General features: G+C 40.5%; 3 protein-coding genes across 3 annotated transcripts in view; 1 reads left to right on the top strand and 2 right to left on the bottom strand.

Annotated features, from left to right (window-relative positions):
• si:ch73-1a9.3 (non-histone chromosomal protein HMG-like) overlaps window positions 1–760 on the bottom strand; it is a 3,132-nt gene extending 2,372 nt beyond the window's left edge. The window contains exon 1 of the mRNA XM_017489917.2: window positions 516–760. Coding sequence (XP_017345406.1) covers window positions 516–533 — 18 coding nt within the window. The 5' untranslated portion in view covers window positions 534–760. The remainder of the gene's footprint in view (window positions 1–515) is intronic.
• A 7,130-nt stretch (window positions 761–7,890) lies between these two features.
• On the top strand, window positions 7,891–21,359 carry igsf5a (immunoglobulin superfamily, member 5a). The gene is made up of 9 exons (XM_017490047.3): window positions 7,891–8,228; window positions 9,627–9,707; window positions 12,781–13,092; window positions 16,883–17,173; window positions 17,928–18,059; window positions 18,686–18,710; window positions 18,887–18,969; window positions 20,165–20,232; window positions 20,336–21,359. The coding sequence occupies exons 2-9, from the start codon at window positions 9,662–9,664 to the stop codon at window positions 20,438–20,440; spliced, it is 1,062 nt and encodes a 353-aa protein (XP_017345536.1). The 5' UTR covers window positions 7,891–8,228; window positions 9,627–9,661; the 3' UTR covers window positions 20,441–21,359.
• Window positions 21,360–59,963: 38,604 nt separating this feature from the next.
• dscama (Down syndrome cell adhesion molecule a) lies at window positions 59,964–131,047 on the bottom strand. The gene is made up of 33 exons (XM_017489885.3): window positions 130,446–131,047; window positions 118,648–118,965; window positions 118,200–118,346; window positions 91,768–91,914; window positions 90,828–91,106; window positions 89,737–90,012; window positions 88,685–88,981; window positions 87,423–87,698; window positions 86,324–86,602; window positions 86,070–86,189; window positions 85,231–85,410; window positions 76,908–77,122; window positions 76,523–76,619; window positions 75,428–75,556; window positions 75,162–75,329; window positions 74,071–74,141; window positions 73,753–73,993; window positions 72,937–73,083; window positions 70,482–70,637; window positions 69,693–69,826; window positions 69,060–69,213; window positions 68,639–68,756; window positions 68,285–68,445; window positions 68,107–68,205; window positions 67,585–67,773; window positions 67,189–67,479; window positions 66,004–66,180; window positions 65,850–65,880; window positions 65,262–65,377; window positions 64,993–65,160; window positions 64,703–64,900; window positions 62,767–63,069; window positions 59,964–61,859 (listed from the first exon to the last, which is right to left on the bottom strand). The coding sequence occupies exons 1-33, from the start codon at window positions 130,486–130,488 to the stop codon at window positions 61,543–61,545; spliced, it is 6,042 nt and encodes a 2,013-aa protein (XP_017345374.2). The 5' UTR covers window positions 130,489–131,047; the 3' UTR covers window positions 59,964–61,542.
• Between the last annotated feature and the right edge of the window lie 13,132 nt (window positions 131,048–144,179).

Below are 144,179 nucleotides of genomic sequence, written 5' to 3'. Positions count from 1 at the left end.
GCACAACGACCTACAATGCATGTAATTTTATTTATTTATTTTAAACGTGCATTTAGCTTATGAGGTTATGGAGAGGGAAGAATAAGTGAAAAGTAGAGATCGCCTCAGTTACACCCCTTTGTCTAGCTCCATGTATCCAGGGCTACTTCGTCCATTTGTAAACAGTGAGCATGAAAATAACCTGCTTCAGAAAAAACAAAACCACCTTCATGCACTTAACTGAAACAGAAATGCACGCGCTCGTGCAACGCGTTAAAGAAGGAAAACCCAAGTCCGTGCACACCGAAATGAAGCGCGTGGCAAAATCAAAACACATAAATATATATATATTTTTTCTTTTTAAACGTGCAACAAAAACGAATGCACACTGCAAACTTAATGCGAGCAAAGCAAAAACAGAGATATAACTCTCGAATGCATGTTTTAAAAGCAATGCATTACGGCACGTTTTGCACATTTACACCGATTAAAAGACAGATCAAAGAGAATTCCAAGTATCACACATAAGTACTTACTTTGCTCCTTTTGGGCATGGCTGCTTTTGAGGTGTTAAAACACACACACACACACACACACAAAAATAAAAAATAAAACCAGGAATAAGATACAAGAAGAGGGGGAAAGTAAGCAAGGCAAAGAGACTAAAAATAGCTAACAACAGTGCTTAGTTAGCTCGATAAAAAGACACACAGGTTTCAGCGCAGGAAGACGTTAACGTCCCATCGAAACACAAACTAGCTAAAACCGGATTGGATTCTCCCCCCTTTCCCCCCTCCCTCCCCTCCTGTTCACTTCATCATCACAGCACCGAGCTACTGACCACGCCTCCTGTCCGCCTCGCGCACTCACCCGATTGGTGCTCGAAACCGAACGCGACGCCCCTCTCCGCCTCGCGTGCGTGCTGATTGGCTCCCCAGGGCGACAATGCGATTTCAAATCATAGCAACGTACCTGTGTGGGTGCTCGCGTGTGCCAATCACTGGAGTGGTATTTGTTTCAGCAGTGACTCGTGTGTTTTAAAAAAAAAAAAATTACAAATACAAATGTGTTTGTGTCGAATTGATATATTTATATATGTTTTTTTTTAAATTGTATGAATTTTAACATTTTAATAATATGTAGTTTAAGTATGTATTAAGTGTCTAACGTGCATGAAGTCGGGGTTAAAAATGACCACAAAGGTGACAGAGGAGTGCAGGCGAGTTGTGTTGAGCTGCTGGGACCAAAATGGCGACCGTTTTGTGTGAAACAATTTACAGTCTCTCTCTCTCTCTCTCTCTCTCTCTCTCTCTCTCTCTCTCTCTCTCTCTCTCTCTCTCTCTCTTTTTTTTTTAACCTCGTGTTATGTAATTGCCCATGTTGTATATGAGGAAATGGCTCTACATGCCTTTGGCGTTGCTCTCTCTGTTCTTTCTTTTTTTTTTTTTTTAATAGATGAAGTATGCTGGTTTCAGAAGACTTTTTTCCCCCCTCTTGAATAGAGAGAGAATTGTTGTACAAGATCCAAAATGGAGTCCCAATTAGTCCCAAAAAATATTCATAATAATTTCAGGCTCCATTATGTAAACTATTTCACTGAATAATCATGGGTTTAAATCAAATAAATAAATAAATAGTGATAAAATAAAAGTGTCTTTCCCCGTTTGTGGTGGATAAAATTGAATAAAAATGTTTCAGGTCACTCTGAAGTGATGAAAGGGAATGAGGGACTAAATGTGTGTTTACCTGATGTGTTAACTTTATAATTTCTGTCAAGCCTTTGTAAAGTAAAATAATATAAAACACTTCATAAAAACGATTGTAATTAATCAGTAACGACACATTAACTAGCAAACTGCATAATATATGTATAATGGCCGTTTGTTACAGTGCACACATTGATTTAAACGTGAATTCGGCCAAGAATTTACTGAGATCATCTCATACAGTGAGACAAGTAATAATCTTAAGACACCACTGTAATCGCAAAGTCTGACACTGGCTTCGGGTAGGAGGTCTTACATGCCAGTTGCTACGCATAACTTTGTTGGGTTGATCCAAAAACAAAAAACAAAAAAAACCCTCAATAGACTTTCTTTAACCCTAGACTTAAATCTGTAGAATTTCATGAATTTTTGCTTAATGTAAGCCTTCAGCCTTAACTTAAATTTGAAGTCACACATGCTGATGTACCCATAAACACAACCCAAACTTGTAGAAGGGAATTTTAGGAACAGTTTGACTACCGGGACATTGTGCTCCTCCCCTCCCCCACAGCCCTCATATGGCTTTCTTTAGGCCCAACTTTCAGGCGGGAAAACATTGGCTCCTGTTGCTGTTTCCCTCTGCGGTGTGTATGCACACACACACACGCACACGCACACACACACACACACACACACACACACACACACACACACACATACACACAGGATTGAGGATTGGGGGGGAGTGGGAGTGGCAGGTGGGTTTCAGATAACACAGTGAGCACAGGGGCCTCTCTGGCACAACAGCTGCCCACCACCATCCCCTCCATCTCCATGCCATGGAGGAAGAAATGAGGCTCAATTACAAACTGCAACACTTGCATGCACGTGCGGCTTGAATGCACGCACACTGCAATGTTCATGTGCCGTCCACAATAAAGAAAGTGCTAAAAATTCTGTACTTCTATCTGTACAGGGTTGTAATTACATGTTTCTTCCATTGTCTGAGACACTGAACACACAAGCAGCCATCTTTAAAGAAAAGCGGGCTTTTTATGGCTTTTAAATTTACACTGAGTTGCATTCAGGTTGTATGGAGCAAGTTCCCATGTCTCTGGTATTTCCGAACATGGGGTATATTTACTTTTTATATTTACGAACGCTTCTCACTTGACAGCATTTTAGTGCAATTTATGTTAGCCCTGGCAATCAGTATATCAATCTACAGAGTGTCCCAAACGTCTCTATACATATTGGAAATGAACACTTTTGAAGCAAAGTGTCTTCCAAAATTTTTCACATTTAGTTTATATTATATTCTCTTTTCGGATGGCTTTTAAGAATGGCTTTGACAAAAGAAGAACGCATTGAAATCGTTCACAACAAATTCAAGAAGACTGGACCGAGAAGTGGACGTCCATGAACATCCACTGATGAAGGCACAACCGACATGGTGCTAGCATACATAGTCCCCCATCTTAGCGTTGTCAGTTGATCAGTTAATACATGGTCTCCCATAAGTACTGACGCACTTTACTACAAAAATGAGACGATGCTGAAGAAGCATCGGTATCGCATGCAAAATGCTTTTGAAATATTAATCCCCTGAGATGACCTTCAGGTGTTTGCATAGCTTGACAAAGCCTGTTTGAGATGCTACATTTCCTCGACTCCAATGTTCACACTATGTTGTTTTTAAGAAAGATAAACATCCTTTTAAAGATTTCATAAGGGAAGTCATTGCACAACCAAACACCACAAGTAAGCAACAACCAAATATAGTCAAGCTTTCATTAAATCATCCCAATGATGTTTTTTTTCCCTATGTTGAAGCTTGAAAACAGGTCAAAAAATGACATAATTCTATACAATAACTTCCCAACTCTGAGTTATGTAATGACTTCCTGTAGCATTCCTGATGAACCCTGATTGGATCAGCCGCCTGCTAAAGGTATTCGATTTAACAAGTGGAGGGGGTGAACTTCCATTTGAACACAATTCTCCTCCCACCACCATTTGCACATCTCACCTCTTCTATATGTTTATTCAGCCTGTTAGCATTCTGTTTTATTGCACCCCAGCACACCACAGTATAGGAAATAACACTTGCTACAAGAGAACACATGGGACGACTTCCCACATACGCTGATGGATCTGAGCCTCCTCAGAAAAGTATTGTTCTTTAGATCACAGATTTTCAACTTTTTGCATCCGAAGACATCTTTCACTGTTTGGCACGGGCCTCTTTATGCTCACATCTGAAATGTATTTTTTTATGAACATAATTCAAGTCAGATAATTCAAACTAGGCACATTAGACACATATGTAGTATTTATTTCCTGGGGGGAAAAAACTTTTGTATTTTTCATAAAGAAGGGAAAAGGAGAGAGGCCCAGGACGGAAAGAATGTTTAAAAGGGTTGCTATAATGTAAATGATAACAGGAACTAACTTGTTTCATGGATGTTCCACAACATTAAATGTAACTAAACTGATAAAAAAAAAAGAGTGTCATTCTTTAATTCATAAAAAAAAAATTATCATTAGCAAATTGCCATGGTATAAGCTGAATAAAACAATAATCAGCTTTGCAGTGTCTCATCATATTTTAATCCTTACATGATCTATAGCTCCTATAAGAACTAGTTTACAGTGAGTTTAACCACCGTTATACATTATGTATAATAAAGTCATAGACTATACTATGTATAAAACATGTATTCAGTGAGATCGCTACATATAGCCTATGTAAATCTTTTATTTCCCATGAGTCTTTAAATTAATGATTGATCAGAAATGTGACCTTTTTTTTTTGTCCGTGGTCACAATAAGGTTCATTCTTTACTTTTGACCTTGGTGTTGCTGGTGACAGATTAGATCAAAGAAGAGATTTGCCAGTGGGAGAAGAAGAGGTCATGTTTTGAGGGACTTGTAAAATAATTAATGGCAATTGTATTGTAAAATTTCATTTAGAGAATCCATTTAGAATGAAATATACTGCCAAAAATTATTCCAGCAATTTAACTGCAGTACTGTGCAATAGTCTTAGGCACATGTAAAGGAAATGCTGAAAGCAAACACTCCTTTATTTAATGAAATTAAATGTTTTATATATAAAACATTTACTGTATATAATATTATAACAATGTAATACTACAATACTATAAAGAGCAGTAAACAGCAAAATAAACAAAGTCAGTCTTTGGCATGACAACATTTTGCCTTTGAAAAAAAAATAGTGTCTCAGGTACACTACATAGTTTTATGAGAACACTGGCTGGAAAGTTTTTCTAAGCATCATGGAGAACCTGCTACAGTTCTTCTAAAGACATTGCAACACTTGCTCCTGTTTTTGCAGCTATCATTATGTCTTCTGTCTGAAATGTAGTCCAATATGTAATATGTTACTTTCTTTACTGACAAAGGTTTTCCTGTAAAATAGTTTTTTTTTAAAGAAAAAATAAAGCTTGTATAGCTAAAATGTGACCTTTTTTTCAGCAAAAAAACAAACAAACTATTATACACACTTTGTATTTAAAAGAACAAAAAAAAAAAATAGGGTGCCTAAGACATGAGCACAGTACTTTACATTTAGAGAAACCATTTATACGCTTCTTATGTCTATTTCTAGAAATTTGTATTAATTTTAAGCTTGAAATTATTCTCTTGGCCTAGAAGTTTACTTAGTATTTCTAGCATTTATTTCAAGAAATATGTTTTGAATGCACTCCTAAAGAATGTTCAGTTGCTATCGAATGGTTCAGTGCTTTTACAACATGGCGGCTTATTCAAAGAGGTTACTAACGAGTCAATAGAACCTAAAGGCCTGATTAAACATGATCTATGTTTAATTAGTCAACAGTTGGCTGACTTTTGTAGTCGAGTGTATTGATTCAGTACACACACAACAGGTGTGATTAAGTCTAAACACAGAAGTCTAAACACAAAAAATAATTATAACGAGTCTTTGGGACAGAATTGATTGTATGTAGTGTAAAGGCCAGATGTAAGCATGTCATTAGGGGGATTCCCCTCCCCAACAATACAGTTGCCTATATGGCTTTTCTATAGGACTTCCTCAGCAACTCAATGCTGCTGTTGTGTTTGAGACAGCCATTTTAACTCTGTCCACTCCCACACCCCCAGGTTAAATGTCACAGCAGCTATCCATTAGGATTTATGGTGCAGTGACATAGATTTTATAGTTTATCTATACACAACAAACACAGTGCAATATGGTAATAGGATATTTTACTGCTTCATTATACAGGCGTTTTTCAATAATGGCTTGAAGAAAATAAGAACATAAAGCCCATAGATCAGCACTTAACTTACAGAGATCTTTTGTCTGGTTGTAAGTGTGGGTACCTCAGCCACTAGAGGGCAACAAATGCTAAGCCTTATTAGTATGGAAGTCCCACATGTCATTCGTTTGGGCCTCATGCATAATATAAACGTTCTGCCTCTTACGTAACTGCTGCACAGTCATAAAGGAACAGTTTGTCCAAAAATCCAATGTAGAAAATGTTCCCCTTTATTCTCAATGGCAATTATTCAACCAAGACAAGTTTGGCATCTGAATTTTGCTAGTTTAGTTTTGCGCTGGAGAAAGTATAATGCATCATAAATCTTTAAATAAATATTTTCCTCAAACCACATCCAATTCTTCTACGACTAATCCATAAATATGAAATGAAACTAAATGGAACCGCCATCTTGGACTTACTTCAGCCTGGTTTGGTATCACTCTGCTGACCATACACCCCCATCACCACCCATACACCCCCAGCCCCATCCCTCCACCCACCCCCATTACCACTCCACAGACCCTGACGGCAACGTTTGAAGGTAAAATTGTAGCAAAATGCAACGCAAATAATTATGTAGTTCTATGTTAAACATTAAAAATGGACTTATTTTAACAATGAATAATGTTTTTTGGGGGTTTTTTGGGTGCGAGACTTCCATTATTGCTTAGCTACATTAGCCGTGTAGCTCTAAATGTGTGTAAATTTGAATTTTGAGATTTTAGACTGTACAACTGATGACTTACGGTCTTAGAATGCATAACGTGATGATTTAGGACGATTGCTATCAAAGACAGTTTGTCTAAAAGCTGCGGGAAGACATGAAACTCACAGGACAGCTACAGATACTCCGGTGGTGATGGCGAAATGTAAACGAACTACAGCATTGGACACTTTGAATAATTTATGCAAGGCCATCTGTCAATGACTGACGTAAGCAGAATGTAGTCATTTTCTTTAATCGCAGGTCTATCGTTAGAGGATCTTTCTTGTATAATTTGACACACTACTGCACAGTTTGTTACGGAATTCAAGCAACATTTTATTGGTGTGACAAGTAATCTTAAAAGGCAGATAGGTATCACACAGTCTATTTAAGTCTGCATTTCATATAGCAAAAGCAACATCGATAGATTTCTGATATGAAAACTGAAGCACGTCCTCTTGTATGATGTACACTGATGTCCTGTTTTGACCTTGTGTTTCAGTCCCCCGCTGACTCTAATCAAAGACGTGAGCCGTGGTCTCACGGCTGTCCACAGTGGGGAGGAGATCACACTTTATCCTCCTCATGTCCTCACACCTGCTCTCTTCCTGTAGATGGAGCCCAAACCACTATAGTAACACTTATAACGCACACTACCACCTCTTGAACTGCATCCAAACACTGCGCAGCACATCTCCTGTTGTTGAGAAGCTGAGAAGGCTGAAAACTGCCACCCCACACACCCCAGCTGCCCTAAATGTTGAGTTTGTGTTTCATTGCACACGTATAGTAGCCTCTTCATTCTTCAGGTTCCTCTGTAGGATTTCTGTCCGACTGGTTTGAAAATGGTTTGGCTCGAAAATTGGCCGAGTTGCACAGAGCGTTGGTTTCGCCTTAAATCACTACATGGCATGCAAATGTTTGTGTGGTTCTCTGCATTGTAAGCGAGAGGGTGGTGCATGAGGAAATACAGGGTTTAATGCATTCATCTAGCACACAATAGCATCATGTTGACTCATACCAAAGACATATTGTCCCCAGTACACACCTGCTGATGATCTTTTCTGTACACGTGACTGTGCTATATATACACACACATATATATAAGGTTGGGTTTAATTGCCAGGGAGACGAGTGTTTACTGTGTTTACACGCCAAAGAAGGGTGTATTATACAAACTTTATAGGAAACACGACACTTCATGAGTGCAAAGTAATCTTACTGCTTGACAAGCTACTCAGGCACTTTGGCATTTCAGTGATCGCCGTGCCACAAGTTCCTCCCTCGAGTTTTGGTATGACCCGGCCTGCATGCAAATCAGAGATGTTAAAACAGGTATCACACCTCTCTCCTGTTGCATGTGCATGATGAGAAGAATGCTAGACTTTGGTCTCCTTTCGGCACAATGATAGCAGTCGAGTGGAGAACTTTTATTTCACGTCTGCTCGGATATGAGTCAGAAGGAGAAAACTTTACTCTTCGTGGCTCTCCTTTGTTCCTAAATAATCCTCTGGATTGTTTTTTTTTGGGGTAAGTCTATTCTGTTTAAAGAGATTTCTAAGGTCCAAGTTGGATAAATATTGGGAAAATAATATTTTAAAAAACCTATATTGAACCAAATCTTAATGAAGCTTAAGTTTAGTTAAAGGCTTACGACATGACGTAATCCCTATTGTAGGTATTACATATTAAGAGACAATGGTGCGTTTCCACAAAACACCTCGTCGACTAACCAACTTGCATACCTCTGATTATATTAACCTCTTAATCTCCTGCCTTATTGATTATTCTTAATAACTAACATAAATAACCCATTGTTTAATATTAAACTAATTAGAAGCATATCTGTCTTACAAGAACAAAGACTGGACCCACTAGGATTTAACCGGTTAATTTTAAGGTCATTTCAAAATCTGACTTTGTTATTAATCTCAATATTTACTTAAGTGAAAGTATAGATACTGTATCAAAATCTTAGTTAAAAGTGGAAGTATGTAATCAAGTATGTACTGTAGTACATGTCCTCAAGGACAAGTCAAAACGTTCCTACTTTTAAATGTGTTCAAAAGTAAAAAGTTAATGTTTGTAGCTGAATAAATTAAGTACGTGTCATGTGAAAAGTAACTTTTATTGCTTACCTAAACCTGTTATAAGCGATTATGCAATTTATTTCTGAAAACACCATTCAATCTCTGTAACTTTGATGGCCATAAGCATGACTAAAGTAGGCTACGTAGTTTGCGGATGAACTCATCAGAAGTAAAATATGCTGTAAAAAAAAAAAAAAAAAAAAAAAAAAAGAACCCATATTTAACATTAGCAAGAATCTGACTTGCTGCTAAGCAGTTATGTTAGCTACTGGAATCGATGCTAGTCTTACCTGGCATTAGCAAAGAAAACAGGCTAACGTTGTTAAATATACCCAGTAGCAAAACTTTCCTCAACAAGCCTTTTCTAATGAAATGGAATTCATACCTTCTAGGGAGTTCAAGCAGACACCTCTATGAGTCTATGTATTGTATACGAGTCTTTGCTTACTTCAGCATATTGAAATGTTGGACTGAGGTAGAGCAGGGGCCATCATCTTCAAGTTCCACACAGCAGTCCGGTGGCTAATCCAACGCTAACCACATTGTATAGGTCATGGCAGATGCTAAATTGGCATGCTTCTGAAAATGATATTTTGTTTTCTACATTGATGACCTTACTTAGATGTTAAACTGAAATGTAAACAGAGCTCGATCTATTGATATACGGTATACAGTGATTGGCTGGATGAGGGCCTTAGCGAAATGAGTACAAGTACTCAATTTCTCGACCACTTAAGTGAAGTATATGTAAATCTTCCAATATAATACTTACTTATGGTAATGAAGTACAATTATTCAAGTATTTTCCCCCATTGAATTTGTTTCTATAAACTCTCAGGATTTGAATATTGGCATGAGCTCTTCTGAAGAAGCATGGACAAATTCACCGTTGCGGCTGTCTTGCTTTTCGTCACAGCGGGTGAGTATTCATAATTCATTGTTTTTTGTTTTTCTATTTCCTCACGGCTCCTTAATTAATTAACGAGACATGTACAGAATGTGTAACCCGTGCGTGTACGTTCTATAGCCCACAGGAAGACTTCTCAAAAACAAAATTAAATCTTAGATGGTATTCTGAGATTTCTTTATAATAAAAGTTGCTTTACTGAACTACCAGTTAAGGAATGATGTTCTGCAACATTAATGCTACCATTACAGACCCTTATGTAGTGGCAGCAGGGTGCCAGTAGGAATTTTGGACCTCTTGGCCAGTTAAAGGAAAATATTTTGCATGTTTCATGCTTTTGTGTAGATCTCCAGTCCATGACTTATGAATACACTCCTGAAACTCCTTTTGTCGAGTCTAAAAATCTTTCTGATTCCTTTCTACGCTAGACTGTAGATTCATGTCGAAGTATAGACCCAAAAATGTACGTGAGTGAAAGTATTTAAGAGTCAAACTAAATATTTTAACTGATCAAGATTGAGCCATCCAGACTTGACTTTTTTCATTCATTAACATTCCAACCATGTAGAAACGGATGCTAAGTTAACAACGAAACAAAACAACAGTAGCTAGCAAATTTACCAACCTTAATGCTAACTTAGCGCAACATGCTTCTTTAGATTTGATGGCAAATTTGCTCAAAGAAAACAAATTAGCACAGTTGTGCACAGTTTCCATCGACATTGATGTGAATTTACTTCAAGTATCCAACTTTAATAATACTTGAGTAGAGATAAAAACCAGTCCCTCCAGGATTTAGCAATTTTGCAATCGGAGAAATGAACGCAAAATCAAGCAAATTTCGGAGGAGCTTGCAATTTTTCGAAATTTCCGCAGATTTGGTCCAAGACACATCATCACGACACGCATTCAGCCAAAGCCCTCTTTGATTCACGTTAGTTGAACATGAGTACAGCTAAAAGGTCTCGTTTACCAACACACATCACAGAGGAAGACCGTGCAAAACAATTTCATGCAATTGCAATTTTGAGTGAAATAGCTACAACTTTTCGGTTTATCATATTTGGTATTTGGAGGAAACGTGGCACGAACCCAGTCGAGCATTACAGACTTAAAAAATAAGAAATCAGGACTGCAGCTGGTGATCTGTCTTTAAGTGTGTGCGTGTGTATGTGAAAGTTTTCCCTCGTATAGTTCTCATCATGCCAGTGATGATACCTTGTGATATAAGCATATTCAGGTAGAGGAGTGTGCTGGGCTGTGATCTCTCAGAAATCTAAAAGGTCTCACCTGGTTGAAAATGTCTGGCATTTCTGAAGTGGGCAGCTAACACACATCACCTGCCTGATCGCTGTCTGCCGAGAGCAGAAGATTCAAATCTCATGACTGTCAAACAGGCTCGACGGGCTCAAATCGGCTTGGTGGTTCTGGATAAAAATCGCCACAATGAACGAATGCGCTTAATTTCAACGCAAAATTGGTCATGCGTCACATAAATGGTCTTGTTTGGATGTGGGTAAACCTCTGCACATGCAGGAAGACATCATCCTGTTCGATATATAGCATGGTTTCCCCAATCAAGATCCTCTTTTCTTTTATTCATTCATTTTGCAACATAATATTACAATAATACTTTGTTTTTTAGTCATTTTTCGCTTTCCTGACACGCTGAACTACCTATCGATCGGTAGTTTTTCAGTCAACAACATCGAGTCAATAGCTCTGACTCAGTGGAACAACAGAAGTCAAGAAAACACACATGAAAATATGGATTTACAAGCATGATGGTAAACAAATATGCCAAGGATTGGTGTCTCAGAAAATTTCTACGTTTGGCAATTCCTGTCACGTAGCATATTTCCTATGAAACATGTCTCCACAACATAACAGACCCAGAATATGCCATTCTTTATATATTACTATGCAGATATTTGTAGGTTTCACTCTAGCCTTTAAACCTCGATACTCAGAGTGCATACCAAACATGCCTAGTTTGTTGTTTAACGATCAAAAGATCTGCTGACGAGTGAAAACAGAACCCGGCTACACCCATTGTGTCACTTTGTTTGACTAATTTACACACATGTACTTGTAAACGGTGAGCTTTATGGCTCGGACTATTGCTCTCTACCAAAGTTCAGCCTCATTAGCTCTGCTTTAGTGTAACAGACACCATTAAATCTACTCTAAAGCTCGAATCCGAACACACTGAACTCGCAGTTTTAACAGGAAAAAAAAGTGTGAGAAAATGGACACTCCGAGTCGTTCCAACGCCTACATTCTACTTATTATTTGTCTCACCTTGGTACACCTCGGTTTCGTCTCCACCCACAGAGTACGTGAGACAAAACATTTTCTTAGATTTCCTTTTTCACATCCAAATAGCTAGGACGAGCTTCAGAACCTGGAAAAGTTGCAATCTGATTGGCTAATCTCAGTTCTGATTAGTTCTGCATCCTGTGATTTATCCCATGCCTTGTCCCCCCTGTGTTGGGGGAAAGGCATGGGATGAATAGGAAAGGCTCCAAGCTCTCCCCCGTGACCCTGTGTAAGATAAGCGGTATGGAAAATGGATGGATGGAGTGAAATATAGTTGCTGGATTGATGTTTCATGGCATCATCACCATTAACAGTCTGAAACAGAGGTTCCAGGAATAGCCAGATCAGCTAAGAATGAATGTGTTCCCGGTAGTGGACTTTACAGCCAATGAACTCTTCACATATTTAGTGAATTGAGTTCAATTTGAATTAACAATTAAAAAAACAACTATTTTTTTGCTTATGTTGTTGTATACAGTTGTATTATTGTTATACAATATATTATGCTTGATTAACAAGGTAATAAACAAGAATTCATACTTTATAATCAGTTGAATTCCCGTTTCTGATTGGTTGACAGACAATCTGAGGTGTACATTATTGTCTAATAATTCAATGGCCCGTCGTCAATTCTTCCTTACTTAATCACCAACAATTATTTGATGGTGTAAATGATTTTTTTTAATGCCATTATAAATGGTCTTTAATAATTATGGACTTGGGGGACTTAAGTGGTAAGAGCTAAAGACTCTTTCTGTTTTTCCAGGTGTGAGCGCTCAAGTGATGGTACCCCTGAAGGAGACGGTGCTCCAAAACACTGACGCCAAGTTCAACTGCAGCGTGACGGCGCCTGGCTGGTCTGTCATGGCCTGGACAGTGAATCAACGCTTAGTCCTTAATATTTTAGAGGACGTGGGTCCGATCGGTATTCTTAGTCGCTACTTTGCCACAAACTACACCACAGCAGGAGACTACAAATGGGAGTTTATGATCAAGGGCGCCACAATAAACGATACTGGAAACGTGGGATGTCAGGTGGAGAAAAGTCTGATGGTGTCCGCTGCACTGACCGTCCAGCGTGAGTACAATTTATATTGAATGATAACATCTGTATGAATGTTTACGTGATAAGCGAATCCAACAAAACAACAAGACTACAATTACAAACTTTATCAGGCAACATCACCACCAGAATTCTAGCAAGGAAGCCATTTTGTTGTGTTGTTAAAACCCAGAGTTTTAGCTCAACCTGCTGGCAAGCTAGCTAACGTAGCATTAGGCTAAGTGCATCTTAGTGTGAACACAGGTTTATACACAAAAATGAGTCCTCACAGATTATTCGTGTGAAGACACTCGTGTGTGTGTGTGTGTGTGTGTGTGTGAGAGAGAGAGAGAGAGAAAGAGAGAGAGAAAGATTCCACTGAAATGAAAAAGCTCACACAGAAACTGCAGGCACTTAAACACTTCACTGCGTCTAAGGCTTTATTACTGTCTATAACCTGTAAGAAAATAAAAAAGTATCGATCTTCAGTGAGCTGCTTCTTAATTTAGCTGCCAGTGAAGTCTATTTTCCAACTCATTACTTCTTTTCAGAGGTGCAGCGAAGAGTCGATTTCATTTAGCAGGTCATAGTTAAATAAGGACAGATCTGGGGTTTTCTGTGGGAAAGGATCCACGACCAAACTCAATACTTATTTTTATTCATCCGTGTGTGTGTGTACGCTGGTGCTCTGTAATTACATGGATACATGGTTTTCTTAAAGGTTTGTGTTTTATGAAGAATCTGAGTATTTCAGCGCGAGGCTAACAAGCTAACTATTAACAAGCTAAAAGCCCAAACAGTTAACAAGCCAAGAATGAAATATGTTAAAAATTGTTATAGTTCCTATATGTAACAATTATTTTATTGACAGTTAAACAAGCTAACCAGCTAAAGACAAAAGATAGCATTTGGTATATTTCCCTAATGTTTCAAAATAGCATTTCTGTGGCTTTTTTATTTATTTATTTATTTTTGCTTGTTTTTACAAAGAAAGTTTGAGGCTCTCCTGGTAAATTTCAGAATTGGAACTGGATGGGAAATACAAGAACAAATGAGTAACATATCTGTAAATCAAATGTTTTAGTTACAGTACAAGCTATCTATTACCAAGCAACAACAAACTAGCTTTGAACAAGCTAATAACAGGCTAGCAATTAACAAGCTAACAATTAACAACCTAAGCTAACAACTGACACGCTAATAAGCAAGGAACCGCAGCTGCTGATAATTATATATATATATATATATATATATATATATATATATATATATATATATATATATATATATATATATATAAAATGACCCTGCTGAAAAACAAACAAAGTATAGAAACCCTTATAGAATTTGTAATTGTTATAATGGGAATTGTATTGGTTTTAACAGAGACTGTAATGGTCCCTGTGGGTCTCTACTGGTAATTTGTCGTCTTCTACTGGTGGCACATTATGTCTAGTGGATACCATTAAGGACAAGAAATGGTAATGGTTTTAATGGTTAGCAGATGAGTTGTAATGGTATTTGTAGTGGAAACCGTTCGAATTTCTGTGATGGTTTCCATTGTTTTGGGGATTAAAAAAAAAATCTCAGCATCATGGTCATTTAAAAAAATGTTTCTCTTTTGCAAAGTTAAACTTTTAAATCTGGAGTTTATATTAACGTATAATGATGGACTCTTCTTTGAAATGCGATTTGCGAAAGCTGGATTTTTTTCTGAGTGATGAAATAAATAAAAATAAAAAAAATCAATTCTTCACAGTGGGCCTACTGTATCTTTTCATGCTTATAGATCTTTCATTGCTAATCAAATGCTCAGTGCGGCGTGCCATATTAACTGTGTGTGGTGCGTGTGTAGCTTAAGCTCGTCTCAGTCATGTGTGGAGCTGAAATGAAAAATCTCTGAGCGCTGATGTAGCTCTTGAGCAATGCTGTACACGTATTGGAATGCTTTGATTGTTTATTGATGTATAGTGTGTGTTGTGGCTTTTTTTTCTTCTTCTCACCCATTTCGCCGTTTCGCGCTCCTGAAATCATTCTCGTTAAAAACGTATTACTCTGGTGCTCCTAAATGACTCGGCGCTTTCCGGCATCTTCTGGGAAATCACGCTTACTCTGGAGAAAATAGCTGTTTGTGGTCACACATTATAGTTCTTCGTACACTGTCCTGTTTAACAGTATTGTGATATATCTCTGACACATCTATACTAAATGGCACACTTATATAGTGCTTTTATCCAAAGTGCTTTACACTGTTTCTCATTCACCCATTCACACCAATGGTAGCAGAGCTGCCATGCAAGGCGCTAACTTGCCATCAGGAGCAATTTGGGGTTTAGTGTCTTGCCCAAGGACACTTCGGTATGTGGAGTCACGTGGGCCAGGAATCGAACCACCAACGCTATGATTAGTGCACAACCCGCTCTACCACCTGAGCCACAGCCACCCTTATTGATAATGCTTTCGCGTGACAGTCCGCTATTGTGCTCAATCACTCATATTTGCTCTGATACCAACATCTGATACCACGTCATACTATATGAGCGGTATCAGTGGTTGTAGTCCTTAAATATGAGCGCAACATGCTGTGATTTGTGTACACAAGAGCAGGAAAGAAACTGTCGCATGCGAGAGCACTGAGACGTGAGCTCGCCAGGGTTTTTGTTTACAAGTCAAGGTGCAACCAACATAAACAAAGCAAAATAAAATATTCCATGACATTCCTGATTGCTTAATACTAAGTAGGTTACTTGTATGTAAGTAAGTAAGATTTATTAATAGAGCACATTTCCAAAAAACTTGCGTTGACGAAAGTGCTGTGCAATACATTTCAGTTTAGAACACCAGTGTTTTATTATAGGTTATATATCACAGTGCTGTTTCTCAAATCTGATTGGCCAGAAGGTGTTGATTATTAATTTTTAACAGCAGCTTTTACAGTAGTGCTGGCTGTAAGGTAAATCACAGGTTTATATAAATGCTTATTGTATCGTGTTATTGTTTTTATAACAGCTCATTCACAACGACTTGCATGGTGGACGTGCCACGTAATCTAAATCTAATAATTATTGGAAAAGACCAGCGCTTTGAGAGAGAGAAACAACAGAGGCAATAATAGGACCAAGCTTGACTTGTGCTTCATTCTATGGACAAGCCACAACATTAAATGCAACTATAAACAGACAAAAAGTATGAAGTGTTCTTTTTTTAAAACTGCTCACAAATTGTTGTGGTATAAAAGAAATGTTTTTTTTTCCGTCTTGTTTTGTTTTGGGTTCACATCATGTGTGCTTGTTTACAATTTCACGAGCCATCGTTTCTGTTCCCGTTCTGTCTTCACCCCTGTTATGGCATTGGTTTGTTACCTGGCTGTATCCACCTGTTCTGTGTTAGCTCATTTATTAGTTTGTGTATGTATACCCTGCTGTGCTCCACCAAAGACTTAAATCTTGCAGTGTGGTCCATCCTAAAGTGATTACGCCTACATGGGGGCACACATGCCATTGTAATTTGTAGGGCTGTTTTAGGCTGAAATAAAAATGACGTCAAAGAACCCTTTTAAATGGCCGTTACTGACTAACTGACATCAAGGACACGTGGTGCTCCTGTGAATATTTGCAGTTATTACTGTGAAGGTATAAATATGTGTAAGCTGATTTACTAACAGAGGCTTGCGTTTGTGTTTCAAACGAGCAAAACAGTTGGTGTTCTTGGCTTCCTTAGCAGCTTTGTGCTATGACTAATTCTCGGTCGCCAATCCTGCAAATGACTCAATGTAAATGAAGAACTAATACACTGTAACGCCTATTTAATGTGTGTCTGTCCTCAGAGAATGGCACAGTGGCGATTACCTGGTCTAACCGGATAGCTACAGAAGGAGATCAGGTCACGTTCCAGTGTCTGGCAGCAGGCTGGTTACCTGCAGCGCAGCTTTCCTGGTCAGTGAACGGCACACTGGTGGATATAGGGCTCTATAATACGAGCTCGGTGGCAAACGGGACTCTCATGAACTCCAACAGCACTCTCAAAATCACCGCCAAGAGCAATGTTTCCGTGGCCTGTCTGGCGACCATTTCTACTCTCCCATCGCCTGAAATCAGCACCGTCTTCCTGACCGTCCGTAAGAGACGTTACAACGTACAGGCTTATGCGATGTAAAATAGGAACCGACAAAGGAATCTTTTTACATCGAACTGTTCTAACTTGCAATAATGAATATTAAAAACACGACGGGCCTCGTTTATCGATCTTTCGTAGTAATGTATGTATGTTGGTAAATGCCAATCAGTTGTAAACTACCAAATGTGTTAAATGGCACAGCTGATTTACATTTAATCACACCTACAAAAGTCCATAAAAGGCAAAGCTTACAGATAGCAGAAAACAATATAATAAGATAAATATCTATTAACGCAGCACAGCCATTGGGATGCTTCAGCTACCAGATCTTCCTCATTTGCAGGGTGCCATTACTTTTTTCCCTAGTGAAATGTCGAGCCTTATTCGTCTTAATTTACGGACTTGTTTTGGAACCACTTTCTCTTCGATTTGGAGCCAGTCAAATGAGGTTGAGATTAGTCTCATTATATGTACAATTTACAAATTCACAGAGCTCTTGTAGAACACAAATGGTGTTTTCCAAACTAAGTGGATTTTCATGAACATCGTATTTCTTGTGAACAATTTATGAATAAATTCCTTCACAGTCCTTCCAGTTTGATAAATGAGGCCTAATGATAACAATATCGCATGTGACAACAAAGATAATATTCAGTCATGCATCTCAAAAGGCAATTTAAATGAACACGTAGCATAACTAATTAGCTACATTGCTTGAATTTATTCACGTGAATATTTCTATTTCCGTGTTGCAGAGAAGGCCGTGCCGCCGCTACCCATAGACCGGACCGTGTTAATAGCGATCACCGTGGCCTTCAGCCTGGCCGCACTTTTAGTCCTCCTCATCATCGGCATCATCTTCTGCTGTAGGAGGCGGAGGAAAAAGAGTGAGTTCGCTGCCTGTCATTCATAATGTACAATGGATAATAAAAGTTTAATGAAGCCTTCAGTTAGGCCTTCAGTATAAGAGGGCTATAGTTAGATTAGCACTCTATATCTGTCTTTTACCAGCCTTTCAGAGATATAAAGCTATAATTAAATATAATATAATATAATATTTGGCGTCCACATCACATTATTTGCTTAAATGTCTTGGACTTCTGTAGAAGTCCAAGAGTGCAACACCATCACCAATAGTCACAAATGGTAAGAACAATTGAGAAGTGATCCTGGGGCTGATTTCTTTCTAGTCCAGACTGTAGATCCACGAGGTGATTACATAGAGGGACACACCCAATGCGTGATTTATTTTTAGCCCATTTATGATACGTCTTTGCTCAAACCTGATAGTTTTGTTCTCGAACCATTGATAGATATTAGATGTTAGCCCTCCCATATAACATCATCACCAGGGCTGGGCAATATGACGATAATACCGATATTGTGATAATATTGAATTGTGTCACAGTACAGTTTTCTGAGAGATTGTGGGCGCCATTATGTCTTTTTATAACTATTTTGTGTTTAGATAGAAAAGATACAAAAAGCTAACTCTTACGTTCCTGCTTTTCAGGATCAAGGTATCAGGATGAAGTGAGGTATGTACACTGAACGCACAATGATAATCTGAAGCACAAAACATATGAATGAAAGTTTGGTATCAATCTGCAGAGACTTATTTATATATTGTCATGTCTTGACTTGGTGCTTGGGTGTGTCTGTTTTCTCACTTGCGTGTCAGTGACCTGCTAAAAGCTTTTGATTTTCCCTGTAGAGCACGCGCTGTAGCGCAAGCCGCATACACTGAGAGAGGACGGGTACGGGAGAACTTTGGCTATGTTGAAGACAGTCCCAGTGGTGAGACACACACACATACACAGGCGCACTGTAATGCACAGGAGCCACAGGGAGATGGACGTGTCTCTCATTTCTGGTCATACAGCAGAGATTCAAATCACGAGCATGAAAATCCTCTTTTATTGAATTAGTTAGCAAGTATGGTATTGTAATTTGGTGAAAATGGTGGAAAGCAGGTTCACACTAACAAAATGTATTTCACGAATAAGTCGATTTTACTTAAAATCAAACGTTTCGAACCTGGTTGAAGAGATGCTGCAAAACTTTCTCAGGAACATTTCCTAGTGTTAATGTCTTTAAAATCCGTCTCTAAAATCAGGTTCTTCCCATAATCCACTGGTCAAATGTGCTTACCCTCTGTCGTTTTATGCTCTTTCTGTGCTTTCTAGTTTCCGATAAATCAGTTTTACATCTAACAGATCAGTAGCCTATACACACCGATCAGCCATAACATTAAAACCACCTGCCTAATATTGTGTAGGTCCCACTTGTGCCAGCAAAACAGCTCTGACCCGTCGAGGCATGGACTCCACAAGACCTCTGAAGGTGTACTGTGGTATCTGGCACCAAGACGTTAGGAGCAGATCCTTTAAGTCCCGTAAGTCGTGAGGTGGGGCCTCCATGGGTCGGACTTGTTTGTCCAGAACAACCCACAGATGCTCAATCGGATTGAGATCTGGGGAATTTGGAGGCCACGTCAGCACCTTGAACTCTTTGTTATGTTCCTCAAACCGCAGTGAAGCAGGGAGCATTATCCTGCTGAAAGAGCGCCACTGCCATTAGAGAATATCGTTGCCATGAAGGGGTGTCTGCAACAATGTTTAGGTTGGTAGTACGTGTAACATCAAGTAACATCTACATGAATGCCAGGACCCAAGGTTTCCCAGCAGAACACTGCCCAGAGCATCACACTTCCTGCACAAGCTTGCCTTCTGTCGCCAGTTCACCACTTTTGCTAGGTACTAACCACTGCATACTGGTTACACCCTACAAGACCTGCCATTTTGGAGATGCCCTGAGTCATCTATCCTTACGCTTACCCACTTTATCTGCTTCCAACACATCAACTTTGAAGGTTTTATTTTTAATGGCTGATCGATGTAGAGGGGTATAATACGATATCTGACATATTTTGCATTGTATTTTGTGTTAACTGTGGATTTTTAGAAATGACTCGATCTGAATATTTTTACAGTAGCTGACCTTGACGGGGTGTACACCATCGGCGGCTTCCAGCGAGGCAGTTATTTCAACAATATTCAGGTAACAGTGCAAAATAAATGTACATGTGCACAATTGATACCACGACTCTTAACTGAATGCATCAAAATCAGTCCTGTGCTAATGTCGAGTCCTTACCTTCTAGATTCCTGAGGTGAATTCTAGCCGATACTCCAGCGGTCCTTCTTACGACGGTTATTCCCTCGATGATCCCGGGCTCCAAAAACACAGACATCAGACTATCGTGTAAATGGACCAAGAGCTTAATTTTTAATTTTTTTTCAAAACAACGTACAGAAGTCTTAACTTATTGCGTAAGTTATATTATATGTTCATCGTGCACTGATAATACAAGCATATGTATTTTAAACTTCTATGTAAAGTATATATTTTTATTTAATGTCAGAAAATGTTTCATAACTGCATGGTGTACAAAAAGGGCTATATGAGATGCATACGAGGTTTGATGACCTGTTTACGTGCACAGATCGCATACGCTGCTTCAAGTTACAGTTCAAAGGAGGCTTTCTAATAGAACTGTGATAATAATTCATGTTTCCGTGAATATGAACACAGAACAGTGGTAAGATTGCTTATCAGAAGCGACAATTGTGGTCAGTGTTCTTATCAGGTGTTGGAAGGAACATTTGAAGCTCTTAGAAGACTTATTCAAAGTCATTATGGTTTTTGAGAACGGATACAGTGTCACAGAAAAAGGAGCAGTGAGTTCGTTTATAAACGAACATTTATATGATTGGGTAATAAAACAAAGCATTAATTTAGCTATACTAGGACATATTCAGATTCGGAGTTAATAAATGAAAAACAAATGACCACCTTCTCCAATTGCTACAGACCTTTGTTATACAGTAAAAGGCTCGAACCGTATCCTAGGTCCTTCTCTCAGGCTTTTATGTGAGTATGTTTATTCATACAGTGTCCTAGCTGCTAATAATCTACCTGAATAAGCTACAGGAGTGATGTTTCTGTGATGCACTTTTTTAAACATTCTCTCTACACTAGGTACTTCTTAAAACTCAGCTTTTTCACTGGTGTTTGAGATGGATCCAAATATAATGGTGGAAAAATCGAAAAAATTGTTCGTTCACTATAACGTCAATAGATAAATTTCTACATGCAATAAAATGAACGAGTCTGTGTCGACACTGTGCCTGTGTATTTATCTTCCTTTGATGATGCAATCATGGGCGGTCACCGCTTATGAAACTTTCAGCTTAATTCCTGGTGCGAATTAGTCAACGGAGTAATTTTACTGATGACCATTTGATGTGGTGCATTAAGCTTCATTAGGCAAACTCAAGTAACTGAACTTGTGGATTTTTTTTATTCCCTGTGGGCCAAACACATTACTTCAAGGCAATGATGCCCATCTCTAGTATGACTGTTTAAGTAAAAATGACAAACGAGGATGGAATTCAGTGCGGCCAAGGAACTTCCACCTCATTAAGTAAGCATTAGCATACAGTATACTCTCTCTCTCTCTCTCTCGATCCTAAACATTAAGTACATTACTAAGGTGTCAGGCCACCATGAGACACCAAAACACCTTCAAAACATCTTGGCATCAATTATATGAGAATTCTGGACCGGACTGGAAAAATGGAAAAGCATTTTGATGATGGTTATGGTAAGACCACTCCAGAATCTCACAAAAGTGCTCGACTGGTTGAGATGTGGTGAGTAAGAAAGTCCATAGCATGTATGATTTCCATCATTTTAAACCATTCAGTGAGCCACTGTGTCCTGTAAATCAAGGCGGGGTCAACCTGGAAGAGACCACGCCCATTGGAATAAAAATGTTTCACCATGGAATTAAAGGTGATCAGTCAGAAGAACTCTGGATTTATTCGCATTGACTCTTCCCTCTACTATAAGAAGAATTGAAATTTGGGTTCTGTACTTTTTTCTGAAGGTTTTAATTAAATAAAAAGAGCTAATTGGACGCTCTCTACTTTCTAAAAAAAATAAAAATAAAAAAAAACCCAAAAAACAACAAGTTGTGTGAAAAGACATGGAAGATGAGGCTGGGTTGGGGTTAATGCGAATACCTTTTTAAATTTTTACAAATATTTTATTCATATCAAATGAAGGGAATCCAAGCAGATTACTCTCATTTCTTAAACATGAACTGTGCAGCGCTAATCGCTTTTAGTTGTAGTGACAAACCATTGATAAATTGTTCAGTACTATCGTAAGGGGAGCTCAGGACCATTCTCCTCTCCGCCAGCAGAGTTTGCAGTCTTCAGAGTTTTAGTGTGACCTCTAATAACCTTTTCACTTCCCTGTTTTTAAGTACTTAAACATCCCAAGTCATCAATTTCATTGCTAAGTCTTGCCACGCGAAACGTTCTCATCCTTTTGTTATTTCTGACTGGCTCACGCATATTTTTAAAAATCTGTTTATTCTTTGATTTCTCCTTTGGCCGTGTTTATTAATTGTTGAACGTGTTTGGAACTCTTCCCTGCCTTTACATTTTTAAATTTGGATAATGGATCATTTCAATTTGTATGCTAAATAAACCTACTGTACCTCTGCCCTGTTAGTCTACCATGGTACAATATGTTCCAGTTAAATACTCTGATTTAATTAAATATTTCCAAAAAATGCATCACAAACATTAGGACCTCATGGGGTGATTTCAAACAGAGTCACTGATGTGGTTTCGAACACCGAGTGATGCACTGACCGTTATGTATAAAAATACACCGAGCTAAAACCAGTCGGAGCTCCATATTGAAGCTGAATTTGTTCCTCAGCACACAATTTGTGTGTCAATCCACACCGGCATCAGACTCCAGCAGGAGGCGACGTTAGACGTGATTCAGATGATAAAATAGTTCCAATTATATTTTTCCACTCTCGATTGTTTTTCTTATATCTTCACCAGTTTAAATGCTTAGCTTGTGGCTATACACTTGCCAGAAACTATCATTTCTACCATGAGTTAAAGCTTTGTTAGAAGCTAATAACTTAAGCTATTTGATTAGAACCGTCATCGAAGATTTATGTTTAATCGTTCGGCAGATGATTTCATCCAAATTGAGGTGAAATCCAATTATCTTACTTTTTTGAGAGACTCCTTCTATTGCTGATTTTTATTGAGATACTCTCACTGCGGAGGCCGATCAGGCTACAAATCACGGCAGTCTAATGCCGTTTCTGCTGACTGATCTGACATGAGAGGCTTAATGAGCTTACGCTAACGCTAACAGCCACAGCTGCCCCGCTGTTCGTTTTCTGTTTCTCGTGTGAGACTTTCTGCATTAATTGTCTCCAGCCTGATTCTGTAAGCAATGAACTGGAAGCTTTTATCAGAAACAAAATAAAACTAAAGTGACACAGAATCTAATCCTAGCATAGATATGAGAAGAGGTTTTCCTCAAGCGCCTAGCATTCGTCTGGGGTTTGGATTTTAGATGTACATGTTAGAAACCAAAAGAAACAAAGAATATGCACCTAAAACATGAGATCCCATTACCACCATATTGTTTTATTTGATTGCTTTAAGAGTTCCCTTTCTCTAGAAACATTAGCTAGCTTCGTTAGCTTGGTAGATAGCTAGTTAGTAGCTCAGTTTAGCTTATGAGGTTATAGTTTGTTATAGACTTGAGGTTAAGTTATAAAAATGTGTATTTTTCTATATTTTGAATGATTTAAAGAACTAAGAGTAAACAGTGTTGCAAAACATCCCAGATATAACGGTTTGCTAACAAGAGAACGAGAGCAAGGATGGTATTTATATCACACTTTTATAAAATAAAAGTACTTTATTTATAAAAAGATATTTATAATTGTTCCTATTGTTCTCTGGAGCACTAAGAGTAACTTTATAAGCATTAGCTCGTGCGTGTGCTTCCTCTGGGAACATTAGCTAGCTTTGTTATATTTTAGCTGCGTTCATGCCATGTTGTAATTACGAGGTTCTGACTTGTAAAAAGTGTTCACGTCCTCATAGAACTCGTAATTTCAACTTGGAAACTAGGAATTTTCTGAGAGCTCCGACTTGTACCAGATGACAGCCGCAACATCATGTGGAAACGCTCAAATTGGCGGCGGCTTCAGCGGTAAAATGAAGTTAAGTAGTTATCTCGTATTTGTGTAGTAATTCGTATTCTTGGCTATTATTAAATATCTTAATAATGCAAGATTGAAAGACAAACAGTACGGTTTAATGTAATTTGAAAGTGAACACAGCCTAAAGCTAGTCGCTAGCTAGGCTATTTACTGGACGAAGTTCAGTTAAAGATGTATTCAATGTAGCGTATGAGGTTATAGTTTGCTGTAGACTTAAAACTCTGGGATTTAAATTTTTTCGCAGACAAAAAACCCGAAAAAATATCTCTGATTCAGTAACATTTAAACAAAAACACGTTTAAATACATACTTCTGAAAGGCCCGTGTTGGCGGTTTTAATAGTGCACACACACTGTCGCTTATCTAGGAATCTAATGTGTATATCTCAGATTTAAACCCTCAACCGTCCAGTTACTAAGCGAGTACCTTAACGGTGGAGATACGATCGCCTCTAATTGAGTTTCATTATTCGCTCAGCCAGAATATAAAGAGCTTTTCAAAGCCGTATATTAAACCGAAGCTTCTTGACTCAGGGGCTTTTGCAATTTTTTTTTTTTTTTCTGTTTTACAAGTGGTATCGTGCATTAATATTACTCGAGCTCCAGCGCTAAGCATCGTACGCAGAAGAGGCCCTCCATGTGCTAGTTACATGAGTATGAACATACTTTCATCTCACAAAATAATGAAGGCTCATAAATAAATAAATAAACAGATAGATAAATAAATAAAGCAGAGTTAATGGCCGTGTGGAGTCTGGCAGCGATTCCCCCGTGGCTTGTTATGAGCCGCGGTTTCCTCTCGTCCGCGTCTCGCACAGCCGAGCAGCTGATGTGCTCCCGCTTTTTACGTCTCTTACACATCGAAGAAAGAACAGCTTATGTAACATACAGTGGGTTTCTTCAGCATTGGCCATATGTGGACGGTTTCCTGCCACTACGCTGTTAGTGAGATGCCTAACATGTTAGCAGGAAAGAATAAATCTCCTGAAGTTGGAAAAATAATACATACATGATCGTTTTTTTTTTTTTTAAGTTGTACAGCTATGTTAGGGTGATTTATTAGGGCTCTTGGATTGAAGAAGCTTTTCCATTTTCTGATCCACACTTTTTCCCCCTCATCAGAGTATGGCCCTATAGTCCACAAGGTCTAATTAACTAAATTAAAGCTGCTTTGTTAATTAGCTTTTTTTTTTTTTTTAAATTCAATTTGGAAGGTCAGAGAGATGGTTGTGTTTATTTGCAAAAAAATAATCCTCAGCGGTAATGAAGTACATCCTTATCTGAAAGGCCAGGCAAAGTCGAAAGATACAGAACGCCACTACAGTAAACAGGAAAAGCTCGGATTCAATTATTCAATAAATAAACAGGTGTACAACACCATAGCATGCAGTCTTTGGGAACACAGTGTCGATTTCTGTGGAGTTCAGTTTGATCTTGCTGAAATGTAATTATTCGATTAGCTATGTAGTAAAAAGGTCGCTCACCTTCATTTTCCTTACGCGCTTTTTGATCAGCGTCACAGTGGACCTGCAGCCTATCCCGGACCTGGAGCCCAATTCTAGAAATTACATGACAATCATATATACACACCAGAGCGTTTGAAAAGACCAAGGGTATGTCTCAATGAGATCCCTATTTCAGTAGTTCAGTAGCCATTTTAAGGGCTGTCTCAGTCGCAAACTCCTTCCGGTGCACTGAAACGTTCCCTCCCTGAAAAAAAATCCCACAGTACCATTTTGAACTTTATTTGACGTTCTAGTTATGGATAGTTTGAGTCTAACGACTTTTAAGTATTCAATGATTCAAAAAAATAATAAATCCACTAGCTAGCCTACGATTCTACTTGAAGTACTATGACAGAAACACGTCTGATTAAGCGAACAGATTTACATGACATGATGTTTTTAATGTTTCGAGATGTTTTACAACACGGTTAGGTAATCACGTCGCCGAGAAATCGAGTCATCGGTGTATCAACGTGTAATGAGCCAGGGTCCTTACCAGCGCCCCAACTCGTGTACACGATATACTGATTCCCGAACTAGGGAGCTAGGAACTAATTGGGACACGCCACCCCCGCCAGGGTTTCAATAAGCCTTATTGACTTCCACTTACGGTTCGGAAGTGCGTAACGTGCATGAGACTTTAACGTCACACACGTGGCCACTTGCCGAACTTTCCAACAAGGAACAGATTTGAAACAATTTCCTCTCCTCGTTAAATTCATTTCGAACAACATTTCGAGAGTAATAAGACATTTCGAGCTGTCAAGACGGCATCAGGGATCCACCCTAGACGAAGCAGGAGCATTGGCAAGTCCACGAGTGCGTGTCAGAACCTATGTTTTCTCTCATCCATACGACTAGTGCGTGATTTCTGTGTACGTACACTTGCCATATTTTATGAGGACCTTTTCATCCATAAACAGCCAACATTTCTTTGCTTTCTGGTTGGTTTAATTATGCGTATCGTGAAACCAAATGGTAAAAGAATCCATTTCGCTCCGATTCAGACTCCTCGAATGGACTAAAAGATGTGCCTTGAAGCACATTTGAGTGTTTCCCATGCACTAACACACCCACGATGCACTAACACACCCACGTTGACTTAAGACATACCTGTTTGGCAGGTGTTTAGTTGGATCAGGCATGTTCGAGCAAAGAAAAAAAAAGACAAAATCTGCAAAACACCGTATGAACACAGGGCTACTTCAGGACAAGTGATTTATCCTGAGCTAATCTAAACTCAGATGCACAGCAGCGCTCCGTTCTGGGCCGTTCCGTTCTCGTTAATGCCGTTCATAAATGTTTGATCAGCGTTTCAGATTTATTTACCGAGCTTATAACAGAACATGCCCGGCGGTAACTACATTCAGCGATCTGTATTCTAAACGTGGAGCGTAAACCCAGACTAATTTGGCATATGAATTAAATATATGACACGTTGCAGAGGAAGTCCAGAACTCACCTTGCTTTAAAAACAATCTGGTGCAAGGCGATTGATGACGCGCACTCCAGCAGAAATGATCGAATGTACAGTAGGTCTACGGTGTGTACGGGAAAATAGTGCGGATGTTATTCAAGGACCTATCAGGCTGCATCAAGATAGTGAGGCATATAAAGGGTGTGAAATGTAAGAGCTGTCGAGTTTAACGGAAAATACATCACCTTGTGCTGTTGGCTATTACGTAAAACTCTCCAGTGCTTTTACTTTGCACACGATAAGGCATTTGAGAGTTTTTATTAGCCAGATAGATAGATAGATATTAGATACTTGATTTTTTTTTTTTTTTTTTTTTTACATAATCTTCCCTGCTGCTCTGAAACCTATTAATAAAGACAGAGAAGTCTCGTCCATAAACGCAGTGTTAGTGAGTGGAGTGAGCGAATTCATAAAACCGCCGTTCGCTTCACAGAGCCAAAACTCCTCTGCAATACACCATCACCCGCCGAGCTTTGTCACCAGGCAGAATTAGCGCCGGCTATGCTAAATATAACACAAAGCTCATTGATTCCAGGATAAACAGAGCCTGTTTTCTCTTCTTCCTGCTTCAGTGTTTGCAGTTTCTTCACCAGTGCTGAACAATAAATCAGTATAGGATCTTTTGTAATGGATCTCGCTATTGACAGCCTGAGTACGCGTCGACGTGACGGACGTCTGGAAAATAATCCAGAAAAGTAGGCCTTAATCACGTAATTAGTTATTTGAGAGGAGCTGGAATCATTTGCTGGCTTGTAATTCAGTTAGAGCTCTATGACGACCGGCAGGTTTGCCAATATGAGGACCGTAATGAACGGATTTCAAGCCGGTTACGTCACATATCCTGGTCATCAGCGTTAAAGAAAGAAATTTTCTCAAATCAGCATTCCAGATGCCCCCCCCAGACTTTATATTTATCTTCCAGACTTTATGTTCTATTTTATTGCTAATTATTCATTAACTTCAGAACATGCTGTTATTGGAAAATAATCAAGCAACGACGGGGGTGGTGTGACGATGAAGCCCGAAGCAAAGTGAGGTTACTCTCATCACCCTGAAAATAGTCAAAGAGTGAAAAGTAGTGCTTTATTCTACTAGTACAGAAATTTGCCAATGATTACAATATTTGATTATTAATTTAGCGACACATCAAGCTTTTTATCAGTTTATAGTTACATTAAAGGTTGTGTTACGTCCACTAGATCTTGTTCTGTCTTACGTTATAACACTTATAAAGAGTCGTTTCCTCACCAGTCTCTCTTTCTCTGACATTATTAAGACAAAAAAAAAACACCAATTTTTCCACGTTAACGTAAATCCTTCTATCCTGAAGATGACAGAAAACGTCCTGCCTTTAAATTCGTACTTTCCCAGGCCTTCGCAAGCGTTCAGCCAAGACATGACGGATGTCTGACGTTCGCCTCTTGAGATTCACCCTGGAGCTACAAGGCTAACGTAGCTAGCAAGAAATGAAAGCCGGTCTCGCTTAAAATCTTCACAGCAGCCTAAAGATTTGCCTTGAAACGCATTCCACTTCCTCTGTGATGTCCCACAGAGGTGATTTAGGACGTAGTATGACTTCCCGTCATCTGTAAACACGACCAAAATAATACCGTTAGCGTAGCTAAACTCTGGAACGTTATGAGGGTGGCCATTTTGAACAACCGGAAGGACTTTTGGTGGGTTTGTACACGAAAGTTCTGCAGCTCGTATAGTTCATAATGTTTATGACGAAATGTGTAAAAAATACCACGTGGTTCAAAGACCGTATAAGAAAACGAGCATGTGCTTCAAAAAGGAAACAACAGACTCCTTGGTTTATCGAATACATGGAAAAGGGTGTACTTTTTTTTCCTCTTTTGATCAAGCAACGAAGGCCACTGTTTTTCTATTGTAAAAATTGTAGTTCGAGTGAAGTAAAAATCTGGCACCGTTAGAAGTACGATTGATATTCAGTGCTGAAGGATGCAGATGATGAAAGGGCAGTGAAGATGGAAAGGTGAGCGAGTCGAGCCGAAAGGTCCCTGAGTAAGCATTCATTATGCAGCTGTGTGTGTGTGAGTGTGTGTGAATGTGTGCATGCACACTACAGCGCAAGTGAAACGTCCAGAATTAAATGAGGTCTCCAGCCTGCCACATTAAACACGGCCGTCTTCAGGTCTTCACGTCTTCACGTCAGCGCTGCTTACTTCTACAGAACGAGGACCAAGAGCTTTACAATTGTTGCTTAAAAATATTCTCAGTGATGTGTGTAACAGATGGAGGTCGTCATTTCAGATTCAGCCGACGTGGTGGAGGACTGTCAGGACTCATGCTGTAATTGGTCTTCTTCATAAAATTCTGTCAAAGCACTGAATTTGTCAAGCAGCAATCCAGCAAACACTGAATAAACCCAATGTTTTGGGGACTCCACACACACTTTCAGTCCCCACACATGTCTCAGACAAGCCACTCCTCCATTCCTACACCACTCCTACCTAATTCTACTCGAAAACTACAGTATACAATCAATTCCTGAAATGGAGCGAACAGAAATGCATACATTCACATGGGAACACAGTTTATTTTAACGCCATTTTGTTTCAACCATGAAAGGTTTTCTTAAGTATCTTGTTTCCTGCAGTATGGTGATATAAAAATGTTGGCACCCCAACAATTCCAGTTGTAGTATGTAAATTAGGTAAGGATCTGACGACGTCAAGACGCTGCATTCTGTGACAAACTCTGGCTTTTTTAATGTTAAAGGCTCTTTCCTAGTGAGGATGGATAATAATTTTACCGAGACCGATTCTGAATAGTGATCTTTCTTCAACGAAAGACAGCTTTGCTGAAATCTGTTCGTCATTTTAGATCCCTAATGAACAAAGCGGAGGCGACAGTGGTAGCCGTGAGGAAATTTCAACCCTGAACTCTCAATCAAGTGTTTATATTTAAGGATCTGGAATTAGAGGAGGAGTAAATGGTCTTTTATTGGTGCATGTTTGGAAAGGAAAAAAAACATTCATTCACACACTGATGGACCTTTTAATAGACCCCACTCACAAACGTATTAGCATAAACAAGCCAACACACACAGAGAAAGACGCCTGAAACATGAGTATGTTTGTACATGATCATGTACATGTAACATGCATCTGGAGTATACTGTATACACTAGATCTGGAACTTAATTGGTCCATCATTTTTCACGGAAAGCTAGTTTATAGAACCTCTTTATGGGACTTTATGATTCAATAAAATTGCACACAATTGTATTACTGAAGGATGAGCCAAGAAACAGTGTAACACTGCACACTCAGGCAGTACTTGCTGGTAATACAACAGCATGTTGTCTCCATTGAAGGGATTATATTGACCACAAAGCAGCATCCACGTGATGAGGCATATATTACTATATTATATATTACATACACACACACACACACACACACACGCACACACTATATATAAAAAAGTAATGCATGATGCACATTGTTTTATTCTACATCAACCAGCTGTCACCTACCATGATGCTAATGAGCCTATTAGAGAATGATGCTTCAATTAATACTTTAAAAATGATGATTTAGCTTTTGAAATGAAGCGTGCATTCAAGTCCCATAATGCATGTACTGATTGTCTTTTAATTGTGTACTGGAATGAGATGCTGCGTCTCCAGAGCTAATCAAAATGACTGCTGATTATTCTGTTAAACCGCACGTGCGTGTGTGTGTGTGTTTGTGTGCAAGAGTTTATTCAGGAATACGGCGAGGTTCGCTTTTCTTTTCCACGAGTGATGCAATGTGAACGATGCGAGGAGTGTTTTCAAAATGTCAAGTAAGATGTAACACTACTATTGTCATTACTGACTGAATACTAAGCAGCTGGTCTTTCCTCTAAACTCTGATAATACTGAGACCTGGTACTGCAGAGGAGCTTCTGATTGTTATCCAGCATCGTTCCAACTTTTGGTTCAGATCCATGAATCTGCTTTTCCCCCATTTTTACTGCCTTTGTCTTGAGATCCACGATGCAGATTTTGTTTTTTTGTTCTTTTGGTCCATGATCCAGGATCCAAGATCTTGCTGTTTTTGATCTAAGATCCAGGATGCAGCTTCTGGGTTTTGTTCGAACCGCCAACCCTGCGTTTAGTCGACAACCCACTCACCACCTCAGCCACAGTCGCCCTAAAGGATTCAGCTTTTTTTGAAAATTTTTATCTGTGATCCAGGACCTAGCTGTTGGGTTTTTGTCTAAGATCCAGTATCTGGCTTCTGTTTTTTCGTTGTGTTTTCTTTTTTAAACCTGTGATCCAGGAATTTGCTGTTTGGTTTTGTTTTGTTTTAAATCCAAGAACTAGTTGTCGGTTTTAATCCAAGATCCAGGATCCAGTTTCCGAGTTGGAGCTGAACTTTAGGAGTTACAGTAGCTCCTGGTTTAAATTCAAGACAGAGGATCTAGCCTTTTTATATTCAAGGTCCAGAACCTAGCTACTGGTTTATAATTAAGAGAAAGGATCTAGCTGCTGGTTTACATCTGAGATCCAGGATCCAACTGCTTGTATATATCCAAGATCCCGGGATCTAGTTGCTGGTTTATATTTTTACAATCGAGCTAGGTATATTTTTTACCTAGCTGCTGGTTTAAATCTGAGATCGTGGTGTATTTACACAAGATCCAAGATCTAGTTTCGATCCAAAACCCAGGTGCTTGTTTAGGATTCGACTTCCGGTTATGTAATCCAAGATTAAAGATTAATTGACTTTTCGTTTTACCCAATATCTAGGATTGGCATCTCATTTTATTTTTAATTACAATCCAGGATCCCATCTGTTTACCCTAGTCCAATATACAGGATAGAATTGCTTGACATTTTTGTTTAAATTAAACATGAGATTGATCCCAAACACCATTTATACTGATACACGGAGACTTTTAATTAATTAATGTGAAGCTGCTGGTTTTTAACTGAGCTCCAGGATCCAGCATTTTATCGGAAATAACGAATCCTGCTTTTTAAACTCTGAAATCCAGGATCTCATAGTTGCTAATGTAGCTTCTGCAAATTTTGTGTAGGATCTCAGTTGTTTTTAAGAGTCCAGCCTCTAAAAGGAGATAACTCCATCCATGCCCCAGCAGAATTTTGATTCCATTTCAGATGTTGCTTTGTACCGCAAACTAACCGAGTAACAGGAGAGAACTGAATCTCTGTGCTGTTAGTAGGATCTTCTGGGCAACGTGTCAGCAAATGTCAGGAGCAGTTCCTGCAGCAGAAACAGCCATGATATAAATACAGCATTCCCAGTCCAAAATCTATCAGAGGCGTGGGCGAACGGGATGAACGTGAACTTGAGAGACATTGTGGATTGCATAGTCCTTAAAAAGCATGAAAAATAGCATGATCATGTACATAAGTTAAGGTTGGAATAGTTTTGTGTTATTAATATACTTATTTCCATATCCCTCGGTTTTTAGTTTCAATTTAATGGAGGACCGTTTCGTTTGCTGATTTGTTTTTTAATTGCTATTTCTTGCCCTAGTAAACAAAATAACCCCAAAATTCAAGGGATAAATAAGCATTAGGCCGAATGCTGAGTCACTGCAGAGTTTGGAGCAGCGAGTGTTGCTTTTAATGAAATGAGATAGTTTGGTGAAGAAAACGCCAAATGTAATGGATCAGGCGTGACATCGCTGATGTATTTAGTTTTTCCCTAGAGCTTTGATGGCTAACATTAAATATTGTTGTTTTCAGCTAGCAGTTTAGCATCGTTCTACCTGCATATCCAAATCCAGGTTTAGACAGTGATTATTGTACGAGATAAATAAAATCATGACTGAATTCTATAACAGACTGCGTTCTAATGAGCGTTCTCCATGACTGATTATTTTATGAAGACCCTCTGACGGTAGACCCGTGATTAAAGAAGATTAATATTCCCTGCTTAGGTCAGCATACGGCATGATCCAGAAATCAAAAGAATCATAATCAGAAAAAAATTAATAAAAAAATAATAATAAATAAATAAATAAGTCACACACTTTAAAAAATGATCCTGAGGTAATACGGATATATTTTTTCTATTCGTTAGCATGTTTTGTTTACATTTTGCCCTCACCACTCACATATCTGACACCGTACCGCGAGTTTGGCATCATCCTACGCCATCCTCCTATTGGTAGGTTTTAGATGAGCATCGCAGCAGTGCTCACATAACTATGAAAATTTTCTGACACTGTCAGAACTTGGCACTAAACCGCCACATTGTAAGAGCTCCGATCTCAACTCGCGACCAAAGAATTCTTTTACGATGTGTGATTTTTGTCTACGAGAGTGAAATTGGGCAGAAAATCTTACAGTGTAAAACTGTTGCATACAAACCACTAGTACTGAGTTGTTCAGTACCTGAGTCGTACATCCTTTCAGATGCCAGTTTCTTTGCACCAGGTAGGAGGCGTGGCCTAAAGTATGAACCTGTTTTGTCTGAACTACCACTCCAACCAAGCATATTGTGCTTAATGGATTATATCTGGGAGAAGCAGGGCACACAGGCGTACATTTCAGATTTAGTCGAATCATTCCTTTAATTGGTGCCATGATGGCACACAGCGTTAAGCCTTGCCAAGTGATAGCTCCAGGGTGCTGGGTTTGATCCTGAGCTTGGGATTTTCTGTGTGAATCTTCACATGTTCTCTCTGGGTATAAAACATGCCAGTTGGTGGACAATGTCTGTGTGCCAGCATGATGGACTGGTTTATCATCCAGGGTGTACTGGTCACTGCAACAGTCAAAACGAATAGCCTATTCCTTAAATGTAAATTTTTTTTTTTTTTTTTAAAGCAATGTCTAGTTATTACACTTATCCTATATAACTGCTTCTGTAAGACTCTAGATCTTATTCTTATTGCTTTTAAAATCACATTAGGGGGAGTGAAAAAAACCCACCTCACACCACACACGCTGAATGTGATTGGTTGAGAGCAAACCGTGATGCCCCTCCACGCGCGAGGGGCTTCCTCTATAAATACAGCGTTGGCGCGCGGCGTCGCGCGGACTCCACGACTGCGTCACTGGTGCCGAGGTATAGCGCGCGCGGAGAATCGGAATCGGAATCGTCGTATCCCTCCCCCCCCTCTGTCCGTTCATCATCTTTACACCATGAGTGAGGTGAGATTTCCCACATCTCCGTCTGCTTTTCCTGAAGTCTAATGCATGTCGTAATGTGGCGCGTGACAATGCAATGCTTGAGTTGCTACAGTACAAAAGAAAAGAAAAGAAAAGAAAAAAGTCTTAGTGAAGTATGAAGTGAAAAACGGACTGCAAAGAAAACCGTGCATGTATTCTTGTGCGGGGATTTACATGCTTAAAAGGTGTGAATAGTGTAAATATTTGGAATGCATACTATGTTTCTTTTTAAATCCGATCTCATCCGTGCGCGTGCTCTGCCCGGCGTTTGGAAGGCAGCGCGCGCGCATTTGACCGAATTAAAATCACTCATTTTTTAATTCTCATGTCGTTGTTTATTCATTAAGTTGTTTTTTTTTGGCAATTTCCAAAATATGGAGGTATTGTATAATAATAATAATAATAATAATAATAATAATAATAATAATAATAAAGATGTTGGAAATGCATCGTGCGGTTTCAAGGGGACTCAACCCCGCAAATTGGGAATTGTTACCGCAAAAAAAGCATCCAGATGTGAGAGATGTCACCGGGTCTTTGTGGCAAACTTGTGGGTGGGTGTGGAACCAAATCAGTGCTACAGGAGTTAGTGTGACATTTATGCATTTGTTCATTTATTTGTGATCTTTAAAAAACATTTTTAAAAAAACCCCAAACAAACAAACAAACAAACAAAAAAACATTTGCAGTAATGAAATATGAGAATGGGGTTTTATTGTGTTTTGATGATCATGATCTGTAATGTTTCGTTTGCGTGTGTGTGTGTGTGTGTGTGTGTGTGTGTGTGTGTGTGCACATTGAGGACCCCCAAAAGGCTAGGAATATCTAACAGTTTTATCCCTGTGGGGACATTTGCCTTCACTTAAAGAGCAGAAGGATTTCCTTTCAGCTACTCAGGTGAAGTTCAGAGTTAGATTTAGGCGTAGCACAGCGTTAATTAGCTGCATTAATATTCATGACCGTGGAAGTTTCCTTACAGTGACAGCAAGATTGTGTTTGTGTGAAATCACGGCGTTGAGATGATCCAGCAGAGACGAATCATATTAGTCTAAATGATTGAGACCGTTCTTTAATTATGAAGGAGGAATTCACCAGAGGGGTTTAATACATCACGAAGCACATCACAGTTGAAATAGTCACCATAACACATTGTTTTGGTTATATTTGTTTAAAAAAAAACAAAAAAAAACAAAACAAAAAAAACAACAACAACAGATGTGAGATTTAGAAATGAGATTTAATCAGGGATTAAGCCTGTTGTAGTCCATCTGAAATGAAGCAGTAACATCATGTGAAGGCTATAGAGGCGGTCGTCCAGGGGTGAATGACAAGCAGCAGAGTCATTAGTCAAATGATATGTGGGGGGGGGGCTGTTAAGCTGCTCAGTGGTGCAAACTGTACGACGAGGAGAACAAGCGCTAATGACTCCTCTATGCAGAAAAAGAGCACATGTAGCAATCCTGGCATGATGGAGATGTACAAACTCATTACAACTGCACCATTTCTCAAGGGCCAAAAGCACAAATGCACTGAATTATAAATCTCATAACTCACACAAGCAAAGACGCAATATAAAACGAGTCGATTCCTTGGACCTGTTTGTGTCTAGAGGGAAAAAAAAAGAAGAAAACACTTGTCGGATTGTGCGCTCAGATGTTCTTGCGCTGAATGTTGGTGATTCGTGCTGTTCTGTAAACACCATGCTCACACACGCCTTTATAAATTCTTAAAATACATTATTTTCTATAAAAGCACCATTCCATTAGCACGTTCAGAGTATAAAAGAGCCAAAAGAGAATGTGTAATGGTGCTTCATCGATGTGTTTTACTTGATTTTCCGCCAATCCATATCGTGAGGTTTGTGCACTGCATCGCTGGCAGGTTCGGTGGAATTCCCAGTTGGTTGAATGTTAAGCCCTTGCTGGATGGTGGAGGGGAGGGCCAGACGGATGCAGGAAGAGAAAAGCAAACATTTTGCGTCGTAATATCTCTTTTCTGGATGGGTCTGATAGAGCTAATGGTGGTTCAGTGGCTTCGGTAAAAACCCAGGACTGCCACACTTTAAGAGCTCACACTGGTGAGCTCTTTAACCTTTTCACCTTCAAGTTGCTCCTTTATTAATTTGATCTCTTGTAGAATACATACATGTAATTATAGCATAGGGCAGAACGACATTAATAATGAGAAATATAATGAAGTTGAGAAGCTATCACAGTTGACTCATGCTATAGGCTACGATCCGTTTCCTGAAGAGCTAATATCATTAACCAGGGTTGCCAGGTATCAGCAAAGAAACCCTTCCAACTACATCTGAAAAACCACACAGATGACCTGAAACGTTCTTTTTCTCATCCCTGGACCCTGGTGTGACCATGGTGCACACGCATTTCTAATGAACAGACATAATCCACTCCATAATCCCCCTTTTCCTTTTCCAATCCCTGTGCAATGTATGTCTTACAGTTCGTTCATCGTAGACACAATGCACTTACACTTCGTTTTTGTTTGCAGAAATGTATTAGATTTAATTCCAGTTGTTTGCGATGAAACACAATCTTTGTGGTTGCGGAGTATTTTTGAGCTAGGCCAATATGACTTAAAAATCACGATCCTGGCAACCCTGTCATTAAACTTCCTTTCCGCTGCTCCACATCGACTAGATGTGTACCATCGACATGGTACAGTGTAAACACTGGTTACAGAAGCACTAGCGCAGTGGTTAAAGAGCTTTGCTAGCAAACTCTAGATTGCCAGAGTGCCACTGTTGGGCCCTTGAGCAGGGCGTTTAGCTGCTCAGCTCTACGTTTGCCTCGCTCGTATGTCACTTTTCGGACGCCTCTTGGCATAATTCAGCGTGCTTTCTCATTTCGAAGTTGACAGCCACACCTAAACTGTGAAACTATTCCCGAAGGCTTGATGATGGTATATAAAATTACTGGAGTATTTCTAATGGATTGGCTTCGGATGAAAAGCGTATACATGATATAGTCTGTTGGATCGATTTTTGGACATTTCGAGATTCTTTCAGCACTAAGTGTCCTACTGGACTGGATGGAGACATGCAAGACCTCCCTGTGAAAACACTGGACATAATCCAACCTGACATGTAGCTTTGGTGCATTATGGTCCAGTAGTCTTGTTGCTTCTGCATGAATGAAGAGAAAACATACGAGTATAGGAACGTAACAGTAGCATGACTCAAGGCGCTGCTGTCTGTTTCAATATAGCCGTGAACGCCAGAACACTTCCATGAACACTAACGGAGATTTTCTGTCTGTTTGACTCGGTTCCTTAGCGATAATGCAGTTCCTCATCTATCCCATAGAGTATATCGAGCTGCTCGTCAATTGTTATATCAGTAATCAGCAGGAAACGGTTTCATCCTACCCATCCTTCGCTATCAGATCGGACTGCGCCAATTAGCAGAGAGCCCGCTCCGTGAGGATGAAAGACCGTCAGGGCCGACTTGGATTCTCTCGACGTGGCAAATCCTAATCAGCAGATTAAAACCGAGAGGAATTCAATTGTGGCTCAGAGAGGCGGCGTCTGACAACTTTCATGAGCCTGAAAGGAGAGAAATGAGGCCCGCTTGCAGAGAGTAAAGTCAATTAGTGCTAAACAGCGTGGGCTGAAGCAGCTTTGAGTTCACTTCTCAGTCGAGAAGTAGGACAAAGTATCGATACGATGGGAAATCTAAAAAAAGAGTGATGCTAATCAATAGGTATTGTTTATCGATCTTGTAGTAAAGTTCTGTGTTAAGAAAGTAAAAAAAAATCCTGCCGGATTTAAAAAAATTTTTTTCATATGTTGATAAATTACCAAGCAAGTTATTTAGTGACGCCCAATATGTGACAAAATGACAAATGCTAAAATATTCCAATAAAGCAGCTCAGCCATTGCAGCACTACCGCAGACACACTAACTCTTCCACCGTTTATAGGGTGCCATTAATTTCGTCATAATCCGATGGCTAGTTTTATGCATCGTAATTAATGACCGTGTGTCGCAAAATGTTTATAAAATCAGTGTGTGTGTAAAAAAAAAAAAATACACGAATAAATTAGCAGTAACTCATCGCCAATTAGACGATTTGATGCCGATCAGTCGAGGTTCCCGTCAGTGATTCTCCTTGATAAAATTCTCCATCTTGATAAACGAGTCGCATTATTAAGTTTCCATTTCTTTAACGTCACACCGAAAACAGTGATATTTTGGTTCGTTCTGTTATCTTACCCGCCCAAGGGAAGAAAATTAAACAAGGCTTTGGCTAGTGGTCTAATATAGAAATCCGGTTTGATGACTCAAAACCTGTGTTTATGTAATATCCGTCCACATTTACAGAAAAAGCACATTTCAGAGTAAACTCTTTGGACCAATCTCGTCTGGTGTGCATCAGCTTTATTCGTAGAACGAATGAGCTCGGTGACTCACGCTTCTCTCTCGTCTCCAAAATCTGAAATCCTCCAGCAGTGAGCCGAGATTTCTCTCAAATCGTCTTTAATATTAAAAGCTGCGCTCACTGTACAACAAGAAAACGTGACGGATGTGAGTAAAGAGGAGAGGCGTGTGATGATGAGGGATGAGTGGAAGAAGAAAGGTCTTTCCACCCGAGAACGTGAAGGTTTCCACAGGAAAACACGAGCGTGTCGTCCGGCCCCGACGAGCGATCCGGAGTAGCCGAGAGCTGCGAAATATCCACGGCAACACGTTTTTGTATCGTTAGCTTCGCTTGGATTAGCATTACAACTGCGGTAGTAAAATATCCAAGAAAACAAGCACGTCATTCGCTCATTCGCTCCAATTTCCTGTGGGAATCGATTGAGTTCCTGCCCGTCCTTATCCAGCTTCTTCACCGCATTAAAGATATACAGTACGCCACCATTTTTTAAAACGCATCTCTATTCAGCTACATCTGCACCATGTATTATTACCACAGGCGAATGAGAAATGAAGAAAAAGACAAGAAACCGATTAAACAGAGTTATAATGGAAGGGCAGGAGTTGAACTCCGCTAATAAATGTTCAAAACATGTCAAAATAAAGAGAATCCCAAACTTCAACCGTTGCAGTCGGACAACAAGCAGCGCAGTCTAAAAGCGAGGACGAGGAAAATAACAAAATAAAGCAACTACTCTAACAGTATGGTGCAACTTTCTGTGATTAATTAAGTGCTTGCAAAAATATCAGAAACGCATTATGATGTGAAGGGATAATGCCATTATCTAGGTTAAATATCATTCCAATTTTAATACACATCACATACAAAAATGTGAAAGTAACTCACCTAAACCGACCGTGAGTCGGTTTACCACAATAGAAACCATACTCAGTTTGGACGGGATTTTCCAGGAGTGTTTTTGTGATTGTTGCGGCCCAAAATTTAGTTGGATTGGCGAAATCGCAACCGCACGAAATTGTTTTCGCGCGGTCTTTCGCAGTGAGGTTTGTCGGGTTTTGACTGAATGCGTCGTGATGACGTTGTGATGACGCGCCTTGGCCCAAATCTGCGGAAAAATCATTGGAAAAAAAAGAAATAATTAATAAAGAAAGAAAGAAAGAAATCGCAAGCTCATCCAAAAATTGCGGAATTTGATCGATTTTGCGTGAATTTCTGTAATCGCAAAATCCCCAAATCCTGGAGGGACTGTATAGTAGAACAGGCAGGAAGCAGTGAATCTATAGTCATGTGTTTAGTTTTTTTTTTTCCTCCTGGACTTGGTCTATTTTTTTTTCGAGCCCAGGATCAGTCCAGAAATCCTCTGGCTCCTCGACTGAACCACAGCATCAGGTGTGAAAGCTATCCGTGCTCGGCACCGCCATCTGTTCTTTGGCGCTTCAATGTTGGTTCAAAAGGAAAAGAAAATGAAAAAAAAAACCCAAAAAAAACATATGAACCTCGTATGGAACCTCGTATGACGTATGGAAGCGACACTGTGCAATCGAACCATGTGACTTCATACAGAGAGAAATTCTTCCATATGAACGCAATTATGCGATTATAAGCCCCACCCACAAATTAACCCTAGACCCTATCCTTGGCGTGATTTGGAGCAACTCGTCCGTTTTTCGCAAAGCATAACTTTGATACACATTTAGTGCAAACAAATAAGTTTGACTTAATGACCGAGCTACAAAAATATGCATGAACACTTATTGATGGAATTCCACAACTGCCCTTAGATATCTATTATAAATATCGGAGTATTCCTTTAAATATCGGAGTATTCCTTTAAATATCGGAGTATTCCTTTAAATATCGGAGTATTCCTTTAAGGCCATACCACTATTAATTATTACGACTTATCCAGATGACATTCCCGTTCACTTCAGTTCTGTAATTTAAGCAGCCAACTATGTCGTAACGTCCTTATCACCGATGTTTATCCTTAGTGACGTGAAGACACATGGAAATATTTACACGTGGCTTAACACACTCGTGATGCAACTTTCCAGAAAGTGTGAGTTCGTGTTAGCTACGTCTGTCACTAGAGATAAGAAATTTCCAATGCTACTTAAAGCTTGGTTTATTCATTCTCCATCTTTTTATGTAGAACGAGTCTCATGGGAGGAAAAAAGAGAGAAGAGCTGGTGTTTCTCTCAAACAGAGATTAGCTTTCAGCTCTCAGCTAAAAAAAAAAAAAAAAAAAAAAAAAAAAAAAGCCGCAGAATAATGGCTGAACACGCAAGCTAGCCAAAAATACAAAGACAGCTTCGATCCATTCTGCTTCACCAAGGTCGTTTAAGTGTTTGTTTTGTGTCGTTTCTCTCGGTCTAAGCGTTGCAGTTTTTCTATTGACTTTGGGAGAATTCACACATGAATGGGTTGGAGGTGAACAGGACAAACAGGACACTGCAGTGCCGCCCTCATCGTTCTACACGGGGCTCTTTAAAAAAAAAAACAAAAAAAAAGCTGACAATCCAGCATTTAGCCAGCTTTGCTTTGCTGACTCGTTTGATAACCGATAAATCTTTAGAGGCGTAGCATTTAGCTTAGCATTTTTTTAAGGTTGGGAAGATGAGGTAGCACAAAAAAAAAAAAAAAAAAAAAAAACTCACCTGCACCGGCTGCATTTTACAGCAGCTAATATTTTAGTTTACTCAAACTTCAGCAGATTTGCGGTAATTTTCCCAAGTTTTATTTATTTATTTATGTATTTATTTATTGTTATTTGCACTTACTTAAGGAAATATCTTGTTATTATGAGAAAACTATGCTTTATGCAGAAACAAGGTTCTGTTGTCATAGTTACAAGATGTTTTCTTATAGTAAGGAGATGCTTTTCTTGTAATAACCAGATTCCAGTTTTCTCACAGTAATTAGAGTTTTTCTTGTAGTAACAAGATGGTTTCCTCGTGATAATGAGATGTTTTCTTTTAGTAACGACAGGCAGATGTAAGAAAGCATGAGATGCTTTTTGTCGTAGTAATGTTGTTGTTTTTTTTTGCGTAGTAGCGAGATCGTTTCCCGTAGTAACGAGGTACTTTCACATAATTACAAAAAAAAAAAAAAAAGGGTTTTCTCGTACTGGAGTGATAAGACTAACGAGACGCTTTACGTAATAACGAGGCATTTTCCTGCGCTTCCGTGGTGACTAAGTGGACTGAGTCCAAATGTAGCATTTAGGAGTTGTGAAATTTGGACGCCAAGCCTGATATACTGTACATTCTGTGCACATTAAATCACCGGAGGCGGTGAAAGAGGATCGTTTGATTATCGGCTTTCGGTGATGCATGGGAGAGGAAGAGTTACTGCTGAGCTGCCGTGACATGATGATTCAAGTCTTTCAGGAAAATGCTGAACCAAGGAATCCACCTGGAAGAGTAACTGTGTGCGTGTACAGTACGTCTGACCAAGCAGTACGGTCAGTCACGCTGAAATGTATTGATGGTGAAACGAACTTTCTGAAGCAGTATTGAGGGGGGGGGTGTCCGGTTGTCAGAGCGTTAGTCGAGTGACGTGGTCGATTAATTAGTGTCCTAGCAGATGCTGACGGTGCAGTTTTACCCTACATCTAATAAATTACGTCGTTCCAGCGCGTGTAAAATCGTTACTATTAACACTAGAACATGCCATTTGGATGTATCACCCAACCCCTTGAACTTCCTCACGCTCATAACTATGCACTTTTAATATGCTTTCGAACAAATTCTAAAAATGAGTTGGGGCGAATAACGCACGTATTGATTAAGGAATTTAAAAAAAAACAAAACAATACAAAAAAAAAACACCTGCTGTCATGGGGAAATAATCAATGACGTGGTGGTGCGACCAAGAGGCATTCATCATTCAACCCTAAAAGTTGATTATTTCCCAATAACTGCGCCATTTTAGTTCTCCCTGCTGGGAGTTTTGGTGCCTGGGACACGGTCTCCCAACCAAATACGGATGGATGATGTCTCTCCGCATCAGTGTGTGGTCCAGATAAAAGTGTGTGGCAGTGTTTCAGCTCTGAGCCATCACTCACTCGCTGTAAGGGATGATCGTTTCCATTTTCGAACTGGTTCCTTCCATTAATTCACGCCATCTGTTCAGCTTCGAAAACACGCCGCTTTGCCTATATGCGAACAGGAGGTCCGTTTTTTTTTCCTTTTCTTTTTTCTTGCCGCAGTCATCCGTGGTCTAGTCGAGCGTCTCCGTTTTAAATTGTTAATAGACATCGCGTGCAGCAGGGAACCCCTCTGGAGCACACAAGCTGCCTGAACGACCCAAAATAGTGTCAGAAATGTGTGTTCAGAAGCTAGAAGTTATTCATCCAATTTCTTCACTTTGGATGAAAATCACAAGGAAGTGCTGGAATGCATTTTGGGGCATTCATTTTGAAGATTTGAATAGTTATTTATTATTTTTTTAAAACAGCTAAAAATAAAATGCTAGCAAGGGAAAATATCTTGAATAGTGAATTAATCTAACATATCTCATTATGAGATTATAATAACTATATAATACTAAATGTTAATAGATCAACTCCTCCTCCTCCTCCTCCTCCTACTAAAATGGGGCGGCTGTGGCTCAGTTGGTAGAGCGGGTTGTCCACTAATCGTAGGGTTGGTGGTTTGATTCCCGGCCCAGGTGACTCCACATGTCGAAGTGTCCTTGGGCAAGACACTGTACCCCAAGTTGCTCCTGATGGTAAGCTAGCGCCTTGCATGGCAGCTCCTGCTACCATGAGTGTGTGTGAATGGGTGAATGAGACACAGTGTAAAGCGCTTTGGATAAAAGCGCTATATAAGTGTGCCATTTACCATTAATATATAGTATTAAATGGTCCTGTTCCATTGGCCAAACCTTGTTCTTTCAAGCATTGGTTTCTACAAAGAAGAAAAATTAATAAGCCAATTTCAAGCTTTAAATGAGTTAAAATATCTATAAATAGGCGTAATAAACTTACATTTGCTTTATAAAAATCTGTTAATAAAAAAAAAAAAAAACCCTCATATTCAGATGATAAGTGAATAAAGCTGCTTGGAATGAGCCCAAAAATCTTCACTTCGAGAAAGCAGTACTTTAAAAGGTGTTACTTGGGACTGTGTTATGCTTCATTTTTCAGTCATGCTAATCATTTATTGATGGAAAACAGTACAAGGTGTACACACTCAGAGGTGTTGTTAATAGTTTTATAATGCTTATGGTTAATATTTAGCTAGCGTTAGATAGCAGAGTCGGAGTGACAGCAGGAAAGGACGGCAGGGCTACGAGCTTGGGCGCTCCGAGCTCACACTGTTAACGCTGCGTGTGTGAGAGAATGTGAAACAGGATACACACAGTGTGATTGAGTAGCTGGAGGGCTGGAACGATGGCACAGGCTCGGTTTTATCATCAATCAGCTGAGGTTACCAGTTATCTGTGAACACTGTGTAGAACATAATTACAGAAACTTGAATTTTCTGTCTTTTTTTCCCCCCACTCTTGTCAGTTCTGGCCGCTTATCTGTGCTGAGCACCGTCCTACCGCTCAGACAAGCCTCGTACCGATGGAGTTACAGTATTTCCGTGTGGAAAAATAGCACAGGTTTTTTAACGTATTAAAATCGGTCCATGTCGCGCTTTAAGCCTTTGTATTGCAGCTTTACGATGGTCAAATAAGGTTCTGGTGTTAGCTAGTGTAAAATAAGGTTCTGGTGTTAGAGGAACATATGGAGGAGACAGAGTGTGAACATACTCGCGTTCCTTCGGGAGAAAGTGGAGGTCCCTTTTTGCAATCCCATCTTGCACTCCAACTCCAGGAAGAGCTCATTATTTTCAGCAATTACTGACTCACATCAACACGATTCGCCACTTCTCTCTCGCTCGCTCTCTTTTTAAAAAACAAAACAAAAAACAATTCTTTTCTCTGCTTTGATTTTCCTGCCATTTGTTTTTTTAGGCGAGGGAATGTGGGAAATGTGAAGTTCTCTGCGTTAGGAAATCCAGGCCATGTCCTGACCATAGATATGCATATTACGGACCCAGACGCATTTAGATTAAAGATACTGATATGTGCTACATTTTCCTGCAGCCAATTTATTGTCAAATTTCATTGTCTGTGATAGTTACAGTTAGTGTTAACAATGCTGAGTGACAAATATGAGATCAAATAAAATTGAAAAAAGTATATTTTTATTAATATATTCTAATAAACTATGAGGAAAAGTGTGATAGGTGTCAGAGCTGCCCACTGTGTTGATATTTGTTTTGAGTGTGCGGTTGGAACCGTTTTGGGAAAAAATGGGGGGGGGGGACGGATTATCGAAAATCCATGCTAGTCTACAGGGGGGCACTTACTATTGAGTACGTGCCGCTGGAGCAGTGGCTCTGTATCTATTCTGTGGTTCGCACCCATTTTGCCGACATGCACACCACGTAAGCAACGCACTCTTGCTCAGAGGAAACCTCAGGGAATTATTGCTAATGTGGACCATTTGTGGAATACCAATTTTGCTCGTAGCGTTTATTTAATATTATCAACATTACCCGATTCGCGCCATTAGCAAAGGAACGAACATTCCGTTCATTCGGCTTTGGAGATAAAACCGAGGCTGCTTGCGAAGCACTGAAAGTGTCGGGTCATATAAAAGATGTATAACGGGTTGTTTTGGCAGCTTGTCCTGCTTTTGCGCCAGCTCCATTTCTGAATTAGCAATAAAGTGCTCCTTGATTGCTGGAGCTTGATGCGAATCTGATGATGGGGCTTTTCTCCTCCACCCACTGCTGCTTTGTGCTGATGAATGCTTTAACTCTGTACTCCTTGTTAACATGACCTGCTGGTCTTTCCCCGCTCACAGATCTAGCAAATTTATGACTCGTTTTTACAGGAACCTTTTTTCTACAGAGCTGTTGAGGTGGCTCACGTCACTGCTGCTGGTTACAAGTTGAGAGAACGGACAGAGTGTAAAGCTTGCCTGAATTGCATTTGCTTGAGATGATGTTCCCCAGGACCAATCGCTGACCACCGTTGTATCTCACGACCAATCGCTGACCACCATTGCTCCCCACGACCAATCGCTGACCACCGCTGTTCCCCACGACCAATCACTGACCACCGCTGTTCCCCACGACCAATCGCTGACCACCGTTGTTCCCCACGACCAATCACTGATCACCATTGTTCCCCACAACCAATCGCTGACCAACGTTGTTCCGATGACCAGTAACTGATTACCATTGTTCCAAATGGCCAATGATTGATCACCATTCATTGTCCCGCCCACACAGTTTTCAGTTGTTTTCAAATTTCTTCTTTGAGATATTTACAGTAATAAAGGAGTTATTTCACCCCGTCTATGTTTGTCCTGATAGAAATGATGTCATCTTGCAGATACTTGTAAATATGAATGTAAATAGTTTGTAATGCCCTGACCGACGTAAAATCTAGAAATTTTGTATACTGATAGGATGACCGAATGACTTCTTCCTGTACCATGTTTTGAAACGCAAATGACATGATAACCCGTGATGCCTCCCGCAATGTCTAGCGATTTTTTCAGCACTTTCCCCTGAAGGATTTACCACAGGATTGACTCCAAAGATAGAGCTCGAGAAACTTAATTCCTGGCCTTCGTAACTTAGATTGGCTCGGTATTTTTCCATTCAAAAGATGGATGTTAATGAACTGAGAACCTGATGTGTGCCATGATCTATTCACTTATTTGTCTAACGTGATCATCCTTGAAGGATTGTCTGTCTTTCTGTTCCGGCTTCCCGCCCACATCTCATTTCTTGCTTTCTCTTGCGCGCGATACTCATATTTTCTCAACAGCGCACATGATATCTCACGGTGCACAGCTCTGATCCATCTCCTGTGTTTCCACTGGGTGTTTCCTGCACACGTTCTTGGCTCAGATCGTGCCACGGCGTGGGCAATCGGCTCATTCCGATTCGTGCCTTATCCATCCGGTGGGATGCACGCCACACACTCTCTCTCTCTCTCTCTCACACACACACGGTTCTTCTTAATGTGCTGCTGCAGTCAGCTTTTTAGCCGTTCCTATTACATTAATGGTGCAGCTGCTTCGGTTGCATCAAGTGCTGTATAATCACATTTGCGTTGATCATTATGGTGACAGTGCTGTTGATTACCTAGTGTCAGAAAGCCAGTGCGTGTGTGTGTGTGTGTGTGTGCAGTAGTCACCGTCATTCCTCAGTGGTTGCTTAGATAAGCAAGATTACATGGAGGTGAGTGTCTTCTGCAGTGAAGAGATCCCCCTCCTCTGCAGAGAGCTGGGAGCTTTCCCTCATCGTAACAAAGCAGTGTGTGTGTGTGTGTGTGTGTGTAGGGGGATTGCTGTAGAACTGCAGCGAAACACACCATAGGCACGTAGGTGTGGGTGTGTTTGTGCTGCTCCAACAGATAGGGACTGATAGTGAGATTTGGTAGCATATGTTAATTGGCTAAGCCTGCAAAAAAATATGTAAGGAATACATCATGATGAGGTATGCGGTTCTTTTTATTAAAAGAACAACAACGTGTCAATTTTTATCCATTTATAGTTTCATTTAATGTCATGGAAACCGGTTGTCCAGGCAGCAAGTTACATTCTCAGCAGCCGTGTCCTCACCAGCCTCTCTTTTCTTTCTCTTGAAGCTAACAAGACAAATAAATAAATAATTAAAGAAAGAAAGAAAGAAAGAAAGAAGACGCCGCTCGTCATGTTATCAAGAAACCGGAAAACTCTTCTGTCCTTAAGAATTTGAAAAACGTATTAGTAGTTGTATATCGCTGACACCGGAGACTCCTTCCATAACCGTTAAATAAATGTATACTTAAGTAAATCTTCACTATAGACACGTTTTAATCGGTTTACATCGAGCATCAGTTAAGCAACATTATACAACACCTTCCGACCAATCAGATTTGAGAATCCAGATATGATCGACTTGGCTCCCCATTCGGGTTTTAACTGTGTATTTACCCGAAGCTTTAACCGATAAAGGCGTTATAATGTGCGAAAGATGTCTTTTGAGAAATAAAGTAGTAGTGCGAAACCTCAGCAACCTCAACCCCCTAGTGTTACGGTGTCCTAGAAAAGACGTACGGCAACATTTTTGGAGTTCAACACTGGCTGTGTTCACTGGATCATTTTTAAAAATATATTCTGTGTGTGGGAAGGTCATGAATTTTTTGTGGAGTTTAGTTTACTTTAAAAAAAAAAAAAAAACATTTAAAGAGAGGTCCCTGGGTGCAAAAAAAGAGAAAAAGGTTGCATTAAAATACAGCATCATATCCTGAATGCAACTCTTTCCCATATTACAGTTGTGCTCATTAATATTCATGATTATGCTCAGGTTTACTTTTCCCTTGTATTCCCTCCAGAGCACAGATGGTGCGTTTGTCCGTCTCCGCATCCCTCCTGCACTTGTGTTTGGAATGCTTTCTGCTTCAAGAATAAGGATTTCTCCTGCCGTGAAGAGAAAAATCCCAAACGGCCTTAATGCACGCGGGGAAAGTCCTCCCTGATCCCCAGCGCCATATTACGAAATTCATAACAGTGCAGTGACTCACTTTCCCTCAGATGATAATGGTTTCCTAATGCGGCGCAATAACTCACTGATTCGCATCGAGCTCTGAAACGGTAGCTCTGGGGAGCGTGAGCACCAAAGTGGCCGTGACCGTTCGCAGCTTTATTCTCTCCCACATTCTCATGCAAATTATTTTTTTTTTAAATCTGGAAGACAAAGATAGGATTGAAGGCAGGGCTGTTCGAGGCTCAAGAGAAGTCATAAATGCCTCAGAGATTTCCCCAGGAGCGCATTTCCCTCTAATCCTCTCGTGCACTTTACGACAAGGTTCATTATGCATCCAGATCCGTACAGTGCGCAATCACAGGGAGGAGAGCAGCGAGGATTGGAGAGGCGCTGATGCAACCTTGCTTCTGTAGCGGGGTGTGTTTCTCTTCTACCCCCTGTAGTAATAGAGATGCTGTGATTAGATCAGGATCTGTGATCTCAGATATCATCATGCACAAGCAAAATTGTTTTGGATTAAACAGAGCTGAATTTATGATTAACAATCTCTTAGACCAGGACAGGGTTTAATTTGTGCACTAAACACACACCAGGGACTTGGTTCTAAGTGTGTGTGTGTATTGGTGTCCAAAACAAGAGGTTTATGTCTACATTACTGCTATTTATACTACGTCTAACATCCAACAGCCCAGTTGATTCTGGAAGTGAGAGTGCGCAGCATGGAAGCTCATGTCCACCAACCGAAGATAAGGAAAATCCTGTTTATTCCTTGATAACTAAAAACATGAGACAGGCAGCCTGTTGGAGATTTTACTCGCCCAGTGGGCTAGCGAATGAGTTTTTCCATTTGTGCACTGCTGTTAAGGGTCTTGTTTAAGTGTACGGGGACTTTCTATCCACTAGCTTCAGGTTCATCCCCAAGTTTACGCTGCTTTTCTTGGCAACTACATCACTGAAAAGGGTTTGGTTTTGAAGAAGGTGTGAAAGTTAGCCTACTAGGCTACGTGCTTAAGGACACAGCTAGCATATGTTAATCAGCAGTGCTCGTGTTAAATACTGTGTGAAAACACTGGGCAAATTAAGCTGATTAAAGGCTTAATTAAACACACCAACACAAAATGGATGCCAAGTCTGATCTCTCTGCATTACACTGGAACTCGTTTCGTGTTTCCACTGACTGCATTCAGGCTTGAGGCAGGACAGTGTGTGTGTGTGTGTGTGTGTGTGTGTACAAAGTTCATTTCATGGCTGTAATGCAGTCTGAAAAACGGAAGTAAGGCAGTTCCCTTTGAACTTGGATTACCCAGCTTCAGTGTAGAGAGGCGGCGACATGTGCCGTTTAAACAAATATCGCAGATGTTGAAAAGTTATAAATATAGTCATATCATCAATTATAGTGTATATAGAATATTCTATTACGAATATTTACACATTTTGAATAAGAAAAGTGCTGCATTTTTGTGGCGAGATCGACGATCAAAGCAGCCTACACAACGTTCACACCATTCCAGCTAGTTTCAGCTAGCTAACGATTCTAGCTTGCTGTCTGGATGAGTCATTTTTCTCAGTAAAATAACGATGACTATTTTTAGTCACATTGCAATACTGAAATACAGGCAAGGAAATATTTTTCAATTCATGTTAATATTATTATCTTCGCTCACAAAAAAAAAAAGACTCATTTTTCACCAGCACTTTGTCCTCCATGTTTGATCGTGAACTAGCGGCAGCCATTTTATTTTTTGTAGCTAAACCATAGAGCTTGCTATAAAGTAAGATCGGCGTTTGATCTCAGGTAAGCTGACAATCTAGCAAGCTAGCTGCATAAAATAAGCTATGAGAGTGCAGCGTGTTAGCTAGTTAACTGTAATTCACAGAAAAACTGAAGGGAAAAAAAAAACAAAACACCACAACAGCAGTGTTGCGTTATCCTTCGTGTGTCAATTCAATCTGCAGTCTCAATTTATTTCTTCACTCACCTTCAAAAACATCTGTGCTGACTTATTTTCAGTGAGTTTTAGGCTAGCTAAACCGTTTTGATCGCTCGTAGCATGCTGGAGCCCTACAGTGTAAGTGATATTTTTTGTTTTGTTTTTAAAGTGGTATATTAATTGGCAGGATGTTTCCTGTATTTTATCAGAGCGAGAATAGAAATAGAGGGAGCGAGAGAGAGAGAGAGAGAGAGAGAGAGGGCACGCTCCTTCTTTACCTTCTTCTCGCTTCTCCAGCTGCAGAGCATCAAAGCTGCACCGAAGTGTTTAAAATTCATTGAAAGTGTCAGATTAATTATTCAGGGCACGGGCGAGCTGAACCTCTGTGACAGCGCTGCCCGTGATGTTTTCATAGCTTAGTGGGTGAAACACGCTGTTGCATAAATAAAGTAGGATTCAAGAGGCTACCGGAAAAAAAAAAAGCGCCTACCATTTTGGGGTCTAAACTAGCTGCTAACAGAAGCTCTGTTATCTGTTATGAGCAATACAGTTTGATCATGTTTGATTTTTCTTCATCAAAACCACACCAGTTTTTAATAATAAAGGCACTGAGGCAAGATCAGGCGTTATGTGAATCTGTAACCTGTTCCCATTTGTAGTGTAGGAGGCTTTAATGATTAAATGATCTATCCAAGACTTTAAAATATTGTGCCAAACGAATTTGGAGTAGTTTTCCATGAAAATAAAAACTCTTGTTTTGAAATCCTGTATGGACTGATGAGTGCTTTAAGAAAGGAGAGTTCAAGTTCATTCACAAAGCAAACTAATTGTACTAGCTGCGTCCACGATCTCTAGTACTTCTTTCCAAGCTTTATGTTTCTTCATAAGCTCTATACACATTTAATGAGAGGTCATAGTACAGGATGAGATGAAACCATGGTTAGTTTTCGTTTCATATTTGTGCATCAAACAGTAAATGGGAACTAATTGCAAGTAGGAACTGAAAGTTCTGAGGGGGGAACTGATGAAATGTCAGACCCCATGCGCCATAGGATCGAACAGGAGAATCGTTCAAGCCGGTTGTTTGGATTTGTAGCGATGTTGCATCATACATTATTTGCACTGAATTGAAAGAAAAAAAAAACACACACACACAAAAAAAAAAACAACAACCTTCAATTCAAAATGTTGTGTATTGGTCTGCTGCTTTGTTGTTCATCACTAAAATTGCTAGTGTGAATGTAGGTTGTTGAGGTGTCCATGGTTTTTTTTTTTTCTCCTCACTTCACAAGTTGAACGTGCCAAGGTGGGACGTGACGTTATTACAACTCGCGAATTACTCGCGAAAGACACCATGAAGGCAGCACAAGCTAATGTGAGCCAAAATAGACAGGGTTAGTATCACCACGTGTGTGTTGTGCTACATGCATTAGAGGGATCCAGATCAGATGTAATTTCCCAATAAAAATTTCTCCGTTCACGTGTACACATTTAATCGTCTATTTTCTCATGCTACAGGATTTAACTTTAAAAAAGTTGTTGAAGTTTAACCAAAAGCGTCAATACAGACTGCTCAAAAAACTAGCCAGTTCATTCGTGTCAGTGATGATGCAGTTCAAGTCCTGTCAAAACCTTTCCAAGTCACTCAGCTGGAGTTGGTCCACAGCTTTCCTGTATGTAAAATGTACACAGTCAAGAGTTCATTCGTATCTCTTTTCGATTACAGAGACCAGGATCCGGAGCACCGACTGGACTCAGCAAACCCTCAGGGGCTGACGGTATGAACCTTAATACTTCACCTCAGCAGCTCATTCATTTAGGAGCCTCGGTGATAGATTCTCAAGCCGAACGGCCAGGACACCCGGTCCTCATGAATCTCTTTTACTGGCCTCCTCGCTAAAATGTGGTACGATCGATGGGGAGATCCACGAGCATCCTATTTTGGCGCTGTACACGGTGGAAGGCGCCAGGTCGATCAGATCGGATGAATCCCGTGAGGCGTGTTGTGGAGCTCGAGCGGCTCTTGCGTTCGTGCGGTGTTTGCTGATAAGAGCCTGGCAGCAGGGCTCAGACGTAATTCTACCTGAAGCGCTCGGATGACTCGGGTTATTGGATGGGAGTTTAAAACCTTAAAAAAAAAACGTTCCGCTCAGAATCTAGTGTCCTTGAGCGATTATCGCTAACTCCCAAATGCATTAAACACCAAATATTTACAATCCAAGCATTTCAACTGCCCCAATACTTACCACGGTGTGTAAAACGGTGTTAAACATTATGTAAGGAATCTAACACGATATGGTGTGCTGTAACAGGATATAAATGGTATAAATGATCAAAGACGGGGTGCAGTTATTTTTACGATCATAAAGTTGATTGTTGGCAAATTGTTTGTTGTTTGTTTGATAGACAAAATGACAATACAACCATGTATGACGATAAAAACACAACTGTCCACAGATGCATCCAAGAAGGACGTCCCTCCTGACGACTTCGACATCGACCTGGACGCCCCCGAGACGGAGAAGGCCGCTGTCGCCATCCAGTCGCACTTCAGAAAGTACCAGAAGAAGAAGCAGGACACGAAGCCATAAGCTGAGCCGGCTGAACGCGGCCCGAAGCTGTTTGCATGTTTAATAAATCGCACCGTCATGGACTCGAGGGTGGGGATTATGGTTGTGGTGAAGGGAAAAGGGACTTGAAGTGAATAATCGTATCGTTTCGTCTGTCACTGGCATCCATCTGGAACAATAAGCCTGACCGTTTCAGATTCGAGTCCCCTGTCTGTTCATGCTCGTGGTATCTCTCTGCACTTTATTGCTTTTTTTTCCTTCCACTGATTTTCTTCTCTCGTTTTCATTTACCGCTCAGTGCTAACATTTTTAAAAGAATATTTCACCCTGTACGTGTTCATTTGTGATCACAATGTGAAATGACAAAGAAAACAAACAAAAAAAAACAAACGAAAAAAGATACCGTAGATGTTTGGAATCACTGTAAATCTGGCTTTCTTACGACTACAGAGTTATTTGGGGACAACAAAGCAACTCCAGATAATGAGCAATCCAATCAATCGCATACTTTACGATTGCATCACTTTCACGTGCACTGGTTACTGTGTTCATATTATTTTGTGTCGTCTGGCTTCTTCACTGTGTTTTGTGCTTTGACCTATGTTAACCTTTAACCATCGTTTCCCCACAAAAAAGTGTTTGTGCCATGTGCTACACTATACCGTCCACCCAACACTTTGAAATGATATAAGCGAGTGAATAATACTGTGTGAATAAATATTTAAGAACAGAACGGACGGCTGCCATGTTGTGCATTTCTGCTGTCTTTTCTCCCCCCTCCCTCCACCACCTTTAGTGGAATAATCCAGATCCTTTAGTGGATTTGTTTCTTCCGAGCTTGCAGCGAACTTCAGACCCCGTATTGATCTGGCAGGTTTTACCTAATCGTTTTTAAAGCTAATAAAGTCACAGAGCTATCAAGGCAGAGACGGTTTCCTGGCGTAGTGCGAAATTTGATGATAAGCATCCATCGTAAAGCGATCACCATAATGGAACTTCTGTCACATCACTTGTAAAGTACTGTGGAATCCCAAATGAAGTCCTGGCCCGATGCTATCTTACACAAAAGGTTATCAATAACAATATACCATGTAACGCTGACATTTTATAATGCTAGATTGTATCTGGTAGAGGCTCTCAAAAGATCTGAGGTGGAACTTTTTATTCAAGGGTCAGCGAGTCATCTTTACAATGGCAAAGTAATTTATTTTAGGTGATTGGGAGGTTGGAAAAATATTACGCATGAACCACTTGTGGTGCAAAAGGTGCAGGGTTTTATTTTTAGGTTCAGAGGTGATGAAAATTACATGAGGAACCGTCCTGAAGTCGTTTCTTCAACAAATCTGTAACGACCACACAGAACAGTTTGGGAGTGTAATGACACCACTGGTCCACTAGGGGCGCACTCATTTTCCACTTGAAAAATATTTCATATTCACGAATCAACTTTCAGACATTCGGTTAATTCTTCATGTTCCACTTTCAACATTTTCCTTGCAAAGTTTCAGTAGTTTGTTGTCACAATTCATAGCAGAGTGCTTAGTTTCATAGAAACTATTAATAGAAACATTTTAACGAAAGTATTTGTAGACTTTTTTTTCTATCAAAACAGTTTGTACTTTCATAATAGTAGAAACTGTTAAAATATTAATTTCCATAAATAGTAGAAAGGAAATTTCTATATAGTAGAAATGGGTAATGGAAAGTGTGCAGAAAATGTTCCTAAAGTTTTTGTGTAAAAAATAAATAAATAATATGAAAAGAAAATAAAGAAAACCTATAAGAAAAAGGTTTTTGTGCAAACTTTACATTTTATAGAAGCTATTCAGAGAACGTTTTCAGAAACTGCATATTCTGTAGAAAATATTCATACAATTTTACTATAAACTATTTGTAGAAAGCTTTTGTGTGTGTGTGGGGGGGGGGTGTTCATAGGAAGTTTAACAAGCAGGCATGCCTTTTGTAGAAATTGCCAAAGAAACTGATCATAGACATAAAATCATATGCGGTACAGTTCATGGAAAGCCACTTCAAAATACATTAAAAAAATAAATAAATAAAATTTTAAAAATCTTGCTGTTTTGGACTATGACCACATGCAACCCTTTAATAAATCATGGCTTAATAAAAGAAGGAAGCTGTTCATATTTTAGTTGACATGTTGAAATAATACTTGTTTCAGTACTGAGCTTAGTTATTATGTGAGAAACAACAAAACTGTACTTCATGTGAATAACACATGATAAATATATTAGATTACAGGTTGCTAAAGATTGTCATCATGTAGGCTGACAAGGGTAAGGCAACATGACACAGAGGAAGGACTAGCATAGCACGCTAGCCTTTACCATTACTCTCTTAATCTCTCCCTCACAAAGTGAACTCAAGACTAAGCATCAAATGAGTGGCAAGCTTCATTTAAATAGAGCCAGGAACAGGTGAGCCTGATTGAGAGTCATTAGCTAGCAGACTGCTCATATAACCCTCTGGTGGCCAAAGTTGGCGTAGCAGGCAAGCCAGCTCCAGGCCTGGCCATTACACCAAGCTAAATAAATAAATAAATACATGAATAAACAGACAGACAGACAGACAGATGGATAGATAGATAGATAGGGAAAATAGAAAAAAATAACAACAACAAAGCATAACACCCACACACAAGGAAAAAAAAAAAAAGCCCAGAGCAGGTTAGGATCGATATTAATGATTCATGAGAGTAAAGCAGAGGAGTCCTGCTCTCTTCATACTCTGGAGAAGCTCACATTAAATGCTTGTTTTTTTCATTTCTGTAGGCTCCGAAGACCACCTCCAGCTCATGGGGCAGTGGTGGTTTGGCGGTTAAGTCTTTGCGTTACTGATCAGAAGGTCAAGGGTTCAAGCCCCAGAACTGCAAAGCTGCTACTGTTGGGGTCTTGAGCAAGGCTGTTAACCCTCTCCCCTCCAGGAATGCTGTATCATGGCTGACCCTGCACTCTGCCCCCAGCTTCCTAACATGCTGGGGTATGTGAAGAAAAGAATTTTGTTGGTGTATATGTGATCAATAAAGACTCATTATTATTCACAGACACGTACATTATGGATGATCTACATAATTTAAGTTAGTCCGAAATATTTAAAAACATGTTCTTGTTTAACAAAGAGAAATCTATATTCATTGATAGGAAGTTTTCTGTAAGGAGAGATTTAGTTAACATTCGCGGAAGGAGTCTCCAGTGTCAGCACTTCAAAACAGTCAGTAAAGTTTTCTTCTTATGCTTTCTGTTTTTTTGGTAACATGACAAATTGCACGTTATATCTTATTTACTTCAAGAGATAGAAAAGAAACAGAGGCTAGTGAGGGAAAGTAACTGTTGTTATTTAAGTCAGAACAGAAACTGGTTTGTGCTGGCAGTGCTGGGATTTTACTCACGACCTTCCGAGCAGTAGTCCAACGTCCCAACCACTGAGCTAGCACTGACCCCATATAATATAAAAATCTTCTATTCAGAAACATTGCTATACAGAAACACTCAAGCGACTCACTCAATTGTAACGTTTTTTGTTGTTGTTGTTGTTTGTTTAAACATGGCTTGATTAAAAGAAATATAAGCAGGCATAAAATTCCCCTGGTGCAATCACTGTCTCAGTCCTGACAGCTTGGCACTTCCCGGAACATCCGAAGTCCCCGATGTGGCACATCAGCCATTATTTACAGCGGTGGTTAATAGCAGAGAGGAATGACAGTGTGTAAATCTCCGCCGACCTGCTTAATTTGCCGCGCTCTTCCGAGGAGGACGATGGAGATGCAGTTGTCACACAGAGTTATACATTTCCTCATTATGCTGACGTGCGTGATTTAGGAGCACAAAAGCAGGTTTGATGGCGAAAGGCAGCTGCTGGAGGACTCGCCTGCTGAAAGCTGCTGAATCAATAGGCCGATTTAGGCGAGGGCTGCTCTTTGCTCTCAGTGGACTCGCTGTGTGGTGTCTGAGATTCAGCACACGTGTGGGAGAAGGAAAGAAAGAAAGAAAGCTACAGCCTCTAAGGATACGAGCTGCACTTTTCACTAACGCTGGTGACCTTTACATTCTCCCGCTCGTGGTTTGTTCGCGTCTGCCTCATCTGACCCCATCACACACACTCCAGTCTGACAGATCTGCAGATTCAGCACTTTTGTAATGGGAAGACTCAATTTAGGAGAGAATAAATGAAAAAAAAAAAAGTGAAAAAGTATTTGCCCCTATCCTGATTTCCTCTTTTTTTGTGTATCTCTCACACTAAATAGTAACTTCGAACAAAATGCAACATATAACAAAGGCAACCCGAATAAACAGACCATACGGTTTGTATTAGAGATCGACCGATATTGATTTTTTATAACCGATACCGATACCAATTATTTGCTTGTTTATGTGCCCGATAACCGATATGCAGAACCGATATTTATTTATGGTTTTACTTCTGTTTTTGACACAATGATAACAACACCACTGAACTGAACAAACCATTTTATTTATAACAATTTTGTCAATTTCACTTCCTCCTTGCATACAAAACAAAAGCCTCTTATTTATACACCAATAAATAGAGGGGGTCTGAGAGTGTGCAAAAGTGTCTTTTTTTTTAATTAAAAAAAAAAAAAGCTTTGATGAGGTAAACAGATTACATGATTCCGTGAGTCTCTATTTCTTAGAGCTAAGCTGCTTAAACTACATATCAAGCATTTATGTAACACATCACATTTGTGCGTTAATGGCTGTCATGTTACATAAAGTTTATTAATTCAAGTGAAGCAAGTATACTTTAACTGTGCACACCGTTGTTAACTCGTCTCTCCTCAGATACAGTGCTGCAATAGCGGTCCTACGTGAAATTCTCAAAACCGTCCATTTATCGGCGGATCCGATATTACAAAACCGATATCCGATTATGGAAAAATGCTTAAATATCGGGAAAAATATCAGTAAAACCGATTATCGGTCGATCTATAGTTTTTATTTATCTATTTATTTTATTGAAGAAAGAAAAAAAAAAAAGAAGTTATCCAACAGTTATCACCCATGTGGAAAAACTAACTGCCCCCTTAAACTTAAACTCTGGTTGTGCCACCTTTAGAAGCAATAACCGCAACCAAATGCTTCTGTTAACTGGAGATCAGTCTTTCACAGAGCTGTGGTGGAATTTTGGCCCACTCTTCTTTGCAGAACTGCTTTAGTTCAGCCACACTGGTGGGTTTTCAAGCATGAACTGCTTGTTTAAGGCCTTCCCATAGCATCTCAATTGGGTCAGGATTTTGACTAGGCCACTACAAAGCTTTAATTTTGCTTTTTTTGAGCCATTCAGGGGTAAACTTACTCCTATGCTTTGGATCAGTGTCTTGCTGCATAATCCAGTCGTGCTTGAGTTTCAACTTACGGACTGAAGACCGGACATTCTCCTTTAGGATTTTCTGGTAGAGAGCAGAATTTATGTTTCCCTCAATTACTACAAGTTGCCCAGGCTCTGAAGCAGCAAAGCATCCCCACACCATCACACTTCCACCACCATGCTTCACCGTAGGTATGATGTTCTTTTAGGGGAATTCAGTGTTTGGTTTATGCCAGATCTAACGGGACCCCTGTCTTCCAAACTGTTCCACTTTCAACTCATCAATCCACAGAACATTCTCCCAAAAGGTTTGAGGATCATCAAGGAGTGTTTTGGCAAAATTCAGACGAGCCTTAATGTTCTTCTGAGTTAGCAGTGATTTTCACCTCGCCACTCTTCCCTGGATGCCATTTGGCCCAGTGTCTTTCTGATAGCGGAGTCATGAACAGTGACCTTTATTGATGCAAGAGAGGTCTGTAGGTCCGTTGATGTTGTGATGTTGTCCTTGGCTCTTTTGTGACTTCCTGGATGAATCATTGCTGTGGTCTTGGAGGAATTTTGGAAGGTCGGCCACTTCTGGGAAGTTTCACTACTGTGAGTAGTAATAAGAGTTTTTCCATTTGGAGATAACGGCACTCACTGTGGTTCTTTGGAGTCCCAGAGCCTTTGAAATAGCTTTGTAACCCTTCCCAGACTGATGTCTTTCAGACAGCTTCTTCCTCAACGTTTCTGGAATTTCTTTCAACTTTGGCATAATGTCTTACTGGGTAAGACCTTTTAACAAACTTCATGCTGTTGAGAAAGTTCTATTTAAGTGTTGCTTTGATTGAACAGGGTTTGCAGTAATCAGTCCTGGTTGCGTCTAGTCCAGCTGAACCCCATTATGAATGCATTTTGAAGGAAGTAAAATTTGCATAATTTTTTTTAGCTAACTGTGTAGTTTGTGTGGTTGTATCACACTAGTCAAGTGCTACTAGCAAAATCCATGGCAACCAAAGGTCATTTATGATGGGAAGCGATCAGTTTAGAGTAAGTGAGACATAAAATCTTACTGGCTCACTTTGTTTTGTAAAGATCTTCCTAAGAACACATCCAGTTCTTCAGCACTGTTTCATGAGTTTCATGTAGGTCAGAGCAGCCATCTATGACATATATACAGTAGTTCTTCTTTATTTGTAAAGTACTTATTTACAGTTAGTCAATGGGCCTCATTACTCAAGCTGGTTACAAATGAATTTATTCAGAAATCATTCACAAGAGTGTTTACACAAGAAACGTGGTGTTCATGAAAATCCTGTTAGTTCGGAAAGATTGAATTGAGTCGAGTTTTTGCGATTGCCGCTGCCACCAAGCAGTTCCCGACTGCAAAGCTGGAAATATTGTTACGCCACTACTCCCCTGGAAATGCTTGTTTTCCTGTCTTCTGTATGCTAAAAAAAATTTTATTGTGATTTTAAAAAAATGCTAAATTTCACATTTTAGCGTATTAGAATATCAAAATTGTACAAACCTATTTAAACATTAAAAGGTAACTGGTGTCGCTATTCAGTCACTTTACGTAGTTGCTTATGCAGACTTTTGCCACTAGGGCGGAAATCCGATTCTCGTGTCCGGACGTCCAGCAGTCAAAAAGCAGCATGAGGGTAAACGGGAAAGTAGTTTATCAGAACAAACTACAAATGTGCTCTCTTTTTTCCCCCCACAAATTTTTTAAATGTGGGGTTTTTTTTCTTTCATCATTTGCAAAACTCATTATCCATAACAGACGGAGAGATCTCATTGGGGAACAGCCTTTTATTAATCGATTGGAAGTGCATGGGAAATCTTTATTGGAGTGACACAGCTGTGAACACCCTGTCCAAAACAAAACAATCAAACAAAACCATCTGTATAATGAGCAAAACCAAGAAGTGTGTGTGTGTGCGGGTGGGGTGGGGTGGGGTGGGGGGGGATAGATTAATCTAAGCAAATATACCGGCATCTCAGTCATCCCTGGTGCTCTGCGAGACAGAGATGCGAGTCTGATGCAGAGCCACACCACGTCGCACAGAGCCACACCTCTTCATAGATTTCCATAGACTCACATTCTCGTTCTTTAAGGGGAATCTCTTCAGATTGTCTCAGTATTTCTTTTCCCTGTAGAGGAGCATCACTGCAATGCAGCAAAAATAAATCTAGCGAATACAAGATAGTGCGTGCCCTGCAGACACAACCTTGTGCACTATACAGGGGTGGTGAAAGAGGGGGGGTCTTAATAAGCAAACATAGCCTAGTGCATCGGGAGGCGGGACGTCCCCCCGGACATGTGGTGAATATTTACCTTGTAAACACCCGGTGGTAATTTACACCTGAATAAACAGTATCAGCTCGTCCGCCCCTTAAACTCATACTCAACGTAGGTTTCATTACAGTACAGTAGAAAGCATTTCTGTTATTCTTTATAACCCATATTGCACCATCAGAAAGTGGGACACAAATATTCAGCAACCGAGGCTCAAAACTTTCCTAAAACCATATATGTGCAAAAAACATGACTAAAGGACTTTTATTAATCGATCAAAATCCAAACTTTTCCCTGTAATACCCACAAATAAAGGTGATTTTTTTTTTCTCATTTAATATATATCATTTATATATTAATTTATAGTAATAAGAATACTAAATCTTTACATTTGATCATTTTATAGTGAAAAAAAAAAAAAGATCGTAAATGCCGGATCAACTTCCGGCTGTTCTCTATTTCAGATTTATCTTTATCTTCATCGTCGTCGTCGTCGTCATCATTTTTACCGGTCGCTCCCCATGCACCCATAAGAAAATGTTAACTTTTAAACGTTAAAAATCTGAAAACAGTGACAACTTTGGAACAGTGGTGATCACACACTCGCGCGCTCGCACTCTCTCGAGAATTCATTCCATGTTTTGATATTAATTTAATTACACAAATAATGTTCGGTAGAAAAAAAATGGGCTCCCAGTCATCATAGTGCACACTAAATGCTAACTAATAATAATAATAATAATAATAATAATTATTATAATAATAATAATAATAATAATTATCCAAATAAATCAAGTTGGCAATCTCCCATCTGGAGTGTGTTTCTTTTTTCTTTTTTTTTTTTGAAAAAGTGAATCCATGTGTTTAAAAAAGCATAAAAGAAAGTAAGGAATCGGCAGTGGCCCTCCCGTGAGGAAAGGCCTCTATGTACAACTGTGTGATGAGTTTTTTTTGCTGTGTGTTTTTGTATGTGTGTGTGTGTGTGTGTGTGTGTGTGTGTGTGTGTATGTGTGTATGTGTGTGAGTATCCAGTCCATGTCCTCTGGGTTATACCAGTGTGTAGGACTTGGCGTAGGGATTGCTGCTCTGTTTTAAGTGTCCCCGAGAGTCTAAGAGGGACTCCTGCGACGTGCTGAGCTTGGCAGCCTGAGCCAAGTCCGAGCCGGCTTCTCTCTGCGGCAGTGTGGAGGCGCCGGAGCCTGGCTGCCACTGCTGTGCCTCCCGGGTCGCCGGAACTTCCACTGGCACCGGCACCAGGCTCGGCCGCTTCAGTGACCGGCTCTTCTGTGGCTCCAGGCCCGACGCGGCTCGGTTCAGTAGGAAGTCCATACGCAAGTATGGCGGCAGGTGCACCAGCTCACCCCCTGCAAGACGACAAAAAGCAGACGCTAGTCTGTGTAACTGTGGAGCTGCCATCGTGGTAAAAGAATAAAAATTATTTCATAAGAATGTAAAATCACCCACCACTTTAACAGAAAAACACCTGTAACCCCTGCTGATTTGTACGTTATCTTATCAGACAATCTTATGGCAGTAATGCGTAAAATCATGAAGATACAGGTCAAGAGCTTCAGTTAATGTCCACATCAGTCATCAGAATGGGGACAGTCTCTAGACTTTACAGAGAATCAGGCGAAAAACAAGAAACATCCAGTGGACCGCAGATCACCAGACAGAAACACCTTGTAGATGAGAGAGGTCAGAGGATAATGGCCAAACTGGTTCTAGCTGACAGGAAGTCTACTATAAATCAAATAAACCACTCTTTACAATCAAAGTGATGTTTTTCCAATCTTCAGCTGTCCAATTTGAGTGAATTTGTGCCCAAGAGCCTCAGATACCTGTTCTTGGCTGACAGGACTGGAACCCGATGTGGTCTTCTGCTGTTGTAGCCCATCCACCTCAAGGTTTGGCATGTTGTGTGTTCTCTGAAATGCTTTTCTGCTCATTACGGTTGTAAAGCGCCGTTATTTGCATTGCCATTTCCTTCTTGTCAGCTCAAACCGGTCTGGCCAATCACCTCTGACCTCTCTCCCATCAGTAAGGTGTTTCTGCCCACAGAACTGTCGCTCACTGGATGTGTTTCTTTTGGGGATTTTTTTGGACCATGCTGTGTAAACTCTAGAGCCTGTTATGTGTGAAAATCCCACGACATCAGCAGATTCTGAAATACTCAAACCAGCCCATCTGACACCAACAACCACGCCACGGTCAAAGTCACAGAGATCACATTGTTTTCATTATTTAGGTTCTGATGTTTGATTAACTCACCTGGCCTGTGGGCTTTGGGCACAGCCATATTCATGACCCTGCATGCGTCCTGAGGTTTGGGAGGCGAGGCCGTGAACCTGCATATGCCTGACTCAGATGGCGTGCTGGACGTCAGGCTGTCCGTATAGTCGTTGGTTCCTGCCGTCATCTGCTCAGAGGACGTGTCTGAAATGAAGCACTCTGTGATAGTGAACTTGGCATGTCGGAGCTGCTCCTCCATCTTGGCATGCTCGTAGGCCCGTGCCAGCTCCTCGTAGGTGGAAGAGGCGCTCTCTGTGGACACCATGCTGCTCCGGGCTCGATCTGCACACACCACAGAACACGTGAATGACTCCAGCTTCCTTTCAGGGTGGGATATTTTATTAGCTAGGTGGCTAGTGTTACCAGCAAAGATTGTGAACATTTATTTATTCACTTAATATTTGTGCTCATGTTAGCTATTTATGATTATGATCAGTATTAGCAAACAACCATTGCAACCATTAATGGATATCACTTAAAATCCTCTAAGATGTCAACTCTTAATCCTCTTAAAAGGTCAGCACATGTTAGCATTGATGATTATAACCGTTTATCAATTAGACTTGAAATTCCTCTCAGATATCCTGTTAGCTTAGCTCATATTAGCTAGCTGGATAGGATTAGAAGTGAAGCTCCTGAAAGTTTATCATTACCAATGGAAAATTCTCTCAGATATCCTCAGTTTAAATCATTTTAACCATTGTTAGCATCAAACATTTATAAATATGTATTTAACTACCTGTAAAGTGAGCTAACGTACCAATATTAGTTAATATTAGCTGACTAGTATTAGCACTGGGCATTTATAGATATTCAATGATCCTGGACCTCCTGGACATAATAGATGTCCATGTCAGAGAGGGATACCTTTCTAGTATTATCACAGAGCACTGAAAAGATTTATTACTTCAAAATCCTCTCAGTTATAATGTTAGCTAGTGATAATATTGATGATTATTGACCTATTAAATATAGCTTCAAATTCTTTCAGAAATCCTGTCAGGTTAGCTCATCGTAGCTAACTAGCTAGTGTTAGCTTTGAATATGGCTTAAGTTAGCTCATGTTCAACAAAGGATTTTGTGTCAGTGTTGTAGAGTTATTGAGCTAGTGTAAGTATTGATAGTTATGAACATTTATAACTATGACTTAAAAATCCTGTCAGGTTAGCTCATATTAGAGCTGTTAGCATTTAAAATTATGAATGTGACTTTAAAAAAAAACTCTAATGTGCTAACTCATCAGTGTTAGATAGCTGGATAGTATTAGCACTGAACGTCGGAAACATTTATGGACATCATGTTATATAGCAAGCTAGTGTTAGCATGAGAAACACCACTGTTAGCGCATATTATCTAGTGAGATAGCATTCTAGGTAAAAGGTTAGCTGTTGGCTAACAAAAAAAAAACAATTCTTTCACAGAACTAGGGTACATTTAGTTGAGTAATTTGTAACTTAATAACATAAACTAGTCACACTTTTTTTTTTAAACGTATCAGAGTTTCAAATTGGCTTCATATCGGCTGTTTTGATTAACACCGGCTATCTTTTAGCTCTCCCTGCGATGGAGTGTAATGCCATCAAGGATGTATTCCTTACTCCTGTCTAGAGTTCCCGGTGCTCCGAATTCACCGCAACCCTGCCCAATATGAAGCTCTCACCGAAGATGAATGAATGAATGAATGAACTTTTAGCGAGTATTGTATCTTTACATAGCATTAGAGAGGATGTTAGCAAGCTGAGTGTGGATGCTATGGCCTTCTGAGAGAAAAAAGGAATTTCATAATCACTTCAATACGGGCTTGTTGAAGAAAATCTGGTTTCAGTGTTGTTTCACTCCTATCAAAAATGTAAAACGGGTCATTCATTTTTAAACCAGCGTTAATCAGAACTGCAGAAAGATGAAGATGAAGAACCTGTGTCTTGAGATGGACTGACGCTGTAGCTGTCGCTCTCTTTGTCCACAGAACCAGGCACTCTCGGCGTTCCCAGCCTCCAGTCCGTGCTGAGCGTGTGTGTAGAGACCTGCGGGTGAGGACGGTTCAACGTCCACTGGCTAGCGTAGCGGCTTCGTGCGGCAGGGCCTGGTTTAGCCGCTCGCCGCGATGTGGGATCTGATGGCGTATAAATAGTTCCGTTCAGTCATAGTGTAGCCCGCACACAGACACCCCAGTGTATAAAGATAAATGGAAAAAAAAATTCTTACTCGACAAGCTGCTTTTGCTCGTCCCGGGCCGAACGTCCGAGACGTCCACCAGCGGCCCCGTGGCCTGAGTCAGTGACTGGTAATGGACTGTGTGTGTCGCTGTGGTCGTTTTCTGCTTGGCAGTTTCTCCAAAATCGTTCTCAGTGAGGAGCACGGTCGATCTGTCGTCTGAACACGAGGGCAGGAAAAAACCGGAACCGTTAGAGATTTCGGTGTTTGTAAGATTACAGTAGTGGAGGCGCTAATGAGCTGAGGAGCAGCAAACTCACCCACGGTCTCCATTGTGTCTCTCTCCTCGATGAGGAGCTGAGCTCTGGGGATGTCGATGTGCATGCGTAACGTCTGCTGCTGCTTGTTCAGGGTGTCTGAAGGCCGTGTATTTTTGCTGGGAGCAAACAGAGCAGATTTTGAAACAGAAGTCATTTTGAAAAATCGCAAGCTCCTCCGAATGGTGCAGAGTTTGCTTGATTTTGCAAATCCTTCGAAATCCTGGACGGGCCGCTATATTTAGCTGTTATTCCAGACCTTTTCTATGAACTAGGAACTTCTTGTACTGAGCATGCACGTGTCATGAAATGAACAACGGTTCTACTCACAACATTCAAAGCATGGTTTAGCAAGAGGGATTACTAACACTTGTACATTCGAGGCGACAGTATTATTTTTGGAGCTGTGTACATGCTTCTAGGAAAGTGCGACAGGTAGTCGGTTCAAACGGCTACGTTCGTTACTCAGAACACGGAGAAAACGGACGGCGTAACGAGCCCGAGAAACCGAGCGCTTACTGTACGACAGCTGCTCCTAACCAAACAGAATCGAAAATTCAACAGTGCTGTTGGATGAATTTGTGTTCTTACCTCATGAGCATCTCTGCCAAGCTTTTTGCATCTACAAAGCAAACGAAAAGCAACTACTTATTTAAACTATTTACATTTTTAAAATGCCGCACACAAGGTCAGCGCTACAAAACGTACTGTAATCACGGAAAAGCCGTTTATTACTACTTCTTACCTCTGAGCCTCTTCAGCCTCTGCTCCCTCCTCCTCCTCCTGAGCACCATGAGCAGGACGAAAAGCAGGACCATGCCCACCAGGATGCACGAGATGGTCACCATCATCTTCACACCTTCATTGTTACTCTTCTTCACTGGGTTTTTTACTGCGGTCTTCACTAGCGGTGGAATGGTGCCTGGAAGGTTAGGCAAGAAAACATGTGTGAGATTAAAAGAAGGTCCTCTAAGTTTATTAATAGTTTATTCAAATTACAGCTAAATCAGCCGTTCATCTGGCGAGCGTTGCCTAGCTTTAGCTAACAGCCGCAGAGCCACTGCAGTCATCATTTGACCTTTGGTAGAAATCTGCAATAATGCCCAGTTGACCGATGCTGCACTTAAAAGAGATGAGCTCATCTTTCTCGTGTGAGCGCAGGAACACTCAAACTTTTTTTCCCCCCAAGGGTTAAACATGAAGCAAGACCGAGGGCTGGACCTCTGAGAGGAAACCCGGCTTCGTAATTACACAGCGGTCCCTGGTGAGAGGATCGGTCAGAGGTTCAGCCCTCACACACACGCTGAGAAATTCATTCTCGCTACTACAGAGCTCAGGGGACCGTCCAAAGGGGAGTCATAAAAACGTCCAAACACATGACGTGAAGTGCAGGAGGACCCAGGGAAGACCGGCCAAGCCATTTTCATTTCAGCCGCTAATATACAGGTGCATCTAAAAAATTTGAATTCATTTTTTCTGTAATTTAATTCAAAAAGTGGAACTTTCATATATTCTAGATTCAATACACATAAAGTGAAATATTTCAAGACTTTTTTTTTTTTTTGGTTTAATCTTGATGATTATGGCTCATGGAAATCCAAAATCCAGTATCTCAAAACATATCATAACGTACCGTTACATAACGATATCATTCACAATTCTATTCCAGACCATTTGTATGCATATAATGCATAATAACGTGCGTAGTTTTCTAAACGTCTTTAAGTGGTGATTTATTATTTTTTTTACGTCTTTTGAACGGAATTTTACTGCAATGCACAACACGGGTCTGTGCAGTTGATTTTGAATCCAATTCATGTTTTTATTTCTATTTCGAACAAATAATTTTTTAATCGAAAATTTTAGTTTACTCATATTCAAGTCCTAGAGCTGTACCGTTGATACCCTGCTCATTATAAACACTACTTACTGCCGTCGTAGTTGAGCGTGGAGAACTTGACCCGTTTCTCGGCCAGCCCGGCACTGTTGTACACCTTCATCTGCAGCTCGTACCACGTGGCCTCCTGTAGGTCCATCAGCGTGTAGCTCTTCGTCAGTGACGTACGCTGGGCTTTGGTCCACACCGGACTATCCAGAGGTCTATACTCCAGAGTGAAGGACGTAATTGGACAGCCGCCGTCATTCCAGCCAATCAGGTTGAGTCGCACACAGGTAGCATTAATGCTTGTAAACAGCTCTTGTTCTTTGGAGAACTGAGGTTCTGGAGAAAAAGATTTAAACTAAATGTATTAAACGTTTCTGTATATTAGCTTGATCCAAAGCGTGTATATGATAGTGTATATATATCTATGTGTATATGACATACCTTTCCCATGAGTCTTTGCTTCTATGATCTCACTGATGCGGCCCGGGCCCACGGCGTTCTGGGCTGTAAGAGTGAACTTGTACCAGGTGCCACACTTCAGAGTCTCCAGACGGTACGAGCGCTCACTCGGGCTGATGGGAAAGTTGCCCCACTGTTCGCTGTTGTCCTCTGAGTACTGCAGAATGTAACCTGAAGACATGGAGACAGGAGGAACAACAGCTACGTAAAGCCAGCGCTAGTCCAAATGAACGGACATGAAAGAAAACAAATATACTAGGGTTGTATCGTCTCACATGATGTTGATTAATTACTTCATCAGTATGAAAAGGTTATAACGTCTTACCCTCTCTTGAGTCTTATTATTATTACGAATACATTATTTAAAGAGGAGACAAATCAGTATTGACCTGGTTGAGAAATTCAAGTAAACATGAATCCATGTGAATAAGATGTTATATCAGGTTTGGCCACAAGGGGGAGATGTTGATTTCTTATTCGCAACGGTTTTATTCATGCACACACCTCTGATGGAACTCCCACCGTTGTCCCCTGGTATCCAGGACAGCGTGATGGACGTGGTCGTCGTTTTGGTCACCGTGAGACGAGGCTGATCTGGAGGGACTGAACGTGTGCATTCATGAGAAACCGATAATATACTGGACGGGTTATTTTTCTCTACTCGGAATTTTATCCAGCTTACCTTGCACCTGCAGGTTCAGCGTTATTTCATCAGTACCCCAGTTATTGCTGGTGACACACGTGTAGTACCCAGAATCCTCAGCTTTCACGGTCTTTATGACAAAGCTGCCATTTCCGTGGATGCTGCGCCTTCCATCGATGATGGCCGGGCCTGGGCTCCCACTGACAAGACACATAGGTATGACATATCCTAGTATATATACCTGGACATTTGGCTGAGCAGAAGAGGACATGTTTTAACAAACAGAACCTTTTGGTCATGCGTATAAGCTGTCAAATCTAACGATCAGTATAACGATTTGTGTTATGTGCTATTGCTGTGACCTTGAGGGTTTTGTTACGATTATCTGTTTACCTTTCCTTCATCCATTTGACTGTAGGTGGCGGATCTCCCACAGCCCTGCAGGGCAGGACGATATCTCTCATCCAGGGCGTTGTCACTGTGCCACTAAAGGTGAGGATCCTGGCAGGAGCTGCATTACACAAACACACCGGCTCACTCACTACATGGAAGCGGGCTCGAGGAAGCAGGATTTTCTGAATGCAGCTATAAAACAGCATTAGTGACAGCTGCATTTTGCATTGGGATTATATATCATGAATCTGCACAAAAAAAGTCCACAACATTGAAACTATTTACAATGAATAGGCCAAGGGTTAACGTCAACGTGGTTCTACTACCACCACCATGCTTCACTGTCGGGATGATGTTCTCAGGTTGAGCAGTATTTGCATAACATTTAGGGATTGTAAATCAAAATTCCTCACTGTACCACCTTTAGCAAGCGGTTCGACCGTGATGACCTCGCTGCTGTTCCCGCGCCCGGCCGCCGTCACTGCCATCACCCAGATGCTGTACTTCCTGTTCCGACTCAGATTCTGGACCTTGTGGAGGAATTCGTCCGGAGCAGCATCGAACTCGCTCACCACCTTCCGAAGTGAGGAACGTGAGTGAGGTTTAATACCTTAACATACCTGCGGCTGCCAGTCAGAAAGCTTTGAGTCTGGAAAGATTTAGTTAATGAAATGCATCCTATATAATCCATTCCCTCTTAAACGAAGGTAGGATTCGATAATGTGTGTGCTTATATCGCTACAGGTTGCGATTCTTGCAACATACTAAAACAAACACTGGTTAGTCGCATCACCGAAACGTAAGGAAGAATGCATGATGGGCATGCTCTTATAGGAAAGTAATCAATAGTGCGATGTGGCCCGATACGAGCTTACGCTAAAGCAGTTATAAGACAGTCATTTAAAATGTAGTGTAGTAAATTGTTGAAACTGGACGCTCAATATTTTGCCCCACTGTATGCAAAAATCATGGGACGACTAGCTGGAGATGATGTTGGATAAGGACACATGAATGTATGTGCATGTAAAGGGAGCGGCAACTTCTTAGGTCATACCGTGGGGTACGAGCTGGAGCAGAACACTGTGTATTTCCTGATCACGCCATTTAGTTTGAGTGGCGGGAGCCAGGAAACATACACCACCGAGTTGGATGCTGCTGCCGCCTTCACGCCGCCTGGTGGACCTGGAACTAGAGGGGGAAAGAGAATCGACGATGAGTTACTATAAAGAAAAAAAAGAAAAGTAAATCTTACCAACACTGGTACAACTGTGAATGGGAAAAAAAGCTCAAACGAAGACATTTATTTTGTCAGTTTTTTATTCAAATAATTATTGCTTTATTCATAAGTGATGCAATAGTGGGTTTAAAGGACAATATGCTTAACCACTTTGCTAGTAAATGTGTTTTTCAAAAATATACAGACATTTGTATCTAAAATGAGCAGATACTACAAAGGTTTCTCGGTGCTTGGACCCCAAAGATCGCTGCTTGCAGCTAGACTTAGAAGTCCAAGCACTGTTTGTTGCTACTTTCTGTTATTTTCTTTGCAGGTTTCTTATACTTATTCTGTCTGTTTATAATGGGATACAAGAGATGGAGAGAATTTCAGGAATATTATAGCATCTAAAGCACTCAATGGGTTTCTGGTTGACAAACACCTTTTTTTTTTTTTTTTTTTACATTTGTAAAAATGTTTGTTTAATAATTTAACATGGGCCATTTTGATTTGAACAGGATTAACAGTTATAATATTATTGTTGTATTGGATACGATTAAGTATTAAGTATAAGTATTGAGTACTATTAAGTATAAGTGCAGTCCAATATCAGAAATTCCGGCTCACCGTCCTCTTTGGTGCGGATGTAGATCTGCTCGGATCGTACGCCATCTCCAGCCCGGGTGAACGCCAGCACCTGAATGCTGTAATTGGTAAATTTCTCCAAACCGTCCAGCTCGAGAGGAGGCAGCAGGGTGGTGATGTTTCTGATCTCACCCAGTTCTGAAGGATTGAAATGATACCAGATAAAGCACAATACATACAAGTCACCAACACATGCTGATAATTAGCTATACAATATATTGTGATAAAGAATACACACAGTCAGTACGTACAATATTGTTTATCATGGGCACTTAAATATCATTTTACTTCCTAATCATGGAGGACTGCCTAGATAGGCATACATTTTAAGGGGTAGCACTTGCAGAGGTGCCAACATTTACCATTTAGACCGAACATGGATGAAATTTGCTCAGCGGAAAAGGCTGGAGATGAAAGGACTTGGAAGATGCGAAGACCTGGTAGTAGGAATTACTTCAAAGAACTTCACGCTGGCTTCATCTTGGAATTTCGACACAACCCTCATTATTGTGAGCCAGCAGAAACCTATAACGTGACTGGACGGTAAAAATAATGGTGCTTTGCGGTTTTATTACCATTGCTCGGAAAAAAAAAAAACTAATCAAAAACCAACAAAAATAATCGTCTCGTCCACTGACATCCACTGCACTTCTGTGGTAAAATTCAGTTCATCTGCCTGATATGATTTTCTTGTTAGCATTGTTTAAAAACACATGAAGGACTGTATGATAGAATCCAGTTCACATCCAGCACCTTCTTTCCTTCTGCCTTATTCTGGACATGAGGCATGAAGCCTGTAAATAATTGACGTCTATCCATCACACTCCCTTTCCAAGTTCTAATTTTGTCTCTTCCTGCAGCAAGCCACAGTCTTTCCTTTCCTATCATTCACTCTGTGTGTGTGTAAAAGCCTCCAGTCTTATAATGAAGCAATCTAAAAACAAATTGGTTGGGGGAAAGCGGTGGATTAAGGGATATTTCTGTAATGCTGGAATTGTTTTCTGCTCTGCATTTGAAGACCTATCTGAGGCTATGATGTAGTATTTTAAGAGGTGGATAGAAATATGCAAACAGTTGTAGAAAGCAAAGAAGTTGCAGTGGGGTGAAGAAAAAATGAATAATGTGTCAATTATCAATCCATTGATCCATACAGACTTTATCAGGACTTGTAAAGAGACTGAATATTAATGAATGCGTTGTAATGTAGCGTGGATTAATAATTAACAGACCCTGCCTCTGTTGCTGCTTGTAAAGGAGGAGTGAAGGGAAGCTTCTGCCCCCTCGTGGTGAAACTGGTGAAATGTCTGAATTTCAGAAAATGCTGAAATATTAAATGTCTATGTCAGGAACGGCACGAAATAAAGCACTATAGAACATTAACAAAGATTAACTTGTATTAATATTATACGTATGCTGTGTCATTTTGAATATAAATTCTGGTATCCCGTTTAATCTACACTGAAGGCTAGTTCCTCAGTTTCTCTGATCTTCAGGGTTTCTTTGGCTGGCCGAATGTTTTTAAAAAAATGTATTATTTATTTGTTTATTACCAGGAACAGGTTTATAAAAGGGAAACCGTATTTGGAGAGAGAGAGAGAGAGAGAGAGAGAGAGAGAGAGAGAGAGAGAGAGAGAGAGAGAGAGAGAGAGAAACTGTTTGGCTAGTTTTGCTAGTTAGCAAGCTATTCTCACTAGTAAGCAGCATTACAAGACATATTTTTCTGCTGTTGCTGTCTTCCATGTTGGTTTTTTCTCACTTCGCACTGCAATTTTGAGACTGGAGAAATCATTATAAGTTGCATTTTCATATGCATTTGGGGAAACCACTTGTGTTGAACTATTTCAATTGCTTTTGTTTGATTTGTTCATTGCAAACAGCTTTTTTGTCTGTACATTTTGACAATAAACCTGATTTTCAACGGGGGTCGAATAATTTTGATTGCAGTTGTAGGTCCCTGCTTTCAGGAGCAGGTAACGCTTTACATTAAGGTTCTCTTAACTGCTAACATGAAAGCGCTTTCTGCCCTCTTCCACATTCATGAGCTCACAGATGCCCACGATTGGCTAGTGTACACTGTGATTGACAGGGGAGAGAGTGTATGCTCCTCCTACCCAAATGAACACTTTAATAGCCTGAGAACTGAGGCTGAAAACAAGTTTTAATACTTGCACCTGAATAGCAGAGTTCAGTAACATGCTGTAACAAAGTTTTTGTTCATATTTTGTGGAATTCATGCACGTGCATTTCCTTAACATTTAAACAAGCGTCTATAAATACACGTGGTAACTTACTTTGTTATATATATTATGAATTATAAATGTAGACGTTTATGCTTTGTTAACATTGACTAATGTGTAAATATTACCCAGGAACATTTCCAAACCACAACCCTGTGAACGAACAGTGACCTGCAGGCACATCAGCGCCTGTTCTGTACCTCCATCAGGTAGATTGGCCCAGTAGATGATGCGAAAGCCCTGCAGCACGCCGTTCAGAGCTTCCCGAGCGGGTGTTGTCCACGACAGAGAGATGGTCTCAGGAGACGTAGCCGTGGCAGTGACCTTCTCTGGAGCTCTGCTGGGAACTGAACGGAATGGGGGGGGACAGAATTAGGAAATTGCACATAAGGCAGAACTTTGTGTCTATATAATATATGTATATTGTATATAATATAGACATTGTGATTAATTATGTCACAGTATGCTATTTTGAGATCTTTACAATTTCTTAAAACAATTACAATCTGATTGGAAGCAGTTATGATGGTAAAAATTTTGTACTCAATGTAATGATACACGAGTAGAAAGTAGAAAGATCTGGTAAAGTACCATGATATGATATTTGTTGTTGTTATATCATCCAGCACCAAATTGATTTACACAGTACTCTCAGCAGGAGTGGAAATGTAGAGTTTGTTTAATAAAACCTCTGAGACTGGTAACCATCCCATGAAGAATAAAAGTATAAAACAAGTACATTTTGACTGGATAAGAGGAAACCTGCTAAAATGGTGCACATACTGAAATTTCAAGTCCAAATTTGAAGCAAAGTAATTACTAATCATGTCCACAAGATGGCAGCACATCCACACTGCCTCAATACTGCCAACACCAACAGCATATAAGGAGATTCAGTGAGACATGGTGGAAACTGGTGGCAATCTTTCAGCCCATGTATCTCTGCTTTACAATTTTACTACAGAGTGTGTAAGCCACTTTGCGTAAATGTAAACAGAAATCTCAGCTTGTCCTACCATCCTCCATGGTGGTAGCTCGCACTTCGCTGGATGCAGGTCCCGGTCCAGCACTGTTGCTCGCCTGTACCACCACCTCATACTGCGTGAACTTCTTCAGGTTGTTCAGTGTGAGCGTCTCCGTTTCGCTCGTGCTCTCCACGCTCAGGCAGATGAACTGGTGGCTTCCGTTCACCGAGTGCTCCCTGTGGCACACCTGGTAGCCTCTGATCATGCCGTTTTGGAGGTGTTTCTGAGGAGCCTGATGGGAAAGAATGATGCATAAATAATCTGCATCTGTGAACCTGAGGAAGATATTGGGTGGAAACAGTTATGTACCTTCCATGTGACCTTGATGCTCTGAGAAGACATCGCTTCGAGAGTCACATCTTGGGGTGGACCTTCAGGATCTACAAGCATATAAACGCAATTTGTGAGTATCAAAGTATTGAAGAGTAACAAACATATTTTAATCCAAATAATGTGCGCCAATCGTTCTGAAATAGTCAAATTTGGTGCCACTATTTTTCTCCAGTTTAGCGATAAATGAATGAGGAGTTCCCAGAGAATTCCCAGAGATTCTAATTCTCAGAGAACAAGAAGTAAAATCAGATACCAGGCTAAAAAGAGCCCGCAAAGTCTGTTTTGTGAAAGAAAAAAAATAACTGGAACTGGGTAACTGGTCAGGTGGGATTGGTCAGAATTCGGTTTGGTCAGAATTCTTTCTGGAGTGGGTAAAATTGGTTAGAACTCCGTCTAGAATGGATGCAAGTGGTCAGAATTCCTTCTGAAGTGAGCTTGATTGATCATAATTCCTTCTGGAGCAGGCAAGACTGGTCAGAATTCCTTCTTGAGCAGGTGAGATTGGTCAGAATTCCTTGTATGAACAGGATAGGTCAGAATTCCTTCTGGAGTGGGCAGGATTGGTTACAATTCCTTCTGGAGTGGGCAACATTGGCCAGAACTATGTAATGACTGGGCAGGATTGGTTAGAATTCCATTTGGAGTGCGCAGGATTGTTAGAAGTCCTTTAATGGTGCGACCTGTCAGTATTCCTACTAAAGTGAGCGGGATTGGTCAGAATTCCATCTGGAGTGGGCACGATTTGTTCAAAGTCCATCTTAAAGGGGGGACTTGTCAGAATTCCTTCTAGAGTGAGCAGGATTGGTAAGAATTCTGTCTGGGATAGGCAGAATTGGTTAGAATTCCTTCAGGAGCCAGTGAGTTTGATCACAGTTCCTTTAGGAACATGTGAGATTGGTCAGAATTCCTTCAGGAGCAAGTGAGATTGGTCAGAATTCATTAAGGAGCAGGTGGGAGTGGGATATAAAATTCAGTCCCACACATACCTGTAGTTCATGTAGACTTTAGGAAGTCACTAATAATTGCTTGCTGCACTTCAAGAACAGATTTCCTGATTTTGGTTTTACCTGCTTCATCTGTGGTGACTGTGAGCTCGTTGCTGGGCTCACTGTCCCCGATGTGATTCTTGGCAAACATGCGGATATTGTAGGTAGATGAAGGGTGGAGCTCGATGATGGTGGCCAGATTCAGCGTTGGGGAGACATCTCTGGTTCTGCGAGCTCTTTCCCAAGTAACTGTAAATAAAATATTTCAATGATTTTGTATAGAATATTTTGGTAAGACCCAACATGGCTGCTTATATTTGACTGGCTTATCTATATATCTGTTGTACCTGTTTTATTCTTGCACTCAATATCATAGCCAGTGATGGGGCTGTTCCCGTCAAATCCCATAGTCCAGCGGAGAGCGATGGTCCTCTCCTTCACCTCCCGAATCTCCACTTTAGGAGGCTCTGGTGGCTCTGAGGACACATGGATAATAAAGAGCCTCTGAGAATGAAACTGAGGTAGATCTAGCTCAACATCCTGTTCACCCACATATTTCAAATTCTCATAACACCATATTTTAAACTCAAATGTTAACTTTTTAATCATCTCTCAAAATAATGCTTCAGTTATTTTCCTCTAACCACAAATGTAATCAATCAGCTAACACAGGCCTGGCATCTTTGTCTGCTTATTTTGTTTCCCCACTACGTTATCCTGAGAATAATGTAGCTTTGAATCCATGCTCAAATTTTCAGATAGTATAGATTATCAGGGTACACAGTTAGAACATACTTATCATATCGTCTATATTTCTGCTTTAAAACTTTGGGAAGCGGAGACTTTTTTTTTTTGTGCTATGCTAATGAAATGCTAATGAAAAAAAAAAGTGATTCCGATTTTACAAGATGGCCACCAGTAATTGTACCGCTGCATGGTAAAGTTAGTACTCCCACTGCAACCTAAACCACATCCACAAGGCACTGAAGACCTCAATGTGGTTTGAGGCAGATATGTTAAATGCAGTTATATAGCGCTTTTTATTTTTTTTAACCTTAGCAGTTCTACAAAGCGCTTTACACTGGTTCTCATTCACACACACACACACCACTGGCTGCAGGGCTGCCATGCAAATTGCTAGCTTGCCATCTGGAGCAACTTGGGGTTCAGTGCCTTGCCCAAGGACACTTCAGCATGTGGAGACATGTGGGCTGGGAATCGGACCACCGACCCTATGACTACTGGACAACCCGCTCTACCACCTGAGCTACAGCCGTCCCTACCTACAGTGAAGATTAGATAGAATTCCATCACTTATTAACCACATTAGCCATATAGCACCAGTGGGAGAAAGAAAAAAAACAAAGAAGCAAAAACATTTTAGTTGAATGCCTTCATTTGAACACATTCATATCTGATCAAGGAAATTCTCAGGTCTGTACCTTGGACTGTAAGCTGAATGATGCCTCTGTCTTCACCATAAGAGTTGATCGCATGGCAGGAAAAGAACCCAGAGTCCTCCCTCAAAGTTGGGTAGATCTGATGGACAAATATCGAGTATATACAGTAGATTTTTCTATATAGTTCCACTGTGTTCACTACTTAGTAAAAAAATGCCACATAGATTGACCCAGGCTCTCTCTTTATTCCTTACAAATACAACAAAACCTCATTGATCTCCATTTCTCCATCATTAGCGATGTATTACTTTATATTCCTGTAATACCAGTTACAGCCACTAGTCAGCAGCATTGCATTACATATCCCACTGACATTTGGCAGGTTACAGGAAGATGTAGGACGCACATGAAGGACTAACTGCGATACCTCCAGAGTAGAGATGACCTCCTCGCCGACCTTCTTGACTGTCACCGTGTGCCTCCACATGACCGGGCTGATGATGTGCGACTGCTTCTCCTTCTCCACCTCTTTCTCCCAGCGCACCATGATGGGCTTCTCACCGTGGGCCTTGCAGCTCATCTCGATCTTCTCACCCTTGGTGGCCAGCGTGTTGTTGGGATATGACGTGATCATGGCTGGTACTGAGACACACAGGAAGTGGGAGGGGATCAGATGGAGCCTCCAGTGGAGTCAGAATAGTTAGTATTTCCTCGTTGTATTTCAGAGAGCCAAATCAGAATACGCCACTTTGAAATACCAGACTATAACTGTGTCCCTGATGCTAGAATTCATATCAAGTTTGCTACCATTACCAAAATAGCAGAGAGTATATTTGGCAGTAGACACACTCTCTCGCACACACAAATACACATGGGAACCTTTCTTAACATACATGCACACACACAGTCCTGTCTCTTGCCCCTAAAACAACCATTTTATGGTGGGAACTTGGCTAACGCACCACTGCGTGTGTGATGTTATTCAGTGTGTCAGGCCTAGGGTTGCAGCCGATTACGGCTCATCTTTTATTCAACCCAGGCTTTTTGAGATACACGAAGGAAAAAAAGGCATTGAGTTATCATCTGAAGTTGCCGTTTTTATTTTTACGACACACTGTAAAACTGAAACCAGTTGCCAAATGTTGTGTATATACTCCTAACTGAAAAAGACAGACTTAAACATGACTGAGTCCTGAGTGTCCCTCAGGTTGGTGCTACTTTGTTGTACTTCCTTAATTGTACAGACAAAATGTGAAGGTATGAAGGAAAAGGAGAATTCCTGTCCTGATACGCAGTACACACAGTGCGCACCACAATCAAAGATTTTCACAAATTGGTTGACAGCCCATGGGTTGTCATGTTACAGAGAAACCACAAAGCGTTAGGCTTAGATTATGTAGAGGGTCTATTATACAAGTTCCTGCGTAAGTTGTTACTATAGAAACGATAACGTATTAGAACAAGCACGTTAATATAAACCCGTCAGAGCTGCCGTTATGGAAAACGAATCAACACTTTCTGAACTTTTTCCCCTCTAGAAATGCCAGAGGTTAAATACTGACCGAATTAAATAAATTCACTAGCAACTGGATGGATTTGTGTGTCTCTGTATCTGTAAAACCTGATACGATCCTCACAAGTTTACATATGAACACACTGACTGTGTGCAGCCCCCCACCCCACAGGACTGCGGACGGACTTTCGACAGCCTAGTTTAAAATGCCTTGCCCTCGAGGCACTGGGATGGGAGTCTAATGGAAGTATCGACGATTTGTAATGAAACAGAAGGGCACAGAATCTATAGATCAGAGAAAGACGCCATTACACACAAATGGATATGCATAGTTAATCACTTTCCTATATTTATCATTAGGTATATTTAGCACTTACTTAGCTTTGTTAAAGGTTGCCAGGCAAAATCAGCAGCAACTGATGGGAGTCTTTTCAGATTATAAACATTACTCCAAGAAATCTGTTAACATAACGTTGTGCTTTATGCAGTGATCGATCTGTACTTGCCTCTGGCAAAAGGCGATCAAAGCAACAAAAATCGCTATATAGCTGTAGAAGAAGGATCAATTATATATGTGATGAGCGTGATGTATTCGTAATGAGTGAATGTGGAATCTGGTAAAGTTATTGCCATTCACGAAGTCGGACAAATCAAACCAGTGTGTAATGAATATTCTAAAAATAATACCATAAAAATCTCTAAAATAACCACAATCAGTGCTCTGGTTGTCATACGTGGTATGTTTCTACTTTCCAGCTGCTTTGATACACAACTCCACTAACGATTGACAGTGTTTGAAAAAGAACATTTAAAGGAGCCAGTGATTGAGTATGAAAGGATTTTGAGTTGTTTGAGCACCATACAGGGGAATACGATTCTAATGTAAAGATAAAATGCTTTGACAAGTAAAAGGCCACACCTCCTGTTCAGGAACTGAGAAATTCCATGCCTCTTATAAAGGAACTGTCGTGCACATAGACCACACCTCCTTTATTGGGACTGACAGGGACATAGGCCACACCTCATCCACTGGGACTGAAAAATACAGAGGCCATGCTTTGTCCACTGGGACTAACAGCCTCAGTGGCCACGTCTTGTCCACTGTGACTGACAGCCTCAGAGGCCACGTCTTGTCCACTACGACTGACAGCCTCAGAGGCCACACCTTGTCCTCTAGGACTGACAGCCTCAGAGGTCACATCTTGTCCACTGGGACTAACAAGCACAGAGGCCATGCCCCCTTCACTGGGTCTGAAAGGCACAGAGGCCACGCCTCCTTAACTGAGACTACAGGCACATAGGCCATGCCTCTTTTTCACCTCTGACTGGAATCATTTAACCGAAAAAAACGGAAAAATAGCCCCTCATTCGGAATCACACAAAAGGCAAGAGAACAGGAATTGGCTCAGCAATGCATGCTGGGAAAGTAATGATTTTTTTTTTTTCGTTCTCTGGACCATCAGCTGAATAAATATACTTTTTAAGCGAGCCCATGTGTTCACAGTGTTCTGAATACTAACAGAGTCGTGAGATGGATTGCTACTTAACTGCGAAATCTCTGGAAAACAATAAACCAAGGAAATGTTGCTCAAGAGTCCTCGTGGATGCGGGAAGAATTAGTCCCCAGTGATAAAGCGGAGATTGCTCAGGTTAACATCAGTCTTTTGTCTGACTGGTCAATTGGTTAATGCTGGGTACAGCAAATGTATTGCTAAAAATATTAATAAAGGGTTTTAAAATTGGCAACAATAATGAGAAAATGAAAAGCTGATCCACTGAGAAGCTAAAATGATGCTAATTCTGATGGTGGTGCAGTGGGATTTCGACCTCTCTTCCTCTCTACCTAAAGAGTGCGATGCAGCGCCACTTTATTGCTTTAGTCTGCCCAAACAGATCAGCTTGTAAAGCTTCAAATTCCATACTAATACCACCATCAACATCATCGTGCTCGTCATGTCATAGGCTCTCTGCCATAACTTAGCACCACAGCTAGCTGTATTATAGCTGCATTGCATTCTGGAACTTTGCACCGACATCTCCACCACTTCTACACTGGAATTCTCATTAACGTGATATCGAACGCCATTGAAAATTGGCGAGCGAGAAAAGATACTCTTGCTTTTTCGTTTTTTAGAGACTAACAGCAAAACCTGACTCCCTTATGTTTGAAATATTTTCTCCTATTGAATGCCATTGTAACTGTTCTTGCAATAACAGTGATGTCAGCACGGTACACAACCTCTCTCAGGAACAAGGAGAATACAACACCAACCAACAAAATGCTAAGCACATCATAAATATTTCCTTATTTGTTATTTCCTGTACTAAAAACTATCAAACTGGAACCTTTGGTACCTTTTTCTCTGATGGTTAGACCCTACGCTAGCAGGGGTGTGATGGGGAGTATGTGGTCTCTGTTTAGCATTTTTGCTCCTCAGGGAATCCTGCCTGTTTTCCTTCACTCGTCTCCCTCATGAGCTGGGCTCCCCTCCTCCACCCCCATCCCCCTTTCACCTGGACATGTTACCATGCCAACCAGCTCCGCGCTCATTCTCTCTCTCTCTCTCTCTCTCTTGTCAATGAAGGACGAGAATAGAACAAACACGCAGGATTGATTTTCAGAGGCTCGCAGCAGCATTGCTTGTGTTCATATAGTGGATCAAATACGCCTGAGATGAACTTTTCATTCATTCACCTAGACTCAAAAAGCAGCAGGTCATAGGTTACTTAGGAATCGAATGATCTCATTTCCATAGTAGAGTGCGGCTTTTCGTTTTAATTACATTAACGAGGCCATTAGGGCTGTAATTGACCGGTCGCTTCTTGGGTTCTTGAGTCTTGATCTTAACCCATCAGGGCCTAGAAGTTCATCATGTGTCCACGTTGTCACCTCAAGCGGTATAAGAGGCGGTTGGGGAAAACACGTCGGTTGCCGATGTGACCGAATTCAGGAAAACAGGTTTGGGTTTAGGTTACATCTAAAACCTTGTAAGATAAGTGTGATCTCCTCACACAGAGTCGTTAAATAGCTACATGCTGTAGCGAAATCAACCTAAGTCTAATCGGTTCCGATTATAATCAGATACCGGCTGGCTGTCAAAATGTCCGCAATGCTCCGGCGCCATCGCGTCACGATCGAAACATGGAAGAGCAACATTTATGTAAATGAATAAAAGTCAACTTAGCCAAAAGAAATGAGTGAATGAGTCAGTGATGATTTCCCCACTGATGTTCGCGTGAACACTGGCGTGAAGAGAAGACTCGTGTTTAAACACATTACCTCAGGTGATGAGACAGAGGCTGATCTGGATGATGCTGATAATTAAATTGAGAACTCATTTCCCTTGTTGTTTTTCCATCAGTAGATTAGGTTATGAACGTAAAGGTAGGCGCGGGATGTCAGTGGAATTAGAATGAAATCTTTAAACCAGTCTGTCTGTTTTATTGTGCGATTTATTAACACTGTTTAGATGACTTATCTTTATAATGAAGCAGCCTGAAGACAACATTACGCACAGGGCTATGTGGTGCAATAGTAAAAGCCCCCAACAGCTTTATTACTGTACTGCAGTCTAACCTGGAGCACAGAACTTTGCTCTTTTACACTGTAACACGTTTCGGTTCTTGTTTAAGTGACACGTCGAATATAAAAGTCCACATAGAGCAATTATGTTGACCAACCGTTGCAGTACTAGTATCGCATCCCCACAACACTGTCCAAGATATATATCTATTTGAGGTAGGCAGGCTCTCTGCATGCTGGGAATCTAGGCCATGCTGCTGCGCCTCATTGGGCCATTTTAGGAGACGAGATCCGTGTGTACATGAGCTTTGGCTCTGCTTGCTGGAGGTAAACATGGTACGACCGGTTAAGTGGAGGAGCTCGCTGTCCTCTATTCATGCGCTTTACTGCACATTTGGGCTTTTTCATGGAGAACCAGGTGGAGCGTGATGGCCAACAATCGATTATACAATCTTTATACACTTCTGAACATCCAGAACGTCATACTATGATTATTTTTTAAAAAGCATATAAGACTAGTAAAAGTGATGTCTCCGGACCGCCGGGTTATGCGGGCACACTCATTACACTATTCCGCTCTTTAGCTGCTTTGAATAAAAGCATCTGCCAAATGAATAAAATGTGATCTGTAATACAAGAGCAGTGTGCAAAGAAACAAGCAAGTCCACTGGTCTGCTGCTCCATTATGTAAATGTCTTAGCGTCATCAGACTTCCATAAAAGCCCCAATCGTGCTAAATGGTCCTAACTGACACCAATAAACAATGATTGCATGCCAATGTGTCTTAGATGAGTGTGTTTAAAGCAGGATAGAAGAACATTCGCCAGATTTAAAAGGTACTTCATTGAAGAATCACCATTAGCAGGGTAATTTAGTCCAGCATTTTTGCATAATGTGATGGGGAAGTAAGTGATTTAGAGGGCTAGACTAATGCTGTAAGCTAATCGAGTCCAATCTGTGCGTGAGCATAAAAGTGTTACGGCTAAAATATTTTGAAGACGATAATCAAGATTTGTGAAGTGACTGGAATTAAACCAGAGGTTATAAACAACTGAGACTCCAGCCCAGCCAGAATAATACAGTATACAGTGTAATTATGAATATGGTTTTATTAACCCATTTCCTGTTCAGGAACACGCCAATCCTTTAGTAGGAATTGGAGAAAAAAAAAAAGTGTTAAAATAATTATAAACACGAAGGTAAATTTTACCATCCAAAGTCATGTGTTTTAGCGGCTATACATGCACAAAGACATTATTGTAAAAAGTGAACAATTATGTGCAAGATATACACATCTTTATTGCGTTTAGCTAAACAAGCAAGCAGCCATGTTTTGAATGCCTGGTGAACATGTACAGCGGTGTAATTTCACCAAATGACCACTAGATGGCTACAGGTATTTTATTTATTTATTTATTCTTTCATCTTCAGTAACCACTTTATCCTTTATCCTGGATCTTAAGAACACATTGAACTGAGGTCGGAATATACCCAGTATAAGACTTGAGACCATCACAGGGCACCACGCACACATTCACACACACGTTCACACACACACGTTCACACCTCAGGGCAATTCAACATCTCCATTTCACCTTGTGACGCGTACCTACATAAACACAGGGAGAACATGCGAATCTCCACACAGACAGAACGGAGCTCAGGATCCAGCCGGGAACTCTGGAGCTTTGAGGATCTTATTGGATCATAGTTGAAAAGACAAGGAAACTGTCTAATTTGGTCTAATTTAGGGTCAAAAAAATATAGAAACATAATCAGTCTAAACTTCACACGAATGCTTTGTCAGATCTGTAAAATCCAAAAGTACAGCATATCATATCATATATAAATATATATAACGATTTATCACTAAAAGCACAGTGTGTGTGGCATTAGTTCGCTTAACTGCTTGCTAGCTTCTTTGCTCAAACACAGAAGAGTGTCGTTAACAGTGGGCTAATCATTACTAGTTCATGCTAAGTAATGCTGCTTAGTGCTTTATTCTGATACAAGTAAGGATTATGACAGAGATTACTGGATAGATCCAAATAATCAGACACGAATACGATCCAAATGGTTCTGGTTTTAATAAACCATGTTTTTACTAGCGTTTCAGCCCAGATATAAACACACCCAGGCTTCAAAAACTGTCTGAGCTGACTGAGTAGCTGGCTAACACACTCTAGTTCATTCTAGATAAAGGAATAGAGGGTTAGAATATATTTTGAAGGCTGCAGAATAACATGTTATCATAGAACAATTTCTTACTTTTAACAAAATTTGTTTGCTTAACTGCTTGCTAGCCTCTTAGCTCAAACAGAAAATGGTGCGCTAGTTCGACAGCTGGCTAATCACTGCTAGTTAAGTATGGATTATGATAAAGATGAGTGGATAATCTGACTCAAATACAATCTAACTGACTCTGTATCAGGTTTTACACATTTCTAATAAGGAATTAAAAAAAAGCCATAGCTATAAAGCGCTCATAACGCTGCTTAAGCCAACATCACTGAGTTTTGCCCCAAGTACAGATGTAACTTGTACTGTATATTTAATATACATTTGTTTATTGCCTGTAAGAGGAATTCCTCTTCCTCCCTCTGGGAAGAAGTGAGCCGTGATATAAATATAGTGCTTAATGAGGGCCTCATATGGAGCAAAAACACAGCGATCAGAGGTGAGCAGAGCAGGTGAGGACGCTCGGGGAGGCTCAGGTTACAGTGACGCGGCATTGAGAATCAAAACAACAGCCGTGAGCCTCAGGGACCTGCAGCGAGTGCAGCAACACGGCATTAGGACATGCACACGGTGGATTATTCCACCGTGCCGTCGATCCCATCGAGCATACACTGATAGGATGAAGAGGTGTGTCTAATAATACGATTGCATTAAGATGGTGTTACAAATGCTTTTACAGCCACGTTTATATTGGAGGATGTAAAATGTGGACAATTTCCAACCAAAAAAAATCGAATAATGCAATACATTTATTCTCTGCGAAAATCCTTTAATATCGAACTGTACAGACAGAGAAAGAGGGAGATGGAGAATAGAGACACGATGGGGCGGGGGGAGCGAAAAAGATGATTAAAGTAGACAGATACAGAGGAGAAAGAAAGGTGTACTAAGGAAGAGAAGGAGAGTAGGTGAAAATGAACATGAAGGAGACAGCGAGAGAGAAAGAACGAAAGGAAGAACGAAAGGGAAAAAACAGGGAGACCATGATAAAGAGAAAGACAGAAGAAAAGATGGAGAGGAAGACAGATGGCTAAAGTGTGAGGAGAGAGACAGAGAGACATGAGTGGTGAAACAGAAAGAGAGAGAGAGAGAGAGGGGAGAGATACGCGCTCAGAACTCGCTTTTCTACATGACTGCCTCTGCTTCAGTTCAAGGCTTAATGGAGGGAAGATAAGTCTTTGGCTTCTGAGCGCAGAGATATAACACACACACACACACGCACACACACACACACACACACACACAGTGCTGGAAGACTACAGTAAGGCAGAAGCTCTACAGCACCAGGCTACAACTGCTGCCTCTCTCCTCTATACCCCAGTGACCTTGTTTAACCTCTAATAGAAAAAGTACCTCTGCAGAATCAAACACACACACACACACACACACACACACAAATGCTTCACAAGCTTCCAGTCTAAATGACACCAAAACAAGCACGATCCTCATGACTTCTATCAGATCAGCATGACTTACTCTTGACGTTGAGGTACATGGACTTGCTGACGTCGGCTCCCACGTCATTGCTGACCTTACACAGGTAGTAACCGGCATCTTCTTCCAGCACGTGCTTTATGAGCAGAGAACCGTTGCTCAGCAGTTGGACCCTGTAGCCCGAGTTTAGTGCAATTGGGTGAAACTGAGGAACACCAGCACCTGCAAGAACATGCAGAACTTAAATCAGAGAACTTCTGCTTCAGTTAGTAAAGAACCTCACTGCTGCTTTAACCAGAGAAGAACCTCACTGCTGCTTTAACCAGAGAAGAACCTCACTGCTGCTTTAACCAGAGAAGAACCTCACTGCTGCTTTAACCAGAGAAGAACCTCACTGCTTCTTTAATCAGAGTAGAACCTCACTACTGCTTCAATTAGTAAAGAACCTCACTGCTGCTTTAATCAGAGAAGAACCTCACTGCTGCTTTAACCAGAGAAGAACCTCACTGCTGCTTTAACCAGAGAAGAACCTCGCTGCTGCTTTAACCAGAGAAGAACCTCACTGCTGCTTTAACCAGAGAAGAACCTCACTGCTGCTTTAACCAGAGAAGAACCTCACTGCTTCTTTAATCAGAGTAGAACCTCACTGTTGCTTCAGTTACTAAAGAACCTCACTGCTGCTTTAATCAGAGAAGAACCTCACTGCTGCTTTAACCAGAGAAGAACCTCACTGCTTCTTTAATCAGAGTAGAACCTCACTACTGCTTCAATTAGTAAAGAACCTCACTGCTGCTTTAATCAGAGAAGAACCTCACTGCTGCTTTAACCAGAGAAGAACCTCACTGCTGCTTTAATCAGAGAAGAACTAAGTAAACTTATACCTTTAGAGTATTTCCACTCTATAGTTGGACGAGGTTCTCCGTCAGCAGAACAGTTGAGGATCACAGCTTTCCCATAGATCCCATCCTGGTCTTTGGGTTGGACGGTGAATCTCGGTGGAACTACACAGGAGATCAGCAAGAACATTCCTCAAACTACATCGTCAGAACACAGTTTCCCAAAATACATGGAACAAGCATTGATAGAGCCTGAGGAGTAAATCAGTGTCGAGGTGACTAGATCATGTCCTCCTCACCCCTGACGATGAGCTGGCTCTGGTATTTGACGACGGCGGCGTCGTTCGAGGCGATACACGTGTACGTGCCGTTGTGAACCCGCTGCAGGTTGGATATACGCAGTGAGCTGGTGAAGTCGATGTTGTCGATGGTGACGCCCAGGCTGGCGTTAATGGGCTTTCCGTCCTTCTCCCAGTTGATAGAGATGGGCAGATCACCTGAACGCACCACGCAGGGAACGAAGACCCTGTGACTGATGGAGTAACGTGGGAACTCGAAGGGCTGGATGAAGGGAGGGACTGAGGAGGAGGAGGAAGAGCAGAAAAACAAAGGATATACAACTTTATGGGCTGGACGTGCGCTCAATTATTCACTACACCTGCGTGAACAAGACTCATACTAAAAAATAATAGCATTCTACAGCTGCTGATAATAAATACAATACTAGCCTGATGCATAACAGTGTAGGCTAATCATGATCTATTTAATAGAATTATTATTCTAAATAACTACTGTAAATTTTGTAATAGCACAGTTGGTCTTATGAAAATGACAGCAATTATAGCAAATAATAATACGAATAAATATAAACATGCAGCAGCAGCAACAACAATAGCGTTATTATTAATCTATAGTATTTCTGTTTTGAAATGATGTTGATATTTAAATGATATTTATTATTATTTTTGAAGCATTCATTTATATATATTTATTGTATAAAGTTTTAGGAATGACACTACATACAAAAAAAATAAAGAAATCGCTTTTTTTTTAAATTAAAATAAATAAATAAATAAATAAAAAGAAAGAGAAGTAACGATGAAATGAATAAAAAATCTTGTTAAATTAGTTATTAAAAACAACAATAACTACAACGTTCAAAAAGCACCTTCTATGAAGCAAAACAAAGGTAAAAAGAGAATAATTTCGAGAACGAATCAATTTGTTTATTTATTTACGTGCTAAGTGTGAGAGCTGTTTTAGGGAAGAGATCAGTGCACTGAGATAATAATGCCTAATGCCTGAGCCTCACTAATCACTTAAATATTAGACTAGATCATATTTTCATTGTTTAGTTGGTATTTCCCCCTGTATTGATCTCTATTACAAACCCTTTACCTTTCACAGTGACGTGGACGCTCTGGTTCTTAAAGACCTGCGGCTGGACGAGGACATGGCAGGCGTACTCGCCCTCGTCCAGCTCCTTTTGCACGTTCAGCAGCTTCAGAGTGCCGTTGTTCTCGAACGCTCGCTGTCTGTCGTTGAACGGCAGCAGGTTGGAGTTCTTGTACCACTTAATGGAGTAGTATGGGTAGCCGATGACGTGGCAGTGGATGTACGTGTCCCGGCCGGCGATGGCAGTGAGGTTCTTCATGGGGCGTATGTCAGCAGGACCTGGAAACGAAAGAAGCTTGATTAAAATGATTTGTTGACTTTGGCTGAATTGCAAAATAAAAGTAGAACTAGTATTCAAAGAGGGAAAAAAATGTATGTTGGCTAAAGTTATAATGATGTGTCATTTCATATCGATCCTAACTGCGATGTATCTTCTGCTATAACGCCATAATTCCTGTTATCACTTAGTTATAGCAGCTATACACATTCAATCCCTTTACAAGCCTGTCTTCTTCTCTCTCTCAGTGTAAATAATTCAAAAACGAAGCTACTGAGAAACCATCCTGTAGCGGAGAAGCACAGAGACTCCTTTCGTAAATGTTCATAAATAAACTTTTTAAAAATAATCCACTGTACAAGTCTCTCTGTGCTGTGAGTTTTTACTGTAGAAATGATAACATATTAAACTTTGGGCATTAATGTAAACCTGTGAGCTGCTGTCCCAGAAAATGCATGAACACCTTCTGACAAATCAGAATTGAGACTTGAACATCGCTGTGGAACAAATGCATCTAAACATTACAGTTCGTTACTATTGTATGGTCCAGATTTGCACAATTCAGCTTTAAATTCAGGATGAGAGCAAGAGAGGACAAAATCACAGCTGGATGGAAATCTGCATAATCAACATGGATGCCATTATTTTTTTTCCCAAATTAAGCCTTTAAGGCATTAAATTAAGGCCAACAGAGAAATGCTATGGCTAAAAATAATAAGCAAATGGAGAAACAAAAAGTAAATGAATAGTAATAGTAAAAAGTAAATAATAGTAAGTGCAATATGACTCGTTATAGACGTGATGCTTCACAGACCTGCAGGAAAGACGGTGGGGAAGAAATTAAGCATATCTGTTGTTGGATGATGGAAATGGATTGACGAACAGGAAGATTTAAAAAGAAAGAAATTAGGTAAGAAACATGGAACTGAAAGATAAAGTCTTGTGTGACTTGTGTGTGTGTTTTCGGAGGAGCTGATCTGACAAGCACCTCTTACGTTTATTCGAGCCTGGTAGGAGACCGTGCCCGCCGAGTTGTTACATGTGCACCGGTAGACGCCGCTGTCGCGGACCTGCGTGTGCGAGATGTTCAGGTAGCTGACGACGTTCCCCTCGGCTGTGATGCTGTGGCCCATGCGGTGGCGGCTGTCCTTCACTACGACGTCGTCGTCCAGCGTCCATGTCACCACCGGCTGCGGCGTCCCTTTGACGTGACACGTCAAGGAGACGAACTCGTTGGGGCTCACCACTTTCTCACTGAAGGCAGACAGGATCTTGGGAGTGCCATCTGTCAAGAAACAGATAAATATGCAGGATAGTTCTATGAAAAATTGTAAATACAACTTTACAGTATTTAGACAGCATGTGCTTGTTGTCCAACGTTTGCTTCAATGGTTTTGATCTGAGCACTGGCTTTGAAAACGAGCCCAAGAACAGAAGTCTATCACCCAAAATCTTAAATAATGGCTCAATCAAACCACATCCAGTCCTTCAGTGATGTCACATAGACTTGCCGATGCGGTTAAGGCCACTTTTTGTCATCTAAAAACATGAGTAAAACTTCACCTCGGTGGAACATTATGGAGGCGGCCATCTTGAACAACCAGAATCGTTTTTTTCCTTACCGCAATTCGGGATCACTCCGCCCTCTAGACCACGCCTCCAAACGACAGAAAGTGGAATTGTATTTGGAAAACGAGTTGACATATTATTACATAACATTGTTTGACATTTGCATATGACGATCTGTTAACATACTTACAGAGAAGATTTTGGGCGAGTTAGACGTCCATTGCTTGTTAGCTACATCAGACTCTTAGCTAAACTAAAGAAACAAACGTTGGACACTAAAAGTGTTTTGACTGATTGAGAACATTTAAGGTACAGGGAAAGGTGTAGATATGATTTTCACCAAACCACGCCTTTAATAATTGAAACTAACCAGGTATCCAGATAGATCAAATTTCTATGACAGTGGAAATAATGGATTCTTGAAAAATATTTCGCTAATAAAAAAAAGAAAGCTCCCCAATGTTTACTGACCTTCTAAAATGACCTGCACAAAGTCCTGAGCAGAGATCTTCCCCTTCCTGGCGAAGCACTGGTAAGCTCCTCCATCGCTCTTGGCCATGCCGTCCATCACCAGGTTCTCCTTGTTGATCCCGTTCATGTGGACGCTGCCACCTTCGTTGATCTTGTCGCCGTTGCGGTACCAAGAGAGCTCGTACTCGTCTGAGCCGGTGACGCTGCAGGTCAGGGAAACCTGGCTACCCACGCTGCCTTTCACCTTCCTGGGGCTGACCACCACCCGCAGCGGCTCTGAACAAATCCATCACACTGAGCATCAACAGATAGCATTTGAGCATGGAGTTGAGTTAATAAGGCAAGTTAAACTCGTGAAAAAATAACTAATATCCCACATAAACATCATGATTTCATGACTTCTTGATCTTGAAATGCTGAACTACTGGAGTGTAATGCAAAATAGTATGATGAAATGCAAAATGCAAAATATGAAATGCAAAATAATATGATGTGCTGGATCAAGTGCTATTTTAAAAGACACCAAATGGTAATATTGTTAAATAAAGACACATTTGCCGCTGATTAATGTGGTGATTACAACCAGGACTGTTTATGTAGCAAAATGATCTGTAATATATCAGATATTTATTTCAATTCTCACCATCTTCGCAGTCATACAGTATACCGTCATATTTGGATTAAGGAAAGGAATGTGCTTGATTTTCAAAGCAGTGGTTGAGATCCTACTGAAAATCACCGTCTCGGACGCTTCTAAATAAAGAACAATCTGGCAACCTCAGAGGTGCGAGATAATTTGCATAATGAAGAGCCCAGAAAACCTTGAGCAGGTGCGTAACGTGACTCTGAATATCCGTAACTTTCCCTGTGTAAATCCTGAAGTAACTTTTTGTGATTTCCACTAAACATCTCGTGTTCTGTGATTAGCAGTAGATCTCCCACGGGCACAGTTTGCAATCTGTTCACATTTCACCCCAGTAAAATTGAGTTCATCTTGAATTAGCATTACAGGCATCGCGCATAGAAATGGAGTCCTAAAAAGATTTTTCGTATACCTGCGGATTCATCGATGCATTACAAAGAGAACGTACCTTTGACCAGAAGGCGCCCTATGACCTCGGCGTTTCCGTAGCTGTTCCACACTTCGCACACGTAGCTGCCCGAGTCGCTGGGCTGTGCTCTTTCGATCAGCAGACCAGTCACGCTCTGCCTGAAGCGCGTGTCCGGCTCCAGCGGTCTGTTGTCCTTCAGCCAGCGGTATTTTGGCGCGGGATGCCCTGAAGCTTTGCACGGGAGCTCCACCCTATGCGAGGCCATGACTTCTCGCTTCTCGAAGCCATCGAGGATCGCAGGAGCCGAGTTCGTGGGGTCTTCAGAGACAAAGAAGAAGGCATAAATATTCAGAATAAAAATGGAAGCAATGGGAGATTAAAGGAGTAATTTGACAAGGACTTAAACTTAGTACGTTTAGGATAATGGGTCTATATACACACACACACATATATATATATATATATATATATATATATTTGGGTTCTGCGTTTCTTTCTTTGCTAACAGAGATCTGTCTCACGGAATGGAGATCTCACTCATTTTCTCAACTGTTTTCCAAGCACAAAGCTAGATATATGTAATTGCTTGGAATTAAATAAACAATTTATAAAAGGGCAGGGATAGACTATATTGATATGATCAAGTTTCTGCTAAAATGACGCCTTTAAACTTTAGGAGGGAGAGCAATACCAAAAAGAAAGTGATGCTGGTTGGGTTGTCCAAGATGGCCGCTCCTGTACTGGTGATAATTGGTCCATCTTTGAAAGTTTGAAGCAGATATTTACAGAAAAACGTTTTGATAACATCAACTTTCATTTCTTGTTAGCTATAAATACCTCATAGATACAGTGCAAACTTTAAAAAAAAGCCAACTTTGGTTTGATTTCTCTGAGTCGGACCCTTGAGCAAGACCCCTGACCTCCGTTCACACTAGCAAGTAACAAAGAAACAGGTGACGATTCACCGTGCTCCTCTCACCTGGCACGAAGAGCCGCGCGCTGTTGCTCTGCCTCGTCTCGGAGGTGTAGCGATGCCTTGTCATGCAGCGATAGTTGAACAACTCGTCCTCCTTCTGCACATCCAGGATGTACAAGGCTCCCGTGGACGTTATGAGAAATCGAGGTCCTGAAACACACACATGCACATATGTGTATCGTTTTCCAGCGCTAGCTACTCCAGATTTAATTTCTCCTCTGAATAACTCTGTCTGTGCATCTGGATGATTTTAGCCCTTATTAACAGAAGCTGATTTTACTCTCCAGCCTCCCCAGAGAGCCGTTCTGACTGAAACGAACTGCTGTGATCATTCAAGGCTTTGATGTGGCCCACGGCTCAGACCATATGTGGTAATATCATGCTAATTCCTGGATGGTGAGGTCGTCAACTTTTATGAAGAATAACGACATGGCCTAAAGCGGTCACGTTCTTCAGCTGGCCTCCACGGGGGATGTCCCTGTCAGGAATGATTGAGAAGGCAATTTGGACAAGATTGTCTTATGATTAATTCTCAAGGGTGGAGGCGCAATAAGAGCTAGCTTTAATATCTGGGGTAAAGTGTGATTAGGAAACTATGATGTTATTTGTATAATATTGTATAATGCAACTCCTATGGTTTTGATCTAACATGAATCATCAGGTTTTACACAAACTTGTGGAGTCCATGTCAGCTCGAGTGCGAACTCTCATTAAAGCAAAAAGGAGACCTACTTAATGCTAAGAAATGTTCGAATTCATGTAAATGTCCATGCCTTCATGTTCATGTAAAATTTTAGTGTGTCGGTCGAGCAGTTTACCAACGTGGTTGAAATACGCAAAACTAAACACGCAATTTAAGGGTGAATTTGAAGGCCGCGCAAGAATAAGATATTTAGCACTAAAAAGTTTGAAATTTAATAATGAAAGCATATTGTTTTTGATGTACTAAAACAGTTGATATGTGAATGATCCACAAAAAAAAAGTTGCCAAGTGTGTCGAATTCCCTCAGAGTTATCCTACTAAATGGACATTTTTAGCAATGAGATCATTATAAGTCCTTGGTGGAAAAAAAAAAACTATTTTTCAAACTCTTTTAATACTGTTTCTCCAAAGGAAGCCTTAATAACGCATTAATCTGGCAACCCTGTTCACATCAAGAACAGCAAAGACTATCAATAAAATAAAATGCACATTAAACAGGATTGCTGTAAGATTGCCAGTTTTTTAAATGTTGTAGAAGCCAGACTCATGCAGCAAAATGCAAAATATAGTTAAATAGCTTATAAACTTTTTTATACCCAATCTTGTTACTGACTTGTTGCCAATTAACCTAATTAGTTGCAAAATGTTCCTCCAACTGTTTCTTTTTAGTAACCTTTACTTTTCCAGCCTTTTGTTGCACCCGTCCCAACTTTTTTGAGACGTGTCGCAGCCATCAAATTCAAAATGACCTTATTTTCTTTCTCAAAATGGTACATTTCCTCAGTCTAAACGTTCGTTATGTTTTCTATGTTCTATTCGGAATAACATACGGGTTTGTGAGATTTGCAAATCGTTGCATTCTGTTTTTATTGACGTTTTACCCCGCGTCCCAGCTTTTTTGGAATTGGGGTTGTAAAAAGCACAATCGAAATAAACGAAGGACTTATGAAAAAAAGCATGCACTGCAAGGAAACAATTTCGTGAAACATAACATTTAAAAGGTCTAAAAAAAAAAACGTGTGTGTAAATTTGAACATGAAGTCTGTGTTACTTTTCTGTAAGGGCTGCGACTGCATGCTGTGCTGCGCCTCTTGACGTACATCTCACTCTGAGTGTGTTTGTGTATGTGCTTAAACAGCATAAGTAAACAGTTTAGTGCTGAATGAGAAATAAATCGGTATGAGACGAGCCAGAAGTGAAGACGCTGCTATTGTAAGCTCTGACCCAGTTGGTGAAAGACAGACAGAGAGAGAGAGAGAGAGAGAGAGAGAGAGAGAGAGAGTGAGAGAGAGAGAGAGAGAGAGAGCATGGATTAGATGTCTTTAAGGCATTTTCAGATTGTGAGCTGAATGCGGTGGTTGTGTGAGTGTGTCAGTAAATATGAATGAATATTTATGAGGAAATTAGAAAATGTCTGAATGTTTGCTTTAAGACAATGAGATTAATATGACTGCTCCTACATGGAAAAATTCTCTCTCTCTCTCTCTCTCTCTCTCTCTCTCTCTCTCTCTCTCTATATATATATATATATATATATATATATAAACATATAACCATCTTTATGGCCAATTAATCAATTTTACATTATAGTATGTATATAACCAAATGCTGGAGATCAGACTTCATGGTACATCTGTTAATGAAACCTCAGAGTTAAAAAGTTCTGACGATTCAGTGATTCTTAGATCATTTTTGGAGGCAAAGTTTGGGGTGCCAATGCATCGCAGGGCACTCAGGGCCAGTCAGCAGGACCAATCAGCGTACAGCACATGTCTTTAGACAGGAGGAGGAACCAGAGTACCCGTAGGAAACCCATAAATGGGGAGAACACGCATACTACGTGCACACAGGGCGGAGGCAGGATTCGAACCCCCAACCCAGGAGGTGCGAGGCAGATGTGCTACGCTTGAATCAGAACGTATTTGCGCCAAATAAAAGAAAAACAAAACAGAACTTAAAGGATACTCTGAATATATTTAATGGCACGGGAAGATTTCATTCATCTTCAGTAAGTTCCTGGTGAATCTAGAGCCTATCCTGGGAACACTGTACAGTACGTGAGAATGGAATACACCCTGGATGGGATGATAGTCCATCGCAAGGCACTCACATTAACGCTAATTTACATCTAGGGGTAATTTAAAGTACCTAGTCCACCTCCTGGCATTCTTTTGGGAGATAGAAGGAAATCCAGAGAATCTGGAAGAAACCCACGTGGACATGTGAAACTCCGCACCCGAGCTCCGGATAAACCAGGGACCCTGGATCTGTTTATATACGGCTGAAATGGCGTCTTTGGTTTTACTCATGGCCAAATGTTTCCTATCTTTAATAAGCCATTGGACTAGTAGCTGTGCTTTACTGTCTCTATGGTTACCATGACAGATAGCTTAGCGTTGTTGTTGTTTCTATGGTTACCACATGACATCCCCCCCACCACCACCACCTGTCATATCATAACTTGTGCTGATCAGGAATTCTGCCTTTTTATACAAGAAGCAGAGACAGAATTGTTGCCTGTTGTGTCTAAATCCCTTAACTCTACAAGCACGTTTTCTGGCATTTAGATTGTCCAGTTTAGCAGCCATCACCATGGCGATGTCTGATATCACTACCAGGTCAAGCCTAATACTGGTATATCATCAGATGCTTATTTCAAAATATATAGATTTTTTTCTCTCTCTGTTATACCAGACATTAAAGTGACAGAAAGAAATGTTCCTGATCCTCTCTATAATATTTCAGGGTAGGTTTTATTTATTTCTTTTTTCTTCACCGCATCCCACTAGGCACCCCGCTAAGCGCCTTAACTTTAAAGCACATTTTTCGTTCCTGGTGCTTCTGAATGAATGAGGAGTGGCTTCATTAAAGCAGACAGCTTGTCATGTGTGACTAAAAGAGGGAGGAAAAGTGTGCGATAGAGGGGATGAGTGCGCATCAGAGACTCCAGAGACGCGGCATCCTCCACATATACCAGAGGGTTATGTAACGAGGTGAAATAAAGGTGAGAAAATGACTGATGGAGCATGAAAAGGGCTTTTGGAGCTACGAGTATAAATACGTACAATGTTGGTAATTCGTGAGGTTTCTATTAACGCACTGGTTCTAATACGTTGCCATTTCTATAGTAACAGCTCATTTAAAACAACAAAAAACAAACAGAATGGTTGATACGTTGAAATTTTCTACGACGATATATTTATTTGGTATGTAGTCGGAGGAAGGAGTCTCCAGTGTCAGTGCTTCTTAATAGACTGAAGTAAAGCTGTAATGTTATGTTATCCGACATCTTCAGGACAGAGGAGTTTACGATTTGTGGTTTTTCTGTAACATTAAAATCAATGTTTCTTCTTTTACGAGAGAGAGAAAGAGAGAGAGAGAGAAAGAGGGATCAACTGTCTAGAGCAGTCCAACTTGTTTCACGGATATTCCCGAACATGTAAAAAAAAAAAAAAATGTAAACATAAATGGATAAAAATATGACATGATGATACTTGGTGGCAATTTGCTGTGGTGCAAGACGAATAAACCGCTTCAGGGTGCAAAAGACAAGAAAATAAACAATTACATGCTAGCATTAACTCCTGTTCACCACCTTGTCACAGATTATTTTCCTATAAAAGCACACTCCAAGTGTTTTGTACCTTACATATTGGGTATATTACCATATAAACCTTCCAACAGTACTGCTAAGGTGAATAGATTAATCCAATGTTACTTTATCAGGACTAGCTTGAATTTTTTTAGCTAACAGCAAAACAAAGTACATAACCTTGTGTCAAAGCGAAAGGACATGTCTGAATTTATTTAGCACGCTATTAACCGCTAGCTTTTATCGCATCTCATCTGTGAGAGAGCGTGAAATGAAAAGCGTGCTGCGGGATATGACTGCATTTACAGAGGAGGCCGTCGAGGATCCACCTGCCCCAGTTTTCCTAATCTGATACCAGGAAGCTCTGAAGTGCTCCGAGCGTGTCGAAACGGCGGGTTATTTCTCGGTTGTGTGCAGTTCTCCTGGAAAAAAAAAAAAAAAAATCTACCGAGCATCTCCCCACCTCTGTTCTCCTGTCCTGTCCTCTCGTAAATAATTCAGCACTCCCACCCCAAGCTGTTCCTCCTTGACCTCCTGGGAGCTTGGCTTCAAAACCCAGTCACCCCTTTTCTTCTGCCACCCTGCAAACACACCCACTCTCTCTATGGAAAGAGTCCAAATATAATCCAGCATGTTTTATATCACTTTCTTGAAAGTACAAATCTTTTTTTTTTTTTTTCACAAATAAAGTTCTTCCAGCTAAATGTAAACAACTCTTGCTACTTTCAAGCTAATTTAATGCTGCTTCGTGAACTTTAGCTTCATATTCATATCACATTTCAAATGTAAAATATTCGAAAAGATCTCAATGGGTTTCATTAAAGTTGCGCTAGTGCTAATTTAGCACTAATGCGCTAATTTAACCCTAACCCTAGCTTTACTGCTGTAGCCTAGCGTATATTATATATATATATTTATTTATTTATTGTACACCATCTTCCTAAATGAACACTACACTACATTTTCCTCAAATTTTATTAGATTTTTGTTGACAAATCTGTCAGTTTGAGAATGTATACGCTAAATCTAATGCATCTTGTGCATTTGGCAAACATAGCTTGCTAGTTAGCTTGCTAGCTGGGTGATTTTTGATGCGGTTACTGTTGAGACTTTACAAGATGAACGTTTTTAAACCTAGTGTCCCTGATTATTATTTTTATTTTTTTAGGTTTTCTCTCTCTCTCTCCCTCTCTCTCTCCCTCTGTGTGTGTGTGTGTATGTATACACTGAAGTGTGGTCATTTTCAACAATTCAGTGTGCTTCACTACACAATTGCCAGACCTGACAAGCCGCCTATAGCATGCAAACTCATGAAGAAAGTCGTCAATAAAAAAAAAAAAACCCGGTGAGAAGTGGGCGGGGCTTAATAATACACTATTGTGTCTTTCTGGTCCACACACAAGTATTCAACAGCGCTCTATTACAAGGAAAATATATCATATCATATGCACGTTGCTTTTCAGGATACCTAGGTTTGCTAAGAATCCGCCAGCAAAATGGAAACGTTGCATTAAAAAAAACCCCATGATGAGTAAAACTCATTTTGAGACACTTTTATTTAAACCTTCATACAATTTTAAAGATTCTGTAAACATTTATATCCAATTAGCTGCTTCCTAGTTTAGTTTCGACTTCTTCAAAATAAAGTCATAAAAAGATCATGACACCTGCGATATCTCAGAAAAGTGTATTGTCACGTAGTTGATCATGATGTCGATATTATATGGGCATATTGCACAGCCCTAATGCCGTTAATGCAAATTCACAAAGAAGAAAGGAATAAGAATGAGTACTGGAACAGCACATCCATTCTCAGTCTGCTTTATTTATAGGAATAGAAGATCAGGACGCTGGCGCAACCTTGGCCGTAACGCTGACCCGGGGCCATCTGTGGCTATGGTGTGTGAATATTTAAAGACTACTCTGACCCTCGAGCTTCGTTCCATCCCTGTGCGCCCATTCATACCTGATGCTCGCTCTCCGGATGTGTAATTAACATTACAGCCTCAAAATGCTGTCCTCTTACAATAACATCTCAAGGTCTTCATATATGAGAGTTAAAAATGCGAGAGGTTTTTTTCCGGGCCAGAAAAAAGGTCAAACAAAAGCCTGAAATGAAGAAACGATCGAGAGACAATGTATGGAAATACCGCCCGTCATAGTCAGGGTTTTTTTTTTTTCAAGGTATCTTTGGAATGATGTATATGGTTAATACGGATATAGAAACATTTTGATTGCCACCTGCAGCTTTAAAAGATCTGTCAGCACGCACAACTGTTTGTCACAGAGCCATGGCATTTGAAAGAAAACCATATTTGTTTTTTGTAGCGCTCTCCATGGAAGCGGCAGCATCAGCAGCAGCGTAAATACCAGCTGCAGTACTACAGCGGTGTGTAACGTCAGCTCCTCCATCTCAGGCTCATTAGAGCGGGTCTCGTCCGCCCACACACACACTCTCCACACACTCTCCACACACACTCTCCACACACTAAATCACATTTTCTCTCCACGCACTGGAACAGAGGCTGAAATTAGCACCCTATTTTTCTCTCTCTCTCTCACACACATACACACACACACATACTTTATGCCTCTCTTTTATATTCTCTCTCCACTCATCTGTAATCACACAGCGCCCACACCTCGAGCTCACTTACCTTAAGCAGCAGGAGCATTTGGTGCCTCTCCTGAGAGATTACAGTGGCATTAAATATAGATTCCTCGGTCGTGAATCTGCTTTCTGTCCCCTTGTCCCTAAGCTTCGCTTCAATGGGAAAGAATAGATATATACATTTTATATTTTACAGCAATCAGCTATATCATTAAAACCACTGACAGGTGACGTGAATAACATTGATTATCTCGTTACAGTGGCACCTGTCAAGGTGGTGGGATATATTAGGCAGCAAGAGAACAGTCAGTTCTTGAAGTTGATGTGTTGGAAGCAGGAAAAATGGGCGTAAGGATCTGAGCGACTTTGATAAGGGAAAAATTGTGATGGCTGGACGACTGGGTCAGAGCATCTCCAAAATGGCAGGTCTTGTGGGGTGCTCCCGGTATGCACTGGTTAGTACCCACCCACAGTGACCCAATGAAGGACAACCAATGAACCGGCGACAGGGTCATGGGCACCTAAGGCTCACTGATGTGTGTGGGGAACGATGGCAAGCCCATCTGGTAGGATCCCACAGAAGAGCTACTGTAGCACAAATTGCTGAAATAGTTCATGGTGGCTTTGATAAAAAAGGAGTCAGAACACACTGTGCATCACAGCTTGCTGCGTATGGGGCTTCGTAGCTGCAGACCGGTCAGAGTGCCCATGCTGACCCCTGTTCACTGCCAAAAGCGCCTACAATGGGCACGTGAGCATCAGAACTGCAATGGAAGAAGGTGACTTGGTCTGATAAATCATGTTTTCTTTTACATCATGTGGACGGCCGGGTGCGTGTGCGTCGCTTACCTGCGGAAGAGATGGCACCAGGATGCACTATGGGAAGCAGGAAAGTTGGGGAGGAAGTGTGATGCTCTGGGCATTTAAAGTTCCTTTAAACGTGGCGCTACAGTTTTTTTTTTTTTAAGAATTTCAATACATTTTTGTGTATCGCGATATGATATTTTCGACATATCGCCCTCCCCTGTGCACACGTCCCTGCAAGGAAGTGACCGGGTGTGCAGGATAAGTGGTTTAAATGAGCTCTGCATGCTGTAATTACTCTGCGCGAGCTCGATCAGGGTGGGATCAGCGTCTCCATCTCTGCGCGAATGCCACCGAATTAACACTCATGTAATAAGTACCATTTGTCACCATTAGAGAGTGAGATGTTGACAGCTGCCGCAGTTGGCACGGCAACGAGCTACTGTATGTACGCACACGCATACACACACACACACACATACAAATACACACTCCTTATGAATGTGAATGTCTGTCATAGTGTACTGAATATTGTACAGAATCTTTTCAGGGGACAGACCGACGGGCTAGAGGAGAACGGCCTTTGGTTGGAGCTGATCCACTAAAGTCTACAGTAACCCAAACAACCACTCTGTACAACCGTGGTAAGCAGAAAAGCATCTCAGAATGCACAACGTGCTTTTTTTCCTACCAAATCTTATTTTTTTAGTCAGTTAGTCATGTAGTCAAAATCACGCACAGGTCAAACTTGAACGTTTTAGATCATTCAGGTATTTTATTCTCAAACATCTGTAGGAATGCTGTTAAAAAGTGGGGCGGGGGTGGAAAGCAACATTACTTCTAAGATAAAATCTTGTCAGCAAGTTCATGCCAAACTCCAGGAATGCTAACTGATAATATGGCTGACGTGACACTTGATTATTTCAATTCATGCAGAGTTGGGAAGCAGCTGGTGTCTGGGGCTGAGGAGCGACGGGAGGATTAGATAATCAAACAAATGCACCACTTCAAATCGTTTTAGCCCTCGGCTAAGAGCTGGAGGATTTAAAGCACAGGCGCTCGACTTTAATTGTCTGATTTGCCTTCATTATGGTCGAGGGCTCCATAATTCAACATTATTAAATATTCAGAGAGAGAGAGAGAGAGAGAGAGAAGGAAAGGAAGGGAGTGCTGAAGATCAAGCGTTCTGCTTGCTCGTCCTCTCGGGTCGAGCTGAAAGCAGAGGTGCTGCAAGCGCCAGCGTGTAACGGGAGCTCATCTGCTAAATTAGATCTGTTGAATCTTTTATGAAGCTAATCGACAAATATTAAGGATGACATTTGGAAACAACAGAATTGACGTTGTATCAACTGCAAGTCTGAACAGAATCAACAAACAGGAAAAACTACCGTAGGAGGGGGTGGGGCTGAAGGTTAGGCGGAGGTTATAAATGACACGTGACTATACAGCTTTGTACACGGTATTGTTGACATTCTTGTCTGAGTACCTTTTGAAGGATTAGAAGCATATCCACTAGAGGACAAATCAAAGATAAAATGCATGAGCTCTGTTAAAGCCTCAGGGTAGCATGTGGAAACAAATTCAGAACTAAGGGTCGCGCTAGAACTAAATCACCTTCGTAAGTTTACAAGATCGCATCTTGTAAATTTTGGCTATCGCATACCAGTGCTCCAGTTCTTCAGGTGGCTCTATTACAATTTCATGCCAATTGTCAACAACTACAGGAAGATCTCTGATCCAGAAAGTCATCCATCTGGAAAGGAATCAGCTCATCTCATTTGTAACATCCAATCACAGGCTCGGTCATGTAGCCTGCTCGTTCGCAGAGTTCGCCTAGCCACCGTGTACACGACCCAACGAGCGAAGTCTCCGCACGACGTCTGTTCGCTCCACGTAAATGTCACGTCGACGGTGGACATGAGACGTATGTGGTTGTTTTTTTAATGAGTAATTGAGTGAGTTTAGTTTCTCATGAAATGTTCCTGCCTGTTTTGTGAAAGTCATCATGACATGCAGGTCAAATCACAAAACGATACGCTTACATTTCAAGTCCCATGAGATAAAGCTCCAGGCTGCTTGCAATCCTGTGTAGGATAATAGATGGATGGATGGATGGATAGATGGAAGTGTGATGGTAACCAATGAGGAGAAACCAACATGCCAAGGCTTCAGGTCTCAGAAAATTCATAATGTCCATTTGGGGTCCTTGGGGGCTGTATTTATTTTATCAGTTACAAGATGACAAATCAGATGATAAATCAGATAACAGAACGATTTGCCTTGCCACTCCTTTGTATATGAATTCCAGGAAAACGTAGGATGTTGGACATTTTTGTTTAACGTCTATAGACAGAACTTTCTACATGAGAATTTCATCCCTAAAGGGAAGTCGGTTTGTTAATTCTCAGAAACTGACTAGCTGCTCTATACTGCCCCCCAGCTACTTATATTGGTATTGCATCAGACACGTTATGTCTATGTTTTTGCATGTACACTATCACAACAACCAGACGATACAAGCAGCAGTGAACGTGTAGCGAAAACCAAGAATAGCCCCGGCCTTGAGCGAACCAAAAACGCAGCAACAAAGCACAAACACAACAGCAAATTTGAAACACGATTTTGTTTTCTGATACACTGTTTCTCAGCTTTCTGATTTGATGTTGCGTTTTGGGTTTGTTAAAGTCTTTTGCACAACAAAGTCCACTTCGGGTAAAAACGTAAAATCCTTTTGACAGAAAAAAACCCCGAAAATGCTAACGTGCTAGTCATATAGCTTGCGTCGGCATTATCTCGAGCTCAAGTTGCGGCGTCAGCAAGGACCGTATCTCTGAAACAGCTTTTTAACGACCAGACTCCTTCGCTAATAATAACCCCCCCCATCCCCATAACGACTCCACAGAGAGCTCGAGTGCAATGACGCCCTGTCAATTATGCTAACGTTTTAATTGCACCGGCGGTGCCGTCTATTCCCCCGGTGCGAGCTTGAGGTGGTTCCCATCTCCATCAGCCTGAGAGCAAGCAGACGGCGATGTTTGCTTTGGGATCACGGGACAGCACTTCGCCATGTCAACAAGCTGCTCGCTGTGCCACTCAAGCACATTTAACGCACGGTAAATCTCCAGCAAAGGCAAAGCATGCCAGCTGTCACTGCGTCTGCGGCTGGACCTGCGTGTGAATGAGATATTTCTGATGCAGAATGTTTGTACAGTATCAGGCAGTAACAGTACAGTCTGTTTCTAGGTATTAACTGTGATCAGTACACAGACTATAATAACAATTATTGAGGTGTGGAGTCTGTAAAAAGTCTATTTTATTTCACACACACACACACACACACACACACACACACACACACACACACACACACACACACACACACATATATTTATTTCTTTATTTCTTTATTTATATTTATTCTGTGGTGGCCTTTAACTGTGACTCAGCATTTTTGTTTGTTTTCCCAGAAAATAATTTTGTCAAATTTTCAGGAAAGAATAAAGATGAGCTATGTGATTATATTTTGAGGGAATTTCAGGAAATGTATCTCCGCTTCCTGCGTAAAGAGTCTTATGAATTTATGGTATCTTCCTTTAAACACACACACACACACACACACACACACACACACACACACACACACACACACACGGCTGTCTGTGCATCTCTCTCTCCCATACTCTGTCTCTCTCTCTCTGTCTCTGGGCATCTTTCTTTCTTTCTTTCTTTGTCTTTCTCTGCCTCTCTCTCCCTGCCTGCCTGTGCATCTCTCTCTCTCTCTCTCTCTCTCTCTCTCTCTCTCCCTCTCTCTCTCTCTCTCTCTCTCTCTCGCTCTCTTTATCCACATAATGAAATAAAATGATACATTTCAAAATAAAAGTGTTTGAAGGTCCGTTTCTCTGTGTCTTTCTTTCGTTCTTTCTTTCTTTCTTTCTTTCTTTCTCTATCTCTCTCTCCCTCTGCCTCTCTCTCGTTCCCTGCCTGTGCATCTCTCTCTCTCTCTCTCTCTCTCTCTCTCTCTCTCTGGACATCTCTCTCTCTCTGTCTCTCTCTCTCTCTCTCTCTTTCCCAGCAGCTGCTCTCTCTAAACAATGTGAATCAGATGTTACCGTGGTGACAGACAATTACGCCGTCTCTCTTTTTTTTTTGTAACATGGATGCATTCGCATCCTCCATTCGGCCCTTTCTCTAGCGAAGAGGACAGACCGTCTATTTTTGCAAGGAAAAAAAAAAAAATCATCTCAACGAGTTATTCTGGACGACGATCCTGCACACAAGACGAGGCTAATATTCATGAGCAGAGCAATTCACAGAGAAAATTCTCTCCTTTTTTTTTCCCCACCCACCTACTAATATATTATAATAACTACATTTTTTCTCTCTTCCAACAGTAAAAAACGTTCTCTTTAATCCCAGTCCTGAGCGCGCGGCTGTCCGCTGTAATTAGTGCTTAGCTTTAGCATAATTGCCTGTCAGCAAGAGCGGCAAAATGCAGGTTAAACGCCCAGGTGCCAAAAGCCTGCGTTTTCTTTGTGCGCTCCTGCCTACTGCACTGACGGGGAGACGGGGCGGACAAGCTTCCCTCCACAAGGAAAAGACAGACAGAAAAGAAAGAAAGAAAGAAAGACACACAAACACACACACACACAGTCTGCAAAGGAGCTCGTGCTGTCCTGTGAAGCTTGCAAATTTGCAAAAGCAGGGTTGTCATTTCCGAAACACCCACCTCATCCCTCCCTCCCCCACTCACCCATACCCCCAAACACAAACACACGCACACCGGGCTTAGTATCCTTCTGGGGTAATTTTTCCTTTTCCATTTTTCCTCTGGGGATCAAAACCTTCAGATATTCCTATCCTTGTGGGGACATTTAGTCCCCACTAAGATATATAAAAACATGTTTACACACATCTTTGCATATCCACCATTCTTCATCTCTCGGTCCCCTCCTCCTGCTCCTTGACAGCTGTTCTGTGCATTGAATAAAAAAGCAATAAGTAAAAAAAAAATCAAAGCGAAAGCAAGAAAGGAAAAAAAGTGAAACAGCTTGTTGCCATTTCTGAGACATCTCTCTCTCTCTCTCTCTCTCTCTCTCTCTCTCTCTCTCTCTCTCTCTCTCTCTCTCTCTCTCTCTCTCTCTCTTCTAGGTGTTTGATGATGTGACAGGAAGGAGGAAGGTGAGTCAGTTACTGTGGCAACTGGCCGTGTGACTCTATCCAGGGCCCTGCTCTGACATTATTGGAGGGGAGGAAGGGTGATGATGATGATGGTAGTAGAGGGGGATTAAAGTCGTGTCAGTGTGCTGCTCCCGTAGCCAGACACACTCTCTCTCTCTCGCTGGAAACACGGCCACGCTCACACAAAAGAGGCTCTTAGAGAGAACGACAGCTTCCTGATAACAAAACAGCATCCGGCCTGCTGGAGACACAGCTGCTTTACACGCCGTCTTGTCAGGTGTGTTAGGAGATAACAGAGGCTGGGGCGGATATTTTCTGAGGAAGGGGTGGATACAAGAAGCGTGAATACTAAACAGGATCATTACGTTGAATAAAAACGAGTAACTGATAGTAATTGTAAAACTGGCCTTGTAGATCTACGTTCGACTAATGCTATTATAATACAGAAGATATAACAGAAATGATTTTTCATTAAAATATCAAGTGCAGAAATACGGACTGTCGTTGCTAAAAACTCTCAAATCTGATTGGTCAGAAGGTGTCGATTCGTTTTCTATATAAGCAGCACTGATAGTAATGCAGCCATTAATGATATCATTTATGGAAGGAGTCTCCAGTGTCAGATGTAAAGCTGTAACTTTAAGTTCTGATCTTCAGGACAGTGGAGTTTACGCTTCTTTGCGATTTATCAATAACATGACAAGCTGCATTTTTTGTTTTGTTTTGTTTTTTGTTTTTGCTTATTAACTTCAAGAGAGAGAGAGAGAGAGAGAGAGAGAGACTGGTGAAGGAACAGCGATTTATATCTGCTTTAAGTGATACCACGAACTAACTTGTTTTCAAGGACGTTCCACAACTTTGGACATAACTATAAACGGATAATAATAATAATAAAAAAAGAATTAAACAGAAAATTGTAATCACTGGCAAACTGCCGTTGTAGTGTATAAGAGGAATAAAACACATGCTGTTATCGCAAAATAATCAACTTTGGGGCGGCAGCTGCTTCATCACACCACTCCATCGTTGATTTTTTTTCTTCTTCTTCTAACAGCATGTCAATGGAAAAGAAGCAAACCCCAAACCTGTCTTCCTGATCCGTAATGCTTGTGAAAACCTGGGAAATGTGCGTAATTATGATAAATCATTCCTCCACCTCAGCTTGAAGCGTCTGCATTATGACGCGGTGTCACAGGCGCATGCAGGCGTTACCCGGCTAACCTTTAGGGTCCAGTAGGAGTCCAGCGACAAGCAGATGGCCAACAAAACCTTCACAGCAGGGTGGCGGCGAGAGATGCCACGGCTTCCCACCGAGCAGATGAGTTTACAGAGCGCCAACATGTCAGCCTGACAAACCTGACCACGCAGTGCCCTCTGAGCAAGGACACTGGGAAACAAAAAAAACCCCACCACAGGGTCGTTTATGACTCTGTTCCAGTCATTAATTACGGTCGAATAATTCCCCAACCTCCTGACTGCACTAGATCTCAAATCTTTAAGGTTAAGCCCTGGTAAGTATAAGGGTTGGTGTTAGTTTGGTGTCGCACAAGCTGCTAATGAAGTCAGCAAAACGTGACGCAAAACAGACACCGAGTGACGGCTACGGCAACGAACAGACTTCTAATAGTGACAATGTCTCATATCTAGTGACAAGACAAACACAGGAAACCGGGAAGGAAAAAAAAAAAAACACTCGTTCTGTCCCAGGATGCGCTGACTTTCATGTCATGGTGGAGGGCTTTCAGCGTGCCAGGCATATGGCGCTTCCTCGAAGCCGCCGTGACGAGTGACAGGTTCGAGTCGGCGTGCTCACTAAACGCCTCCATCTGTTCACTTCCCGAGATGCCTTACCTGCACCGACTCACACCGACGGACTCACACCAACATTCACGATAGATACCTTTAAATCACACTAAAATGAACACGGGGAAATAATCCGCAGGGTGCGGGGCCAGTCATTTTAATTACAGCCGTATAAAATTGAACAAGATTGCACAACTCTATATTCCGGGAGAGTCTTTCTGGTTTATTATTAAAGTGTAACAGTCGGAATTAATGACTGCATTCAGTACGAACAATCTCACATTACATTTATGGGACTGTAATGCCTGCCAGCCACTTTACTATATTTCAACATAATTAGAAGAAATAAAGAAAATAAAGAAAATATATTGTATAATATATTCCTAATAGGAATGGCTACGTTTTTTTTTTTCATTCGAGATTTGATTAGATTAGATTGTGTAATTTATTCACAACATCCATCTGTTTTCATTTAGTGCCACAGCTGTATCTAATGAAGGCTAGTTCGGTATATCAGTAGTCAGTGAAAAGGAGGTGTTTTTTTTTTCATTGCACAATGCAAAATACATAAAATGCAGGATAATTTTAGATTTCAATTAGACAGAACAGAAAAACAGAAGTCCATTATGTCCACTAAATGTCCACTACCGGACCACCATCAGAGACCATTAGACACCTGGAAACACCTTTGTATTCCTTTCAGAAATCATCAAATACATGGAGAATGAGTCAGGGCTCACCGCTCGGATCATTTCAATTGTGTTATCAACTACGGAAGATACGGAATATAATGACTAAGCATTATTTATTTATATTATACCATAAATGTTTTTTTTTTTTTTTCCACCACTATTAATGAATGAATGAATGAATGAATTAATTAATTAATTAAAAAATCTTTTAAGTCGTCCTCCAAAATCAAAAGTCGACACTACAGTGTTAACTTTAATGAATTATTTGGATTTCGGTTTAGTCGTACTCTATTGAGGAATATAATCATACTCATAAGATCATTCGATTATTGTTAGTTTTAGTGTAGATTTATGTGATGAAAACTAAAACTGAACAGTTTTCCTCTTTTCTCACACATCTAATTTCCCCAAAAATGTTCTTTTTCAGTTTGCGGTTATTTCCTGTTTAAATAAGTTTTGTAAATGCTACATCGTGGCTTTGCATATAGAAATATGTCTAAAAAAAAACAAAACAACCCGAATGATATAATCATCTGCATAACATTATCATCTGGTACAATTCCGATCTTCAAACACGGGAGGCGGGGCTTCATTTTATTCACTGAAAATAATGTAGTTCCAACTTAAAATGCAGCTTTTTAATGCAGTGAGTGAGTATTCAAGGATTTGGGCAGATATTTACAGAAAAGATGTTTTTGGGTTGAGATAGACTTCCATTACTTGCTTAGCTACATGTAATTTAGCCTCGTAGCTTGAATTTCAAAATATTGGACACCAAACTTGGCAATATTGGCTGGACCAAGGAGAAATTTGAAAATGATATAAATTTGATATTTACACCCAAACAATGCTAAAAATACAAGATGGAAGTCATTTTAACAAGCGTCTAGAAAAAGTGTTCATCAGTAGTAGTTCATCAGTCTTAATCTCGGAGCCGGAGGGCACTCATTAAAGTCCAATCAGACATTGAATGGCTCACTAACTGCTGGCTGGAGAGAGAGGTGATCAACATCTGTGGCTTACCTTCACTAATGAAGGAACATGGCAACACGGCGAACATCAGGGGAACATTGTACCTTCCTGTTTGTTGTTTGTTTGTTTTTTATGATGACTGAAGCTTCATAAGCAATCAATGATTCAGCGATTCAATGATTCAAAGGTTCCAATTTCTTCACAGCATCGCAAAGACCCTATAGGAAAACAACTTTGATTTTGATGTCCTTGTGAATGGGTGTGAATCTCCCTCTTTCAGATGACACAATACACTTCAGGATACGCAGGATACGATACGATACAAAAACGATGAATCTAAAACTTCAAAAGTTTCGAATGATACAGAAATGGATTTAAACCATACAGTAAAGGAATCAAAGGATTCAAATGATACAGTGAAGGATTCAAAGTATTCAAATCAAACAGTAAAAGATTCAAATGATTCAAATAAAAAAGTAAAGGATTCAAATGATACAGTAAAGGATTCAAAGAATTCATATGAAACAGTAATGGATTCAAAAGGTTCAAACAATACAGTAAAGGATTCTTTGGCTTTAAATGATACAGTAAAGAGTCAATAAACTTCAATTCGCATTTGATTCGATGCGATTTCTTTCAGCACAGATACAGTTCTGATTCAATAAGATTCAATTCAGTTTAAGTTGAAGTTTATCATCACTGGAAAGTCTTCAAGACAGAGGAGCTTATGCTTTATGAATGACAAGCTGTATTTTTTTAAATTATCCTATTAACTTACTAAAGAGAGAAAAAAAAAGAGAGTGACTATTGTCGCTCTCTATATAGTGAATGAACGACTATTTATAGCTGTTTTAACGTAAGCAAGAACAGGAACTAATACAAATTCTTACTTACGTTATAGCAGCTATATGGTGCTGCAATCCGTAGGTGGGTTTGGGGGGGGGGGGGGCGGGGGGGGGGGGCTGGGGTACAGTCCTTGATATAAGTTGTTGGCACACTTGCTTGAAGTTGTAAAGCATTAAAGACGCTGTGGCTCGTAGCGCTCCGATTCATTCGTTTCGCCTTATTTTCCTCCTCCATGTTAATTCCACTTCATGCCCATATGCCACACAGATTAGCACATGCTAGTGAAAGCTGTCTGTGTGCTGCCTCTTTGATTACAGATGGTCCGTTGTCGAGGCGACTCAGGGTTCAATGAGACTTCTTGCTTGCCATACACGGACCACCAGTAAGCTTCCAAAACACTGAAATCGAAGACATTTTGTCTTCTCCTACCCGCATCATATGATGATTGTCCCTGCAAATGGTCTAGTTCTAAAATCTAGTTCATTCCGTGAGGGAAATCTGTTTTCCTTTCAGTGAGGGTTCCTGTTATTATGTTGATTTCCTCCCCAGCTGGACGTGATCTGAGGTCTTGGCTCATCTTGTCGGGTCTCAGGGCCACCAATGGCACTAGTCCATGTTGTTTAATCCTCCAGGAGCCATATGCTGGACGCAGAATGAGCCGAGCAAACGCAGGCGGAAGACGCTGATTATACAGTCACACAGTGTGAGCTTTTCAAACTGAGGACTTGATAATAGCTGTTTAACGTGAGGAAATGTAGATATGTAGCAAAAGAGCTGTAGTGACGCCTGCGCTCGGAAAACAGACTAATGTTCAAAAACATCTCAAGTGGAACCTCACCCCCCCCCCACCCCCCCCCCCCAAAAAAAAAAAAAAAAAACGGAAAATTCTATAGTTTTTTAAAATTCATATTCAATTAATATTTTAAGGCTCAATAATTTTTTACAGTATATTAATTAATTTACGTATTACTTTGTGCCGTTACACATCTTGAGAATTTTTATTTATGATCCATCAATTTCCATACCAATGGATTCATATTGTAAGGAAAAAACACAAAATTGAATTATATTAAAGATTCTATTTATTAAATAGAACATCCATTGTTTCCAATTCTAATGTGTAGAATTTGACATCTTTTAGACCGAAAATAATCTAAATTTGTTCAAATTTAACATTTGAAAACGTCTCACATGGAAAACTACAAAAAGTTTGGAACTGAAAATTTGTGCCACCTCAGAATACGTCACTTTAAAATAATACACGTGTATGGAAATAAGTAATAAGCTTTTTTTTAAAAAATAAAATAAAATTTGAAATTCCTTCCAAAATTTTAAGGTTAATAACAAAGGTATGAAGCTCGATTGCAAAAAAAAAAAAAAAAAAAAAAAAATACACATATTTAAAAAATCTATAAGTTAAATATGTGATGGCACAAAATGGCCTAACATCAAGGTTTTTATTGATTGATTGATTGATTTGTTTAAAAAAAAAAAAAGAAAAAAAGAAAGAAAGAAACAGAACCCTATTACCTTTATATAGCTTTAAATTTATGAACAAAAATTGTTTAAAAAAAAAAAATTAAGTTGAAATATATAAAATAAATAATATATTATTTTATAATCATAGATCATTTTTTCTGTATTATTTGCTAACGAGCTTTAGGTTTTTAAAAAATATCTAAGTGAAATATTTCCAGTCACATCCTGCCTTAAATTCAACCTCGTAGAGAAAATGGCCACCTGTGTTCACACGATACCGCCTCCATCTTGGAGCTCGCACGTTTAAGCGATTTTAGACGCTAATCTCCGAAGTGGTGAAAAAGACGAGGGGCTTCCTCTAAAAAATCAGATGTTAGCTCCTTATCTTCTCAGCACAGCTAATACGCAGGCTTCAAGCTTGTTTTTGTTCGGTTTCTTCAGGCGGGTGATTAAAAGGAGAAAAAGCGAGACTCAGCAAGACTCGTCTCAAATCTCATTGGCTGAGGAGGTTTGAGTCATGTGGTTTCGTTCGCTGAAATGTCCTAGCAACAAGGCGGCTGCTTTTTGAGAAGGAAGGACGTTGGTACGACGTTTGATAGTTAGTATAGATTGTAATCGTTTAATTCAGATGTAGACAAGAGAGGTGTCGTGTCAGATATGTGTACACGTTAACAAGATTTATTATTCGCTTGGTGTTTTAAACGCACGTCGGTTTACACTAGTGATTTGTTTCCCCTCAATCCCCCCGTGGCCCGTGTTTACCCTGAGATTCGCAGTGAAAATAACGGATTATGCGAAACAGCCTGCGTGTGTTCTGTTTATTTAATGGAAGTCGAAGGATAACCGAAGCCATCTTTCACACGACGCTTGTTTACTCGGCTGAAAAGTGTCCAATGCTAGCACACAGCGATTTGTCCTTTCAGCAGCAGCCTCCGTTCTCCTCACACAAACAATGGCACACGTACAAAAAAAATAATAACACGGACACGCGTCCCATCCCTCATGCACTCAAATGCACGGCAGCAGCTGCCTGCTGATGATAAGCGCTCGCAGACACGGCCATCAACTCTAATTGGCTAATGTGGCCTGGACACACACACACACACACACACACACATACACGTAGAAAATAGCTTAGACAGGCACTCTGCATCTCGCCCAAATCAAATCAAATACTCATGATGACGTCATTTTCTTGCACCTTTATTTTTTCCCCCTGATACACCATTTAATCCAGCGAAACATGCTCGTTTCTTCTCAAGCGCCTTCGCGAGGCATCACGCAAGTGTTCATAAGTGGACACAAATGAGTCTCTGCTGCTTTAATTAGCCTCCACTGTGCTTATCGCTGATCCCCGTTTTGGATCTCGGCCATGCGTTGTGACCTGGCGATGATCCAGCTCTGCCAGCTCTGAGAGCAGCGAGACGGCAGCACGAGCCGAGCCGTGTTTATAGAAGATTAGTCCCGATGTCCTCGCTAATCGTTTCCCGGCTTAATGGCTAACAATGTAGCCGTTTATGAGCCGTGCAGACGTGGCGCTCGTAACGCACAATCAAACTAATCATTTTACGATCTTTTTTATGTTCCATCTGGGGCAACGTATGCTAATCAGACTGCTTTATATCACAGCACCGTCGAGTTTTCGATTCTGATTGGTCAGAAGGTTTGTATACCAGCACCTCCGAAATGATCGCATTGATGTTCTCATTCTAGTACGTTATCGTTTCCATAGTAACACCTCATAAACATGGACCTGCGTGGCAGTTGCTCTACATAAACTAAGGCTAATTCTGAACAAAATTTCAAAACCATGTCATTTTTGAATAAGAAGAATGCACAATCATCGACACGGTGAAGTTGTCTGTAAGGAGACATTCGTTTAACATTCATGGAAAGAGTCTCCAGTTTCAGCACTTTGTTCAAATCTCTCATCCAAATGATACAGCAGAGGATTCAAAGGATTCAAATGATACAGTAAATGATTCAAAGGGTTCAAATAATACACTAAAGGATTCAAATGAAACAGTAAAGGATTCAAAGTATTCAAATGATAGAGTAAAGGATTCAACGGATTCAAAGGATACAGAAAAGGATTCAAAGGATACAGAAAAGGATTCAAAGGATTCAAATGATACACTAAAGGTGTCAAATGATACAGTAAAGGAAAGATTCAAATGAAACTTAAAGGATTCAAATGATATATTAAAGGATTCAAACAATATTGTAAAGGGTTCAAAGGATTCAAAGGATTCATTAAATGATTCAACGGATTCAAATGATACACTAAAGGTGTCAAATGATACAGTAAAGGAAAGATTCAAATGAAACTTAAAGGATTCAAATGATATATTAAAGGATTCAAACAATATTGTAAAGGGTTCAAAGGATTCAAAGGATTCATTAAATGATTCAACGGATTCAAATGATACAGTAAAGGACTGAAAGGATTGAAATTATATAATCAGTTCAACTTATCCTCATTACTTATCTGATACAATTCGTTTCAGCACCAATACAATTCGATTTATATCCAGATATCTCAATATGATTCAGTTCAGTTTAAATTTAAGCCTTCCACCATGAGAAAGTTTTCAGGACAGTTTACGCTTTCCAGTCACTCTGGAACATGACGAGGTGTACTTTGGCGTCTTATTAACTTCAAGAGAGAGAGAAAAAAAGCGAGGCTGGTGAGGGGATGACTGTTCATAGCTGCTGTAACATAAGTAATAACAGGAACTAATACAAAATTGCATGTGACTATAAACTGAAAGTAAATAAATTCAACACCTTGGGCAAATTGTTGTAGTATAAGAAGTAAAAAATAAAAAAAACACTTCAGGATGTGCTGTTATTGAAAGATTTTCAACTTTAGAGTGGTAACAGTAACTCAGTGAAAAGGATGCACCCAATAGCTGTACTTCTTGTATTGCACCAAAGACTAGATACGACACGAACAGTTCTAAGAACAGTTCTAGGAAGATATAGGACTGGCGTTATTAGCATTACACATCTCCACCTCCTTGGGGATGAGCTTCAAGCAGTTTCTAAAAGTCTGCTGAGTGCATCTTTTGCATGTTAGCTAGTGTGTGAACGCCAAACGCATTTCTGTATCCCTCTGTGTACCCATAATTCCCGTCTGCACCCACAGCATGATTAATGCACACAGGTATTGATTTTCCCCACCCGCTCACCCCAGTCCTCATCTCCTTTCAATGAATCCTTTTCTTCATCCCACTAAGCCTTTTCTCTCTTCTCTTTTCTGGATAAAATGGAGGGTTTGGAATTTTCTGAGGTTTCCTGAGAGAACATATTTTTACGCATTCTGTCTCTGCTTTTCCTTCTGTTTAGTTTCTGATTTAGCTCTACACACTCGCTGTTTTGTTTTGTTTTTTTTGCCAGGAGATAACAATATACCATACATTTGCAGTTATAAAAATGGAAGCGAGAAGTGATTGGATTGTGGAGGACTTGGAAAACAAGCGCTCAGCCTTTCTAATCCTTAATATCCCTCATGGCACTCTTGGTAAAATGGCGGCTATGTCGTCCGTGTTCCTAAACCCTCTTCCTCTTTCCAGGTTCCATTAGCTAGGCTCAAATCAGCGTACTCTCCATATATAACCGTTTAGAATTGATGCTCGGCCATTTTAAATCTATTTATTAACGCAGTGCTGATCTTATCATCCTTAGCCACGGTATATAAATGATTTACTGGAAGCATGTCCCATGGAAAAATGTTAATTACGGTGAAACCTTGTTAGATCCGCCTCATTAAGTGGGTGGGGCATGAACTGGGCTCCTCCTTTCTCCCTGGTGCAATGATTAGGAGGGCAACAACAGTCACGTTGCTGCTCAATGGTTCGCAAAATGTCACTAAACAGATGACGTTGAGCGTATTAGCGACTTCGAAACCCTAAAACGAATTCCCTTGAACCTTATTTTCATAGACGCTAGACACCATCGTTAACTCTGTAAAAGGGAAAAAGCACTGAAGGTCTTTTTTCTTTTTGTAAACGAGGCACTTCACATTTCACACGCAAAGCAGGAATCTTTCGTCATAAACTCATGATCAACGAGTCCCGGTTTATCGAAACACCTTGCACCATGTTCCACATATGTTTCTGTCATTATTTGTTGCATTTTTATTTATTTTCCTATTTTATTGTTTTTTACTGTTTTTTTTAATTATTATTTCTCTGTTTTTCACCCTGTAAAACTATTTGAGTTGCATTTTAAATGAATTATTTAAGTACATATTATTATTATGTAAATGTATATTGTTATTAGTAGTAGTTGTTGTATTTGTAGTAGTAGTAGAAGCAGTAGTAGTAGTGGTAGCAGTGGTAGTAGTATTTGTTGCTGTAGTAGTAGTAGTAGGAGGAGGAGGAGGAGGAGAAGAAGGATTTGTTGTAGTAGTATTTGTAGTAGTAGTAGTAGTAGTAGTAGTAGTAGTAGTAGTACGATTTTTTGTAGTAGTAGTAGGAGGAGTAGTAGCATTTGTTGTAGTAGTAGTAGAAGTAATAGTAGTAGTAGTATTTGTAATAGTAATATTTGTAGTAGTAGTAGTAGTAGTAGTAGTAGTAGTATTTGTACTAGTTGTAGTAGTAGTAGTAGTATTTGTAGTAGTAATATTCGTAGTAGTATTTGTTGTTGTAGCATTTGTAGTAGTAGTAGTAGTAGTAGGATTTGTAGTAGTATTTGTTGTAGCAGTAGAATTTGTTGTTGTAGTAGTAGTAGTAGTAGTAGTAGTAGGATTTGTAGTAGGATTTGTAGAAGTAGTAGTAGGAGGAGGAGGATTTGTAGTAGTAGTAGTAGTAGTAGTAGTAGTAGTAGTAGTAGTAGTAGTAGGAGTTGTAGTAGTATTTGTAGAAGTAGTAGGAGGAGGAGGAGGATTTGTAGTAGTAGTAGTAGGAGGAGGATTTGTAGTAGTATTTGTAGAAGTAGTAGTAGTAGGAGGAGGATTTGTAGTAGTAGTAGTAGGATTTATAGTAGTATTTGTAGAAGTAGGAGGATTAGGAGGATTTGTAGTAGTAGTAGTAGTAGTAGTAGTAGTAGTAGTAGTAGTAGGGTTTGTAGTAGTAGTAGTAGTAATAGTAGTAGTAGTATTTGTAGTAGTAGTAGTAGGATTTGTAATAGGATTTGTAGTAGTAGTAGTAGGGTTTGTAGTAGTAGTAGTAGTAGTAGTAATAGTAGTAGTAGTAGTAGTAGTAGTAGGGTTTGTAGTAGTAGTAGTAGTAGTAATAGTAGTAGTAGTAGTAGGGTTTGTAGTAGTAGTAGTAGTAGTAGTAGTAGTAGGGTTTGTAGTAGTAGTAGTAGTAGTAGTAGTAGTAGTAGGGTTTGTAGTAGTAGTAGTAGTAGTAGTAGGGTTTGTAGTAGTAGTAGTAGTAGTAGTAGGGTTTGTAGTAGTAGTAGTAGTAGTAATAGTAGTAGTAGTAGTAGTAGTAGTAGGGTTTGTTGTAGTAGTAGTAGTAGTAGTAATAGTAGTAGTAGTAGTAGGGTTTGTAGTAGTAGTAGTAGTAGTAGTAGTAGTAGGGTTTGTAGTAGTAGTAGTAGTAGTAGTAGTAATAGTAGTAGGGTTTGTAGTAGTAGTAGTAGTAGTAGTAGGGTTTGTAGTAGTAGTAGTAGTAGTAGTAGGGTTTGTAGTAGTAGTAGTAGTAGTAATAGTAGTAGTAGTAGTAGTAGTAGTAGTAGTAGTAGTAGAAGTAGTAGTAGTAGTAGTAGTAGGGTTTGTAGTAGTAGTAGTAGTAGTAGTAGTAGTAGTAGTAGAAGTAGTAGTGTTTGAATAAAAGTGAATAACTAAACTCAAATACAATAAGAAAAGTAGTTTTCTTACTTTTCAGCTCTATTTGATGACCTTATTGTAACTCTACATGTTTGTGCAGATGAAGGCAACTGCACATCCTCCTCCTCCTCCTCCTCCTCCTCCTCCTCATTATTATAAGCAGCATCATCATCATCATTATCATCATCATCCGGACAGACAGACGCCACAATTAGAATTTTTGAGGTCATGGAAAACTTTTATATTTCTTTTAAGAGCTTATAAATATAAATCTCCTCATGCAAAGTTATTTATTCATGAACATTTGAAGACAAACACAGAGACAGTATTATAGTAGTCCACACACACACCCACACACACACCACAGTCCCTGTAAGAGCCCAGTGTCAGCGTAAGTGAAGAGTGCTCCGTGCCTTGCTATGACACATGCAGTGAATTGTGCCTAAAATCTATTTGTTTTGTGAAATATTGCCCTCACTCATCAAATATTTAGACAGAACAACCAAGTGCTGGCTGGATAACACTTTCTGACAGCCTCCGCAGAATAGACGGCTATTTCTAATGCACAGAAAGTTCCATTTTTTTGTGCTTGTGTTTATATATTACAACCAGGGCTAGGTATTATGATGATATAACATTAATATATATACATATGTATAAATGACTGGAAGCAGCTGGTCTTTTTTTAAAAATCTTTAAAAATGTCAGCCAAAGATGGCCAAAGCAGCATTAGTCTCTCGGTTGCATTTGCAAAACACGTCCTGGGGAGAGCCGTCAGCCCCGAGGCAAGGACACGATCGTGTTCCATTTAACCGAGGTGAATTTTCAAATCATTCTCTCTCGTTCTGTGCCTTCGGTTTGGTGAGAAGTGGGTCAGTACAGCGAAGCAAAGTGACACGACTGGCATATCGGCTCTCGCGCATGTAGATCAGACAGGACAGAGAGTCTAGACTGGGTCAGACACAGGAAAAGGTCAGTTATCCCAGAGACAGGATGAGTAGAGATGAACCACTACTTAAAATATAAAAGTGACAGCACATGACACTCAAAATTACTCATGGTGACTGTATTACGCAAGTCCCACCCATCTGGTAAAAATAGCTAACTGTCTTGTTGGTTGAAGATGTTAGATCATGAAAATGTCCGATTCCTAAAAGAAAACTTGGCTTACAAGTGGCGCAACAGAAAAGTTTTCGCCCTGACGTCCAGAGATCAGGAACAAAATCGGCCGTGTTTGCTGGGTGGGCGGGGCACACTCTCTCGTCCCTGTCTATCACAGCGACGATAGCCAATCATGTGCTTCTGTGAGCTCATGTATGTGGAAGAGGGTGTATAGCTCCAAAATAACTGCTACAAACTCTCTAATAACTTTTAAACTGCTGCATGAAAGAGCTCTTACACGGCAGTCCAATCAGCCAATCAGGTTAAAACCATGAGGATTCTGAAGCTTGTGGCCAGATAAGTGTCGAAAAAAACGTGTGAGACACCCAGTCGACAGTGGGTGGAGCATCGGAGGTTGAAACAAATACAGAAATACTTCTTGTAGTCACATGCATTTGATCTAAAGAATGGCTTTCTGTAGTTATCGTAAAACCTGAAATAGGAAGCAACAAGACACATTTGTCCCAATCATGTTATTACACGCCTGGTCCCAGTAGCGGACTGCTTTCACACATGATTAAGCTTAGAGCACTGGATTCAGGTTCGAAAACCTGTCAAAAAGTACCCCAAACACTCCCATAGAAGCTAAGACCACCAAATACTAATGTTAGGCTCCAAAAAAGATTTGAAATTGCACTCGTTTGCAAACGATAACGGTAGGTCCATGAATTGTGATTTGAAAAGTTCCACTCTCCAGTACAGAAGACTGCCTCCTGTAGCATTTTATTCAAACCCAATATTAAACCAAACAGCAAGCAGGCATCACGCGTGAGGATCCCTTACAGCAGATTGACGAGAGAAGATGAGGGTCCTACCTGAGACGAGGGGGACTGTGTCTCTCTCCCATGCCACGACGGTGACGTATTTCTCCACGGAGGAAGGAATAATGCACTTGAAGACCGCTACGCTGCCTCTCATGGCTGTCTGGTCCGCCACGCGAACCGTATACGGCTCTCGTAAGACTGCACGCAGGAAGACACACAAACACAGACAAATATTTATGCGACATGAACTTCACGAAACTAGTGAACTAGTGATTTCAGGTTGGAATATATGTCTTCTGAAGGATGGATCATGCAAGCAAAATAACTAGTATATGTTTTTCACAGGTAGAAGTGCCCAATTCACAAATTTTTTTTTTATTTTTTTTTTATAAAATGCCATAGCTAAATTTGTTCAAAGCGTTGAGCTCTGACTCTCGCCCCTTTTAATACAACTTGGCTAGTGAGGACGCAGACAAATCTACTCCTTCATGGTACTCACCGGCCTTAATGTGAACATCTTGGCTTCTAATTTTCCCTGAAGGATTTTCAGCGGTACAATAATACGTGTTGTCGTGGATCACTTTGCTATAGCTGGAAGGAGAGAAGTGGAAGATCTGGAGCGTGCCGTTGGGGTGCACGTGGCGGATCCCTGGCACGTTGTAGCTCTCTTCGCCGGTGGCCAGGTACCAGCGCAGCGTGGCTGGAGGCACAGCGGCTGCGGGACAGGGCACCAGCGTCCCTGTGGTGCTGGCGAACACTACCTCTTGCAGAGATGCATTGACAAAATACAAGCTGGAATGTAGATCTTCACCGAGAACTGCAAGAGAAATGAGACGAACAGGAGCACAATGAGGACTTGGAGGTTGTTGTTGTTGTTGTTGTTGTTGTTTTTAACGATTATGTGCCTTTCGATCCAAATGGCTGCTTTGTTGGTTTGGTTTGGATTACAATAAATCCAGACTCTTACGGTCGTTCAGTGCATTGTATTACTTTGAGCTAACCTCTCTAATGGTGCCTCGGTTGCCACATACACCACAAACCACATGTAGAAATAATAAATGAAAACCTCAGTAGGTTGCATAAATAACTGCTATCTATATAAGTACGCAATAAAACACCAAGGAACATGCTCAACGATAGGGTGCTTCATTTGACCTCTTCCACAGCAATGATTGCGATTTTTTATCTATTAAAAAATGACCCACGGTAATTTTTATCCGTTTATACTTACACAGTGTCTCGCGTTCAGGTTAAGGCGAAAATGTCAAGGCAAATTATTCCTATAAAATATAATCGGTCTGATAAACAGTGACGCTCGCATTATCTCTACAGGACCTGTGCGTGATTCTCTGGAGCACTCTTTTACATTTTCTGTCTCCATCTCGACCCTCCAAAAAGCACTAAAACTAACATTTCCTCCCCCAAGAGCCGGGTGTCCGTCAGAGCGTGGAGGAAACAGCAAGACTGGGAAAAGCGTCTGAATTTTTTATGTTTCTTTAAATGTGTTTTGAGACAAAAGAGGCTTCAGAGACGTAGAACTCCATTAAGGTAGTCATGCTCAGTCTTCAGAATATAACAGCCCAGTATAGTGCATTTTACAGAGGCAGGGGGGGGTTTCTAAAGGTTCTTGCTTATAGGAGTTTCTCAAATGTGAATTTCTTCTATAAGAACGTTCTGGCAAAAATGCAATAATAGACTAGAACCGTTTTTGGTTACACGTATATGCAACAGATATGCAATATACAAATATGTTCAAGTCCCCTAGAGGTAAAAAATAGGTCTAAGTAAGCTGAGTAATGTAACAGAATACAGGGAAAATAGGATAAGAAATTATAAATACGCTTATAATATATACTCGATAAGTAAAGAGTTCAACACTCATTCTGTAACAGGAAAATAATGATATTATTAAATTATTTCAGCACATCCTGAAGTGTTTTATTCCTTTTACACCGTAGCAATTTGCCAACAATTACAATTTTTCTTATTTACTAAATAACATGCTTTTTTTATCTGTTTATAGTTACGTCATGGAACGTCGTTCTTGCTCCAGATTTTTTCTCTCTCTCTTGAAGTTAAGACCAAAAAAAAAATAAAAAATACAGCTTGTCATGTTACCAAGAATCCGTTGACGCTGGAGACTCCTTCAAATAAATGTCTCCTTACAGAAAACTCCACCATATCAACGATGACGTTTATGTGGCGCGTCGGCTGTACAAGCCCTTCTGTACGTTGTTACTATAGAAACGGTGACGTATTAGAACGTGGACATGGATGTAAATTTGTGATTTGTAGCTGCACTACTGTCAGAGCTGCTGTTAGAGAAAGTTAGCATCTTTTTTTATAGCAAACGTTTCGCTGTACGCAGGCAGTCAAGCAACCGTACGCCATAATGATGTTCAGATAGATGATTCGATGGAGATGAACAGGTACTGCTTTTTTAAATATGGACGCTGATAAATGTATAATAGACGAGGCGTTTTCATTCCTCGCTGCAGAGTCTAAGTGAGAGCATGATTTCTGTATTGCTGACGTGAATGTTTTAAGCCCTGATCGAGACTGACTCTAATGCGTACTCTGAATGTCTCCAGATCCCTGAGGGTGACAGCTCAAGGGCACTAATGTTGTACAGCCAAGGTGATCTGAGATGACGTAAAGGTGCTGATGGGGAGAGGAAGGGAGAGATGAAGGTCGGCGTTGCTGATGGAAAGCACACAGGCTTGCGGGATTTTCCTCCGAGCGTCAACATGACACTGAAGCTACATCGCCTTATCAGCGAGAATTTGAAGCAGAGGAAACATCCCATCACGTGCACATGGGAATATTTGACATTTGATTTAGATGTAACCGAGCACAGAGCCGATGGTCCAAACAGTGGTTCCAATCTAGCGGGCGTGTCACCTGACATGACTTTCACTGATAGGCTGCATGACTCTACTCTACAGTCTGGGCTAGAAAGAAGTCTCCGCTATCATACGACAGCTAAGAACCGGAGAGAGGTTGAAGGCTAACACGTACTACCTCCTCCGAGACCAGTGAAGCCAACCATCTGCATCTTTTCAAACTGCTGCCTCACAGGGCAGCGTAACACATTCGGAGGAAAACGCTATCCGCCGTCTTCCGCGTACACGACCTCACAGATGCCCACGATTGACTAGTGTCACTGTGATTGACGGGAGAACGTAATACCAGACCTCCCAGCCATTGATAGCTGTCGCATCATCAGGTTTACAGCTCGAATGCTTTTCTGTTGTGCAACTCGGGAACCCATATAGATTTTTATTTATTTATTTTTTTTATCTTTGAAGCTTATTTGTGCCTGCCCCATCTATATAAAGAGTCGAGATCACCTGTAGCCGCGAAACACGGTTTCACCTTGCCTGTGGTTGGGTCACCGTACAAGCGAATGATGCCAAAAGGAAGAACATTTCCACCACAGCAGCTCTGTGACTATCTGAAGGTAATTAAAGCAGAGCTGTTCAGGGAGAGCAGGAGACGAGGACAGCAGAACAAGCCACCAAAGGAAGCGTTAGCTTTCCCACTCGTGCCCTCAGGCTCGTGCAAACCCCAACACACACGAGTCCTTTCCCAATTTGCTCTCATGAATATTAAGCAAAGCTCAGTAATGGAGTTCATTTACCCCCCACTCGTGTCCAATATGTAAAGACATTGGCGTCCCTTTGATGTTCGGAGAGCACAGCCAAGCGACGATGACCCTGCTGGAAACATCAACGCACCCCCTCCTCTTCCTCGTCTCTTAAGTGAGATAATCTGAGTATCATCTAAACGGCGCCGGAGCAAATGCTCATTTACAGCCTTGCCGCTCGCGGTAACGAGATCAAACGGCCTCAGTAGGTCCAAATCAATTACAGTGGCACGAGATGTTGACGTCTGAATCGGGGTCGGGGACTAAATGAGCTCCCTCTGCCGCTGTGGTGCAGCTGAGCTCCCTAATGTCCCATCAGCATAACGTACGCTATGAATATGTAAACACATACACGCTTGATTTCTCCACTCGGCTCGGGGAAAAAAAATCGCTTTGCAACATGATTGCACCACGTAGCTGACTCTGTTTTTTTTTTGTTGTTGTTGTTGTTGTTGTTGTTTTGTTTTTTTTAATCCCTGAATGAAATCATTTGGAAGAATAACAAGCGGCTTCTCCCTGTGGAAGCAAATTGCATTTTAACCCTCGTGTTGTCAAATAAATTACAACCGCAATTTATTTTACCATCCACAATATCTTGTTTTCATCTCAGCTATTAGAAATTGAAGAAAAAAAAAAAGATTGGTGTAAATGGAGCCTTGAAAGATTGTCATGTGTTTGGTTTAGGCATCCTTCTGATGGCATGTGTGTGTGGGGCGTGTTTTTATATCTTGGTGGGACCAAATGCCCCCACAATGATCATTCCTGACACTGCAGCCATTCCGAAAGCCAGTGATGCTCATGCGCCGACGACGAACCGATCAGCGAATGTGCATTAGTGTTTGCACAACTCGAGTGGAAAATGGGAAATGACCAAATAATCCTGGGGTTACATGCAATCATGGGTCATGTGACGAGATGAGACACCACCGCCCTTTGCTCAAGGCCACTATCTCCATCTTCAAGACATGTCCTTGTCTCTCTCTCTCTCTCTCTCTCTCTCTCTCTCTCTCTCTCTCTCTCTCTCTCTCTCTCTCTCTCTCTCTCCCCCCTCATCCCCTTCCCACCCTACTCCATCTTGAGATTGGCTCTGCAGCACTGCATTATCTCATCACGCTTATCGCAGAAAAGCAGGAACATATCGAAAATCACGCACGTCACCTTGCACACAAAAATAAACATAAAAAAAAAAAACCCCATCCACCACCATGGCTGCTCAGGCGTGAGGATAGCTAGGACCTTGTTTTCATCTCTCTGATGTATTACCCCTGGGATTCTCCGTCTGACGTGCTCATAAATCTTCGTGATGGACACTCGGTGAATTGGTGCCGCATGCATATGAATAAGAAAATGCTATTTCCAGAGAGATGCTAGGTTCAAATAAGGAAGGTTTAAATAATCATCCTTATAGCCTAGATTTGCATTTTCCTCCTCGTCATGAAGCTAATGGGTCGCGTTCGGTTAGTGACAGAGGGAAAATTCACTCCGCTCACCGATTCAGCCGAGCATATGTAAATGTATTCGGAGCGTTTAGTGCTCAGGATTAATCAAATTATAATTTAATCATCTGATCAAACAGCAATTAGCATAATCACTTCTGGGGACGGGCTGATAGAAACGAAGGGAAACATAACAGGCCCAGGGCTAGCAGCGCTTTAACAAGCACATTTCTAGGCGTTGAAACTGTAGCCTTTTTTCTTTTTCTTTCTTTCTTTCTTTTCTTTTTTTTTAAATACGAACACGTCAATTCATTTCCGCCACAACTCCGTTGAATTCTCGATTCTGATTGGTCAGAGGTTGTTGATTCCATTTCTATACCAGCAGCTCTGAGAGTCGTTCCAGTTTCACGGCGAATCACAGGTTTACATTAATTGTCAGGAGACGTTCATCACGGCGCTGACACTGGAGACTCCTTCCGTAAATGTTAAATAAACACCTCCTCGCAGGAAATGTTTTAAATCCGATTACGTGCCGCGTCCACCGTACTATAGAAACTAAAACATATTCAAACGAGCGGTGTATTCTAAACGAATCCCGTGATTTGCGGCTGCACTACTGTCGGAGCTGCAGTTAGAGAAAATGAATCGACGCATTCCAACCAATCAGAATCGAGGATTCAAGAGCGATGCGGTATATATGTTTACTATCTATCCATCACGTCCACGTCAATTCTAACCCTTTTTGGATTTGCACACACTTCGAAGTATATCGGTTTGACGTGCGTTTGGGTTACGTTGTCCTTATATGGCCGTTCCTGTTTGTTGAATACTCTATGATTGTAAATAGCTTGAAAACCTGTTCCTCGTTTCCATTCGACTTATTCAAATGTCGTTGTTTTTTTTTTTTTGTTTTTTTTTTTACCGTTGTCTGTTTTTCCGAGTTATGAACATGGATTATGCCTCTGTCTTCATGCCAATTTGTATTTTCACCCACTCCATCACTTTACGGTATGCAGATATCACTAACACTACGATGTAAGACCTTCTGCCCTGCTAGTGCTCAGAGGAATCTGACAGCAGTGTTTAATTGAACAAAACCTGGCGTCGTTGTTCGGGCGCCTGCGGTGCAGAAAAAGAAAAAGAAAAAAGGTGCATAACAGTTTACATAAGAGACGAGCATCAGCACCAAGCCGCTTCGCTGCAGGATGACAGAAGAGCGCTCATTAGTGGACTGCATGTGCTTATGTCAACCAGGCACACCCGTTATGCCAAGTCATCAGAGCTGCGGAGAATTAAGTGCACCTGAAGCTCTCGTCCTTATTCCTGTTCTATCTGCTGCTACTAAGTCTTCTTTTTTAGATCTCCTAGGCTGAAGTGACAGTCCGCCGTGTAGAGAAGGAGATGGAGTGGAACAGCCGGGAAAGAAGAATTGTCTGGTAGGGGAAAAAAGCTAATAGAGGCGACAGTGTACATGACATTCTTTAGCAAATATTTGTAATAGCATTTGAGGATTTTTTTTTTAGTGATTTTAAGCACAAAATTTCTCAGGGATTATAATGAGTGAACGTGTGAACACGAACATGGCTGTAAACTCGTCACTCACGATAAAGGAGAAGAAATATTTATACATTACAAGGCTGGAACATACCTTAGTCGAACCTCTGAAGGTATTGTTAGTGATGGGACGCAGGGGGTACGTCTTTATTAATTCTTGCTCTACTTTGTTTTGTGGACGTTACAACTTTAAATGGATAACAAAAAAATGTAAAAAAAAAACTCTGATGTGTCGGTCTTTAATATGAAAAATGGTTAGCGTTGGAAAATTTGCCGGAATAGCGTACTTCGGGATGTGCTGTTAAGGAAAAGAATGAACTTTGGGCTAGTAACAGTAACTTTGCCTCACACCACCCAACAGCCTCACCGACTAATTCCCTCTTATTAACAATTATCTAATTCGAATGATCACAAATCTTTCAATACTCCCTTCAAACAACACTAAACTGCGTAGTTTCGTTTTGAAATGTATTTACATCTAGACACAACTATATAATCATCCTCATACCTTCCAGATTTCGTCAAACTTCGAGAGGAATGATAACCCAAGGTAAAAAAAAAAAAAAAAGCGATTCCGGTGTTCCAAAATGGCCGCCTCTACAACACAACACTACAGCTTCGTTTACAGGAAGTCCCACTGCATCCTGAATGACAAATAGACTTCCATTACGGGTTCGCTAGATTAGCAGACTTGGAGAAGATGCAAATGTCGCGGTGTAGCAAACATGTCGGCGGACAACCTAATACTCTAATCTAGCACAACATCCGAAAAAAATCGAATGAGGAAAAAGTCACGAATGACGTCATAACATGAAGAAAGTGGAACCGTTCGATATTTTCAGGAAATCCTTATGAATTTGTAATCATCCTATACGGTATTTGTGGTGCCCCATTTTATTTACATTTTATTTAACGTTAGAATAACGTCTTCGAAAAAAACAGTTCCTCTTTGGATCTTTGATCAGATAACAGCTCTTTCTACATGGGTTCTACTTGTAAACATCTTTGAACCTTTAAAGCACATAAGTGCTTTAAAGGGTCTCGCAGAAGGATAAACCAGGTTCTAGATTTAACCTTAATAAAATGTTAGGCAATTGTCATCATGTCAAGTTTTGTTAGGGTTCCTCATGAGTTCTATGTATATTTCGCTTACTGAAGGTTCTTCTACTTGGAACCGTCTCTGAAAACGCATTAAAAGTACAAGTCTTGTGGGAATCTTTATGATTTTGCAATCATCCTATACGGTATTTCCAGTACCCCACAGGTTGCTCAAGGATACTTTGTTCACATAAGGGTTCTTTCTAAACGGGTTCTACTTGTAAACATCTTTGAAAGGGAAGCACTGCAAATGCTTTAAGAGTTCCAGGTTCTTGATTTAACCTTACTGAAATGTGCATTTATTAATGAAAAATTTTGCGTATTCATTCGTTGAAAATAAATAAATAAATAAATAAAAGGGTTCCTCGTGGGTTCTTTGGGATGTTTGTAGCTTTGTAAAGAGCTTCTTTTTTTTCTCTCTTTACATCTCTGAAAGAAAAAAAAAAACTTGTTGCATTTCAAGTGAATATGTTTAAAATTAAGTATCTTTTTTTTTTTTAATAAGTCTTGTGGGCGTCTTGATACATCTATGAAATCATCGTATAAGGTGTTTCTGGTCTCCCACAAGTCACGCCAACGAGATGTTATATATTTAACCCGCTCATCCATGTAAGGCAGTTTTATTCGGGTTTGGCTCAGCGCTCTAATACATGGCATCATGTGGCGTCTTGCTCCTCGTCCTATATCTGCACTGCTCATTAGTGTCCAATTGAGTGTGTATCAGATTTGCCCTATGGCAGCACCTTGCGTAAAACATCGCCATCCCTGTTAGCTGGCGTGACTCTCCGAGGACGGGTTTGTTGTCCCAATTATGGCTGTGTTTTAATCGAGACGCGATGGGCGAGAGCACTCCAAGCGAGAGAAGAGCTCTTGAAAGCGGCTCGATTTTACATGCAAATGCTTCGGTTGTGCACTGACACAAATCAGATATGAGAAACACACGGTAATGCTAACTGGAGAGAATAATCCTTCATTTTTGTTACAAATATGCTAACGAAGCATAGGCCAGCAAGCAGGAGTTCTATCGTATAGCAAGAACTTGTGCATTATTAATATTAATGTTCTGGATGTCTGTCTCTTGCATTTTATTCCAGGGAGGATGCATTTTAGGGAGGATTTAGGACAGATTTGCCAACATTGCAATGTTGCTGATGAGTGATATATTTCCAAAAGTTCCTGTTCGGTCAAAATGCTGAATTTAGTTCTTGAATTTGGTTAAGAGAAGGTCAGTCATTATATTCTGACGCTATCATTCATCTAGGATGCATCTACTGATATTTTAAAGCTTCCTATAGTTCTAGATTTTGCATTTTTCTTCTAGAAGTGTAAAGACAATCTTACATCAAAATTGAACAGTACTTACACTCTTAGAGGGGAAAAAATGGTTCCTGAGAGGTTCTTTGGTTAGTTAAGGGCTCTTCTAGCAGGTTCTACTTGAAACCAGTTCTCAAACAGAAACAAGTTGTAGGACAAACCAGGTTCTAGATTTAAACGAAAGGTTTAAGAGGTTTTAAAGGTATTCTATGGGTTTAATAAGATATCAGTCAATCATCTTAATGTGAAAAGTCTTACTTAAATGTCACTCCAAGAAAATAGGGTTCCTTGCAGAACTCTTACTGGTTCTAGATTCAACCTTTTGTCTGAAAGCAAAGGGAGTGATCTCAGTGTGAAAAATGAAATGTTACATATACTTTTTTCGGGGGGGAATGTTACTTAAGGGATCTTTCTTAGTTAGTTAAGGGGTTCTACTTGGAACCATTTCTGAAAGAGAAACAGGTTTGTTTGTTTTTAAATAAATAAAGCACTACATAGAAGATTTAAGGGTTCTCCCTGAAGGAAATGTTAAGGTAAAGGTAATTATCCTAACATTTCATTGAAAATGTGGTAAATGTACTCTTATAAAATAGGGTTCCTTATGGGTTCTTTGGTTTTCCTGCAATGTTTTGTGCTTCAACTTGGAACCATTAACTTTCCTAAAAGAAAACATCTGTGTTGTAGGGTTCTACTTAGCACCTCTTTCATCATACAGGACAAATCGATGGTTCCAGATTGAAACTTTGTTCTGCATAGAACCTTTCATCAGAGAGGAAAGATCAAAAGATCCTCGAGGGCTCTAGATTTAACCTTTTATTCCCCCCAAGAGTGTACCTAGCAGTGAGTTAAAGAAAGCCTCATAATACACTTTTATTAAAAGTAAGCATATTTGAATGGTTAAGGGTTCCAAAGAGAAACGTTCTACTTGAAGGGTTCTCTCAAAAGATCAAATAGGTTCTAGATTAAACCTTTTATTTTTTTTTTAAAGGAAAGCTTAGGCAATTATCTCAATGTGAATAATTCTATGCGAAAGATTTCAGGAATAGAATCTCTGATCAAATAGGATTTCAAAAACAGAGCTTCTAAACATAACCTGTGTAACGGTAAATAAAAGTCCTGAGCTCCTAAAGGCCAACTTATTCACAAATAACAATGCAGCTTTAATATCCAGGAACAGCAACACGTCCTCCTCCCTCAGCCTGAAAGCGTCTGATTATAAATAGCAGTTGTTGTGGCACTCGGACTTCCGGGGTCACCTGCGCAATGCAAGCGCCGTCGTCCATTACAAGGGTTTCCATAGAGACCATGCAGAGAGCGGGGCTGCATGTGCCGCCACATCCAGAACGCTGCGTTCAGTACGGCATCTCTGTCTCGCCCTGAACCTCTGCTCCACAGCCTCCGGGGCCGGCGTCGACCCGAAAAACTACGCGATCGAGATCGATTCCCTTTGAACGTGGCTCGGGTGCACAAACACGCTGCCGCAAATGGGGCTGTATTGATTGAACGGTAACATTCACAAATAAATAAATAAACCAATAAATAGATTTTTTTTTTTAAAAAGCCTTCACTCGATGTCAATCCGTCAGAACTATTTTGTGACGAAGCAGTGGTTATACAACACAATCTCTCTCAGATGTATGAGAATGAAAATATAAAAAAAAAAAAAAAAACATGCAGGTACACACGCCTCTCTGCATGCGTCCATCATCGCAATGCTACGTGCTTTGTGCTAAACCAACACCGCTCCACTACGCAACGCTGTTTTTTTTTTTTTTAACTGTGATCTTCAATTGACGTTCCACCATCACACGCTTACACATATATACGAACAGATCTGCATTCGATTTGCGTCCATCTTCTATAAAAATCCTCCTAAATGCCCCCATTTTCCCTGATTCCACTCCCTCCTTACCAATCCCCCCCCCCCCCCCCCCCCCCCACCACCACCACCACCACCACCCCTACATCCACCACCACCACCACCACCCCCGCCTCCCTCTATACACACCCTTCTTGATTTAGCCCAGCAACCAGCAGCCCCTCTCAACGCCTCTCCATTTTAGATCCGCGGCCACGTTTTTTTTTTTTTTTTTTTCCTTTTTTTTTTTTTTTCCTTTTTTTTTTTTTTTTTTTTTGCGCTCCTCGTCGAAAGATTTTTAGAGGTCATTCAGATTTTCTTCGTGTTCGCACGACTGTCAATAAACCGAATTCTGATTTGAAAAAAAAAAATGATTAAAAAAAACAAAAACAAAAATGCAAACACACAACTGGTGATAAACTGGTGAATTTGGGAATTTTTTTTATTCCCCCCGCCCCCCTCCTTTAATGCCGTTTCCAATATGGCGCATGTGACGCCATAAAAACAGAAATACATACAGATGTTGTGTTTTTTGTTTTTTTTTCCCCACAGTCTCTTTTTTCTCATCCATTTGAACACTATATATATATATATATATATATATATATATATATATATATATATATATATATATACACACACATCTATACATTTCAATGCTATTCAGTACATTGCTATTGATACAATTCGCTTTATTTCCACCAGCACGGTTGATGTGTGCTGTTTATTTTCCTTGTTCGATTTTTTTAGCATCATTTCTAACACTAATAGTGATAATCATTAGCAAAAAAAAAAAAGAAAATGTTGCATGCTTACTTTTCGATCAAATGGCACGTGGAACGACAGGACGTGTTTATTTAAGGGAAACGATACACATTGGCAGGTGCAATTTGCATCACGTTGAACAGAGATTCATAGACAAATAATAAGGGGGGGAAATATTAAAAATAATAATAATAATAATAATAATAATAAAATCACTGATCAGTTTGAGATCATTTTAAGCCTGGAGCGTATTTAAAGCTGTGTATGTGTGTGTGTGTGTGTGGGGGGGGGGGGGGGGGGGGGGTTTAGATTTTTATATAGAGGTCTCAAAATCATGCAAATGCAGCAGTTATGAAAGATTTTATTAAGTTTAAAAAAATCTAACCTACCAGGCAAATTTGCAAATTGAATTTTATTTTATTTTTTTTTTTTAAAGAATTTATAAATCTTCATGCATTTATAAGCAGGGTAAGCTCATGGTTTTCTAAAAACCTCTGAGAATGATTGGGTTTAATATATTGAATCGAGGTGAATGATTGATTCAGTCATTGTAGATTTATCATTGTATTATTATTATTATTATTATTATTATTATTGTTGTTGTTTTAAAAATAGGATCAACTCACCATTCAAGATGCACTGGAAAAAGATGATGGCCAATATCCTCATGCCCCGCTCCTTTCAATCCCCAAGCTCAGATTTTCTATCCTCTTCCCCTCACTTTTGCTATGGTTTCCTGCACGCTTGAATATTTTTACTTCATAAATCATCAATTTATGGCTCTAAGTGTGACATATATCAATATAAGCTCTATAACCTCTCTCTCTCTCACTCTCTCTATCTTCCCTCTCTCTCTGTCTCTTTCTCTCTCTTTCTCTCGCTCTCTCTGCTGATTGTCGTCCCTAAAGCCCCTCGCACAGGTGGACCCTCATCCGCCAGTAACGGGAAGAGCGCACGTCCAAAAAACAAAAAGTTAATCCTCTCCAATAGGTCATGGGTTTGAAATGACGGCGAAAGTTTCCCCCGGACCGCAAACAAAAAGAAAAAGTGCAAAAAAAAAGAACAGGTTTGATAAATGAAACATAAAGTATGAGATCCAGATGGAGAGGCAGCTTTATCGGCTGTTAGCTGTAGTCAGAAGTGAGTCCCTCTTCACCGCGTCGCTCCATCCAGGAGGAAACACACACACACATCTTCCCCGTGCTGCTCCTCGCGCTCACACACGTCCGCTCGGCTCCGAGCACTGCGGAATAACCCCCTCTCTCTCTCTCCCTCACTCTCTCCCTCACTCTCTCCCTGTCTCTCTCTCCCTCTTTCTCTCTCCTTAAAGGTGCAGGGCCACTCTGCCCTGACTCCAACCACTCAACTCCCTCAACATCTCCAGCATCACTCCCCTTCTTTCATATTTACTATTATTTCCAACACACACACACACACACAGAGAGAGAGAGAGAGAGAGAGAGAGAGAGAGAGAGAGAGAGAGAGAGAGAGAGAGAGAGAGAGAGAGAGAACAGGGACAGGTACAGCAGCTCCCTCACGCCGTCTTAATTGGACGAGATGGACCAGTGTCCTTTGGCGTGTTTACTTTATAATTCATGAGCCCCCGAGGGGAAGGGGGGTGGGGGTGGATGGGGTATTAGGTGGGGGGCGTTTACATGCCGGCATTAAGTTGCGTTCATTAATTGACCTTGACAAATCTCAGCACCAGCGTCGCGTGCAGTGCGGCCATTCAGCCAAAGTGCTCTGTATTAACCCTATGCTAATTTAATACTCAAACACGTCAAACACGCACTGCGGCATTTTAAATAGTATTATAAACTCCACAACTCTTAATAACGATAACAATAATAAAAGAAGAAGAAGAAGAAGAAGAAGAAAATATTATGTATTAATATGTATTAGCAGATTTGTGAATAATATATAATAATAGAACTAATATATTCTTTTTATATAATTATACATTAATAACACCATATTAAAGTAATATAATCCTAATTTAACTGTATAATAACTCTATAATAATAACAATAATAATAATACATTAAAGTATAAAATAGATTTATTATAATTTAATAACAATAGTAATATTAATCAGGCATTATATTCTAATTACAACATAAAATATTATAAAATGCAACTATTACTACTACTACTACTACTACTACTACTATTAATAATAATAATAATAATAATAATAATAATAATAATAATAATAATAATAGATAATATCATATATGCTAAAATGTTAGAGTATAAAATAGACTTACTACAATTTAATTTCAATAGTAATGTTAATTATTAATTATATGTTAATTATGAAATTTTAAAAAATTGTATGTTGTAATTATTACTATTCATAACATTTGATTTCTTACACTTTTAAAATATTATTATTATTATTATTATTATTATTATTATTATTATTATTATTATTATTATTGCATAATGGCAACTTGCAAATATCCCGTTGTATTATATTACACCATATTATTCTAGTACAAGTACAATTATAATAACTATATAATTACATTATAATAACTCACCATTGTGCTATTTTAGCTTAATAAACATGTTTATTATACTGTAATAATCATAGTAATATTTCTTCCTAATAACTACATAATAGGCACGAGAATATTATAAGAATATATTCTAATTTTAATAAATCAATTCAGCTAAAATAAATAGATATACTACAAATATTACTACTACCACTAATAATAATAATAATAATAATAATAATAATAATAATAATAATAATAATAATACATTTACTAGATAACAATGATAAATAATTATAAAACTCCGAGAAGGCATTAGACATGCTGCTGCTGCTCGTGTGTGTGATATTGGGTGTCGAGTGTTTTGCAGACAAACTGCACCTGTCCTGTGTTTGCTGCTGCTGTCTGATTGGTTTAGCATCTAGTGCAGACCTGCCCATGCTGTTGAACACAGGAGCCGTCATTGTTCAGCGACTGGGGCCGAAAATACACATCATTACAGAGCTGCTGCAGAGAGCATGGCTCACACACACACACGCGCACACACACACTTACACACTTACACACATAGCTCCTCTGAGCTTTCCTAGCGTCCTCCGTTATCCCACTACGCTTTCGGGAGAATGAATTACGTCTCGCTGTGGTGCTGTGTTTGAGCGAGTTTTCGTTTTAGGCAGACTGGAGGCTTTGGTGTGGCGACTGAGTGCTGGAGATGGAGAGGTTGGAGATAGTAATGGCGCTCGGTGGCGGTTATCAGCTCCGCTCCAGCTGTACTCCTGGTTCCGCCATTTCTCTCCTCGGTGCTATCATTACACCACACCACACCACATGCCCAGCCGCAGAGCCGCAGAGCTGCAGAGAGACAGTAGCCAGTCGCTACAGAGAGAACAAAACAGCATAGATGGAAAACTACAAATATATGGTGTGTTTTAGAGTGTCGACAATATGAGTGCACGATCAAATGTTGCTGAAGACTGCAGGATGTACAAGGAATAAAATAGGTTTTGGGGGGGTTGCTATTATAGGAAAATCATCATACGATGAAGCAGAGTTAGTGTCACCACTCTGAAGTTGATTATTTTCCGATAACTGCACGTCCTGAAGTGTTTTGTTCCACTTGTACCTCTTCACCGTGACCTGACTGTTACAAAGCACTGAAACTGGAGACTCCTTCCATAAATGTTACGTAAATGTCACCATACCAACAATTAGCTTTTTAATGCGTTAGTTTATATTATATAGATCGTCCACCAGAGAAGTCCCTGTGAATACCCTGTTACTATAGAAACGATAACACATCTGGAAAAAGCGCACTGATATTCACATAAACCTGTGATTTGCGGCTGCACTACTGCAACCTTCTGACCAATCAGAATCGAGAATTCAATACCGTTGTGGTATAAGTGACTGTATATCAGAATGATGAGCAAAATATGCAACGGATCATCGGAGATCATGAAGGCGCCATTTCTTCCGCAGCAGAGTGGGTAGTGTCGCTCCACACCAGCTAGGAGGTGTGGCCTAGTATTTGAAGGTGGGGCTAATGTTTGAAGGCTTCCGTCATGCTAGCAACAAAATTTTAAGAATTCAGACAGCGACCGTTTTCAAAAGAGGAACTATTCCTTTAAGTGTTTACATAAAATAAAATTATATATATATATATATATATATATATATATATATATATATATATATATATATATATATATATATATATATATAAGAGGGGAAGAAAACGTATATAGGATAACCACATAGACAAAGATGAACGTTAAACACTGCTATTGCAATGCTGATGCTTGGTTTTCATTCTCGAATAAAATGCATCAATACAAGAAAAAAAAAAAAATTCTCCTTGCAAAAGAAGACAAACGATCAGAGGCGACATTAAAACATCATGAAATTCGGATTATGGAAATCAGAACGCAGCAGATACGTGTGGGCGTGTGTTCAAAGAAGAAATTTTTTGAAAAACGTTGCCCTTGGACACGTCTTCCCCAGTCGGGTCTTTCAGCGTGATCCGAACCCAGGGGACAGCAGAGGACCTGAGGGAAAACTCTGACTAAACCGAGCAGCTAATTATGAGCAGGGCATGCTGGGATATCGGCCACGATCCATCCGAGAGTTTGGGAAGGTGGAAGGATTCGTCCCTTCTTCCGAATGCGTGTCTGTTTCTTTTCTGTCGATGTGGTTGATTGTCATTGGTGTTATGAATGGTGTGTATGCGGTGATGGTCCCATGGCTCTGCGCATTCTGCCGCAACAAGCACTTCCATATTCGCGCATCAGCACCGAGTCGACCGGGAGAAAGAGAAACACGTATAACGGTGACGTTTCACTATACCTATAATATTCATTTAAAAAGACAGGATGCAAAATAACGCATTTTTACTCTTACTAGAAATCATGTTTAATTAAATACATGTTCTTGTACTATATACATTATTCGTCTTATTACGTTTTCTGCCATCTTCAGGACAGAGGAGTAGACACTTAGCAGCTTCTCAATAACACGGAATCTTATTAACCCCCAAAAGAGAGAGTAAAAACAGATGCTGAAGAAATAACAATGGTTTATACTCTTTCTGGCCAAAAGTTTGCAGACACCTGACCATCACACCCGTATGTGCTTCTTGTAGCCACAAAGTAGGAAGCACACAACTGTATAGAATGTCTAAGTAGGTTGTAGCGTTACAATTTCCCTTCACTGGAAGTAAGAGGCCCAAACCTGATCCAGCATGACGACGCCCCTGTGCACAAAGCGAGCTCCATGAAGACATGGTGTGTCAAGGTTGGACTGGAAGAATTGTAGTGTTCTGCACAGAGCCCTGACCTCAACCCCAACGAACACCTTTAGGACGAACTAGGACACCGACTGCACCCCAGACCTCATCACCCGACATCAGTACCCGACCTCACTAATGCTCCTGTAGGTGAATGATCACAAATCCCCACTCTCGCGTTCCAGAATCTAGTGGAAAGCCTTCCCAGAAGAGTGGAGTTTATTATAACAGCAAATGAAGGAATACACCTGGAATGGGATGTTCAGCAAACATGTATGGGTGTGATGGTCGGGTGTGCACAAACTTTTGGATATATAGTATGATATTAAACGTTCCTGTGAACGGATCAAAGGCATTACGTGTTGTTCTGTAATAAATAAACAATTTGGAAAAAACCTGTCCAAACGCTGGGGTATAAGAGAAATAAAGCATTTTTGTAAGTGCGGTTTTATTTATTTATTTATTTATTTTAAATGAGCAGTTCGCATTATAGGTACATCGAGTGTTTCACTGCATATAAGCATTAAATGACTCGTTATCTGACGCCCCGCGTGTAACCGTATTAGTGGCTTTATATTCCAGAAGATGCAGTGTGTCACTAAGAGATTAACACACATTGCTGGGACCAAATTAAATCCTACGGTTAGGAAAAAAAAAATGCAGCGAGCAGCTGATTGGCTAGAACAGGTCTGATGAGGCGCGCTGGAAAATCCATACATTGATCCAGAGTATTGAGCAGTGTCTCTCTGCTCATCTCCATCAGCCCTGTGTTTTCTCCGGCTATATTCATGAGGATGAAGCACTACTGCAGAATGTGCACACACACACACACACACACACGTTGTGGTCTTGTGTGTGTATACAATACTGAACAGGTCTCCTCTGGGCCAGAATAACAGACTTAGTCCATCAAACCCACCGCCACTCCCATCCCCCGCCACCCCACCCAATATCCCAGCATGCTGTGCGTAATGGTAGCGTGACCCCACCCTCTCCCTGTCTGCCTGCTGAAGGCTCTCTGCAGTTTACACATGGATTACGAACACTTACACAACACTGACAGATTGTACAGATAATACTCATACCGTGTATTACATACAGATTACGTTACATTATACTGTACAGATATATTACATATCGGTCATAACATTACAACCACTGACAGGTGAAGTGGACATCTATTATTATAATGGCGCCTGTCAAGGTGGTGGGATATATTAGGTAGCAAGTGAACAGTCAGTTATTGAAGTTGATGTGTTGGAAGCAGGAAAAAATGGGCAAGGGTAAGGATCTGAGCGACTTTGATAAGGGCCGAATGTGATGGTGATGGTTAGAAGACCGGGTCAGAGCATCTCCAAAACAGCAGGTCTTGAGGGGTGTTCCTGGTATGCAGTGGTTAGTACCTACCAAAAGTGGTACAAGGAAGGACAACCATTGAACCAGCGACAGGGTCATGGGCGCCCAAGGCTCACTGATGTGCGTGAGGAGTGAAGGCTAGCTCCCACAGAAGAGCTGCTGTAGCACAAATTGCTGAAAAAGTTCATGCTGGTTATGATAGAAAGGAGTCAGAACACACAGTAAGGCTGCGTAGCCTTAGACCAGTCAGAGTGCCCATGCCTACCCCTGTCCACCACCGAAAACACCTACAATGGGCATCAGAACTGGACCATGGAGAAACAGAAGAAGGTGGCCTGGTCTGATGAATCACGTTTTCTTTTACATCGTGTGGATGGCCGGATGTGTGTGCGACACTTACCTGGGGGAAGAGATGGCACCAGGATGCACTATGGGAAGAAGGAAAGCCGGCGGAGGTAGTGTGATGTTCTGGGGAACATTCTGCTGGGAAACCCTGGGTCCTGGCATTCATGTGGATGCTACTTTGGTACATACCACCTACCTAAACATTGCTGCAGAGCAAGTACACCCCTTACTGTACATATACCTATAACTACTACACCTTTTGGTATTTTTGAATGATTTTATCAAATAACCTAAATGCCCTTGAAAATGGTGTCCTAATTGATCTCTCTAAATGAGTCTACCTTCAGTTACACTGTAATCTGTGGTGCAACTGTTAACACGCACACGCACGTGCACAGTTCAAAGAGCTGCTGTTTGACTGAAGTAGCCGAGTTGTGCTGTTTTAAAACACCAGGACACACCGTCAGTCTCAGTAACAACCACGTGAGCCGAGTTCCCTCGTTCACGACCGTCCAGCCGCGAGCTGCAGTGTTGCTTAGTAACTACGGCACACGGCTGACCTTATCCGCTTGGTCATAAAAATGTATGAAGGCCTTGTAGTAATATTTTTTTGTCTCCTTTCTGTTTTTCTGTCACTCACACACACACACACACACACACACACGGTGCTGGTTTTGCCGTGAGGTTCAGGCAGTCACTTCATCTACAGACACTGATCACATGACCCAGCTGTTTGTTGCCTCGTTCCCTCAGATTTTCCCTCCGTCCTACGTCTGAAAAGCTTGCAAAGCTCAGCTCTGATTTTAAATACCACCAGTCTGCTGATGTTAAGCAGTGCATGTGTGATGCATCCATGTCAGTAACACCTTACAACCCGTGACTTAGGGTTAGGTTTCTTGCAAGTTCATTCACATGAAATTCACGCTTCTTGTTGCTGAGAATCTCAACGGACTGTTTGTAGCGTCAAGTGTGTCGGAGGTGTCGGAGCCCGCAGGGCACACAGATGTTGGCGTAGCTGTCTGCAGGAGAACGTAGTGGCAGATGTTACGCACTCAAAGACCACTTGACGGAAGAGGACGCGAACTGAACAGCGAAGGAGACAGCAGCTTCTCTCACACGTTCCCATCTGGCCACATCTCCAATGCGACGCCAGAGGACATCAACTATTACGCCAACACAAAGTCAACATGGCCAAAGATCTCTCCTCTCTCAACATATATGCACTCACCAGCCACTTTATTAGGAACACCTGCTCATTCACGTCAACCAATCGTATGGCAGCAGAAACAGACAAATGTACAGTGAGTGATCAAATAGGCATAAATACACTGCATAAAAATCAGATTCCCAAAAAGGGGCATTTAAATTAACCTAAGAGCTATTTCTTTTAAGTACCCTCTGTAGTACCTCCAAGTACCTCTAGAGGTATGCGTTTTCGAAAAGATGTTTCCGCATAAAATTCCTTCGATGGAAGTTAACATAGGGTTCGTTGCAATTAGGTGAATTTCTGATATGTGGTGAAATAACGGTTAGTCATTTTAACAGTGGTGTTATTTTCTTTACAGATATTTCGATTACACTGACGGCTCTGCAACGCTTTAGGAAAGATCATACAACACTACGTATTGATTAAAAATAGATTGCACCTGGAGGCCGAGCATTTGAAGACTCACTGTCTAACTGCCTGTGTGCATCACTATCAAACTCAAACGCTCATCCCTCTAGCTCTTATTATATTAAAGGATATATATATATATATATATATATATATATATATATATATATATATATATATATATACATATAAGGCTAGTTAGGATCAGAGCTTGTGCTCTACAGTGAATGCAGTGCCCAGTGTAGCTCCGCTCTCACACTACTCTTACGCTTTCATGTGAAGATGAAAGCACACATGTGGTCTCTGAAGACAGTTCAGCTGCACATCGGTGTAACAGTTTCTCGAGAAAGAAAAAAAAAAAAGAGGACGGTGCAGTCATGGATAAAATCAAGCGTTGATTCCCGTTTTATAATTCCCGCAGTGAATTTTAAACGGCGAAGAAGCTCGATACGAAGTGGTGGTGGACCAGCGGCCTGTGATGTCACTCATAAATTAGTCGAAAATACTCAATATAGTGCCTCAAATGTTATCTCAATCTTTAGAAACGTTTACAATATTTGTAGTCCCAAAAGAATTTCCTATAGCGTCTGGTGGGAAGGACGTTAATAAAAACGTACTATGCCATACTCTGTCTCCCCTGTCAATCATGGCGACACTACCCAATCATGGGCATCGGTGAGCTCATGCATGAGGAAGAAGGCAGACAGCACTTTCCGCCAAACGCGTTACACCGTCCCAAGACGCAGCATGAGCAGCATTCAAAAAGATGAGGTTGGCTGGCTTCACGTGTCTCAGAGGAGGCACGTGTTCGCATTCAACCTCCCAAATTGGTAGCTGTAGTATGAGAGTGGAGACCTAATTGGGAGGTGGGAACTGGCCAAGGCTAAATTAAGAGAAAATCAGGATGGGAAAATGTAGTACACTATCAAGAAGATGTGTATGGAATAACAGTGTTGTGCTGTTATGGGAAAATTATCAACGGCGGCATGGTGTGATGATGGCACCAGGATGCACTATGGGAAGCAGGCAAGCAGGTGGAGGAAGTGTGTTGCTCTGGGGAACATTCTGCTGGGAAACCTCGGGTCCTGGTATTCATGTGGGTGTTACTTTGACACGTACCACCTACCTAAACATTATTGTAGATATGATACACTCCTTCATGACAACGGTATTCCCTAATATCAGTGGACTCTTTCAGCAGGATAATGCGTCCTGCTACACCGCAACAATTGTTCAGGAACGGTTTGAGGAACAGTACGCTGTGTGTGATGCGTTGTGTGTTCTGATACCTTTCTATCAGAGCCAGCATGAATGTTTTCAGCAATTTGTGCCACAGTAGCTCTTCTGTGGGATCAGACCTGCTTTTTTGGGTTAACCTTCGCTCCCCAAGTGAATCAATGAGCCTTGACCTTGCTGCTGTCCCATGACCATGTCGCTGATTCACCCGTTGTCCTTCTTTGGGTCACTGTGGGTGGGTACTAACCACTGCATACCGGGAACACCCCAAAAGACCTGCTGTTTTGGAGATGCTCTAACCCAGTCGTCCAGACATCACAATTTGGCCCTTATCAAAGTCTCTCAGATCCTTACGCTTGCCCATTTTTCCTGCTTCCAACACATCAACTTCAAGAACTGACTGTTCACCTGCTGCCTAATATATCCCACCCCTTGACAGCTGCTATTATAACGAGAAAATCAACGTTATTCACTTCCCCGTCAGTGGTTTTAATGATATGGCTGTTATAGATATATGGCTTAAACACAGAATGTAAACACATCCAGTAGAACTGAGGTTAAACAAAAAGCAAGTGAGACAAAGGGCTCAAACAAAGAACAAAAAAAAAAGTCTGAGAGAGACTAGAATAGGGATTATTAACTCTCAGTCAACAATCGAACAGGTGCAGGAAATTGTCGACTAGTCAGCGGCGGCGCATCACAGCAGGTGCGTGTGTTCAGATGGGAAGTGTACAGAAAAGACAATCTGAATGGCATAGACTCTGACATAACCTTTTTTGCTGAGGATTTACAAACATTCACTTTTACACCGTTTTATTCTCGAAGGTGACTTTAACGCAACATGACCGAACAGGCAAAACTCTATAATATGGTCGACTGCAGAATTATTGGCACCCTATATATAAAGGATGGGCAAAAATGATCGTCATTCATGCAATCAGAGGAGCTACTTACCTTCTTGTAAGAGCATTCTGTTCAAAACATATACAGCAAAATGAATGACACTCCTTAAGAATACATCAAATAAACGCAAATCATGACAGAAATGACTTGTACAATTTGAAGAAACCTTTTTTTCGAAAATCAATATTGGATTCCAATAAACCTATACAGCACCCCCATGTGTCTAAGCACAAGAATTCCTTTTAAAAATTCATTCTAGATACCCATTCAGTCATTTTCAGGAAGGGTGTCAATACTTCTGCATTTGGCCGTGAGTGTAATTCGAGAAAGAAATTCATCCGAGCGCATAAAGGTGGAAAAGTAATTATTATTGTAACAATTTAAGTTTTTTTTTTTTTTAAATAAATAAAATTTCGCAAACAATGCAATCGTGTCTGTCCCAGTCTCCTAGTAAATCAGTACCGAATTCAGATCACCATAAAAAGCAAAACAGATCAAAAACACAAGCAGGAGCGGGGATTTTCCGGTGAACTATAAGGTCACACTTCATTTGGTCTTAATCCACAAGATTGTCAAATTCATCCCGGAAAGCTGTAATTACAGCGTATCCCATATTGCACGTAAACACTAACAGATGCTACGCGTCTAAGACGAGCATTATCTGCTTAAGGACGTCTTGGTAATTCTGTTTTTCTTCATTAAGACACTGTGAAGTAACTGGGTTACGCTTAACACAATCTCATGAGCACTAGAGCAGGAAAAAAACAACAAATACTGCAGTGGTTTCTGACACTGTATAAAAGGGGGTTTAACTAGAGATGCCACGATACCACTTTTTTAATTATCCATCCATCCATCCATCTTCTATACCGCTTATCCTTCCTTCAGGGTCACGGGAAACCTGGAGTCTATCCCAGGGAGCATCGGGCACAAGGCGTCGTACACCCTGGACAGGGTGTCAATCCACCGCAGGGCACAATCACATACACATTCACTTTTTTAATTATTATTATTATTATTATTATTATTATTATTATTATTATTATTATTACCGATAATGGAACCTTGATATCGAATATTTTATTTCATCTAATATTTTTCTTTAAAAACCTCTGAAGCACTTTCACGTCGCAAAAACACAGTAAAAAATATGATTTTCAGAAAAACACAGCTTTGTTTATTTGGTTACTCTTGCAGGCAAATATCTTTTTTTGTGCCAAAAAAAAAAAAAAAAAAAAAGACTTTTAGACTGACAAGAAGTGTGGGGTTATTCCTAAGAATTGCTCCTACTCATAGAATATTTGGAAGAAAAAAAAAAATTCAAATAAGAATGAACACAAGTAAACTTATTAATGAGTCACAGCACAGTGAAATTCATTTCTTCGCATGCCAGGAAGTTGGGGTCAGAGCATAGGGTCAGCTATGATACAGCGCCCCATGGAGCAAAGAGAGTTAAGGGCCTTGCTCAAGGGCCCAACAGTGGCAGCTTGGCAGCGCTGGGGCTTGAACCCCCGACTTTCTGATCAGTAACCTAGAGCCTAGATTATTTGTTTGTTTGTTGTTTATTTTTTATAATGACTCGTTTTTTTTATAATGAATTATTTCTGTTCAAACCCCACTACACTTGTAGAAACTATAGTTTAAGGTCAGCTCTAGGTCAGCAATACATCATGGCATGCGTCATCATTTAAACACGCAATGTGATTTGAGGACCAGATGCAGACTCACGCTCTTTAGTTTATTCCTTTATTTAAAAAAAAAAAAAAAATCCTTTATTAATCTGCTAATGAGCACGTCATTTTAAAAGGTGAAGATAGGAACACCGCGTCGGGACAGAACGGAAAGTACGACCCGGGTGGTTTTGTGCGTAGCGCAGAGCCGCAGTAAGACTTCGTTTTTAATCAGACGCCGCGTCAATCACTTTTCCAGAGGACGTGTTTGGCTGCAGCCTGAGGGATCCCGTGTGACCCAAATACAGACTCGTCACTGCTCCGTGATATAATTCACAAAACCCTTTCGATGAATTTAATTTCACTAAAATATTCAAGTATTCAGATTAATGTGTTGTGGGGGTTTTTTTGTTTGTTTGGTTTTTTTTTTTTGCTTTAAAGCTATTTGTTTATTTTATAGTGCGTGAAATATTATGTATATATTAAACCCCCATGTGGGATCCTTCCCCTAATCACACCTTCACATGTCAAACAAATCAAAATTCATACTGGCACGAAAATCTGCTCTTAGTTTAGCTTTTATTTTTATTAACAGAAGCATTGTGTGTATGTGTGTATATGTCTATATATATATATATATATATATATATATATATAGACGGTCAGTGATTTTTACTTTCTGTAGCTGTGTCGGTTTATAGACACTGAGTTTTATTGAATGATAAAGGTCATGCGTAATTCTGCGCTTAAATTGGATTCTGTCACTTGTAAGCGATGTCGGATAAAACATCTGCAACATCTGCAAGAGTGTGAGAAGAAGCAGGAAGTGACACAATTTTGCCTTAGATGAGTTCTTGTACTTAGTAAAGTGCACTAAGCTATCCTCACCACAGAGTGAGACCGCATCCAGATTGCTGAGCTTAGCATTAGCTGACCTACAAACTTCACACACACACACACACACACACACACATACACATTCAGCACAGGACGCTGTTCTTGCAATCTATGAGCCCTGACGTATGAATCGACCTCAAGAACACAGAGAGAGAGAAAGAGAGAGGGAGAGAAAGAGAGAGCGAGAGAGAGAGAGCGAGAGCGCAGGGAAAAACCCATAACTGCCCAGTAACAGGCTCTCCGTCCTCATTGGCTGCCGAGACATGTGCGTTTGATCGCACGCTCAGACCGAACGACACACACAGTTTGATCCATGTACACACAAAGTGTTTCTGAAAGATTGAGCCCAGTCAATCTTATAAGTGCTATTTAACTCTCAGACCTGTCCAAGAGCTCGACTCGGTCTTCAGACCAGAACGACTTTCTCCTCAGTGAACGTCATGAACTCTGGAACACTCCTATAGATATCCTTGGATTTGGATTGTATCAGTCGTATGATGTTATAATACTGCAAAGGGGAAGTGCGTCTATTTAAAAATTTACGGCCAGCTACAAGAAAAAACGCACAGACACGACGATCATCGACACCTCAGGACATTTTGGTAAAATATTGTACCAGAGTTCTGTAACACTGCAAGATATTTTAGTTAGACTACAGGATAGACGGTCTCAGGATATTTCAGTAACGCAGCAGAATATCTTAGTAACACTGCAGGATCATTTAGAAACCCTGCCGGGTATTTCAGTAACACTTTGTGACATTTCAGTATCACCTCAGGAAATGGCAGTAACACTTAAGGATATCTCCGTAACACTTCAGAAACGTTTGTAAACAGGAACACTCTGGGATGCAGGATATATAAGATTATGATAACGCCGCACTTTGTCAGTGCTTTGGAATAAACTGAGCTTTAATATTTAATAATAAAATGTCATATTACACCAAAACCTAACGCTAACGAACACTGTAGCGATTAACTGTTAAACACAACGCTCTCCAAAATTCCAGAGACTGAAAGGAAGAAAAAAAAACACAGTTTGTTTGCCAACAGAAT

The sequence above is a fragment of the Ictalurus punctatus genome, chromosome 16 (assembly GCF_001660625.3).
Source record: "Ictalurus punctatus breed USDA103 chromosome 16, Coco_2.0, whole genome shotgun sequence".
NCBI lineage: Eukaryota > Metazoa > Chordata > Actinopteri > Siluriformes > Ictaluridae > Ictalurus > Ictalurus punctatus.
The sequence above is the reverse complement of the archived record's forward strand: the minus strand, read 5'-3'. Positions and strand labels throughout refer to the sequence as shown.

What these genes read in the sequence shown, in the direction of transcription:
- igsf5a (XM_017490047.3), top strand. Translation starts at nt 9,662, where the DNA reads ATGGACAAATTCACCGTTGCGGCTGTCTTGCTTTTCGTCACAGCGG. An exon ending in CGCTGCACTGACCGTCCAGC is followed by an intron (nt 13,093 to 16,882) that starts GTGAGTACAATT and finishes GTCTGTCCTCAG; the next exon opens with AGAATGGCACAGTGGCGATT. An exon ending in CACCGTCTTCCTGACCGTCC is followed by an intron (nt 17,174 to 17,927) that starts GTAAGAGACGTT and finishes TCCGTGTTGCAG; the next exon opens with AGAAGGCCGTGCCGCCGCTA.
- dscama (XM_017489885.3), bottom strand. Translation starts at nt 130,488, where the DNA reads ATGAGGATATTGGCCATCATCTTTTTCCAGTGCATCTTGAATG. An exon ending in TGAGTGCAAGAATAAAACAG is followed by an intron (nt 75,330 to 75,427) that starts GTACAACAGATA and finishes TTTTATTTACAG; the next exon opens with TTACTTGGGAAAGAGCTCGC. An exon ending in CACGCTCAACTACGACGGCA is followed by an intron (nt 66,181 to 67,188) that starts GTAAGTAGTGTT and finishes CTAACCTTCCAG; the next exon opens with GCACCATTCCACCGCTAGTG.